The sequence below is a fragment of the Cololabis saira genome, chromosome 13 (assembly GCF_033807715.1).
Source record: "Cololabis saira isolate AMF1-May2022 chromosome 13, fColSai1.1, whole genome shotgun sequence".
In the NCBI taxonomy this organism is placed as follows: domain Eukaryota; kingdom Metazoa; phylum Chordata; class Actinopteri; order Beloniformes; family Belonidae; genus Cololabis; species Cololabis saira.
The window spans coordinates 3,473,689-3,597,522 of NC_084599.1; the positions used below are offsets into that span (position 1 = coordinate 3,473,689).

The 123,834-nt window shown below is 43.7% G+C and overlaps 32 non-coding genes across 32 annotated transcripts; 21 read left to right on the forward strand and 11 right to left on the reverse strand.

Annotated features, from left to right (window-relative positions):
• The first annotated feature begins 25,748 nt into the window (after window positions 1-25,748).
• trnat-ugu (transfer RNA threonine (anticodon UGU)) lies at window positions 25,749-25,822 on the forward strand. The gene has a single exon. It is a non-coding gene; the product is annotated as a tRNA-Thr (tRNA).
• A 916-nt stretch (window positions 25,823-26,738) lies between these two features.
• On the forward strand, window positions 26,739-26,812 carry trnar-ucg (transfer RNA arginine (anticodon UCG)). Its single transcript has one exon. It is a non-coding gene; the product is annotated as a tRNA-Arg (tRNA).
• Window positions 26,813-36,522: 9,710 nt separating this feature from the next.
• trnai-aau (transfer RNA isoleucine (anticodon AAU)) lies at window positions 36,523-36,596 on the reverse strand. The gene has a single exon. It is a non-coding gene; the product is annotated as a tRNA-Ile (tRNA).
• A 3,873-nt stretch (window positions 36,597-40,469) lies between these two features.
• Window positions 40,470-40,543, forward strand: trnai-aau (transfer RNA isoleucine (anticodon AAU)). The gene has a single exon. It is a non-coding gene; the product is annotated as a tRNA-Ile (tRNA).
• Window positions 40,544-42,386: 1,843 nt separating this feature from the next.
• trnas-cga (transfer RNA serine (anticodon CGA)) lies at window positions 42,387-42,458 on the forward strand. The gene has a single exon. It is a non-coding gene; the product is annotated as a tRNA-Ser (tRNA).
• Window positions 42,459-47,529: 5,071 nt separating this feature from the next.
• trnas-uga (transfer RNA serine (anticodon UGA)) lies at window positions 47,530-47,611 on the reverse strand. Its single transcript has one exon. It is a non-coding gene; the product is annotated as a tRNA-Ser (tRNA).
• Window positions 47,612-49,066: 1,455 nt separating this feature from the next.
• Window positions 49,067-49,138, forward strand: trnap-cgg (transfer RNA proline (anticodon CGG)). Its single transcript has one exon. It is a non-coding gene; the product is annotated as a tRNA-Pro (tRNA).
• Window positions 49,139-49,815: 677 nt separating this feature from the next.
• trnat-ugu (transfer RNA threonine (anticodon UGU)) lies at window positions 49,816-49,889 on the forward strand. Its single transcript has one exon. It is a non-coding gene; the product is annotated as a tRNA-Thr (tRNA).
• A 109-nt stretch (window positions 49,890-49,998) lies between these two features.
• trnar-ucg (transfer RNA arginine (anticodon UCG)) lies at window positions 49,999-50,071 on the forward strand. Its single transcript has one exon. It is a non-coding gene; the product is annotated as a tRNA-Arg (tRNA).
• Window positions 50,072-57,615: 7,544 nt separating this feature from the next.
• Window positions 57,616-57,687, reverse strand: trnaq-uug (transfer RNA glutamine (anticodon UUG)). Its single transcript has one exon. It is a non-coding gene; the product is annotated as a tRNA-Gln (tRNA).
• Window positions 57,688-58,691: 1,004 nt separating this feature from the next.
• Window positions 58,692-58,764, forward strand: trnar-ucg (transfer RNA arginine (anticodon UCG)). The gene has a single exon. It is a non-coding gene; the product is annotated as a tRNA-Arg (tRNA).
• A 503-nt stretch (window positions 58,765-59,267) lies between these two features.
• trnat-agu (transfer RNA threonine (anticodon AGU)) lies at window positions 59,268-59,341 on the reverse strand. Its single transcript has one exon. It is a non-coding gene; the product is annotated as a tRNA-Thr (tRNA).
• A 1,446-nt stretch (window positions 59,342-60,787) lies between these two features.
• On the forward strand, window positions 60,788-60,859 carry trnaw-cca (transfer RNA tryptophan (anticodon CCA)). Its single transcript has one exon. It is a non-coding gene; the product is annotated as a tRNA-Trp (tRNA).
• Window positions 60,860-71,834: 10,975 nt separating this feature from the next.
• On the reverse strand, window positions 71,835-71,906 carry trnaq-uug (transfer RNA glutamine (anticodon UUG)). Its single transcript has one exon. It is a non-coding gene; the product is annotated as a tRNA-Gln (tRNA).
• A 2,891-nt stretch (window positions 71,907-74,797) lies between these two features.
• Window positions 74,798-74,869, forward strand: trnap-ugg (transfer RNA proline (anticodon UGG)). Its single transcript has one exon. It is a non-coding gene; the product is annotated as a tRNA-Pro (tRNA).
• Window positions 74,870-79,117: 4,248 nt separating this feature from the next.
• On the reverse strand, window positions 79,118-79,199 carry trnas-uga (transfer RNA serine (anticodon UGA)). Its single transcript has one exon. It is a non-coding gene; the product is annotated as a tRNA-Ser (tRNA).
• A 918-nt stretch (window positions 79,200-80,117) lies between these two features.
• On the forward strand, window positions 80,118-80,189 carry trnap-ugg (transfer RNA proline (anticodon UGG)). The gene has a single exon. It is a non-coding gene; the product is annotated as a tRNA-Pro (tRNA).
• A 2,195-nt stretch (window positions 80,190-82,384) lies between these two features.
• trnat-ugu (transfer RNA threonine (anticodon UGU)) lies at window positions 82,385-82,458 on the forward strand. Its single transcript has one exon. It is a non-coding gene; the product is annotated as a tRNA-Thr (tRNA).
• Window positions 82,459-82,815: 357 nt separating this feature from the next.
• On the forward strand, window positions 82,816-82,888 carry trnar-ucg (transfer RNA arginine (anticodon UCG)). Its single transcript has one exon. It is a non-coding gene; the product is annotated as a tRNA-Arg (tRNA).
• A 252-nt stretch (window positions 82,889-83,140) lies between these two features.
• On the reverse strand, window positions 83,141-83,214 carry trnat-agu (transfer RNA threonine (anticodon AGU)). The gene has a single exon. It is a non-coding gene; the product is annotated as a tRNA-Thr (tRNA).
• A 1,380-nt stretch (window positions 83,215-84,594) lies between these two features.
• On the forward strand, window positions 84,595-84,668 carry trnai-aau (transfer RNA isoleucine (anticodon AAU)). The gene has a single exon. It is a non-coding gene; the product is annotated as a tRNA-Ile (tRNA).
• Window positions 84,669-86,251: 1,583 nt separating this feature from the next.
• Window positions 86,252-86,323, forward strand: trnaw-cca (transfer RNA tryptophan (anticodon CCA)). Its single transcript has one exon. It is a non-coding gene; the product is annotated as a tRNA-Trp (tRNA).
• Window positions 86,324-88,855: 2,532 nt separating this feature from the next.
• trnas-uga (transfer RNA serine (anticodon UGA)) lies at window positions 88,856-88,937 on the reverse strand. The gene has a single exon. It is a non-coding gene; the product is annotated as a tRNA-Ser (tRNA).
• Window positions 88,938-91,749: 2,812 nt separating this feature from the next.
• Window positions 91,750-91,831, reverse strand: trnas-uga (transfer RNA serine (anticodon UGA)). Its single transcript has one exon. It is a non-coding gene; the product is annotated as a tRNA-Ser (tRNA).
• Window positions 91,832-93,567: 1,736 nt separating this feature from the next.
• On the forward strand, window positions 93,568-93,656 carry trnay-gua (transfer RNA tyrosine (anticodon GUA)). The gene is given in 2 exon segments: window positions 93,568-93,604; window positions 93,621-93,656. It is a non-coding gene; the product is annotated as a tRNA-Tyr (tRNA).
• Window positions 93,657-95,602: 1,946 nt separating this feature from the next.
• Window positions 95,603-95,674, forward strand: trnap-ugg (transfer RNA proline (anticodon UGG)). The gene has a single exon. It is a non-coding gene; the product is annotated as a tRNA-Pro (tRNA).
• Window positions 95,675-96,113: 439 nt separating this feature from the next.
• On the forward strand, window positions 96,114-96,187 carry trnat-ugu (transfer RNA threonine (anticodon UGU)). Its single transcript has one exon. It is a non-coding gene; the product is annotated as a tRNA-Thr (tRNA).
• A 958-nt stretch (window positions 96,188-97,145) lies between these two features.
• On the forward strand, window positions 97,146-97,234 carry trnay-gua (transfer RNA tyrosine (anticodon GUA)). Its single transcript is given in 2 exon segments — window positions 97,146-97,182; window positions 97,199-97,234. It is a non-coding gene; the product is annotated as a tRNA-Tyr (tRNA).
• A 1,279-nt stretch (window positions 97,235-98,513) lies between these two features.
• trnat-agu (transfer RNA threonine (anticodon AGU)) lies at window positions 98,514-98,587 on the reverse strand. The gene has a single exon. It is a non-coding gene; the product is annotated as a tRNA-Thr (tRNA).
• Window positions 98,588-99,539: 952 nt separating this feature from the next.
• Window positions 99,540-99,612, forward strand: trnar-ucg (transfer RNA arginine (anticodon UCG)). The gene has a single exon. It is a non-coding gene; the product is annotated as a tRNA-Arg (tRNA).
• Window positions 99,613-100,543: 931 nt separating this feature from the next.
• On the reverse strand, window positions 100,544-100,617 carry trnat-agu (transfer RNA threonine (anticodon AGU)). Its single transcript has one exon. It is a non-coding gene; the product is annotated as a tRNA-Thr (tRNA).
• Window positions 100,618-102,679: 2,062 nt separating this feature from the next.
• Window positions 102,680-102,752, forward strand: trnar-ucg (transfer RNA arginine (anticodon UCG)). The gene has a single exon. It is a non-coding gene; the product is annotated as a tRNA-Arg (tRNA).
• The last annotated feature ends 21,082 nt before the right edge of the window (window positions 102,753-123,834 follow it).

The following is a 123,834-nucleotide window of genomic DNA, read 5'->3' on the forward strand; positions in this document are numbered from 1 at the left end:
CGGGGGAGCCACGAATCAGCTTTCTTGAGTTTTACTGATTGATTCTTTTCAAACCAAGATGGAGGCTGTTGGCATACCTAACCAAAAAAAAATTATGAATCTAGGCCTATATATATATATATATATATATATATATATATATACACTTTACTTTTATATATTTTATATGTATATATTTTACCAGTATTTTATTTATATTTATATTTATATTTTATTATCACTTGACTTATTCTTTGCCAGCCCGTTTCAGAGTCTGTTTTCCGATCTATTAAAGCCAAAGTAATATCGTATTTCATCAGTATGTGAACATTGAAGCCCCCTTGAATAAAGGGGAGAGTCTTTTCTGTCCTCAGAAAAAGGAATGTTGTTCCTACCGTTTGCCGTGCGTTCGTAATCTGCAGTAGAATGCGGCAGCCATCTCTTCTGTCACTCGCAGATGCCCCTCGGGGAGGGGCAAATGGCTTTATAGAGAGTGGCAATGCTGCCCTCTGGTGGACCGGGACACAAACTACACCGTCCAAAACTGACACAAATGACGTCTATTAACGTCAATGGGTGTGAATAAGTTAACTTGTATATTGATGTTATTCAACTATTAATGACAATCCACCTTTCCAAACTGACTTCAGCAGCACTTCTGAACATCAAGTCGAAGAGAGTGGAGGGGAGGGGAGTGGTTGTTGTTGTTGTTGTTGTGGTCTGATTCTTATTCCTACTCATATATATTATTGTTGTTGCTATTTCTGTTAAAAATATAGAAGCCTAGGTTTAAAATATTTTTCCTAGATCTACATAAATCCAATGCGCCCCCTTGGGGTGGCTAAGGGGTGGGTCAGAGTAATCCAGTGGTGGCTGTAGCCACCCTAGCCACCACATGGTGGCGCCATTGCCTCTAAATGGGAGCCTTGGTTACAAGAAGTTACAGTTCTTACTGTCTGTCATCGCCAATGTGTTATCTATGAACTGAAGAGTTATTGAGATCAATACAATATAATTTACAATACTTACAAAATGAATTGATTTTCAGGTGAAATTGAAATGAAATGTCAGTATTTAGACAAATATTAGTATGCTTTAAATATGAGATGTTATATTGACATATTTTTTCTTAATTGATATAAAAATTGTATCTTATGTAGTAGCACATTTGTGTAAAGATTGTTCTTTGAAGTATGTAGTGACATTGTTGGGTTTGGGAAACGAGGGTTTTGTGCATCAGAATTGTTTATTTATATATATATATATATATATATATATATATATATATATATATATGTTTGTGTGAAAACGTTTATTAGAAAAAATAAGAACAATAACGTGTACACACACACACACACACACACACACACACACACACACACACACACACACACACACACACACACACACACACACACACAGTATGTACAGAAATATTGTACAAATGACTTGTTGGAAACTGTCAATTCTTTATTTTTTATCTTTAGCAGCATGTTTTCTTTTTTGGGTTTTGCTTTTAAGTTGTGATGTTGTTGTCTTCCTCTGTGATTTTAGCAGTGGTGAATCAGGTTTTTCTGGTGTCTCTGTTTGTGCACTGCACCCTGCTGCCTCTTCACTTATGTTTAGCATATCTGTGTCGTTGATTTCTGTGAAGAAAATGTAATATGTAATATACATCATAATATTCAAGTTGATGATGGAAGGCATAATGCAATGTCAATAGTTATTTACCTTTTGAACACCAGCAGGTTTTTTCAATTTCTGTTATTTTGTCACTCAGGTCTTTGGTTTGCTTTATGCTACTGTTTAGTTGGGTTTGCAGGTAGTCGTTTTGTTTTTTTAATGCTCGGTTTTTTCTCGTCAATGAAACCAGGTAGTTGGTAGTTCTTGCCCCAACTTCGCAGCAATCTTTGTAGAGTTGTTTTTTGGTGACTTGTTCGTCACAACAAGAATACTATAATAGATGATAGAAGCAGATTATTTGTATCAGTACAACAATATGATTAGTGAGTATGTGAAGTATTGAGTATGATGAAGTTGAAATGTATAACTTACAGCCAAAAACCTGGAGATGTGACCTGATTGTCTGGACATCATTGTCGTCCATGTTCTCAAATTTCGTGGGGCTTGGAAAAGCCATGAACTGTGGAAGAAAAGATTGAATTAATTGTCTTTTTTGTCTGTATGGTAGTATGATATAAATTGAATAATTATATTATAATACGTTTTGAAGATTTTATCTTGCTAGACTTTGAGAAATATATTCTGTTTATCCAGTGCTTTAAGTGGACAAAAATAAGTGTTGGTACTCCCCTCATCCAACTGATGTCAGGTAAATTAGGCGGTGGGTAACAGCAGATCATTAAGTGATATATGTAAATATTAGGACATTATCCTGATAAAAAAAAATGTTTTTGGACTTAATACAAGACTCATGACTGGAAAAAACATTATTTTTCACCTTTTTAAATAGATGTTCACTTGAAATAAGTAGAATAATCTGCTAGTGGGAAAAGAGTTTTCTGTTTGTAATAAGAAGATAAATCTTGTCCCATTGGCAGATTTTTCAACGTATTTCAAGTGAAAATGTACCTGAAACAGGTGAAAATTGTCAAATAAGTTATTTTTCTGGTGATGACTGTAAATGCTGAAATAGCAGTAAAAGCACATTCATTTTTATTTGATGGGGGATGATTTTGTCTGTTTTTATTTCAGGAAGGGGGGGGGGGGGGCAGAGGCTTCAGAGCTTCTGGTGTCCGTGATCTTCTCAGCTCATTGTATTCCTGAAATCCTTCAATTCTTCTCCTCCTCTCCACTTTTAAAGAATGAGTAAAATATGTTCTTTTTCGCTTTCTTTGTATTGCTTTCTGGCACACTCTGGACTCCCGGGATCTCCGTGAACTGATTTATGTTTCCGCGTTACACCAACGCAGAACTTACGCCGTATGGTACGCGGGTTCTGATTAGGTGTAACGTGGATCATAAATCAGCCTTTAGAATCATATGAACGGCGCATTTGTTCTCCGGTGAGCAGCATATGAGAAAAATCATATAAACTTATTAACGTAATGGTCTCCAAAAATTCGCTAATTGGCTTATATAGACTTGGATTACAGTATGTGCACAGTATGTTTTATGTATTTACATGTGTATATAGGCTATAATTTGTAAAATTGCATATCATTTTTTTTGCGCACTAACAGAGATTTTCGCACCTCCTAAAGGGGATGTGGCGGAACCCTGGTGTAGAGAAACTGCGTTAGCATATTATTGAAAGATGGTTGCAAAGTTAGTTTCTGTGTGTTTGAGTTCTAATGCGTACGAGTTTGTATAGCAACGAATGTTTTGATCAGTTGTAGACATAAAGACAACTAGTATTGTACTTACTAGAATACTTGAAACGGCGTTTGCTTAGATCCAATGAAGCAACAGGAGCGGTGTTGTTGTTTTCTGCTTCTTCTGTAGGTGTAATGAAGGATAATGTCACGGCTCAGACAGGACAGAGAACCCAAATGCACAACACCAGGCAGGATCAGAGTCCAAGAGGCTTTATTCGGGTGCAAGGCAGGCAGGGGTCAAAACCGGGCAGACAGGCAGATCAGGCAAACAAGTCCAAGGGGGCAGGCAAAAATCAAAAACCGGGAGTCATGCAGGGTTACAGGCAGGCAGGCAGGAACAGGACAGAAATCAGGAAGGCTGGAAAGCGAGGCAAAAGCACACGACAATCTGGCAAACTAGAAGGTGGAAAAGGGCCGGTATATGAGGGGAACTGCTGATGAGGGAAACCAGGTGTGGAGCTGGGTGGGGAAGCACAGGTGAAGGGAATGAGTGGATTTCTGGCTGATTAGTGTGGCAGGATCTGGAAAGACAGGGGAGTGAGTTAAAATAAAAAACTACACTGGGAAACCAAGACAGATAATAGGAGCGGTTGATCTTTTCTCTATCAGATAATGTGGGCGGACCTTTATCTTAGGCTTGCGTTTTGTTTGGTTTACAAGAGACGGAGCTGCAGGAAGATACCGCGGTGATGGTCATATATGGCCATGTCGGTATTACGACAACGTGTCTTAGCCTTGTAAAGATTCTAAACAATTGTACTATTTGAGTTTATAACAATGGAGTAAGATATATGAAGTTATAAAGTAACATAAACATATCATTTTATTGCAATATTAAGAATAATAATTATAGGAACAGGACAATCACAATTAATGGGACTCATATTGATACATTTCTATCAACTGATTTAAGTAAATATTCAGAGGGTTTTTTCAAGAACACCGCTTTTATTTACCTTGTTCTTCATGTCATTAAAGTTACAAGACAAATGAGTAATGGTAACTGTAATGAAATGACAACACAGAATTGTTACAAATGGCAACTTCATTGTGAAAAGAAATTAAATTAGTTTAGGGGCTGTGCAGCAGGGTGAGGTGTGGCCCAATTTTCATGATGTAACCAAAATGCATATATCACTCAGGAAGTGTAGCCTAATCCAGTGGCTTGATTGTGAAAGAAGTCAGACGTATTGGTGCCAATGAAAGTGGTGTCATTGTTAGGTGAGTGTTGAATCTTGAATGTAAATGAGAGGCTATTCAGCAAGCGTGAGTCAACTTTAACGATTCAAAGTGTTGGTGCCAGCCCTTAAGACAGTCTGACGATGAAACCAAAGCACAATAGTTTTGAAAAGAAGTCATGTAAACTGATGTGGTCAATTGAAGACTGAAGCTTGAATCACTCAAAATGTTTAGTTTTTATCTAGAGATATATTTTCCATTTTTCTAAATGTGTCATTTCAATAAATAGATATGTAACTTCAATAAAAGTCATGACATGGTAAAATGCAATAATGTCAAGTTTTGCAGAATTTATTTGCAGTGTTGTCAATATACAATTATGTATTATGAAAGAACACAACTTTGTATTTATTTGTGATGACAGAAATGCCACAGAAAGTTTTTGAAGTAGGCAAAAAGCTTATGCTTTCCTTCAAGTGACAGATGTAATCCATCTTTTCTGTACAAATGTTGCAGCACTTTCCCTTGTGACAAAAACAATTTGTTGGTTTTGAGGAAAAGAATGTCAGAAATGTTGTTGAAACATTTGTCCATCAGGTGGTTGACCTTTTTAACCAAGTTTTTAGTTTTATAGTCGTCTACAGGGCGTGGTAAAATAGCAGAAATAGCAAAGTGTACAGATGTAGATGATGCACTTCTTATCTTCTTCATCAAAGTCAGCATTTGGTCCAGAAATGTTGATGGAGACAGTCCTCTTGAAATATCATTGGTACCCACATGTATTATTATTAAAGAGTCTTCTGTCAAGTTGTGGAAGTGATAAATGTGTTGGGATATACTTCTAGACAGAAATGTTCCAGGATGAACATGTGAAGTTATGTTGTGTATTTGACTGTCTATTCCTCGGCATATCGAATCTGTGAGGAAGCATATCTTCAGTCCTGTAAGAAGAAGCACACACATTATGCATTATGTGAAATTGTACACCATGTGTACCTAATAGGTAGAAAAATATTATACCTGTTGGAATAGTAAAGCTTTTTTGTCCAAATGTGGATGAAATCATAGATGGTTCATCTGAAAAGAAGAGATTATCATTTGTTACATGACAATTAGGAGATGTGTAACTCCAGAAACACTCATGAAAGTACATATATTATTCATGACATAATTAGTATAAGGTGTGAAGTGAAATACCTGAGGGATGCATGGCTCTTCCTTGAAGCATGTAGTGTGGTCAGCAGTTGGATAGTCACTGATGGAAAAGACAAAAATTCTCATGTTATATTGTGATTCTGAACCACGTTCTCTTCAACAGGTATGTGAACAGATATGTATGTCATTTTTAGTTTGTGAAAACATCAGTTTCATTGTTTTTATATGTTTTTAATGAATTCTCATATCATTGTGAGTTTGTTGTTCGGAGTAAATGTCTCACATGTATGTCGTTATGTAAAAGGTTAATTTTGTATATATATATATATATATATATATATATATATATATATATATATATATATATGTATGAAGTTTGTGTTTTTCATAATCGAACTTTGTGATGTCTAAATAGGATAAATATGTGAATAAGAATTAAGCAGAACAGTGAAGATGTCAACTTTGATTTAAGTCACAAGAATTGTGGACAAATCATTTTTGATCAAGACATATATTTCTGGCGTTTTTATGGATGTCATGACCGGCTCTAAGTCATGGCAAAATAGGGGACAAGAGACGGAAGTGAAACAAATAATATTTATTAAGCTTACCGAAAAACAAACAACTGAGGTACCATAACCAACAGAAAAAGCCATAAGGATCCTATGGAGTGTGGAGTCAGTAAGTCAGTAGTGTGTGTGAGTGATGGATGAGTGAAACATAGTGTAGTGCAGGGTGTGTGGATGGAAAGAATACAGAAGAACTAGAACACAAACAAAGACATGGAGAGCTGAGGGAAGGTGTTCTCTCCTAGAGATCTTCTTAGACTGAGGTGCAGGCTGCTTATATACTCAGGGGTGGAGACACCGGGCCCAGGTGTCATCCATTGAGCACAAGCAGGCAATCAACCCTCAATGAGCAGGTTCTCCAGTTTCAGGACTACCTGGAATGTTAGCTTGCATGACATGCTCCATATTAGGAGTAATCTATATAGGGGCATCACAATGGAACACATGGTATGTTATTTGTGTAAAGATTGCATATCAACCAATGTGCTTGTTTGCCTAGAAGCCATGCATTTTTAGCGGGGGAGGAGACTATTTTAGTCAAGTTTTACACATTGATAATAGTCACCTGGAGCTTCTCATTGAGACAGTACACGTGTGTCGCAACTGTTTTGAAGACCTTCGTCTGCAGACAACCGTGAGAACGGTAAGTGTTATTTTTGTACTGTGTATAGTAATAGATTGTGTGAAGTCATATGCTACATGTAGGATGTTTGGTTGTGTTTAATACTGTTATACAGTAATTGTCTTTTCCGACTGAGTTACCTTCGAAAAAGAGCCCGTGATAGAGGGAATCTCATATTAAGTGTAGTAGCCTTTATTGCCGATATAATGTATTATATTGGCGTAGTTACTGTTCACTGCGACTGTAGTTACTGGTTTGCAACGGGACAATCAGTGCGCATCGTCTTGTCGACATTATAAGTTTAGGAGAAACATTTGTAAACACGGATTGAGGTAATAGAATTGGGGAAATATAACACCAGTAAGGGTTGTTTGGATGAAAGTCCGCGTCTACGTGTACATGCAGTAAAGATGTGAGTAATTGGTAAACTTTGGTTATTGAAACATTCTGAATATTCCGTTGCCATGCGTAATTAAAAAGGGTTATTCCTGTACACATGGTAATCAATCATTTGTAATATCGGGATCGAATCAGCAACGCGTGGAGAAGTTCATGACGGTATTCCTGTAATGTCTGCTTCTTCTACTTGAATCCAAATTCAAAACCAATGTTGCTTCGCGGAACTTTTAACTCACCTTCTTTTAAATCTGCTATCCCGGCTCTTTCTACCGTCTACAAATGCAAAAATGTTCATATATTCGATTACATATATGAAGTAATTTGTGTCTTCCTCAGTTTAAGTGTGCCGTCGTCTCGCTGTTCTCCGTGTTTATAACAACTTCTTGGACTCAAAAGACCAGGAATCCTTGCGAACCGAGCATGCACAGGAAAGAAATTCATGAGCATGCGCAGAAAACAAATTCATGGTCGTGTAATCGGGACCCTATTTCAGTCTATGTCGTGGATGTATTATAGAGCATTTTTCCAAGAGGTTTTTTTATTTATTCTTTATGTCATGCATTGATAAAATAAAACAAACAATTTAATATAAACACAAACGTTCCTAAATTCTGAATGAAAGGGAGCAGAAAGAAAAAGAATCTTATTTAAACTGTCCATTTTTCCCAAGAAATTCATTTACAACGAATGTAAATACTATTTATCAAATATGACAATTATCATGTTCAAGCATTATTTTATTAACATAAAAATATAAATACAATTAAAGCTGCAAGCAGCGATGAACGGGCCCTCGCACTCACGGCCACCGCCCCCATAAGCATATCAGAAATGACACCACCCACGACTTCCTATGTGAAACCATTCAAAAGTTATAGCAGAAAAAAGGGACAACCAATCAGAAGAAGGGGCGGGGCTAATTCAGGCCAATGAAGGTCAAGGACTCCATACAGAATCTGATGACACCACCCACGAATCTCTATGTCAAACCATTCAAATGTTATAGCAGAAAAAAGGGACAACCAATCAGAAGAAGGGGCGGGGCTAATTAAGGCCAACGAAGCCTAAGGACTCATTACAGATTCCCATGACACCACCCACGACTCTCTATGTCAAAACATTCAAATGTTATATCAGGAAATATGCAGGATTTCTGATGAATCGTAACGTTTCTGGTTTGTTCATTTCAGGTGAAGGAGGAAGAAGATGTGGTGACTTATTCTGCTGTGAGGATCAAAACCAACCAACAGTGACCCCAGCAGTCTCTGCAGCCGCGTCTCCAAACCCAAATAGAGGATAAAAGACCTGGAGGACGTCCGGTTGTCCAGCTGCTGACAGGAAGTGGATGGTTGGACTCATGTTCATGTCGCATTAGATCAGGGGTCGGCAACCCAAAATGTTGAAAGAGCCATACTGGACCAAAAACACAAAAAACAAATATGCCTGGAGCCGCAAAAAATGAAAAGTCTTGTATAAGCCTTAGAATGAAGGCAACACATGCTGCATGTTTCTAAATTAGTTATAACTGGGGATTTTTTTTTCATTATGCACTTCGAGAAAAAAGTCGAAATGTCGAGAAAAAAGTTGAAATTTCAAGAAAAAAGTCAAAATGTCAAGATTAATGTTGAAGTACAATCTTGAGACAAAAGTCGAAATGTCGAGAAAAAAGTTGAAATGTTGAGAAAAAAGTTGAAATGTTGAGAAAAAAGTCGAAATGTCGAGAAAAAAGTCGAAATGTTGAGAAAAAAGTCGAAATATTGAGAAAAAAGTCAAAATTTCGAGAAAAAAGTCGAAATGTCAAGATTAATGTTGAATTACAATCTTGAGACAAAAGTCGAAATGTCGAGAAAAAAGTTGAAATGTTGAGAAAAAAGTTGAAATGTTGAGAAAAAAGTCAAAATGTTGAGAAAAAAAAGTCAAAATGTCGAGAAAAAAATCAAAAAGGAAAGGAAAAAGTAAGAAAAAAGAGGAAAAAAAAAGGAAAAAAGGGAAAAAAAAGGGAAAAAAGAGCCGCGGGTTACCGACCCCTGCATTAGATGTAGTTGTTCAGCAGGAACACTTGTTGATCACTTTTCTTCTTTCTCTGCTCTACCCTTCATTTGTACTCTGATGGTAGAATCTGGTCTTTTATATCTGGAACTGTTGATTGCATTTTAGGTTGAGTTTTTTAATAAGTCTTAATTTTGTCTCACTGTCTCATCAACAGTTATGTCTGTTTTACAAGCTTCATTTATTCAGTATCAATAAACTGGACTAAACAAGTGTCTCACTCTAATATTTATTTGGACTTCCTTTAGTTGTCATGTGACCGTGTCCTTGTTTCAGTCAGATCATCATGTATCTAAACATTCATTTCCATCCAGAGCTGCATTTCTATTTCCACCAAATGTGTTGCTGATGGGGGAGTGGGACTGATGTGCAAAGTCTTCTTCAGCCCGTCCTGAACATCCTCACTGGGTGAAGGTCTGGACTTAGATTTGATCAAAGCAGCAGCGCGAGTGCTGACAGGAACCAGTAAGAGACCATCTCCCTTCATGGGTTCTCCACAACATCTACAATCAAAGTCAAAACTTTATTTGTGTATAAAGTCCTAAACCAGGAGTGTCCAAAACTGCTCTTTGAGAGCTACTGTCCTGCATGTGGACACCAAGGACGGGGCTGGTGTCAGTGCTGGTTCAGTTATTAGAAAGTTATTCATAATTGTCTTACGATAGTTATTAATAACTAATAAAGACGAGACTACAGGGCACCACCCGACTTATCAGGAAATAATAACTAAACAGCTAAATGGGCGGAGGAGGAGGTTGGACAGACCGGGCAGACCCAAACGGATTGTGAGGGTCTGTTGGGAACGTCTGGCTGAGCCCTCTGTCAGGGACATCTTCAACTCCCACCTCCGGGAGAGCTTCTCTCGGATCCCGGGGGAGGCGGGGGACATCGAGTCCGAGTGGACCATGTTCTCTGCCTCCATTGTCAACGCGGCGGCTCGAAGCTGTGGACGCAAGGTCTCCGGTGCCTGTCGTGGCGGCAATCCTAGAACCCGGTGGTGGACACCGGAAGTACAGGATGCCGTCAGACTGAAGAAGGAGTCCTACCGGGCTATGTTGGCCGGTGGGACTCCTGACGCAGTAGATAGGTACCGGCAGGCCAAGCGGGCCGCGGCTCGGGCAGTCTTGGAGGCAAAAACTCGGGTCTGGGAGGAATTCGGGGAGGCCATGGAGGAGGACTTTCGGTCGGCCTCGAGGAAATTCTGGAGGACCGTTCGGCGCCTCAGAAGGGGGAAGCAGTACTCTGCCGGCACCATTTATGGTGCTGGTGGGGAGCTGTTGACCTCGACTGGGGACATTGTCGGACGGTGGAAGGAATACTTTGAGGATCTCCTTAACCCGACTGACATGCCTTCCACTGAGGAAGCAGAGGGTTGGGGCTCGGAGGCGTGCTCATCCATCACCCAAGCCGAGGTCACCGAGGTGGTTCGTAAGCTCCTCGGTGGCCGGGCACCGGGGGTGGATGAGATTCGCCCTGAGTACCTCAAGTCTCTGGATGTCGTAGGGCTGTCTTGGCTGACACGCCTGTGCGACATTGCATGGAGGAAGGGGACAGTACCACTGGGGTGGCAAACCGGGGTGGTGGTCCCTCTGTTTAAAAAGGGGGACCGGAGAGTGTGTTCCAACTACAGGGGGATCACACTTCTCAGCCTCCCGGGGAAAGTCTACGCCAGGGTACTGGAGAGGAGATTACGGCCGATAGTCGAACCTCGGATTCAGGAGGAACAATGCGGTTTTCGTCCCGGTCGTGGAACACTGGACCAGCTCTATACCCTCCGCAGGGTGCTCGAGGGTTCATGGGAATTTGCCCAACCAGTCTACATGTGCTTTGTGGATCTGGAGAAGGCATTTGACCGTGTCCCTCGTGCCATTCTGTGGGGGGTGCTGAGTGAGTATGGAGTCCGGGGCCCTCTACTAAGGGCTGTCCGGTCTCTGTATGATCGAAGCAGGAGTCTGGTTCGCATTGCCGGCAGTAAGTCAGACTTGTTCCCGGTGCATGTTGGACTCCGGCAGGGCTGCCCTTTGTCACCGGTCCTGTTCATAATTTTTATGGACAGGATTTCTAGGCGCAGCCAGGGGCCGGAGGGGATCCGGTTTGGGAACCTCAGGCTTTCATCTCTGCTTTTTGCAGATGATGTTGTCCTGTTGGCTTCATCAGACCGGGACCTCCAGCATGTGCTGGGGCGGTTTGCGGCCGAGTGCGACGCGGCAGGGATGAGAATCAGCACCTCCAAGACCGAGGCCATGGTTCTCGACCGGAAAAGGGTGGCATGCCTTCTCCGGGTGGGTGGAGAAGTCCTGCCTCAGGTGGAGGAGTTCAAGTATCTCGGGATCTTGTTCACGAGTGAGGGAACAATGGAGCGTGAGATTGACAGGCGGATCGGTGCAGCGTCCGCAGTAATGCGGTCGATGTACTGGACCGTCGTGGTAAAGAGGGAGCTGAGTCGAAAGGCGAAGCTCTCGATTTACCGGTCAATCTACGCCCCTACCCTCACCTATGGTCATGAACTTTGGGTAGTGACCGAAAGGACAAGATCGCGGATACAAGCGGCCGAGATGAGTTTCCTCCGCAGGGTGGCTGGACGCTCCCTTAGAGATAGGGTGAGGAGTTCGGTCACCCGGGAGGAGCTCGGAGTCGAGCCGCTACTCCTCCACATTGAGAGGAGTCAGCTGAGGTGGCTTGGGCATCTGTACCGGATGCCTCCTGGACGCCTCCCTAGGGAGGTGTTCCAGGCATGTCCCACCGGGAGGAGACCCCGGGGAAGACCCAGGACACGCTGGAGAGACTATGTCTCTCGGCTGGCCTGGGAACGCCTCGGACTCCCCCCGGAAGAGCTGGAGGAAGTGTCTGGGGTGAGGGAAGTCTGGGCATCCCTGCTGAGGCTGCTGCCCCCGCGACCCGGTAACGGATAAAGCGGGAGAAGATGAGATGAGCTATGAGCTTGAGCTAAATGGGTCTGAAAGTAGCTGTTATTCCCTACGTGCAGCCTGTTGCCGGGGTTACAGAATAACAGTGAAGGAAGGAGTCTGAGCACAGACCTTTACAATCAGCAGCTGTGACAAATATGGATAAAATAAACACAAACTACTTCTCTCATTCAAATTAATCACAATGTATTTACAAAACTAAACTACACATGAGCAACAACTAACTAAACACAAACACAAACTTCTTTCAAACTTAAATTTAAAATCATTCATGGAGTTGCTCCTCCTGTACTGAACCAGTTCATAAAGGTGGCATCAACATCCACACGGAGTGCAGCTAGAGGAGATTGTGTGGTCCAGTTTAGGAAAAGTGCTGCATTTTCTATCAGGGCTGCTCGTGAGTGGAACTTCATACCAACTGAGATTAGAAACCAATCAAATTATTCTTATTTTAAATTTTATTTAAAAAAGTGGTTAATTAGTGGCCAAGGCTGTCAACATTGAATTTTAGTGCTTCATTTTCCTGCTTGCTGCCCTGCCTGTCATGTTGCCTATTAGTTTGTCTAGTTATAATGTTGCTTTTTGTGCATGGCTTTTTATTCTGTGTGTAGTGCTTTTGTCTTGTTTGTTTTTGGCCTGTTAGTGTGTTACTGTGTCTCGTGTTATTAATGTTGATGTTACTGTGTCTTGTGTTATTAATGTTGATGTTACTGTTGCTGCTTCATGTTGTTTCTGTTTTCGTTTGTAGCAATTGTCTGTTGTTGAGCTTATGTTAACCTGAGTGTGTATGTATTTTAGCTTAGTCTCTTACCTTTTAATCTTTATTCTGATATAGCCTTTTTATTCGGAAATGTTTTATTGATTGTATCTAATAATTCTTTCTTTTAGGTTGACTATTTTTACACCAGTCCAGGAACAGCGGATGCAAAATAGCCTTTTTGGCTAATTCTGGCACATTTTATATTTGTTTAAATATATTATTAATGTGCATTGTCCCTGTTATCTAAACCTTTAAATAAATAAATAAGCTAAATTAATTACACTAAATTGGTGCATTTTAACAGAACTTCAGATATCAGTACTGATCATAGATGTACACTTTTATCCAGTGTGAATACTTTCATGTCGCTTTAGATTACTTGATGTGGTAAAACCTGATCCACACTGCTCACAGCTGTGAGGTTTTTCTCCAGAGTGAATAATCTGGTGTTACTTTAGGTGACCTTGTTGGGCAAAAGCCGCTCCACACTGCTCACATCTTTACGGTTTATCACCAGAGTGAATTTTCTTATGGATCTTCAGGTTTGATGAAGTGGTGAAGACTTGCTTGCAATCATCACAGCAGTGTCTTTTGGGTCTTCCTTTATGATTCTGTAACAGAGAGGATGACTTACATTATCTTGTCTGAATTATCAAAAGCCTTTTTAGTCTCAATCAAGTGCTGCCTCTCAGGTTCTTTCCTGTGAGACCATTAAGTTTATCTTCTGAGGACTAATGGTAAACATATTTTCTTACAACTAGTTCTTAACAGTACGACACCTTCAGATGAGACTTCTTATACAAGAGGTTTTTATTATTAAGGGGAAAAAAAATCCAAACCTACATAGCCCTGTGTGAAAAAGTGATTGCCCTCCCCTTTTAAAACATAAATAAACTGGTTTATCACATCTTTGGAAAGCTGAGTTTAATTTCTCCAGCCACCCCCAGGCCTGATTACTGCCACACCTGTTCTCAATCAAGAAATCACTTAAATAGGACATGCCTGACAAAGTCTGACAAAAATCCTCAAAAGCTAGACATCATGCTGTGATCTAAAGACATTCGGGAACAAATGAGAAAAAAAGTCATTGAGATCTATCAGTCTGGAAAATGTTACAAATCCATTTCTTAAGGTTTGGGACTCCAGCGAACCACAGTGAAAGCCGTTATCCACAAATGGAGAAAACATGGAAGAGTGGTGAACCTTCCCAGGAAGAACCGACCAAAATGACCCCAAGAGCAGCGACGGCTCATCCAAGAGTCACAAAAGACCCAGAACAACATCCAGAGACCTGCAGGCAGGACCCTGCCCGTTCTTCTCTGTGGGGGGTGGCGAGGGGTCAGCGGGGGAGACGCGCCCGATTCGGTGAAATGTCACCGTCTGCTGGACAAAAAATGCACCACAACAACAAACGGTGGATAAAACAGATCAGCGTTTCCCAACTTTGTCATCAACAGATGACAATTAATTAGATTAGATTGAAATTAGAATCAGTCAATCAATCATTAATTATGATAGATGTTATAACATTGCCAACATTGGGCTGTGAAAAAGAGGGAGATTTTCTGGGGTAGTGGTTGGAATGCTCCACTCACAACATCCCTGCCCTATAAACAAGGCGACTTTTAATGAGCTTTAAATCCATAGCTACAATGAAATGTGCTAAAATGTACCTCCCAAAATGATTCTACAGCCTTCTTGGAGCCAAATAAGTTTAGTATTAATAACAATAAAATACAATATTTGTAGAATTTTCCAGGTTCCCTTTGTCACCCAAGGACCTGTTGTAATTGTAAGTGGCAGACTTTGCAGCTTCAATCACTTTCTTGGAGGGAACATACTTGTGACCAGGGCTGGTATGGTTTATCCTGCAAGAAAGGAGTGCGCAAAGAGTAGAATTATCCATACTCATTGTGTTTTCTGTGAGGATCTTTTTCACCATGCCGAATGAGCTCTCTGAGCTTCATTGCTGTGAGGGATGCAGACCATTGCCTTCATCAGTGATGCCAGATTTGTAAAGCTCTCCTCTTTCCCTAGAAGAACCCAGAACCTTCAACTCTCTCTTCCTGTGGGAGATCCTTGCTTGCTATGACTTGACTTGATACTCCACCAACTCTTCCCTCAGCTTTTTTTCAAAGCATTTTCTCAAACAAAACAAATTTAAAAATGTTCAAATAACAAAATAACATATTTTAACCATTTTCCAAACAATAAAATAACTGAAAAAATCTGAAAAATGGTTCAAATATGTTATTTTGTAACTTGAATTTTTTTAAATATGTTTATGTAATGCTTTGCTGATGAGAGAATATATTTCTCTATTTTTTTTGTTTTTGTGAGGGGGGATATATTGTTTTTCGGCACTACCTTGTTCTCTATAGCTGATATAACATGAATTACTGTGGGATCAATAAAGTTCTTATTTTTGTCCTCTGAGAAAATTAAATATATTATATTTGGTGCCTAACTGTTTCCCAAGTATATTAGGTTGTGTGTGAATGAATAAATGAGACGTAAAACGTAAATTTCTTTGTAGAAAGGCGCTTTATGAAAATAAGTCCATTTACTTGTATTAGTTTACAGCCCAGTCTTGCCACATCCAATATGGCGGCGATGTTGACGTATCTCAGCAGCTCCATGGGGCGGAGCTTGGACGTAGGCAGTGCTTTTGGGTTGGGTTTCCAGGTTTGTCAGGAACCCGTTAATATAATACATCCATGCAGGAACCCCGACACGTGAAACACCATTGACTCATTTCACTTTAAAATCGGGAGATAAGCGGGAGAAATTACAAATCGGGAGCAGGGCGGGAGAAATGGTTGAAAATCGGGAGACTCCCGCTTAAATCGGGAGTGTTGGCAGGTATGTGTTATATGCAGGGCTGCACATAATTATTTTGGTCTGGTGCTCAGAGGAGCCTCGGATATGTGGGATATTTGGTCCTCCAAAAACGCGGTGACCCGTCTCGCCGGATCGATAAAAGAGGGATGCAGGAATAAGTTATAGGCAAAACGATATTTATTCACTTATAAAGATGAATGGCTCAATATGGTCCTTTACAAAGTTAATTTATTTCAATAATTCAACTAGAATATGGTGTAAAAGTTAATTTATTTCAATAATTCAACTAGAATATGGTGTAAAAGTTAATTTATTTCAATAATTCAACTAGAATATGGTCCTTCCATCCATTGTCCACCACATTATCCGAGTCCGGGTCGCGGGGGCAGCAGTCGGAGCAGGGATCCCCAGACTTCCCCCTCCCCGGACACCTCCTCCAGCTCTTCCGGGGGGACTCCAAGGCGTTCCCAGGCCAGCCGAGTGACGTAGTCACTCCAGCGTGTCCTGGGTCTTCCTCGGGGCCTCCTCCCGGTGGGACATGCCCGGAACACCTCCCTAGGGAGGCGTCCAGGGGGCATCCTATGCAGGTGCCCGAGCCACCTCAGCTCTACTCCGAGCTCCTCCCGGGTGAGAGCTACTCACCCTATCTCTAAGGGAGCGTCCAGCCACCCTGCGGAGGAAACTCATTTCGGCCGCTTGTATCCGGGATCCCGTTCTTTCGGTCATGACCCAGAGTTCATGACCATAGGTGAGGGTGGGAACGTAGATCGACCGGTAAATTGAGAGCTTTGCCTTTCGGCTCAGCTCCCTCTTCACCACGACGGACCGATACAATGAACGCATTACTGCGGCCGCCGCACCGATCTGCCTGTCGATCTCGCGCTCCGTTCTCCCCTCACTCGTGAACAAGACCCCAAGATACTGTAATAAACCAAACAAAGTTCCACCTGAAGTGTATCTATAGTGGGGGAGGGGGGGGAGCAACCCCGCCACCCGCGAGACCAGAGGCCGACACGGAAGAGCCCGGAACCCAGGCCACCGGCAACCCCACAGAGGGGAGAAGTAGGAGGGAGGCAACCCACCGCCTGCGAGGCCCCCCCCCCCCCCCCCGGCAGCGGCCGAGGGGGCCCGCGGGCGGGGCCCCCACGGCGCGGGAAGAAGCAGCTAGGGATCCCGCTGCGGCGGACCGCGACCCAGGCAATCCCCGGCCACCCGGTCCGGGCCGGACACGCGGCCAGGAGGCCCTCACCCTTCAGGCCAACGACCCCCACCCGGCAGGGGGCCAGCCCGCCCGGAGAGACAGAGCCGCCCCGGCCGCCGACGCGGGCAGGCGCACCCATCCCCCACGAAAGTGGCCCTCCAAGACCAGAGGGGCGCCCCGCGCGCAGAGGCAGCGGGGGGGACCGGAGACGGGCCCGGAGAGAGGGAACCCCCCCAACAAGGCGAAACCCGTGCAGGCCCGACAACGGAGGGCCCCAGACCCAGGCATCCCATTCATTCATCCATTCACCTATCTGATATCTATACTAATAATAATATGATATACTATACATAATAATAATACTACTAATAATACTACTACTACTACTACTACTACTACTACTACTAATAATAATAATAATAAACATCTTTGTATAATATAATAATGATAAATTATTAAGTTTTGATGTCCTGCCAATGGAGGCCCGAATCATCCATGGCAGGACCCTTCCATACCGCATTCTCACCGACACAGACACACAATCACGCACCGTTTCCCCCTCCCCGGAGGAGTCCAGCACCGCCAGAAGGCGCCCCAGGCTGCACGGCGAGCCCCGCCAGGCCCGGGAATCCCGACCCACCTATCCCAGGCCGGTGAGGGAGCGCGGGTGATGTGGCACCCCCTCCCGCCCCTGGTGTTTAGTGTATGTGATTAATGCCATAAAAACAGGGAGGGGGGAGGGCCAAGTATCGATTTGACACCGACCCCCCCCCCCCGTGCCGGGCCACGCGGGACAATGCCCCCCACGACCCGGACCCCCGCCCTTCGCCTATGTGCGTATAAATCGTGTAGGGGGGGAAGGAGGGGGAGCGGAGGCCGAAGCCAGGAAGCAGGACCAGCAAAGCCGGCCCTGATAAGACACCCGCGTCCCCCCACCGGCCATCCAGTAGACGGGGGCCGGCCCTCCGAGCCGGGCCAGGGCCCCACCGTACCTCCACGGGCGCCCCCGGCGCCGCCGGAGCCCCCAGACGGAGGGGGAAACGGTCCAACATCCTCCCATTCATACTGACAACATAAGACATAGACACCTGGGAATGGTGCCACCCCGCCGCCGTGCCCGCCCGTGCACCCCCCGGTCAGGGGAGGCCCGATCCCCGGCCCCGGCCCCACCCCCCCCCCGAGGCCACCCCGGCGGACACCCCAAGGGTCACGGAGTCCCCACATCCGCAGGGGCACTCGGCCCCTGCCCAGCGACGGAGGACCAAGGCAGCAATGCCCCCCCAGCGCAGACAGTCACCCCCCACCCAGGCAGGGCCGGGCCCTCCGAGTGGGACCCCCCCGTCCACGGCCCAGCCCCCCCCGGGAGACCCGGAGACGCCCAAGCCACAGCCCCCCGCCCGAGCCCCCCCAGCCACCCCCCCCATCGCCATGAGGCAACCCCCCCCACAGGCCCCCAAGGCCCCCACCGGCCAGGGACAGGGCCCCGCGGCCCCCCCCACAGCCCCCCAGGGGCCACCGGAGGCCCGCGCCCCAGACCCCCCAAGCCGACCCCCAACCCCAAGGGCTACGAGATCACCACCCCCCCGCCCCCACTAGGTAACGAAGCCAATAATCGGGGACCACAGAGAGTGCAATTCATCCGAATGTTGTTCAGTGGAGGCAGACATTATCTCACTACTAATATGGTCTGATAAAAGATTCCTAAAATGGTTGATACATAAACTGGATTTTTGTTTCCAATTTACTAGAATGGTTTTCTTTGCGATACATAAGGCAGTGAGAAGCCGGTGTGTCCAATTAGGTTCTATTTGAGTGTCTCTCAGGTGACCTAATATACATACCGTGGGGCACACTGGGATTCTGTGGTTGATCCATGTGGATAAATCCTCACAAATCTCCTTCCAGAACCTCTGTACCGGTGTACAGAACCATAAAGCATGCATATAATTATCAGGAGTGTTCTCTGTGCACTGTGAACAGATATTAGAGGTGACAAAGCCCATCTGGAACATCCTTTGTCCAGTATAATGTATTCTATGTAGAACTTTGTACTGTATAAGTTGTAAGTTTGGGTTTTTAGTCATAGTAAACGTATTTAAGCATATTTGTGACCAAGAAAACTGGTCGGTATTAAGAGAGAGATCCGCCTCCCACTTGGAGATCGGAAGAGAGACTGAATCGTCCAGTTTAGACACTAACCTGTAGAGTTTTGATAACAACTTTAAAGTGCTTAGATTCAATAAATCTGTTATCTTAGCGGGAAGTTGTAAATCTAATTGGCTAATTTTGTATGTTTTATTTATTATGGCCTTAAGTTGTTGATACTCTAAAAATGTATTCCTGCTAACTCCGTATTGAACAATAAGTGTATTGAAAGGTACAAACTGTCCTCCTAAAATTACGTGCTGTAAGTACCGTATTCCTTGATCTCTCCATTGAACGAAATTAACCATCTTTTTATCATTTTTCACGATGTCTGGGTTGTTCCATATGGGTGTACGGTCACATGGAAAAAGTGAAATTTTAGCTACTTTAAGAAATTCCCACCAAGCTGATAAAGTTGTGCTAATATTAATGCTTTTGAAACATTGATGATGTTTGATACTTTGACTAATGAATGGTAACTCTGAGATTTCTAGTTCATTACAAAACACTTGCTCTGAGTCCAGCCATTGACTATCTAAAGGATGATCTTTTGACCATTTTACAATATACTGTAATTTATTGGCTATGAAGTAATACTGAAAATTAGGTAACTCTAAACCTCCATATTCTTTGGATTTTTGCAATGTCTTTAAACTAATACGTGGAGTTTTATTTTTCCACAGAAATTTTGAAACATATGAGTCCAACGATTTAAACCAGGAAAGAGGGGGTTTGCATGGTATCATTGAGAAAAAATAATTTACTTTTGGTAAAACCATCATTTTAATGGTGGCTATTCTACCCATGAGCGAGATGGGGAGAGAGCTCCATCTGGAAAGATCATCTTCTATTTTCTTTATAAGCTGAACATGATTTAATTTTATTAACTCTGACAGCCTAGGGGAGATGTTTATGCCTAAATATCTAATGTTCCCTGATTGTAATTGAGTATTTGTTATATTCCTAAAATTGCAGTTAACACACAAAACAGTAGATTTAGACCAATTAATAGAATAATCAGACAGAGATGAAAATCCCTCTATAAGTGCAATTGTCTGTGATAGTGAAGATCGTGAGTTCTGGAGGAAGAGGAGTACGTCATCCGCATAAAGACTTATTTTGTGCTCTAATACTTTGCATTGTATACCTTTAATATTTTGATTTTGTCTAATAGCTGCTGCTAAAGGTTCAATAAATATTGCAAATAATGAGGGAGAGAGAGGGCAACCCTGTCTAGTGCCTCTTTGCAAGGTAAAACTTGTAGAGATTTGATCATTTGTCCTTACACGTGGCTTGGGAGAGCTGTATAATATTTTTATCCAGTCAATGAAAGATTCGCCAAATCCAAATTTGTGCAAAGTTGCCAATAGAAACTTCCAATTTACCTTATCAAATGCTTTTTCCGCGTCTAAGGATATAATAGTAGTCTCCTGTTTATTGATAGTCGAATAGTCTATAATATTTAATAATCTGCGAATATTAGTAGAGGAATGTCTACCTTTAATGAAGCCTGTTTGATCCGGATGTATAATAGAAGGGGTGACTCTTTTCAGACGTTCAGTAAGGGCCTTGCTAATTATTTTAAGGTCTACATTTATCAATGAAATTGGGCGGTAGCTCGATGGGAGCAAGGGATCTTTGTCCGGTTTTAATAAAAGACTAATATTAGCAGAGTTCATATTTAAGGGTAAGCTTTTATTCTCCCTAGCATTTAGAATCATTTTATAAAATGTTGGTGCTAATATGCTCCAGAATTCCTTATAAATTCCGCTGGGAAACCATCTGGGCCCGGAGCTTTATTATTGGGCATATGTTGAAGAGCTTCATGGAGTTCTCCTATTGAGAGCGGTGAATCTAAATTCGTAACCTGTTCCTGATGTAACTTCGGCAGATTAATGTCTCCAAGAAACTCATTAAGTGGGGAGTTCTCCCCACTTAACGAGAGGGTCGCTTCCCTGCCCCTTCGGGTCGGGGATAGGTCTCTCACTGTCGTTTCGGCCTACGGGCCGAACGGCAGTGCAGAGTACCCGGCCTTCCTGGAGGCCCTGGGAGGGGTGCTGGAAAGTGCCCCAACTGGGGACTCCATCGTTCTGTTGGGGGACTTCAACGCTCACGTGGGCAGCGACAGTGTTACCTGGAGAGGTGTGATTGGGAGGAACGGCCTCCCCGATCTGAACCCGAGTGGTGTTTTGTTATTGGACTTCTGTGCTAGCCACAGTCTGTCCATAACGAACACCATGTTCGAGCATAAGGGTGTCCATCAGTGCACGTGCCACCAGGACACCCTAGGCCGGAGGTCAATGATCGACTTTGTAGTCGTGTCATCTGACCTCCGGCCGTATGTCTTGGACACTCGGGTGAAGAGAGGGGCTGAGCTGTCAACTGATCACCACCTGGTGGTGAGTTGGATCCGCTGGCAGGGGAGGAAGCTGGTCAGACCTGGAAGACCCAAGCGTATCGTGAGGGTCTGCTGGGAACGTCTGGCAGATTCCCCTGTCAGGGAGGTCTTCAACTCCCACCTCCGGGAGAGCTTTGACCGGATTCCGAGGGAGGCCGGAGACATTGAGTCCGAATGGACCATGTTCTCCACTTCCATTGTTGACGCGGCCGTCCGGAGCTGCGGCCGTAAGGTCTCCGGCGCCTGTCGCGGCGGCAATCCCCGAACCCGGTGGTGGACACCGGAAAGTAAGGGATGCCGTCAAGCTGAAGAAGGAGTCCTACCGAGCCTGGCTAGCTCGGTGGACTCCCGAGGCAGCTGACGGGTACCGGCAGGCCAAGCGGACTGCAGCCCGGGCGGTCGCGGAAGCAAAAACTCGGGTCTGGGAAAAGTTCGGGGAGGCCATGGAGGAGGCCTACCGGTCAGCCTCGAGGAAATTCTGGCAAACCATCCGGCGCATCAAGAGGGGGAAGCAGTGCTCCGCCAACACTGTTTACAGTGGAGGAGGGGAGCTGTTGACCTCGACTGGGGACATCATCGGGTGGTGGAAGGAATACTTCGAGGATCTCCTCAATCCCACTAGAATATGGTGTAAATGTTAATCTATTTCAATAATTCAACTTAAAAGGTGAAACTAATATATTACCTAGTCTTAATACATGCAAAGCAAGATGTGTTGAACCTTTTATTTGTTATAATTTTGATGATGGAATTGTTTATTGATTTCATAAAATATTCTCTAATTTATTTTTTATTTGGGGTTTTCATAAACTGTGAGCCATAATCAGGGAGCAGCGTCTTGCTGGTGCAGGAAACTGCTGCACGCAGTGACGGACACTGGCTGATTTATGGTTCCGCGTTGCACCAACGCAGAGCTTACGGGGTAGGATACGCGGGAGCGCGAACGTACGGTACGCGTCGCCACGTAACATCATGCAGCCACTTCTCGGCGAACACACGTTTTCTGTTCGATTCGGGTAGTGGTTCAGTTTGGCGTCTCTTTGTAGTTGGTGGTGGTGGAACGCAAAAATAATTACTTAATGGCGCTTGCTTCTTGGACATTTTGACGAGACGTGTCGGGGTTTGTTCAGTAAAGCTGATCCTTACCTCTCTTCCTCACCACCGCAACGAGCATGCGCTGTGATTGGCCAGTACTAACTTTGAGTGGCAGTTCTGGGGAAAAGCTCTCCCAATAGATTTTTTAATATTAGTATTCTGGTCTGGCCACAACCAATAATATGAGCCCCAGCTGTTGGTACGCAAAAGCGCTTCGCAGCACAAGATTGACAGCGCACTGTGGAATTGACGGCGCATGCGCTCTGGCGGCCCACTTATGTGCAGCCCTGGTTATATGATAGAGCCAGTAAAACAGGTATCCTTAGGTCTTGTTCCCGTACTTATCTCACAGCTAACCTGCCTGTACCAGTTTTGTTGTGAACTATCTATCACAGATTATCAGATGTCCTCGTTAGTATAGTGGACAGTATCTCTGCCTGTCACGCAGTAGACTGGGGTTCCATTCCCCGACGGGGAGAAAGCCTGTTTTGGATATGCATGACTGATACATATGAACAATGCTCAATAAGATAAAAATCACTCTTCTACACACCATAGGCTGTTGTGCTTTTCCTGCTATAAAAGCTGTCATTGATGAAGTTCTTCTAAGACGAAACCGTGCTGTAAATCTTCCAGTGGATGATATGCTCTGTTCACTGATAGGTCCTGATCCAGAAGTTCAGCCAGACAAGGGACCTTTTTCATGCGAGACAAACACGATAGCCACTAAACTACAGAAACTGTGCAACAGGTTATTGATCTATTTCTATTCCCCCTTAATGTTATAAAAAACCATCTAGACAGGTATGATGTGACCGTGATTTTTTGTTTGCCAGATATGTGTTTCGTGGCTCGTTGGTCTAGTAGTATGATTCTAACTTTGGGTGCGAGAGGTCCCGGGTTCAATTCCCGGACGAGCCCCAGAGATTTATGCAATTTGTGTTTTTTCTCCTCCAAGTAGCAAAGTTTCAAGACTGTAGTACAATGCTTTACCTGAAGACCAACATTGGCATCATGTGTGAATGCTGAAAACCTACATCTTGCTTCTCTTTCATGCCAAGAGGTCAGCCGGTAAGGTCTAGTCCGTAAACCCTTTCCCCTTTCTTTAATTGGGCTCCTTTTTTGTTTTATTGCCCCAACCAATGTGCCTTTTTTAAATAATAAAATATTGTTTGTATTATTGAACTCTGTCCCCTATCTCCCTCCCTGAGTGAAGGAACCGCCATGTCCTTTTGTAGAGGTGATAATTGACCTTTAGTATGGGTCCTTGGGTCCTAATCAAAGGTGGTGTTGTCGGTAAACAGAAAAAGATCTTCAGATCCCAAACTTAAATAATAGTGAACGTGCCGCCACATAAAGATATATGTTACCTGTCTTCTTGCACATATATGCGTGAGACTATATGTCTAATTTAATGTCTGTCAAGTCAACAATTAGGACTCATGTCCCAAAAAAGTTTGAAGCCATGTACACATACATAAAGTCTGATTGTCCAAAACATATTCTTCCCCAACAAAAAGCATTACACTTATGAAGACCTCATGTTTCTTGCATTGGCTGGGAATCAAACCCAGGTCAACTGCTTGGCAAGCAGCCATGTTGACTGCTATACCAACAACGCTGCAGGAAAGTACCTGAAACAGCTGAATGAGACGTCACAGTTTTCCAGCCACATGAGAAGGAGAGCAGTCATGTCAGGGAGAGTAACTCTTTGATGATGGTTTCTTCAATATCATAAGCTACTTACCGCCATTTGTCCCTTAGCTTATACATCAACTTCTTGTTGTATAAGCTGCATGTTTGCAGGTATATTCAGTTAGACATGTGTTGTCATCCATTGCATTACAACATTCTCTTAGAAAGAGACCATAGACTTGGAGAGGTTTGATAATGACAACTGTCATTGACATTTGAATGAACAGAGCTCTCTCTTTGTACCCACTCCTGACTGGATCAAAGCTTTCTCAAGTACCCTGGCAGTGACGGTCAGCCAACGACTGTTCACTGACGAGCAACAATAATCACCTCAATATTCATGAGGGCTGTTAAAATGTGATGACAGTTCAGTCTGCTTAAAGGGGACCTATTATGAAAAACACGTTTTTTCTTGTTTTAACATATATAAAGTGGTCTCCCCTCACCGTGTCAGCACAGGGAAGATAAAATACCATGGAATTCTGCAGGGTCTGCTCCCCCCCCTGACTGAGTCTTCCAGTGTCACGTGACCTTTTTTTGAGCCATTCTGAATCTGCGCCTAGGGTGACGTCACCATAGGCGCTCATTTCCATAGGTCGGCCCCCGCTGCTGAAGCCACGCCCACAACCAGCCAGCTACGCCGGCTGGAGCTCCAGCCATTGTTCAGCAGCGGTGGCTGTTTCCACAGCAAGGGACAGTTAAGATGAGGTTTTGCATCGACACTTACCCTTATAAAAGGATCAGTACCAACAGCACGGATCCGGCAACTGCACACGAGTCAGCGGTAAGAACGTTCAGCGCTCTCTGCCTGTCACAGCTGCAGTTCTCCTGGACTCATTGATCAGGCTCGGATGAATGAAGAAACGGAGGATGGAGATTTCTATGGGTTTGCTCCTGCTCTATTTTTAAATGCCACACTTGTATGCTTTTGTGTGTGTGTGTGTGTGTGTGTGTGTGTGTGTGTGTGTGTGTGTGTGTGTGTGGTTGTTAGCCTTCCTGTGTGAAGACGAGGTCACTAAAGGCTGATTTACGGTTCTGCGTTTCACCAACGCAGAGCCTGCGGCGTAGGGTACGCGTCGATTTAACGCAGAACCGTAAATCAGGCTTTAAGATCTGTGTAACTGAATGCCAGGCTTATGCTCCTCCCCTGCTACACGTCATTCAGGGAGCCAATCAGCACAGAGCCTCATTATCATACCCCCCCTTCCCTTAGAATGAAGCACAGAAAAAGAGGTTAGAAGCGGTAAACCTATAGACATGGCTCACAGGCTGAATTTCTGATGTATGTAGAAAAAACAAGCTTTAGATTGTTTTTAAGGCATTCAAGGCCTTTTTAAAATATACATTAAATGCCATAATATGTCCCCTTTAATGTAAGTTGGAGACAGCTGTTGTGGGCCCTGTGGCTTAGTTGGTCAAAGCACCTGTCTTGTAAACAGGAGATCCTGGGTTCAAATCCCAGCAGAGCCTTCTAATTAAGAATATCACTCTTAACGCTTAGTACATTTAAAGGTATTGTGACATGAAAAACATTTTTTGTGTTTTGTTGGGTGTCTTGACATCAATTACACCCAAAAAACAACGAACTTTTAACATTCAGTGTATTGTGTGCTTTCTGGGATTTTCCGCATAACTATGCAAAAACGGCGCATCTGGTTTGGTGGCGGACCGTTACGTATAGACCCGCTAAATCACCGCCCCCTCCACCCAGCTCCCTGCCTCCTCTCCTCTCCAGCGCACCATAAAGGCTGATTTATGGTTCCGCGTTACACCGACGCAGAGCCGACGGCGTAGGGTTACGCGGCGACGCGCAACGTACGCTGAACCCTACGGCGTAGGCTCTGCGTCGATTTAACGCGGAACCATAAATCAGGCTTAACACGAAGCTGTTTAGAGCCTCTTCTGTTCTCATCACCGGAGGACAACTGCTAAGAAGACCCGCGGCCACTGACTGGACTTAAGATAAGGGGACACTGCTGCTTGCATGCCTTTATTTTTATGATTGTTTGCTGTGGTTCGCCCTGCTGCTTTTCCGTGCATGCTTCGCCTGTCGCTCCCGGCTTAACTCTCCGACGCCGCTGTGAGCGTATGGCTGGGTTGGAGGAGGTTTGGAGGAGGAGCGGCGCAATGATTGACAGGAAAGGGGGAAAAGGAAGCGTTTTTCACGGCGCAAAAAAACACTGTCATAAAAAGCCAGGAATAGAGTACTAGAGTGAAGTTTTTCTTGTTACACTCTTTTAGACACATTTGAGGGATGTTGGCCAAGACTTTTAATAGTGTTAAAAGCATGTTAAAAATGATGTCACAATACCTTTAACAACTGCAAGCACATTAACTAAAATGGCAGGATTAACTGTTTATTTTATGAGAAAGAGGAGCAAGCCGTGGACCACATGGCCTAATGGACAAGGCGTCTGACTTCGGATCAGAAGATTGAGGGTTCGAGTCCCTCTGTGGCTATAGAGCCTTCGGATAGTTAAAGCTGGTGTCCTAACTCACATTCACTCTTTAGAGGACACTTTGGTTTAGCTACCCTCTCCGGTAGGGATGGGAATTGATAAGATTTTTTCGATTCCGATTCTCTTATCGATTCTGCTTATCGATTCGATTCTTTATCGATTCTCTTATCGATTCTCATTTGGAAAAAAGGAGAAGAAACAATTTTAGTATCAACTTTGTTTTAATAAAACAAAGTTGATACTAAAATACTAAAAAGAAACAATTTTAGTATCAACTTTGTTTTAATAAAACAAAGTTGATACTAAAATTGTTTCTTTGTTTCAATTTCTTTGTTTCTCCGATCTTTTTTGTTCAAAGATATAAAACTTTTATATCTTTGAACAAAAAAAATATAATGAGGTCTTAAGATGCCCCCAGCCTTGGGCTCCTCGATGGTGCCAGGGGGTCCCCACTAAATGATTTGTAATATACAGTAAAATATGTATTTAATATAAAATAATAATAATAAAATAAATATTCTTCTGTAGAAATTAATGAAAAACAACAAATTATTTTGTGGCAATTACACAAGAATGTCCAGTAACATGTTCAACACCACAAACTTAGTCCCTGCTTGGTGACATTCATCTATTCTGGCCTGATACTCTTCCTGCCTTGATGAAAGGAGAATCTAGTGGTAGATGCTCTTTAACTTCTCCATAGATGAGCTGATCAGTTGCAGCTGTGTCAGGAGCTCCGCTGTCCGCCGGAGCGCAGCTCTTCTAAAGCATGATTTATGGTCCGCGTTAAATCGACGCAGAGCCCTCGGCGTAGGGTACGCGGCGACGCGCGCCGTACGGTGCGTGTTGCCGCGTACCCTACGCCGTAGGCTCTGCGTTGGTGTAACGCGGAACCATAAATCAGCCTTACCACATGCAGGCTGACTCCGCGCTCCCAGCGCATCAGCCGGCCGAGTCCTAACAGTTTCCCCCCTCTGTTGAAATGTCCACATTGCAAGAATTGTCGCCCTGTTGTCATCCTTTTTGGTAAAATGTAACCAAACTTCCCAGCGTTTATGCCGCTTTGTCCCCGTGTTTTCCTGCTGGGCGCAAACGCGCACGCTGCGCAACGTGCTTGGTGACGTCATTCGCGCCCGCTGGAATCGATAAGGGAATCGTTTGGGAAAAAGGCAAACGATTCCAAGGAATTGAAACACTGGGAACCGGTTCTCAACAAGAACCGGTTCTCGATTCCCATCCCTACTCTCCGGTTATAACAAAAATAAGGAGAGATTAGAAGTTCTCCAATAGAATGACAAAACAGAGAACATTCACTAAAAGCCGGGCATACACTGTGCGATTATCGGCTCGTTTTGAGACGATTTTCCAGTCGTGCGACTTTTTTTTGATCGGGCCCGATTTTTACCCAATCGTTGCTCGTGCCTCGTGCAGTATACGTGGGGTAACGACGAGAGATTAACACCTCACGACGAGCTCCCGATCACAAATCGTGAGGTCGCAAGAAAATCAAGCATGTTTGAAATTCTCGTGAAGGCATCGCACAGTTGAAGCAGTGCTGCGACCCGATTTGCCTCATCCTTTCACAGAGAGCATGCGCAATCTCTGATGTCACGTCAAAAACTATTATTTGTAGTTTAAGTGTGGCAAATTCACATTACAAATCATGTTTTAATAGCAAAAGAAAGAGCGCATTTCCACGTACGGTGCGGGTCGCCGCGTACCCTGCGCCGTAGGCTCTGTGTTGGTGTAACGCGGAACCATAAATCAGCCTTACGGCGTACCCTACGCAGTAGGCTCTGCGTTGGTGTAACGCGGAACTATAAATCAGCCTTACCACATGCAGGCTGACTCCGCGCTCCCAGCGCATCAGCCGGCCGAGTCCTAACAGTTTCCCCCCTCTGTTGAAATGTCCACATTGCAAGAATTGTCGCCCTGTTGTCATCCTTTTTGGTAAAATGTAACCAAACTTCCCAGCGTTTATGCCGCTTTGTCCCCGTGTTTTCCTGCTGGGCGCAAACGCGCACGCTGCGCAACGTGCTTGGTGACGTCATTCGCGCCCGCTGGAATCGATAAGGGAATCGTTTGGGAAAAAGGCAAACGATTCCAAGGAATTGAAACACTGGGAACCGGTTCTCAACAAGAACCGGTTCTCGATTCCCATCCCTACTCTCCGGTTATAACAAAAATAAGGAGAGATTAGAAGTTCTCCAATAGAATGACAAAACAGAGAACATTCACTAAAAGCCGGGCATACACTGTGCGATTATCGGCTCGTTTTGAGACGATTTTCCAGTCGTGCGACTTTTTTTTGATCGGGCCCGATTTTTACCCAATCGTTGCTCGTGCCTCGTGCAGTATACGTGGGGTAACGACGAGAGATTAACACCTCACGACGAGCTCCCGATCACAAATCGTGAGGTCGCAAGAAAATCAAGCATGTTTGAAATTCTCGTGAAGGCATCGCACAGTTGAAGCAGTGCTGCGACCCGATTTGCCTCATCCTTTCACAGAGAGCATGCGCAATCTCTGATGTCACGTCAAAAACTATTATTTGTAGTTTAAGTGTGGCAAATTCACATTACAAATCATGTTTTAATAGCAAAAGAAAGAGCGCATTTCCACGTACGGTGCGGGTCGCCGCGTACCCTGCGCCGTAGGCTCTGTGTTGGTGTAACGCGGAACCATAAATCAGCCTTACGGCGTACCCTACGCAGTAGGCTCTGCGTTGGTTTAACGCGGAACCATAAATCAGCCTTTAGTGTGTGCGCTGTCTGCTGGTGGGAAAACCTCTTTTTTCTCTTCTCACTTTGCTGGGACGCCGGTTCCTCCGCTGAGACACAACTTTTGCGGTATGCGTTCTTTGTTGTGTCTAAAAATGATGCACAGTGCCCACCCAATCAGAAACGGTACAGATATTTTGTGATTGTTTTAATATATATTACAGGGCTCTCAAGACTCACGCATTGAGCGTGAGACACACGCATTTCAACCAGTTCACACGCTCACACGCTACACCTGACATTTCTCACGCTGAGAAGTGATAAAGCCGAGCGCACAGAAATTAATACTGAACGGGCGGGGCGGAGGAGGATTTCTCCGCTGAGTTTACAGCGGTCCGGCGTCAGCGACTACCAGCCAATCAGAAAATAGTATGTCTTGTTGCTGGGCAGTTTTTTCCCCCGCTGCATGTTCGTTCCGTGGATGCGCGTGCACGCACAGGTTGCAGACGAGTTGGAAAAGCAAAGCAAGGTAAATGGTAGGTAACTATTATCATTCACTAGGTTAGTAATTGGACAACTGTAAGTCTTCACTTGTTGGGTCTCCTAATGTTGGTTTTATTAATTCAGCGGCGGTTTTGTAGTCTGGCCTTCACTGATGCTTCATTTATTAAAAAAGAAGAGGGGAAGCTAGTGCACCTGTTTTGTATGGAAACCTAATGATGCAAATCAAATTAAAATGAGTCACACTACCAAATAAACCACAATTTATGTGTGTTCTATTTGAAATAAATCCAAAGTTGAGTTCATAAAGTAACTTTCATTCATTTGATTCCCAATCAATATACACTGGTAAGAGTTGCTTTACATTGTTAATATGGTCTTAAAAACTGTGCAAAATAATAGAATTTTATACATGCAAATATGTGATTAATTACTGAAATTCAGCCATTAAGCACGATTAAAGAAAAATTAATCGCTTGACAGCCCTAGAAAAAAGTAATCATGTATTCTTCCAATCCTCATATGTGAGTTTGTCTACCCAAATAGCCCACAACTGTGTATAACGTTATTTGAGCCTGGAGAGCAGCTCTCCCCTATTCTAAGCCAGTGCTTTCTCCACAAACCATAACGAAACTACATGTCTGTGGATTAAGCCACAGCCACACAGTCAACTCAATGTAAAGTAAACAGGTGCTTATACTTGTTCTAATGCAAGCCGGCAATATGTATAAACTCAGATAAGTCTAACAATAGGTAAACTAAAGTATTATTAAAGACACCATATTTAGGCCTTCAGAACTTGAACTGGTTTTTAAGTAGCAAAAATAATTGGGAGTCTGGATTGGGCCGAGGGGCCGCTGCGGCCAAAAAGCACAGAATTTCAAGTCGCTCCAGCCCTAATAGATGTAATCTCACTCCAAACTTTTCATGAAACTTGAGAGCCCTGATATATATATGAAAAAATAAAATTATAAAAAAATAAATCAAAGCTTTGATCGGGTGGGCAGGACGCATGTTTGGGTGCGGACACAGCCCACCCCTGCCCCAGAACCGGCCAGAGTTCCAGTTGTTGTGGAATTTATCAAACCAGTTCAGAAGTCCGCTTTGTGGTTTTTTATGAGGTTTTATTGAGCCGGCGGTGAGCACGTCTACACAGACCAGAGGTCTGGTAGAAATGCTGACATCGAGTGATGTTGTAATCAGATTCTTATACAACAAGATGCAGGAATACACGAATCAGGCGAGAGACAAAAAGTAATTTACAGTCGGATGTGAATCGGGCCAAATGTCATTATCAGACATTTGGCATGACTGTCACAGACCTCCAAATCACCCCATAGGGTGCTTTCGTGATTCAAGTCTGTTTGAACCAACTTCCGAGGTGTCGGGATCTGCACGGGGGGTAGGAAGCTGAAGCTACCCCAAATGTGTTGGGTCCTAGTTCAAAGCCCTGCAGGAGGTAGGACTGGGCAACCTGCCCCTGCCGGGGGTCAAGCTGCTTCATCAATTCACAATTTTTTATTTATTTTTTTTTTTTTCTTTTTGTTGAATTACAGTGGAGTAGTGATACATATTTTGCAAGTGAACCTTAAACATGTGATCAGAAGTCAAATAACAACAAGCCAACAAAACAAATTCAAATATCGAGTAACCAACGTGTCCTAACTGTTCTTTAAAGCAATCAAAAAACTAGTTGCGACAGTTGTATGTAACGTTTTAGCAATGTCTTTCAAGTGATGCGTTATTTCTTGGACTGTGGCATTGCGGGTATAAATGTACAACATTCAGTTTTAATGACAGTACAAGTTCCCCTTGAGAAGCTAGTAAGTAGTCCAATGTAGCACGATTCCGCAAGGCCATCATCCCTAGAGCAGCCATCTCCCGTGAGAGCATCGGCATGCCCCCTGTTGCGGTCCTTGCCGAATCCTCAATGGAATCGGGCAGTGGTTTTTGGCTTGTTTTAGGCTTAACAAGCGGTTCTTCAGAAGGAGAGTATGTGGAGTCACATCTCGATGCTACACCATAATTGTCTCGCTTGTGGGGGTCTGCGGGGCCTGTGCTGCTCCTCTGCTCCTCCGCTCCTCCGCTCCTCCACCAGTCGTGGAGGTCCTGGGTGTTGGAGCTGGGCTTTCCCTTTACCACAGAAAGAAGAAGGAATCGGCCGGTCTCCGGTGCATGGTCGAGGAGCTATGCTCCCGCAGTGGGACGCGTGGAACCAGGCCAGCGCCCCCCACCCTTGAGTGTCGGTGGTGCAGGACGTGCTGAGCCCTGGACCACCGAGGCCCTCTCCGACACACACCCAGTCTCCGGGTTGTGGCATGGTTTGCCACTAAGAAGAGACTGGACAGCTTTTACTTTTCTGTGGATTGACTGAACAGCAGAAGTTTAGAGTACAACAGAATGATATCATGGATTCATCCATGGCATGGAAGTCCATCTTCTTCATATATACAGAACTGAATTGCTTTGTATGGTCATAGGTCTACCCATAATCCTTTCATGAGGCGTGAGTTTTGTGCTTCCTAATGGGTGTTAACAGGTGTCAACATTGTCCATTTAAGTCCAGTTTAAAATTCTCTGCACATACAAAAACATTTTCATACATGAACATTTTCATACAAGAATAATTTCATATCCCTCACATAATGTCTATTTGCAGAGCTTCAAAAAAAGTCACGGTGGGGGGAAGTGTTGATAATGTTTGCAATATTTTTATAGGATGCAAATCTTGGAGCTTATCAGTCTTTCAACACTATCTGACACATTCCCCCTTTTGCTCATCTGTGATTGCTAACTGTGATCAGCTATGCGACATGCATGCTATTTACGCGTACAAGGATGTGGGTTTCACAACGCGGCCGTCGTTGCTGACCCACAAATTATTTACATTTTTACAACCATGGGAATGCTACAATCCGTTTTTTCTTCACCTCAGTAGTCTTCTTGTAGGAGAGCTACATCATTAGGAGAAACCAGGTCGTTAGCGGGTATAGAAGGGCAAAGTTTTACATAGACAGGTAAGCCAAATTTGGCAGTTTCTTTTGCTGCATGGTCAGCTGAAGCATTGCCTAGTGAAAACAGGGTTGGACTGGGTGTGGGCTTCACATTTAACAAAGCAATAGATGAAGGTAGTTGACAGGCTTGTAACAGTTCACCAATCAATTAACCACATTTATCTCCGAGGATGAAATAAATCCTTGGTTCGCCCACAATATATAAAATCTATAAAATACAATATACACAACCAAAAGCATATCTGGAATCTGTATAGATTGTAACAGTTTTACCTTTTGATCAGTATATAGTTTCATCTACTTGGGTGGAGCTGGAGGAGGAGGGCGCTTTCAACAATTAAGAATTATCACAAATTGTATAACCTGCGTATGGTATTCCATTTTTATAAGCAGAGCCGTCAGTGAGGAAAACAGGAAAGGTCAGGACGAGTGTTAAAGACAGAGGTGTCAAAAGTATTCTCATTCATTACTCAGGTAGAAGTATAGATATTAGAGTTCAAAAATACTCCTGTAGAAGTTGAAGTATCAACTCAAAATTTATTTATTTTTATTTTTATTTTTTTTTTTTCTCAAGTAAAAGTATAAAGTACTGGTTTCAAAAGTACTTAAAGTATAAAAGTAAAAGTAATATAAGCGGGGAAAAACCATTAAGGCTAAAAGCCATTGAAAATGAATGCATCTTAGTATAATGCAAATATATTAAAGAACCATATATGTGCATTATTGAGCATTAACATGTGTTTCAGAGACCAGACACGTACAAACCAAATATGTTTATACTTCTCATCCAACCACAACCAAATTCACTCTATCCGGATGGCACAATTTAACTGGATAGTTTTTTTTAAAAGGCCGAAATGAAATAGAGTAAGGCTGTTTTTAAAACGTAAGGAGTAAAAAGTAAAGATAATTGCGTGAAAATGTAAGGAGTAAAAGTAAAAAACCGTCTGAAAAATAATTACTCCAGTGAAGCATACACAACCAAAAGTTCTACTTAAGTAAGGTAATGAGGTATTTGTACTTCGTTACTTGACACCTCTAGTTAGAGATTAGTTATACATGCATTCAGAGACGTTATAGTAGGCCACAGACAGATTTCCATGCACTTACATGATGAAGTTACCATAGGCAGGATAAGATTATGTAAATTGGGATGCTCTGATTTGGCTCACCCCAATGGGAGCCGATCATTGGCTGTTTCCTCTGCGCCTCCTCTCAGCGCTCAACCTGTGTAGGAAACACTTTTGAAAAAGACATTAGTATTTTCATACATTTCAGATTCTTTTTTTTTTGCGTTATCCAGGCCTACCCTTTGTGGAGGGCAATTAGCAAATATATATTTTGCATGTACCCTGGAGGGAATCCATCAATCTGATCTCGTGACAGACCACAATTCTCTTTTGCTGTCAACATTATTTTAGCATAAAGTTCCCTGGGATTATCAATTTTCCCTTTGAACTGTTAAGGCAATAAATACTGTGAAAAAAGGTCTGAGCTTGCTCTGGTGTGATTTTGGCAACAGCTGTGGGATTAAAAGGGAATTCTACAAGCATCAAGTACTTTGCGCATCAAGTACTTTACTTTTCAAATCATGTGGCAAAGTTAGTTTAACCGCTGTTTCCTCTAGCCATTTTGTTTATTAATTTAAAATCTCTTACCATTATTTGGCTCCAAATTTTGTAGGCAACAGATCTTGGATTTTTGTAAAATCCAGTCGTCATCAGAAGTGTCATCGTCATTTGATTCTTTAATCAGTTTCACCGGATAAAGGTTTTGATTTTATCATTTAACTGGTTCTCTAATTTCTTTTTCGTCTGCGTTGTGTTTTTAAATCCTTGTAGTAGAGCCATCAGCTTTTTATTTAGATCAGTAAGCGAAGCTATTTGGGATTCTGCATTACGGCGTCTACTTTCATCCCTCCAAAAATCTGAGGGAGTTTAAAGTGCTTTTTAGTTATTTTAACAATTTAATACTAACTAAGTAACAAACAAAACTAACAAATAAAAACTATCGGTACCGTGATTACCATACATGTATTTAAAGAACTGAAAAACTTCACTTGACAGAGCATACAAATCATTCCTGTTGGTGCAAGAAGAGCAAGTCGATTCTTGCAGAAATGAAATATACCTCATTTTGGGAGAGCGTGTCATCCCCACTTATAAAATAAAACAGTTCCTCTACATACAGTATGTCTATTTCTCACAAATATATCAGTGTTCCAACACTTACGGACCCCACGTCCTGCATGCATAAGAATAGTCCCCCTGGACTATCTTTTTATTGGTACTCAGACCAACCATGGCGCCATTTCTCTCTTTAATGTTACCCGAGATATTAAACCTTTTTTTTTTAGAAGAGCGAGTCAGATTCTTAAGGCAGGAGAAGCAGAACATTCTCACAACACAATCAAATTCAAGTGTTATGAAATTGCCAGCATTCCTAAAAAACATCTCTACAATAACCTTCCCAATAACACAAAATAATAAAATTAACCTTCACAACCACACAGCGGACTTACCTAAATTTCAGGATAACGTCAACTTTCTCTGGCACTCCAGTTCACAGACTTTCGACAACAGCCCAGAAACAATAATTTGGGATTTTTTAAATGGATCCCTTACCTGATTTAATTTAGATAGAAGTCGCTGGTTGTGTCGTTGGTCTGGAAAAAGGAGTTCCCATCGAAAGTCTATTGTTATCCGGGTCACAAGCACCAAATTGTTGTGGAATTTATCAAACCAGTTCAGAAGTCCGCTTTGTGGTTTTTTATGAGGTTTTATTGAGCCGGCGGTGAGCACGTCTACACAGACCAGAGGTCTGGTAGAAATGCTGACCTCGAGTGATGTTGTAATCAGATTCTTATACAACAAGATGCAGGAATACACGAATCAGGCGAGAGACAAAAAGTAATTTACAGTCGGATGTGAATCGGGCCAAATGTCATTATCAGACATTTGGCATGACTGTCACAGACCTCCAAATCACCCCATAGGGTGCTTTCGTGATTCAAGTCTGTTTGAACCAACTTCCGAGGTGTCGGGATCTGCACGGGGGGTAGGAAGCTGAAGCTACCCCAAAGGTGTTGGGTCCTAGTTCAAAGCCCTGCAGGAGGTAGGACTGGGCAACCTGCCCCTGCAGGGGGCCAAGCTGCTTCATCACAGTACACAGAGGTCCGACGGGAGGATTATGATCGTATAGTCTGAGCACACGGGTCGCATCCGAGCATCGGCTCGTACAACGTGAGAACATAGATCGTGGGCTCTAAACTTTTGAACTCCGCGATCTAGTCGTGCAGTGTGAGATGGGGCAGTCTCATACGATTTAAAATATCGCACAGTGTATTCCCGGCTTAAGAGCAAGAGTACTTTTGACAAAGTACTCTGCTATAATTAAGCAAGCATGGGAGAAATACTGCCAGAACCAGCAGTGAGAGATATGTGATCTTTCAGGCATCTCAAGCCATTTGAGTTTAGAGGCTCTGTTGGGATTTGAACCCAGGATCTCCTGTTCATTAGACAGGCGCTTTGACCAACTAAGCCACAGCGCCTCCATCTGCTATCCAGAAGGTGAACTCTACACTCTGAAGTTGAAAATCACTCATCTTGGAGCATTCGGAGCAATCCAGGATTTCCTTTGTATATGTGTCATTGAGTACTTTCTCTAACAAAACTAAACACATGTCATCGTTAGTATAGTGGACAGAATCTCTGCCTGTTACACACAAGACCGGGGTTAGATTCTCCAACGGGGAATGAACCTGTTTTGGATGTGCATGACATACATATGAACAATGGACAATAAGATAAAAATGACTCTTCCACACACAATAGGCAGTTGTGGTTTTCCTGCTAAATGCTCTCATAAAGCCAAGTGGACGAGAGTAGGTGACATCATCACCAGGTAGTTGGCTTCCAACTGCACCAACTCCTAAAAAATTAACACTTCTGAAATAGCCAATTTGTGAGCATCTATAATTGTGTAAAACTAGAAAATACAAATCACATATTGTCCTCCAACTGTCTGGGTGTCCAGGTTTACTCTGAAACACTGATGAAACCTCACATTACAGACACTTTTAGATGATTGTTTTTGACCAGGTGGCAGAGGTCCTGCTGCATGGGACGATAGAGAGACCGGGGTAGAGAAACCTTCCCCGTAGTTAAACAGCACGTGACCCAGTCACCACGTGACCCTGTCAGCCATCTTTTCCTTTGTCTCAGCCCATCACATGTAGCATTAAGAGAGAGTGTGTGTGTGTGTGTGTGTGTGTGTGTGTGTGTGTGTGTGTGTGTGTGAATCTTCAGAACAAGACAATTTAGAGTCTTTATTTTAAAATGGTTGGTTTTACTTTATCAGTTAGAGACATATTTTCATCCTCATTTTGATGCAATGCATTTTCATCAACAGTCAGTGCAGTATGTTCATAGATCATACATCCACTTTCTTGTTTGCAAAAAGCTCTGGATAGATCTCAGTTAATCTCTCACATGAGAGGAAGTCTTAAGTAGCAGAGGATGGTTTCGATCCATCAACCTCTGGGTTATGGGCCCAGCACGCTCCCGCTGCGCCACTCTGCTGTATAACCAGGATGTGACTCCGCCACACAGTGGGGGGGAGGGGGGTAGGGGGCTTAAAAGCGGGTCCACTGGTTCGGACGGTGAGCCGGTTCTTTGGGTGGCTCCAGGTGAGCCGGGTTGTTGAGGTTGTTGAGTTGTTGTTGGGGTCTGGTGGTGGAAGCTCCTGAGGTGTGGTGGTGATGCTGCTGGGGTCTGGTGGTGGAAGCTCCTGGGGTCTGGTGGTGCAGCTAGTGGGGTCTGGTGGTGATGCTGCTGGGGTCTGGTGGTGGAGCTAGTGGGGTCTGGTGGTGGAAGCTCCTGGGGTCTGGTGGTGGAGCTAGTGGGGTCTGGTGGTGGAGCTAGTGGGGTCTGGTGGTGGAAGCTCCTGGGGTCTGGTGGTGATGCTGCTGGGATCTGGTGGTGGAGCTAGTGGGGTCTGGTGGTGGAGCTAGTGACTGACATGTTTTGAAAAAGGCGGGCATGACGAGAAAAATCCTGTAAAAAATCTCTCTAATATGTTTCTTTTTTTCCTGTAAAGTTGGACATTTTACAGTTTAGGTAAATGGGGAATGACTGGATTTTGGTCAGTTGTGGAACTGCAACGAAATTCATTTCTGCATAAGACCCAATGCTGATCCAGAAGTTCAGCCTGGTAGAACCAGAGAAGGGACCTTATTCGTGTGAGACAAACACGATAGCCACTAAACTACAGAAACTGTGCAACAGGTTATTGATCATCATTCAGTTTCTATTTCTATTCCCCCTTAATGTTATAAAAAACCATCTAGACAGGTATGATGTGACCGTGATTTTTTGTTTGCCGGATATGTGTTTGGTGGCTCGTTGGTCTAGTAGTATGATTCTCGCTTTGGGTTCATTCATTCATTCATTATCTTACCCGCTTTATCCCTTGCGGGGTCACGGGGGTCTGCTGGATCCCAGCTTATTTTAGGTGAGAGGCAGGGGTTACACCCTGGACAGGTCACCAGTCCATCGCAGGGCCACATATAGACACACAAACCATGCTCACAATCACACTCACGCTCACACCTACAGGCAATTTAGAATCACCGATTAACCTAAATATGCATGTTTTTGGACTGTGGGAGGAAGCCGGAGTACCCGGAGAAAACCCACGCAAGCACGGGGAGAACATGCAAACTCCACACAGAAAGGCCCCTGCCGGGCCTGGGAGTCGAACCGGGGACCTTCTTGCTGTGAGGCAACAGTGCTAACCACTAAGCCACCGTGCTGCATACATATATTGTTCGCTTTGGGTGCGAACAATATATCGTGCCACGAAATTTCGCGATACAAAAATGTCACAATACGTGTCGTGGAGGTGACAAAGTGTATCGCGATATTGGGTTATTAATATTAATCTATTGTGTTGCCTATTAACGCGCATCCGACCGCGACCGCGCGGACCAGAATCTTCCTCCACTCAGAAGAAACAAGTCCCGTTTTGAAGTCCCGTTTTGAGGTCTGAACCTTTACTTATGTAAGTCTGGTGTAGAGTTAAGCCTTACCTTATTAAATTAAACCTTTTTGGGGTGGTGAGTAGGATAAACACGGAGACAACTTCTGCTAAGTTCCAGTGTACTTCAATGTCCGCTCAACAGCGTAGGATTTTAGAACATCAACACAGCACCTAGTGCTGTATCACTCGGCCCAATCTAAAACATATTAATCACTACAGATAAACTGACTAGTAGTGGACAGAATCTCTGCCTGTTACACAGAAGACCGGGGTTAGATTCCCCGACGGGGAGTGAACCTGTTTTGGATGTGCATGACATACATATGAACAATGGTCAATAAGATAAAAATGACTCTTCCACACACAATAGGCAGTTGTGGTTTTCCTGCTAAATGCTCTCATAAAGCCAAGTGGACGAGAGTAGGTGACATCATCACCAGGTAGTTGGCTTCCAACTGCACCAATTCCTAAAAAATTGACACTTCTGAAATAGCCAATTTGTGATCATCTATAATTGTGTAAAACTAGAAAATACAAATCACATATTGTCCTCCAACTGTCTGGTTGTCCATGGTTAACTCTGAAACACTGATGAAAGCTCACATTACAGACACTTTTAGATGATTGTTTTTGACCAGGTGGCAGAGGTCCTGCTGCATGGGACGATAGAGAGACCGGGGTAGAGAAACCTTCCCCGTAGTTAAACAGCACGACCCAGTCACCACGTGACTTGGTCAGCCATCTTTTCCTTTGTCTCAGCCCATCACATGTATGGTAGATCCACGTGACGTTATCTCGCACACACACACACACACACACACACACACACACACACACACACACACACACACACACACACACACATACTGACACACACACACACACACACACACACACACACACACACACACACACACACACACACACACACACACACACACACACACACATAGTTACACACACACACACACACACACACACACACACACACACACACACACACACACACACACACACACACACACACACACACACACACACCTGCTGGTTACAAAGGTCTGTGCTCGGACTCCCTCCCCTTCACTATTATTCTGAAGAATAACTTAGTTTGACACTGATGTTGCTGTTTAGTTATCGTTTTCCTGATTACATCAGGTGGTGCCCCGTTTTGATCAATTCGTTTTGAAGATTCAATTTGATAAATAATCTATTTCATTCATTATTGAGCCAGTTTTAAGCAGAAGAATAAATCAGGTGTTGCATTATGGTCCTATTTTAGAACAACTGAAGTATCAGTGCATGTAACTCAAGGTTTTGTAAACAAGGCCTGGATCACTACATACACATACCTAGATAGATACAAAAAAGAACCACGTCAAAAGAAGGCCGGTTAGCTCAGAAGGTCAGAGCGTGGTGCTAATAACGCCAAGGTCATGGGTTCAATCCCCATACTGGCCAAACTGGTGACCAGTTCTCTTAGAAAGTTTCAGATTTCAAAGATTGTATGTTTCATTGTTAACTTTGACATGGACCAATAATTATTCACATCTGCAGGATCACCTGCCAGGAAGAAATAAAGATGACTTTTAAACAAAAGGAATTTAATAAGTTTATAAAGCGAGGGGGTTTATTTGTAATAGACATTCCATGTACAATTTAAAGTGCTTTACATAAAAACATTTGAAAAATGAGGATATACAGGACTGTCTCAGAATATTAGAATATTGTGATTTTCTGTAATGCAATTACAGAATTGCATTTTCTTAAGCTTACAGCTTAAGAAAACTCAAATATCCTATCTCAAAAAATTTGAATATTCTGGGAATCTTAATCTTAAACTGTAAGCCATAATCAGCGATATTAAAATAATAAAACGCTTGCAATATTTCAGTTGATTTGTAATGAATCCAGAATGTATGACATTTTTGTTTTTTTAATTGCATTACAGAAAATAAAGAACTTTATCTCAATATTCTAATTTTCCGAGACAGTCCTGTATGTGTCAGTGATAAAGAATTATCATCCTCAGGTTAAGGAGGAGACCTGAGCTCAGTGCAGCCTCCCGGGGTTGGTAGAGGGAGCAATGCCCAAGACTGACACTACTGATAATCTCCCTCCATCTGGGGCTCCATGCAAGATCTCACCTCGTGGGGTAAAAATGATCCCAAGAATGGTGAGTAAAGATCCCATAACCACACGGGGAACTAGTGAAGGACCTGCAGAGAGCTGAGACCAGAGTAACAAAGGAACCATCAGTAACACACTACGATCAGGGACTCAGATCCTGCAGGGCCAGACGTTCCCCCTGAAGACAGGACATGTCCAGGTCTGAAGTTTACTAGAGAGCATTTGGATGATGCAGAAGAGGATTAGGAGAATGTTATATGTGTTTTGGAGGAGAAAGAAAGCCGACTTGCATCCAAAGGACACCATACCTACTGTGAAGCACAGGGGTCGACTGGACAGGACGACTGATCCGTGTAGGGAAAGAATTAATGGGAACCTCCTTCCATCAGCAGGACATTGAAGATGAAACGTGGCTGGGTCTTTCAGCATGACAATGATCCAAACACATCGCCATGGCAACGAAGGAGTGGCTTCATAAGAAACATTTCAAGGTCCTGGAGTGGCCTAGCCAGTCTCCAGATCTCAACCCCATAGAAAATCTTTGGAGGGAGTTGAACGTCCGTGTTGCCCAGTGACAGCCCCAAAACATCACTGCTCTAGAGGAGATCTGTATGGAGGAACGGACCAATCACTGCTCTAGAGGAGATCTGCATGGAGGAACGGACCAATCACTGCTCTAGAGGAGATCATGGAGGAACGGACCAATCACTGCTCTAGAGGAGATCATGGAGGGAACGGACCAATCACTGCTCTAGAGGAGATCATGGAGGAACGGACCAATCACTGCTCTAGAGGAGATCATGGAGGAACGGACCAAAATACCAGCAACAGCGTAGAAAACCTTGTGAAGACTTACAGAAAACATCTGACCTCTGTCATTGCCAACAAAGGGTGTTTAACAAATTATTGAGATTAACTTTAGTTATTGATCAAATACTTATTTTCAACTATAATTTGCAAATACATTCTTTAAAAATCAGCCAATGTGATTTTCTGATTTTTTAATTTTTTTTCATTTTGTTTCTCATAGTTGAAATATATCTGTGATGTAAATGACAGGCCTCTCCTATCTTGTTAAGTGGGAGAACTTGCACAACTGGCGGTCTGACTAAATACTTTTTGCCCTCTATGATTAGATTTGTGTTCATTAAACAACCTCAGAAATGTCAGCAAAGGCTCTGTGGCGCAATGGTAGCGCATCTGACTCGAGATCAGAAGGTTATGTGTTCAACTCACATCAGGGTCATAATGAACGTTCAGTTTAGTTTTATCCATCCTCACGAGTTCACCAACCAGACTAACTTTAGCTGCAACAGAACACTTTGATATGTACCTGGAATTGTTCAAATCTGCATGATCACGATCAAGTTGTAGTCCTTCACCCACACATTAATTCTGGTGCACGCACATTTCTGAGGTTTTATCCAATGGCGACACTCACTGGGGATGCAGTGAAGTCCAACATATGAGGAAAAGTGACTTCAACAACAAGTTCACCATCACACGTGAAGGACACGACAGTCCCCACATCACCAAATAAATTACACAGGAGGTTGTCACATTCAGAGCACTTCACAGAAAATTTGCAGTCTTTGGCAAAGTGGGAGGTCGAACCACAACACTTGAAACATATTCCTTTCTCTTTCAGGAAGGCCTTTCTGTCATCGAGGAGTTTGTTTCTGAATGTCCTGCATTTTGTAAGCGGATGCGGTTTGTTGTGTAGTGGGCAGTTCTTGTTAGGGTCGGTCTTGGTCATAGAGACATCTGTTATGTGTACTGTGATGGGTTTGTTGGTATTAAAGTTCTTCACAGTGAATTTATCTGGTTTTGCAAGGGCCGTGTTGTTGCTTTGATGAAAGAAGCTAGGGTCATTTTGTTTCTTTGCCTCATTGCACACAAAAGCACAAAAATAGTCAAAGGGAGGGAAGCGGTCATGGTTGTCTTCTTTGTACCATGACCCAGACGACACCCACTTCTCCTGAAGCCCATATGGGAGCTTGTCCACAATTGGTCCAATTCCACGGGAGGTGTCGAGATATGACAAACCTGTAAGGTCTCCATCCTCCTTGGCGCCTTGTATCTCCATAAGCAGATCTTCAAGTTCACGCAACTTGGTGTGATCCTTGGCTGAAATCTTAGGAAAACTGTCCAACCGCTGAAACAGTGACTGTTCAATTATTTCAGGGGCAGCATAGCAATCATGTAGTCTCTCCCAGGCTTCAGCTGCTGCATTGGTGAATGAGGACTGCCATGCACGAAAATTCTCTGGCTTATCATTGAATTGGTACAGTCCTGATGTAACAAGATCTCGTCGTGCCAAGTACTGTGCCAAGGATTCTGGGAGAGATGGTGTGATAGCTGGAGGTTTACTTTGGGGAGTGTGGTACTGAGCGTGTAAGTTTATGGGAGAATCTTTCTTTTTGACTTCAGATTTTGCCTCAACTCTGGTTGGCTCAGGTAGGTTTGATTCTGTAATGTTCACAGTTGGTTGCCATGTCTTGAAGCTGTCATGTGATTGTGCAGGTACTGGAGGTTTGACAGGTGGATCCGGTGACTGTGGGGAGGGAGATTGATTTTGAAGGTCAATCTGAGTTTGAACATATTCGCTGGTGCGTTGTATTCTAACCTTTTCTGATTCGGATTTTCCATTTTCCATTAGGGCATGTACTTCTGCAGCATCTTCCCACACCTGTGCCTCCACCATGGCTGCATCTGCTTCTCGATGTAGCATTAGCACTTCCAACTCTGTGTCTATCCTAGTTACTTCCAACTGATTTTGAGCATCTCTTGTTATCCTTTCTGCTTCTCTGGCAGCCTTTTCCATTTTCAGTTTAGCTTCTTGGTTAGCATATGATGCTCTCACCTTGGCAGCTTCGGCTTTAGCTCTGGCGCGGGCCACACTTGATGCCGATGACTTGCTGCTCCTAGAACTGGATACAGACGACTTGTTGTTTGCTTCCATCTTGACTCCACTTAAACATCAAATGGTGCCTTTTCACTGTAGTGTTCTCGTTCAGTGTGTTGAAACTCCGACTAAACACCAAGTTAAACCATTGCTAATGAAGACAGAGTCGTAGTAAGGTTGAGCGTTTACTGTCACACTTCTTCATTAACATCGTGGTGAAAACTGTGAATAAAACAATACAAAATATTCTGTTTTTAAGTAAATATTGCATTGTACATGAATTTAAACATGAATTTACATCACTCTATGCACTTTAAGTAGAAATTAAAATGTTTTTTAACATGAAAGTAAATGTAAATAAAACTTCCTTTTTTAACCGTTCATCAAATGAAATCTTTTAACAAAGCATTGCTATTTATGTTTTTTAACATCCTAAACATTAAATATAGGAACTTACAGCATTGCCTCTATGATGTTTCCTAGCAGACGGACGCAGATTATATTCAGAGCATGCACCACATGTCTGCCACCATTTTCTCAAGAACAGGAAGTGCCTAACAGGACGTGATGTCATCAGTGACCAAATACCAAAATAAATCGTTCTTTTAAACAAGTTAAACTTATAGCAGATTACTGTAATACATCATTTCAAACTGTAATGAATACCAACTAATTATTTAAGAGACAAATAAATAAGAAACAAAAGAATGCCTTAGAGGCAGCACACTCCCAGTAAAGGCCATTTCTGTCCTCCGGTAAGGCAACCATTAGAATCCTGAGTGGATTTAGCATGACACGCACAATTGTGGAGCGTTGCCAATTTTTTTCCCAAGTTGTTACTTGCAACTGTAAGTCTTCTTGCATGTTCAAACATTAACCGTTGTTGACAGGATTTGAACCTGCGCAGGGAATCCCCAATGGATTTCTAGTCCATTGCCTTAACCACTCGGCCCCAACAACTTGTCACATTCTTGAACATTTGGCTGAAATAAATGTGTGTTTGTTTGAATCAGAAACAGTAGTCTGAGTCAGAGATTTATGCAATTTGTGTTTTTTCTCCTCCAAGTAACAAAGTTTCAAGACTGTAGTACAATGCTTTACCTGAAGACCAACATTGGCATCATGTGTGAATGCTGAAAACCTACATCTTGCTTCTCTTTCATGCCAAGAGGTCAGGTAAGGCGTAGTCCGTAAACCCTTTCCCCTTTCTTTAATTGGGCTCCTTTTTTGTTATATTGCCCCAACCAATGTGCCTTTTTTAAATAATAAAATATTGTTTGTATTATTGAACTCTGTCCCCTATCTCCCTCCCTGAGTGAAGGAACCTTCGTGTCCTTATGTAGAGGTGATAATTGACCTTTAGTACGGGTCCTTGGGCCCTAATCAAAGGTGGTGTTGTCAGTAAACAGAAAAAGATCTAAAGATCCCAAACTTAAATAATAGTGAACGTGCCGCCACATAAAGATATATGTTACCTGTCTTCTTGCACATATATGCGTGAGACTATATGTCTAATTTAATGCCTGTCAAGTCAACAATTAGGACTCATTTCCCAAAAAGGTTTGAAGCCATGTACACATACACAAAGTCTGTTTGTCCAAAACATATTCTTCCCCAACAAAAAGCATTACACTTATGAAGACCTCATGTTTCTTGCATTGGCTGGGAATCAAACCCAGGTCAACTGCTTGGCAAGCAGCCATGTTGACTGCTATACCAACAACGCTGCAGGAAAGTACCTGAAACAGCTGAATGAGACGTCACAGTTTTCCAGTCACATGAGAAGGTGAGCAGTCATGTCAGGGAGAGTAACTCTTTGATGATGGTTTCTTCAATATCACAAGCTACTTACCACCATTTGTCCCTTAGCTTATACATCAACTTCTTGTTGTATAAGCTGCATGTTTGCAGGTATATTCAGTTAGACATGTGTTGTCATCAACCAACAAAACTAACGGTATTTGTTTTTTTAAATCTAATTACTTACATATTTTCTTCAAGAACAGGTGGACATTCAACTGCTGAAATGATGTCCAGTTTGATGAAGACATGGGCACAGTTGAATTGGTCATAATTACGAAGAGGTTAGGCAGCCAACGCAACAATCAGACAGAAGCACAAAAATATACAATAGAAGAAGAAACTGATCATATTTCTACACTGAATGGAAATTGAACCTGGGCCATGGTAGTGAAAGCAGCAAATCCTGCCCACTAGACCTTCAGGAAAACACGTTATGCTCTCTTAAAGGGGTTGTATTACTACATTTTGTTGACTAATGTTTCTGATTCAATCAAATATTTAAAGGAAGGATAACTGATGTACTTCCACTTTCTGGACACTTTTGTTTAAAGGAGCATGAGGCAGGATTGAGGCAGGATTTATGAAAAAAATTTGTATACGTTTTAAGTTTTCTAGTAATAATGTCAGATGAAGCGTTCCAAACCCAAAAGAATGTTTCCTCTAGTGTATCTCTCCGTTGCCTTGAACAGGCTGTGTGCTGCAAAATGTGCTGCAATTAGGAGGCCGAATTTCCCTTGCTGTCATGCAGATGTCACGTCACATGACGCTGCATGCACGTTCTCCCCGTTCTCCCGTGCCGGCTTCGCTGTTGGCTGCAGTACCCCCGGCGGCCGTCGTGTTGAAGGGTGGCGCTAGAGAGTCACATTTCTTAAAAGGAGCCTCATGCTCCTTTAATGTTTTGTCAGAGAAAGTACTTGATGGCACATGCACAAAGGAAATCCTGGATTGCTCCAATTCATCCAAGATGAGCTGGTTTTCAACTTCAGAGTCCACTGATGAACTTATATGTTTGAAGAGAAGAACTGACACTTTGAAGAACTGACTAACACGTTCTTTGGTAGGTCTTTTGGTCATGTTCTGGGTATGGGTCTCTGGAAAGCATCTAGAGACAACTCTGTTGTATTAGACGCTATATAAATAAAATTGAATTGAATTGAATTGAATTTTTTATTTAAATTCATCATGTAAATGACACAATTGATCAAACATTACACTTGTCAGTTTAGATTAGCATGAAACTCTGGTGACATCAACAAGAAAGTATTTAAGTATTGAAGGTAGACTTTACCTTGTAAGGCAGTGTAAGGCAGTTTATTAGGAGGTGTGATCATGAAGAACCACTCTTCTGTTATTCAGCACGCGGGCCATTAGAAGGCCGTCTGTTAAGTTTGGAAAGATATAAAGACGTTCACAGTCACGATAGCCAGGAACCGAACCTGGGCCGACTGCTTGGAAAGAAATGTAAAACTAACTTAATGTAAGCTGATGTTACCTATTAATGCATGCTGGGGATCACACAAAAAGACACCACTGATTAGTTCAGTCTACAGTTTACAACTGCAAGTTGTTACTTGCAACTGCAAGTCTTCCTGCATGTTCAAACATTAACCGTTGTTGACAGGATTTGAACCTGCGCAGGGAATCCCCAATGGATTTCAAGTCCATCACCTTAACCACTCGGCCACAACAACCTGTCACATGCTTGAACATTTGGCTGAAATAAATGTGTGTTTGTAAGCTGAATCCCAATCTCTACCCTCACAGACTCTGTCCTACAGCTGTCCTATTCTTATTTCTACCATTTGGATCCCTCACACCCTCTCACACTTGATCACTTCCAGCTGACGTCACTTAAGTCTGTGAGGGTTCAGGGCTTGAGGGTTTAGGGCGGAGATTGGAATTTGGGCATAGTCTCCCTTATGCGCCCCTTGCCGGGTCCTTACCACTGGCAGAGTCCATTGTCCTTGGCTAAGTGTCTGGGCCATAGCACCCCTCCTCTCCACCGCAATCAATTGAACTGTGAATGGTGTGAAAATCTGATCCAAACACCCTAGTGGATTTTTTTGTGTCCGTGGCACCTTTTTTTTCTTTTTCCAAAAATTTGAGAAACACTCTGGCTGGCACAGGAGTGCTGTGACCCGGATTACTGTGAATGGTGTCTATTTTGTTCTGGAAAAATGAGAGAAAGTTGTTGCATTTGGTTACTGTGAAGGAGCTGGATATGTTATCACTGGGTTTAAAGAGTTTATTTGTTGTGGAGAAGAGAGCCTTGGGGTTGGATGAGCCGGAGTGGATGAGGTTTGAGTAGTAGGTGGACTGAGTTGAGTTGAGGGCGTCTTTGTACTGGTGGAGATAGTCCGTATAGGCTTGGTGATGGATGTTTAAGCCAGTTTTTTTGAAGAGTCTTTCGAGCTGACGCTTGCAGGATTTCATCTAGTGGAGTTCAGGGGTGTACCAGGGGGCTGAGTGTGTGGAAGTGACTATTTTGGTTTTAGATAAAATGCCCAACATGCAACAAATACCTCAGAATCAAGGACATTGAATCCCATGCCAGTACTGGTGGAGCAAAGTAAGTGGTGAATGTCATTTGCATGTAATGTCACATTTATTTGTTTTCTATGATTAGATGGCATTCATTGCAACTTCCATTCTCAGTTTTAGCCCTGTACGGAGCTCGAATGCTGGACCTGAAAGTTCCCATTTTGTGTTGATTCTTGCATCTACAAGAAAATCTAAATCAAAAATTCAAAATCCAATAGATGACCTCTCATGGTAAAAAAAACAAAAGGGATCCGGACACTTTACTGCCAAAATAGCTCTCCATCTTTTAAGATGTCATGTATTTTAACAGTGAACAAGATGTTTTGTGTTGGGTTAACTCAAACGCTGAGAGGGGAAAGACCTTCAACATTTGTAACTCAAGTTTTTCACTGATAGGTCCTGATCCAAAAGTTCAGCCTGGTAGAACCAGACAAGGGACCTTTTTCATGTGAGACAAACACGATAGCCACTAAACTACAGAAACTGTGCAACAGGTTATTGATCATCATTCAGTTTCTATTTCTATTCCCCCTTAATGTTATAATAAACCATCTAGACAGGTATGATGTGACCATGATTTTTTGTTTTCAGGATATGTGTTTCATGGCTCGTTGGTCTAGTAGTATGATTCTCGCTTCGGGTGCGAGAGGTCCCGGGTTCAATTCCCGGACGAGCCCCAGAGATTTATGCAATTTGTGTTTTTTCTCCTCCAAGTAGCAAAGTTTCAAGACTGTAGTACAATGCTTTACCTGAAGACCAACATTGGCTTGATATGTGAATGCTGAAAACCTACATCTTGCTTCTCTTTCATGCCAAGAGGTCAGCCGGTAAGGTCTAGTAGTCCGTTTGCATTTCCATTGCATTACAACAGGGATCACCAACCCTGGTCCTCGAGGGCCGGTGTCCTGCATGTTTTAGATGTTTCCCTGCTTTAACACACCTGATTCTAATTAATCATCGTCATCAGCTTTTCATCCAGGGCTGCACAATTCTGTTGATGACACAGTCACTTGTATCACGGTGCAATGAAGCAGGGAAACATCTAAAACCTGCAGGGACACCGGCCCTCGAGGACCAGGATTGGGCACCCCTGCATTACAACATTCTCTTAGAAAGAGACCATAGACTTGGAGAGGTTTGATAATGACAACTGTCATTGACATTTGAATGAACAGAGCTCTCTCTTTGTACCCACTCCTGACTGGATCAAAGCTTTCTCAAGTACCCCTGGCAGTGACGGTCAGCCAACGACTGTTCACTGACGAGCAACAATAATCACCTCAATATTCGTGAGGGCTGTTGAAATGTGATGACAGTTCATTCTGCTTAATGTAAGTTGGAGACATCTGTTGTGGGCCCTGTGGCTTAGTTGGTCAAAGCACCTGTCTTGTAAACAGGAGATCCTGGGTTCAAATCCCAGCAGAGCCTTCTAATTAAGAATATCACGTAAAGCTTAGTACATTTAACAACTACAAGCACATTAACTAAAATGGCAGGATTAACTGTTTATTTTTATGAGAAAGAGGGGCAAGTCGTGGACCACATGGCCTAATGGACAAGGCGTTTGACTTCGGATCAGAAGATTGAGGGTTCGAGTCCCTCTGTGGTTATAGAGCCTTCAGATAGTTAGAGCTGGTGTCCTAACTCACATTCACGCTTTAGAGGACACTTTGGTTTAGCTACCCTCTCCGGTTATAACAAAAATAAGGAGAGATTAGAAGTTCTCCAATAGAATTACAGAACATTCACTAAGAGCAAGAGTACTTTTGACAAAGTACTCTGCTATAATTTTTTTTTTTTTTTTTTTTTTTTTTTTTTTTCACCTTGTCTGCACACATATTATTGATTGATACCATGACGGTAGAAACCAAAAGTATATTGTGTGCATTATTACTATATTTAATATATATACATATATATACGCACACATATGCGTACACATACATAAATATACACATACAAGCCCAGTGTTTTTTTTTTTTTTTTGTTTTTTTTTTGGGGGGGGGGGGGGGGGTGACGACCTCCACTGCCAATCCAGGAAGCAGGAACACACGGAGACACACGTCAAGCACTGGAAATCTGCAACAAAAAACCACAAACAAAGCACAAAACCGGCACGGAGCCAACCAAAACAATAACAGCAATCGACCTAAATCTTGAGATCTGATCGCAGTCTGAGCTAAGCTATCGCTACCGCTACCTAAACCCAAAATCTAGAGAGCCAGCATGCAGGTGAACAAGCCAGTGTGTATATCTATGTGTGTGTGTGTGTGTGTGTGTATGTATATGATCATGCGTGTGTGTGTGTGTGTGTGTAAATGCATGTGACTAAGTGACTATGTGTGTGTGTGTGTGTGTGTGTGTGTGTGTGTGTGTGTGTGTGTGTGTGATAAACCAAACAAAGCTCCACCTGAAGTGTATCTATAGTGGGGGAGGGGGGGGAGCAACCCCGCCACCCGCGAGACCAGAGGCCGACACGGAAGAGCCCGGAACCCAGGCCACCGGCAACCCCACAGAGGGGGGAAGTAGGAGGAGGCAACCCACCGCCTGCGAGGCCCCCCCCCCCCCCCCCCCCGGCGGCGGCCGAGGGGGCCCGCGGGCGGGGCCCCCACGGCGCGGGAAGAAGCAGCCAGGGATCCCGCGGCGGTGGACCGCGACCCAGGCAATCCCCGGCCACCCGGTCCGGGCCGGACACGCGGCCAGGAGGCCCTCACCCTTCAGGCCAACGACCCCCACCCGGCAGGGGGCCAGCCTGCCCGGAGAGACAGAGCCGCCCCGGCCGCCGACGCGGGCAGGCGCACCCGTCCCCCACGAAAGTGGCCCTCCAAGACCAGAGGGGCGCCCCGCCGCAGAGGCAGCGGGGGGGACCGGAGACGGGCCCGGAGAGAGGGAACCCCCCAACAAGGCGACACCCGTGCAGGCCCGACAACGGAGGGCCCCAGACCCAGGCATCCCATTCATTCATCCATTCACCTATCAGATACCTATACTAATAATAATATAATATACTATACATAATAATAATACTAATAATAATAATAATAATAATAATAATAATAATAACCATCTTTGTATAATATAATATTCATAAATTATTAAGTTTTGATGTCCTGCCAATGGAGGCTCAAATCCTCCATGGCAGGACCCTTCCATACCGCATTCTCACCGACACAGACATACAATCACGCACCGTTTCCCCCTCCCCGGGGGGGTCCAGCACCGCCAGAAGGCACCCCAGGCTGCACGGCGGGCCCCGCCAGGTCCGGGTAACCCGACCCACCTGTCCCAGGCCAGTGAGGGAACGCGGGTGATGTGGGACCCCCTCCCGCCCCTGGTGTTGAGTGCGTGTGATTAATGCCATAAAAACAGGGAGGGGGGAGGGCCAAGTATCGATTGACACCGACCCCCCCCCCTCCCGAACTACGTGTCTTTGTCAAATGTATTTATTAAGTGTTGAATGTGCAGTGTCTATTTTGCTGTTAAAACCGTGAGGCGGGGAGTGCCGGGCCCCGCGGGACAGTGCCCCCCACGACCCGGACCCCCCGCCCTTCGCCTATGTACGTATGAATCGTGTAAGGGGGGAAAGAGGGGGAGCGGAGGCCGAAGCCAGGAAGCAGGACCAGCAAAGCCGGCCCTGGTAAGACACCCGCGTCCCCCCACCGGCCGTCCAGTAGACGGGGGCCGGCCCTCCGAGCCGGGCCAGGGCCCCACCGTACCTCCAAGGGCGCCCCCGGCGCCGCCGGAGCCCCCAGACGGAGGGGGAAACGGTCCAACATCCTCCCATTCATACTGACAACATAAGACATAGATACCTGGGAATGGTGCCACCCCGCCGTCGCGCCCGCCCGTGCACCCCCCGGTCAGGGGAGGCCCGCTCCCCGGACCCGGCCCCACTCCCCCCCGAGGCCACCCCGGCGGACACCCCAAGGGTCACGGAGTCCCCACATCCGCAGGGGCACTTGGCCCCCGCCCAGCGACGGAGGACCAAGGCAGCAATGCCCCCCCAGCGCAGACAGCCACCCCCCACCCAGGCAGGGCCGGGCCCTCCGGGTGGGACCCCCACGTCCACGGCCCAGCCCCCCCCGGGAGGCCCGGAGACGCCCTAGCCACAGCGAATGTTGTTCAGTGGAGGCAGACATTATCTCACTACTAATATGATCTGATAAAAGATTCCTAAAATGGTTGATACACAAACTGGATTTTTGTTTCCAATTTACTAGAATGGTTTTCTTTGCGATACATAAGGCAGTGAGAACCCGGTGTGTCCAATTAGGATCTATTTGAGTGTCTCCCAGGTGACCTAATATACATACTACACACTGGGATTCTGTGGTTGATCCATGTGGATAAATCCTCACAAATCTCCTTCCAGAACCTCTGTACCGGTGTACAGAACCATAAAGCATGCATATAATTATCTGGGGTGTTCTCTGTGCACTGTAAACAGATATTAGAGGTGACAAAGCCCATCTGGAACATCCTTTGTCCAGTATAATGTATTCTATGAAGAACTTTGTACTGTATAAGTTGTAGGTTTGGGTTTTTAGTCATAGTAAACGTATTTAAGCATATTTGTGACCAAGAAAACTGGTCGGTATTAAGAGAGAGATCCGCCTCCCACTTAGAGATCGGGAGAGAGACTGAATCGTCCAGTTTAGACACTAACCTGTAGAGTTTTGATAACAACTTTAAAGTGCTTAGATTCAATAAATCTATTATCTTAGCGGGAAGTTGTAAGTCTAATTGTCTAATTTTGTATGTTTTATTTATTATTGCCTTAAGTTGTTGATACTCTAAAAATGTATTCCTGCTAACTCCGTATTGAACAGTAAGTGTATTGAAAGGTACAAACTGTCCTCCTACAATTACGTGCTGTAAGTACCGTATTCCTTGATCTCTCCATTGAACGAAGTTAACCATCTTTTTATCATTTTTCACGATGTCTGGGTTGTTCCATATGGGTGTACGGTCACATGGAAAAAGTGAAATTTTAGCTATTTTAAGAAATTCCCACCAAGCTGATAAAGTTGTGCTAATATTAATGCTTTTGAAACATTGATGACGTTTGATACTTTGACTAATAAATGGTAACTCTGAGATTTCTAGTTCATTACAAAACACTTGCTCTGAGTCCAGCCATTGACTATCTAAAGGATGATCTTTTGACCATTTTACAATATACTGTAACTTACTGGCTATGAAGTAATACTGAAAATTAGGTAATTCTAAACCTCCATATTCTTTGGATTTTTGCAATGTCTTTAAACTAATACGTGGAGTTTTATTTTTCCACAGAAATTTTGATACATATGAGTCCAACGATTTAAACCAGGAAAGAGGGGGTTTGCATGGTATCATTGAGAAAAAATAATTTACTTTTGGTAAAACCATCATTTTAATGGTGGCTATTCTACCCATGAGCGAAATGGGGAGAGAGCTCCATCTGGAAAGATCATCTTCTATTTTCTTTATAAGCTGAACATGATTTAATTTTATTAACTCTGACAGCCTAGGGGAGATGTTTATGCCTAAATATCTAATGTTCCCTGATTGTAATTGAGTATTTGTTATATTCCTAAAATTGCAGTTAACACACAAAACAGTGGATTTAGACCAATTAATAGAATAATCAGACAGAGATGAAAATCCCTCTATAAGTGCAATTGTCTGTGATAGTGAAGATCGTGAGTTCTGGAGGAAGAGGAGTACGTCATCCGCATAAAGACTTATTTTGTGCTCTAATATTTTACATTGTATACCTTTAATATTTTGATTTTGTCTAATAGCTGCTGCTAAAGGTTCAATAAATATTGCAAATAATGAGGGAGAGAGAGGGCAACCCTGTCTAGTGCCTCTTTGCAAGGTAAAACTTGTAGAAATTTGATCATTTGTCCTTACACGTGCCTTGGGAGAGCTGTATAATATTTTTATCCAGTCAATGAAAGATTCGCCAAATCCAAATTTATGCAAAGTTGCCAATAGAAACTTCCAATTTACCTTATCAAATGCTTTTTCCGCGTCTAAGGATATAATAGTAGTCTCCTGTTTATTGATACTCGAATAGTCTATAATATTTAATAATCTGCGAATATTAGTAGAGGAATGTCTACCTTTAATGAAGCCTGTTTGATCCGGATGTATAATAGAAGGGGTGACTCTTTTCAGACGTTCGGTAAGGGCCTTGCTAATTATTTTAAGGTCTACATTTATCAATGAAATTGGGCGGTAGCTCAATGGGAGCAAGGGATCTTTGTCCGGTTTTAATAAAAGACTAATATTAGCAGAGTTCATATTTAAGGGTAAGCTTTTATTCTCCCTAGCATTTAGAATCATTTTATAAAATGTTGGTGCTAATATGCTCCAGAATTCCTTGTAAAATTCAGCTGGGAAACCATCTGGGCCCGGAGCTTTATTATTGGGCATATGTTGAAGAGCTTCATGGAGTTCTCCTATTGAGAGCGGTGAGTCTAAATTCGTAAGCTGTTCCTGATGTAACTTCGGCAGATTAATGTCTCCAAGAAACTCATTAATGGATTCATCAGATGGTTCAATTTGTGACGAGTATAATTTATAGTAAAAGTCTCTAAAGACTGAATTTATTAAACAGGGGTCATGTGTAACTCCCCCTGACTGGTCCTTAATGGATGTTATGGTTGTTTTTTCTTTGTTTATTTTTAATTGATTGGCTAAGTATTTTCCCGATCTGTTAGCATGTGCAAAGTTTTCCAGGCGAAGCCTTTGTACTAGAAACTGTGTTTTTGCGTCAATTATTTTATTTAATTCTATTTTAGTTTTCCTTATTCTGTTAAGGATACGTTCGTCTGCAGAGGTCTGGAAGGCCTCCTCTAGCGTCTTTATTTCACATTCTAATTCTTTTGTTTTTAAGTTGTCTTTTTTTTTCTTATTTGAAGAAAAGGAAATTATTTTGCCTCGCATTACTGCTTTTCCTGCTTCCCATAGAACGCTCGCTGATATTTCCGGCTGGTCGTTATTTTGTAAAAATATATCCCATTCTTTCTTAAAAAAATTAATAAAGTCGGGGTCTTTGAGCAATGATGTATTAAATCTCCAAACTTTGGAGGATGATACGCTCCCCCTCTTCCCCAGAGTGAAAGAAACAGGTGCGTGATCGCTAATAATGATTGGGTGAATTTGTGATTCTGAGATATCTCTCATCAGAGAGCTACTGACTAAAAAATAATCTAACCTAGAGTATGAGTGATGAACGGCTGAGAAAAAAGTGTAGTTCCTAAGGGTTGGGTGTAAAGAGCGCCATGTATCGCAAAGACCCAGATCATTCATGTATTGCTTAACAATACTTGCTGACTGCCAACTCCTGTGTCCGCCTGCATTACTGAGCCTGTCCACTCCAGGGTCCAGAACCATGTTGAGGTCTCCTCCGATGATGACTGTGTTGTCTAGGTGAGCAGAAAGTGAGGTGAAAAAAGAGTGAAAAAACGAAGAGTCATCAACATTTGGACCATATACATTAGAAATACATAAATTCAAGCTTTGAATTTGCAAGACTAAAATTAAATATCTACCCTCTGAGTCAATGTGTGTGTCCTTTACGGTGAAATTTACTCTTTTATTAATGAGAATTGCTACACCTCTTTGTCTGGAGTTGTAACAGGCGGAGAAAACGTGCGGAAATTGTGCCTCTCAAAATACTCGTCTATGGATGCGTCTAAAGATTCGCTTTGCTCCAGGTTGGGTTCGTAACTATATAATCTAACTATAAACTACCCTTTCGTTATTTTAATCTGAGTATATAATCGTTTTTAAAGCATTTATTGAAAACGAAAGTATTACCTCGCCATGTTGGATTCTGCTGCCTCGTTCTCGCGATACTACCACATCTCGTGGTGCGTTCGCTGCTGCTCGGCCGCGTTCGCTGCTGCTCGGCCGTATAGAGCCTCTGCTATAATTAAGCAATCGCGTGAGAAATACTGCTAGAAACAGCAGTGAGAGATATGTGATCTTTCAGGCATCTCAAGACATTTGAGTTTAGAGGCTCTGCTGGGATTTGAACCCAGGATCTCCTGTTTACTAGACAGGCGCTTTGACACCACTGATAATGTACATGTGTCATTGAGTACTTTCTCTAACAAAATGTAACACATGTCATCGTTAGTATAGTGGACAGAATCTCTGCCTGTTACACAGACCTAAACCTTCCCAGTAGTTAAACAGTGCGCGACCCAGTCACCACGTGACTTGGTCAGCCATCTTTTCCTTTGTCTCAGCCCATCACATGTATGGGCTGAAATGGTTGGTTTTACTTTATCAGTTTGAGACATATTTTCATCCTCATTTTTTAAAAACATTTTGATTCAATGTATTTTCATCAACAGTCAGTGCAGTATGTTCATAGATCATACATCCACTTTCTTGTTTGCTAAAAGCTCTGGATAGATTTCAGTTAATCTCTCACAGGAATCTCATGTATGAGAGGAAGTCTTAAGTAGCAGAGGATGGTTTCCATCCATCGACCTCTGGGTTATGGGCCCAGCACGCTTCCGCTGCGCCACTCTGCTGTTTGACCAGGATGTGACTCCGGACCATCATTAGCATCACTAGCTGAAAATGACTGTATAAACTGCTTAAACATCATTCAAGAACATACTCATGGTATTAGATACATCCATATTCCTCCTTCTCCCTCTCCACGGTGCAACTAGCCTTTTCTGCCTTCACATCACATCACTGTCCGATTGCAGCTGTTTTCTCAATAAAGCTTTGAACAAACAAAGAAAAAAGCGCTGCCCGGCCGAGGCCGCATTGCATTCTGGGATATAATAAGCGAGGTAGAATAGAATACTTTATGGTCTGTCCCAATGGTGACAGAAATTCCTCTTAGACAGGGCTCACAACCACATTCATTAGGCTGGTCTGATGCATGCTGAGGATTTTTTCCCAAATCAGTACAACATCCGGGTATTTTTCGCACACTGCAGATTTCCTTCTGTTCACATACAGCATACTACTAACTACACTTTGGCCAAATCAGTGTATACTTGTAGTACAGTATGCAAATTTGGAAACGGCCCATGTTTCCATTTCCCTGTGTTGTTTTTTGAGGTGGAGCCTCGTGGATTGATACTACAACATCATGTGGGTAAAACCTTGATACCTGGTTGTGTGGAAGACTGACAGGTTCCACTGAGATTTGAACTCAGATTACTGGAGTCAAAGTCCAGAGTGCTAACCATTACACCATGGAACCCTGTTCAGCTTTTATTGTGGTTTTATTGTGGTCCTGAAACGAGAACATGAGTAAAAAACAATATGCGCCTGATCATCTGACAGAGTGCTGTCCATGGTGCTAGGAGCGTCTGGGTGTTTAGGGTACCAGGGCCCTGGTCCTCCAGGCCCAAGGGCTGGCTCTTTCACTCCAGTGGCCGGTCAGTGGGGGACTTAAAAGCGGGTCCCCGGGTTCGGACGGTGAGCCGGGTCTTTGGGTGGCTCCAGGTGAGCCGGGTTGTTGAGGTTGTTGAGTTGTTGATGGGGTCTGGTGGTGGAAGCTCCTGAGGTGTGGTGGTGATGCTGCTGGGGTCTGGTGGTGCAGCTAGTGGGGTCTGGTGGTGATGCTGCTGGGGTCCCCGGGTTCGGACGGTGAGCCGGGTCTTTGGGTGGCTCCAGGTGAGCCGGGTTGTTGAGGTTGTTGAGTTGTTGTTGGGGTCTGGTGGTGATGCTGCTGGGGTCTGGTGTTAATGCTGCTGGGGTCTGGTGGTGGAAGCTCCTGGGGTCTGGTGGTGGAGCTAGTGGGTTCTGGTGGTGATGCTGCTGGGGTCTGGTGGTGGAGCTAGTGACTGACATGTTTTGAAAACGGCGGGCATGACGAGAAAAATCCTGTAAAAAATCTCTTTGTTCCTTTTTTTCCTGTAAAGTTGGACATTTTAAAGTTTAGGTAAATGGAGAATGACTGGCTTTTGGTCAGTTGTGGAACTGCAACGAAATTCATTTCTGCATAAGACCCAATGCGAGAAAGAGATGGTCGACCTTCCTGTGCCGAGCACCAAGAAGAGGACTAGAGTGGTTTTCCAAGTCCAAATAATATTATTGCAGTAATACATGTTTCCGCCCAGTTTCGAACAGGGGACCTTTCGCGTGTTAGGTGAACGTGATAACCACTACACTACACTAAAAATCCCCCAATGGACTTTCAAACACATTAACTAAAATGGCAGGATTAACTGTTTTTTTTATGAGAAAGAGGAGCAAGTCGTGGACCACATGGCCTAATGGACAAGGCGTCTGACTTCGGATCAGAAGATTGAGGGTTCGAGTCCCTCTGTGGTTATAGAGCCTTCAGATAGTTAGAGTTGGTGTCCTAACTCACATTCACTCTTTAGAGCAGGGGTCACCAATCCTGGTCCTCGAGGGCCGGTGTCCCTGCAGGTTTTAGATGTTTCCCTGCTTCATTGCACCATGATACGAAGTGACTGTGTCATCAACAGAACTATCCAGACTTTGATGACAAGCTGGTAACAAGGATTAATTAGAATCAGGTGTGTTAAAGCAGAGAAACATCTAAAACATGCAGGACACCGGCTCTCGAGGACCAGGATTGGTGACCCCTGCTTTAGAGGACACTTTGGTTTAGCTACCCTCTCCGGTTATTACAAAAATAAGTAGAGATTAGAAGTTCTCCAATAGAATGACAAAACAGAGAACATTCACTAAGAGCAAGAGTACTTTTGACAAAGTACTCTGCTATAATTAAGCAATCGTGTTATAAATACTGCTAGAAACAGCAGTGAGATATATGTGATTTTTCAGGCATCTCAAGCCATTTGAGTTTAGAGGCTCTGCTGGGATTTGAACCCAAGATCTCCTGTTTACTAGACAGGCGCTTTGACCAATTAAGTCACAGGGCCTCCATCTGCAATCCAGAAGGTTGAGTCTACACTTTGAAAATCACTCATCTTGGACTGACACCACTGATAATCTCCCTCCATCTGGGGCTCCATGCAAGATCTCACCTCGTGGGGTAAAAATGATCACAAGAACGGTGAGTAAAGCTCCCAGAACCACACGGGGAACTAGTGAAGGACCTGCAGAGAGCTGAGACCAGAGTAACAAAGGAACCATCAGTAACTCACTACGATCAGGGACTCAGATCTTGCAGAGCCAGACGTTCCCCCTGAAGACAGGACATGTCCAGGTCTGAAGTTTGCTATAGAGAGCATTTGGATGATGCACAAGAGGATTGGGAGAATGTTATATGGTCAGATGAAACCAAAATAGAACTTTTTGGTGGAAACACAACTTGTCGTGTTTGGAGGAGAAAGAAAGCCGAGTTGGCATCCAAAGGACACCATACCTACTGTGAAGCACGGGGGTGGAAACATCATGATTCAGGGATGTTTTTCTGCAAAGGAACCAGGACGACTGATCCGTGTAAGAGAAAGAATGAATGGAGCCATGTATGGTGAGATTTTGAGTGAAAACCTCCTTCCATCAGCAGGACATTGAATATGAAACGTGGCTGGGTCTTTCAGCAGGACAATGATCCAAACACATCGCCACGGCAACGAAGGAGTGGCTTCATAAGAAACATTTCCAGGTCCTGGAGTGGCCTAGCCAGTCTCCAGATCTCAACCCCATAGAAAATCTTTGGAGGGAGTTGAAAGTCTGTGTTGTCCAGCGACAGCCCCAAAACATCACTGCTCTAGAGGAGATCATGGAGGAACGGACCAATCACTGCTCTAGAGGAGATCATGGAGGAACGGACCAATCACTGCTCTAGAGGAGATCTGCATGGAGGAACGGACCAATCACTGCTCTAGAGGAGATCTGCATGGAGGAACGGACCAATCACTGCTCTAGAGGAGATCATGGAGGAACGGACCAATCACTGCTCTAGAGGACATCATGGAGGAACGGACCAATCACTGCTCTAGAGGAGATCATGGAGGAACGGACCAATCACTGCTCTAGAGGAGATCATGGAGGAACGGACCAAAATACCAGCAACAGTGTAGAAAACCTTGTGAAGACTTACAGAAAACATCTGACCTCTGTCATTGCCAACAAAGGGTGTTTAACAAATTATTGAGATTAACTTTAGTTATTGATCAAATACTTATTTTCAACTATAATTTGCAAATACATTCTTTAAAAATCAGCCAATGTGATTTTCTGATTTTTTTTTTTTTTTTTCATTTTGTTTCTCATAGTTGAAATATATCTGTGATGTAAATTACAGGCCTCTCCTATCTTGTTAAGTGGGAGAACTTGCACAACTGGTGGTCTGACTAAATACTTTTTGCCCTCTATGATTAGATTTGTGTTCATTAAACAACCTCAGAAATGTCAGCAAAGGCTCTGTGGTGCAATGGTAGCGCCTCTGACTCCAGATCAGAAGGTTATGTGTTCAACTCACATCAGGGTCATAATGAATGTTCAGTTTAGTTTTATCCATCCTCACGAGTTCACCAACCAGACTAACTTTAGCTGCAACAGAAAACTTTGATATGTACCTGGAATTGTTCAAATCTGCATGATCACGATCAAGTTGTAGTCCCTCACCCACACATTAATTCTGGTGCACGCACATTTCTGAGGTTTTATCCAATGGCGACACTCACTGGGGATGCAGTGAAGTCCAACATATGAGGAAAAGTGACTTCAACAACAAGTTCACCATCACACGTGAAGGACACGACAGTCCCCACATCCCCAAATAAATTACACAGGAGTCGAAATGCAACAATTTCACAATTAACCACATGGTCTGAACCAAAAAGTAAAGGTTGGTACAAAAAGATGTATACTGCAAATCCCAGCGTCAGCCTTGGCTCTGGTAGAGGAACCTGCTGATGGCAGGATGCAGTACGGAGGGAGTCTTTAGGGACCACTCTGACCTGCTGGTCCAGGATGAAGACTGGATCATCAGATGATTTGATTCCATGCAAGGATTCACAATTAAATCCATGCACTCTTTGTACATGAGATGCCAGGTGCTGGAAGTCAACCTGGCCTTGCAGCAGAAGATGCTAAAACATCCAAATGAGGTTCTGGAGAGACATGTTCCTGATCACTAAAGATTCAAAACTGTTCTCACAGATCTCATCACCACACTGGTGTTCAAATAAAATGAAGACTAGAGGAAAAGTGCATTGTACACTAAGCTAGTTTCAGAAGTCACAAGAAAGTGGGATATGTGTCCTACAACGTTTCATTAGGATTCAGAAGGTTCTCCATTCAATCAGAAATGTTCGGCCTGATTCAAAAGTAACAGTGAGGATTGAGGGTTTCTTTAGGATTACCTCCATCAATAAAAAAGTTTATAAGGATATGAACACTAGATTATCATAAACTTTGTTATCTGGAAGGACTTGCCTAATACGACCTCTCTGAACAGCTTGGTATAGAGATCTTAATAGGCCACTCGGACTTCAGTGGTAGCCTTTGAAAAGTTCTTTACGCCCTCCATGAAATAAAGGGATCCTTCACTCCTTAGTTATTCTGTTTTTGGGTACAATCTTTTGGAAAAAAAACAGTGTTCAATATTGTGGAGAAACTTTCTATTTATCACTGTTAGCATGTGTGGGCCCCAGTTGTTACTGGTAAGAGAAATCACCACGGATCAACCTGGACACACAGCTTGAAAAGCAGTTATGCTAATCACTAAACAACAACAAAGTACCTCTTTGCTGCCGTTAACATTGTTACATTATTGTTTGGACACATGCAGGTCACTCAGATTAAGAGTCTGATGCTCGACATCTGAGCTACCGAGGTCTTGCATGAAAGCTTTGGCCGTTTCTGAATTCGCATACTGTACTACAAGCAGGGGCGGGCTGGGGTTGAAATTCAGCCCGGGAGCTTGGTTTGGAGAGGCCTTTTATCCGATCGCACGAAGGGCACAAGTAGAACCGTAATTTAATTTAAACACAAATACTTTATTTTCAACCAACAAAACTACTGTGTGTGTGTGTGTGTGTGTGTGTGTGTGAAAAAATACCTGTTCAATATACTGTACAAACTGCTGCTCCTCCTTTCTCTCTCTCTCTCCCTCCCTCCCTCTTCTCCTCCTCTTCTTCCTCCTCTCCCTGTTTAATCCTCCTTTTTCTACTCCTCTTCCTCCTCTTCTTTCTCCTCCTCCTCCTCTTCTTTCTCCTCTCCCTGTTTAATCCTCCTTTTTCTCCTCCTCCTCTTCTTTCTCCTCTCCCTGTGTAATCCTCCTTTTTCTACTCCTCCTCCTCCTCTTCTTTCTCCTCTCCCTGTTTAATCCTCCTCTTTCTCCTCCTCCCCCTCTTTTTTCTCCTCCTCTTCATCTTCTTTCTCCTCTCCCTGTTAAATCCTCCTCTTTCTCCCCATCCTCTTCTTTCTCCTCCTCTTCATCTTCTTTCTCCTCCCTGTTTAATCCTCCTCTTCTTCCTCCTCCTCTTCATCTTCTTCCTCAATGTATTCCTATTCCTCGTCCTTCTTCCTCCTGCTCATTCTCTTCCTCCTCTCCTTATTATCTAAACAGTGTGAGTACCTTTTCTGACCTGTTTAGATGTTAACATTCTGCTCTAATTTTCTCTCTTGAGAATTTATCAACACTGATTTTTTTTATTCAGTTGTATGCCCATCACTGTTTCTATTACTCTTATCCTCTGTTAATATTGTTATTCATCTAAACTCTCAGATGCTCTCATGCTTTTGTCATCTCAACCTGCCCAACAAAAGGAAACTGTCCTAACTTACTTTATCAGCAAGCGTCTGAGCAATGCACTGCTCTCTGCAACTCTGTCTATGACTGTATCATTGTGCTGCATGAAAAGAGCATCAGTAATAACGAAGATTAGCAATAAGTCATTAAGAAAACGGATAATTCAGAAATGGTGGATGAGCTTTTTGTTCCTGTGGAACTTTACATCTTCATATAATTCTAAGCAAAGACCTATTGCTAACCCAGACCTTCACACTGCACCTGTACCTGGCACTGTTCTTGCTCCACTTTCCTCAGTCCCCTCCTCCGCCTCCTCCGCTTCATCCACCTCCTCCTCCTCCTCCTCTTCGTCCTCTTCCTCCTCCTCCTCCTCCTCCTCCTCCTCCTCCTTCTCCTGTCCCTCCTCATCTGTCCCTCTCTCCTCCTCACTCTCATGACTGGCATGATCTGTGTCTAACATTAACAGCAACAATGATAACATTTATAGTACTTTTGCAAATAATTCAGCTCAAATTGAGAGGGGGGGCCGCTCGTATCCCCCCTTAAAATGCAAGATATTAGACTGACCCAGTCTGGCGTTCCAATCTGCCACCTACAAGGGCTGTAAGGGCAGGCTGCCTGTTTAATCGCGGGCCGCGGCCCCGTTTTACATTAAAAAAAAAAATAAATAAATAATCTGACCACCGGCCGGTTCGGCCCAGAACAGACCGGCCGTTCGGGAATCCTCCCGAACCTCCCTGTGGCCACCCCGCCCCTGACTACAAGTATACACTGATTTGGCCAAAGTGTAGTAAGTAGTATGCTGTATGTGAACAGAAGGAAATCTGCAGTGTGCGAAAAATACCCGGATGTTGTACTGATCTGGAAAAAAATCTGCAGCATGCATCAGACCAGTCTACCTCGCTCACTATATCCCAGAATGCAATGCGGCCTCGGCCGGGCAGCGCTTTTTTCTTTGTTTGTTCAAAGCTTTATTGAGAAAACACGGCGACCGGACAGTGATGTGATGTGATGGCAGAAAAGATTAGTTGCACCGTGGAAAGGGAGAAGGAGGAATATAAATGTAAGTACCTTTAATATATAACCTTTTTAATTCAATTTAGTTGAAGGACAACGATTAAAAATTGTGACAAAGCCACATTGTCTATTTGTAATGAATGTAGAACTTGGCATATTTGTCCTAATAACGTTAATACAAAGCGATAACGTAACGTTAAGTATGTTTGTAGGTTTCTGTTAGTTATCCTAGCGTGCTTGCTAGGTAAATAAAAGTGAACTAAGTGTTATGACAACGTTATATATCGGTAGTTCGTGGTATTTTCATGAAATAACTACTTTTCTTTGCTGTGTTTTGACAGAGAATTTGTCCGGGAGCTGAAATAAATAAGAGATGCAGAGAGAGCGACTCGACAGAGAGGAGAAGAACTTTGTTAATAATAAAATAAAATGAAATTCAATAGACTGATATGTTCATTTTAATACATTTATTAAAATCCCTTTCCATCCCTTATGTCATTTCATCAATGAATGTGGTTTTACTGCTATTTCAACATTTAAGGGTTGAGACACTTTGAGATATTTTCAAACACTTTGCTGGATTTTAAGACAGAATGGCCGGTTTTCAGTGCAGCCCCTCCAGAGCTTCCAGCGTGCCTCCAGCCACATGTGTCCGCTCCCCAGGCTTCGTCCTCGCCCCCCCCCCCCCCCCCCCGCCCTGCTCCTCCTGACCGACTGGCAACCGCGGCCTGAAATCGGAGGGCCCCCCACGCTCCCGGCTTCACGGCCGGCTCGCGGTGGGGCGGTTCCTCCGGAGCCCGCTGGTTGAACCAGCCGCGGCTCCAGCGACCCCCAACCACCCAGAACGGTGCGTCGGTGAATGGGGGGTCCGGTCGGTCCCCGGTTCCCCGGTCTGGCTTCCCCAACGCCCTCACCAGAAAAATAACTTATTTGACAATTTTCACCTGTTTCAAATAAATTTTCACTTGAAATAAGTAGAAAAATCTGCCAGTAAGACACGATTCATCTTCTCATTACAAGCAATAAAATCCTGTTCCACATGCAGATTTTTCCACTTATTTTAAGTGAAAATGTACCTGAAACAGGTGAAAATTGTTGTTTTTTCCAGTGATGAGTCTTTTTTTAAGTGTAATGAGATTTTCTTTTACTAAAATGAGACATTCCTGCAGTATTTCTGATGGTGTTGTGGTCAGTGCTATTATTTGTAATATATTATATTATTTGTAATCAGCACAAAATATCTGTCCCCACATGATAAAATCCACCATCCCCCCTGATTTTTCTTTACAACTCGAGTACTGGATATATATATATATATATATATATATATATATATATATATATATATATATATATATATATATATATATATATATATATATATATATATATATATATATATATATATAATTATCTAACAGTTGTAGCTTTGTTTTGTCTAGTTTGTAGTTTTGTCTGAATATAAAGTGAAGCTTCATGTTTTCTATCTATCTATCTATCTATCTATCTATCTATCTATCTATCTATCTATCTATCTATCTATCTATCTATCTATCTATCTATCTATCTATCTGTAACTGTCTGTGAGACAGAATTCATTGTTTAGAGTTAATTTTATAACATTACATGTTATACAAACTCAAATATATCTTATATATATAAGTTCATGAAGCGTTTTAAGAGAGTTTAGGATATTTTATTTTGAAAGGGTGTGGTCACTTCCCCTGGTCTGTCGGGAGGGTCAACTGAGGGATTGTGGGTCAAAAGTAAAGCGCGGGACCACAGACAATGGAGGCAGGATGGCATGACACGGGATAAAGAATTGCACTGTGTTCAAGAGGCGCAAATGGTAATTGTGTCTAACATCAAATGTATTTTATTTTGTGATTGTGTACAAAATGCTTTGAAAAGACTGGACACTTCATGTGTTTATTTGTATACGTTGGGTCAGCATTTAGTTACAACGACTCATATGGACTTTCTGCTTCTATTTGTAGTTTTCACGGTGTTCTATGATTTTGACGACGGAGGAGAAGGACAATAAAAGAAAGAAAATCAAGACATCAGTTTGAATCGTGGCCTTTGTTGAACCGGTGTAGCTACAGTGAAAACGTACCGCTAACGAGGCCGAGAGCTAACCGAGAGCTAATGCTACGCATGTCCGAGGTTTCCGAAGCAAGACTGCTGGAGCGACGTGTGGCCGGAACGTCCAGGAGCCGACCAGAGAGAGAGAGAGCGTCTACCGAGACTTCATCACGGCTTGCTGGAGACAGAGAGGACGGCATCGTCAACCACCGGAGCGCGGCTTGCTGCTGAGAGACGACGGGATCGCAGATCGCGAAGTACCGCGACTTGACCACCAGAGGGCAGCGTTTACCAGCGAGTGCTACAGCTCTTCATATCCTTACTTGCTTCAGCTGGCAGTCTCCAGCCTTCTGCAGAGCAGCTCTGCAGGGAGCATTTGATTTGAGTGCCAATATTCAACTGTATTCATTTTAATGGTTAAAAGAGCTTAACTATTAAGCAACAGAGGTTTTAAGTGAAATGCTAAATATTCCTGCTTTATCTTATATGAATGTTTTGTGGGTTTTGACTAAATAGTTCAAATGCGTTACCAAATGAGTGCATAAGAGGTTTATAAGAGTAACTGTTGCTACCTATCAGTTCTGCCACATACGTATGCTTGGCAATAATTTAGTCATAAAAAACGGTAACATTTCTATCTCATTGCCATGTCAATTCTCAGTGAAAAAGCAGAATGTGAGGCCCCTAGTGAGCATGTTGAGTCCCTTCAAGCAGAGTGGGTAAGATTAAATGAACGGTTAAAATTTCAGATTGATGAGGCTGAAATAGAAAAACTAGAGACTCTTATTGATGATATCAATGCTAAAATAAAAATTCAAAAGGTATCAGTAACAGAGTCTACCTCCAAGGTTGAACCCCGTAAATCCTCACGGGAGAGAAAGTTAACTCCCAAAATGCTGGAACTGAAGCAACAAGAGAGCTCTCAAAAGGAGAATAAGTTTATCTCCCTTTATGACAAATGGAAGGAGCTAATTAAAGCTGCACGCTCCCAACTCAAAAATGAGTGCTCTGACAAAGACTTGTGTTGCATGATGGACGATGTTGAAGGGATAGAGGCTGAAGTGAAAGATGCATATGAGAATATCCGAGCAAAGTCTGCACCTTCCACTGACATCAGACGTAAAATGGATTCATGCACAGCAGTAACTGCAGATGTGATGGCGATGATGAAGGTGCGCTTGAGTGAAGTGGGGCAAGAGGACTTTGATGCTAAGGCAGAAAATGCAAGATTACACATGATACTTGACAAAGAGTATGCTCAGTCAATATTTAGTGCTTCAGTCCCCATCTGTTTGTAGCAACCAGTCAAGATGTCCATCAGAGCAGCAAAGTATCACTGTAAAAAGAGTAGTCTGTGTCGCACAACTTGCTGCCAAAAGAGCAGAAATTGAAATGGAGGAGGTAATTGCTGCACAAAGGCAAGAACCTAAAAGACTGGAAAATCAGCGTGATCTTCAAGTGATTGCCGCTAAGATGAAAGCTTATTCTGAAGCAGACTCAGGTGAGGCCCTTAGAGCAGGTGAGATGATTCAATTCAATTCAATTCAATTTTATTTATATAGCGTCTAATACAACAGATGTTGTCTCTAGACGCTTTCCAGAGATCCAGAACATGAACATAAACATAAACATAAACCCCCGAGCAATTATTATATAAACAATGGCAGGTAAAAACTCCCCTAGTGGGAGAAAAGCCTTAAGCCAAACAGTGGCAAGAAAAACTCCCCTTTAGGAGGGAAGAAACCTTGAGCAGGACCAGGCTCATAAGGGGGGGCCCTCCTGCCGAAGGCCAGACTGGGGGAGTCGGGGATGTCAGCAGCACACAGCAGGCAGGTGGAAGCAGCAGCGGGATGACCAGAGGTGGGGGGGGGGGGGGCGTCAGCAGCACACAGCAGTCATGTGGAAGCAGCAGCGGGATGACCAGAAGGGGGGGGGGGGGGGGCGGGAACACAGGCCAGAACGCAGCTCCCGAGGCTCCAGCCTGCAAACATGCACAAAAGAGAAAAAAAGGGGGGCCGGCACAAAAAAAAATGATAGCTATGAGATATTTATAATAGATAAAAATGGTAATGGAGAAGAGAGGCAGGGAAAAGGAGAGGAGAAGAAGGGTGAGAGGCACCGCCCAGCGGATCATGTCGGTGCCCCCCTGCAGCATAGGCCTATAGCAGCATATCTACCGCGAAGCTATATTTGAGACTAACTATTATAGTCTAGTTCTATAGCTACAACTATGACTACTGACTCTAACACACTAGAGTTTACACTACCTAGAGATTTACCAACACCAGCTAGAGGTTTACTAAACACTAACTATAGTTTTTACTAAACAGAAATGTTTTAAGTTTGGTTTTAAAGGTGGAGGTGGTGTCAGCCCCCTTAACCCAGATTGGAAGTTGGTTCCAAAGTAATGGTGCCTGATAGCAGAACGCCCGCCCTCCAAATCTACATTTAGATACTCTAGGAACTACGAGTAAACCTGCACCCTGGGAGCGGAGAGCTCTGCCAGGAACATAAGGCACTATCAAATCTTGTAAATACTGCGGAGCTAAGCCGTTTTGGGCTTTATATGCAAGTAATAAAATTTTTAATTGAATTCTGAATTTTACAGGTAGCCAATGGAGCGACGCTAACACTGGAGAGACGTGGTCTCTCCTGCTGATTCCTGTCAGCACTCGTGCTGCTGCATTCTGGATCAGCTGGAGTCTATTCAGCAAATTACTTGGACATCCTGCTAACAACACATTACAGTAATCCAGTCTAGAAGATACAAACGCATGAACTAGTTTTTCTGCATCACTCTGCGAGAGGATTTTCCTAATTTTTGCAATATTACGGAGATGGAAAAACGTTATTTTACAAACCTGCTTAACATATGGTTTAAACAACAAATCCTGATCGAAAACAACACCAAGGTTTCTCACAGTTGCACTGGAAGCCATCGCAACACCATCTAGTCCCTTCCTAAGATGCTCTGGACCAAGAATGATAACCTCTGTTTTCACTGATTCACTGTCCTCCTGTGTCTATCAGAGACAAAGAGATAAAAAAGGAACAATTACATCAAAACAATGACACTGAACAATCTAACAGTGTAAGCAAAGACATTTCTTTAGTGCAAGCATTACATGACACAATGGCACTCACCAGACTCCCAGCACCAGAGCCATCAGTCTTCTCAGGAGACCCACTCAAGTTCATTGAATGGACCACTAGTTTCAAAGCACTGATAGAACGAAGATGTACAAATCCAGCTGACAGACTATTTTACCTTCAGAAGTACATCAGCGGTGAAGCACGTCAGTGTTGGAAGGAAGCTTCTACAGGAAGGATGAAGACGCTTACAACCAAGCTTGGGAGGCACTGAATGCTCGCTACGGTCATTCCTTTGTAATCCAGCGTGTTTACAGAAAAAAACTGAATAATTGGCCAAAGATTAGCTCAAGAGACTCTGTTAAACTCAGACAATACAGTGATTTTCTGACTGCTTGCAGCAATGCCATGCCACACATTAAAGGTCTTCAAGTCTTAAACGACTGTGAAGAAAATCAGAGAATGCTACAAAAACTCCCTGATTGGGTGACATCTAGCTGGAATCGTCATGTAACAAAACAGCTGAAAGAAACACATGAATATCCCAGTTTCAAAGAGTTTGCCAAATTTCTGGCTCACGAGGCAGATGTAGCATGCAACCCTGTAACATCCCTCTATGCATTGAAATCATCTGAAGAAAGACCTTCCAGAGACATGAAGCGGCCATAAGCCAATGTGTTCATCACAAATACAAAAGAGTCAGAAAAATCCAACGCAGTGATGAAAACCCAAGGTGCTGTGGAGAACAGCACAAGAGACAAAAATGAAACGAAGAGGGTAAATATGCCATTCAGTCCTAAGTCCAGTTAAATGCATGTACTGCAGTGAAAATCATTCCATTCACAAATGTCAGACATTTGCTAATAAGTCACAAGAAGAAAAGAAAAGATTCATACTGGACAAAAACCTGTGTTTTGGCTGTCTTAGGAAAGGACACAACTCAAAGGACTGCAGAAACAAAGCAACATGTAGCATATGTAAAAAATACCATCCTACACCGTTGCATGAGCACCGCAGCATTGTTCCAGACACCTCTCCCCATGCAGCGGGGCAGGCAGAAGAAAAGTCATCTTCACTCTCTTGCTCCATAGACAAAGGTGATGGTGGGAGCACATCCATGACAGTGCCGGTGTGGCTCTCATCAATCGCAACCCCTGAAACAGAGACATTAGTATACGCCTTGTTAGACACGCAGAGTAGCACTACTTTTGTAGACAAAGAGGTGTGTGAGAAAATGGGCGCAGGTTTAGAGCCAGTCAAGTTAAAGCTTACCACTATGATGGGAAAAGATTCCATTGTTTCAAGTGACAGAGTTAGTGGTCTTTGAGTCAGAGGGTTTTCCTCACATAGCTTTGTTAACTTGCCACCTGCATACACCAGAGATTTTATCCCACTTGAACGCACACACATTCCTACTCCTGCAACAGCTAAGAGATGGAAACACCTGAATGCTATAGCACAGGAAATACCAGAGTTGTTAGATTGTGAAGTTGGACTCTTAATCGGCTATGACTGTTGCAGAGCATTAGCACCACGACATGTTATTACAGGTGGTGACGAAGAGCCATATGCCATTAGGACTGACTTAGGATGGAGCATTGTTAGCAGCTCACCAAAGATTGCCAAGTCAACAGAAGTGAGAGGTCTGTGCAATCGTGTGTCCGTTAAAGAGCTTCCATCATTGACACCAGCTGCTGTTCTCAGAGTCCTTGAATCTGATTTTAGAGACACAAGCTATGGGGAAAAGACCATATCACAAGATGATATTCAGTTCATGCAGATCTTGAACCAGTCAATACACCAGAACTCAGATGGCCACCTGGAAATGCTGCTTCCTTTCAAAACACGTCCACACCTACCAGAAAACAAGCGCCTTGCTCTGGTGCGACTGAAGCACCTGAAAGTAAAACTTGAGAGAAATCCCAAATTCAAGGAGGACTATGTTAAATTCATGGCAGGTGTCATCGAAGGTGGGGAAGCAGAGAAGGTGGAAGACTCGCCCCAAGACGGCAATGTGTGGTACATTCCACATCAGGGAGTTTATCACCCTAGAAAACCAGAGAAAATTAGAGTTGTATTTGATTGTTCTGCTAAATATGAGGGTACAGCTCTAAATGATCACTTACTGACAGGACCTGATCTCATCAATGGTCTGACAGGGGTTCTCTGTAGATTCCGCAAACGTGGCATATTAACAGCGCTACAGCTGGAATTACAACAGCTTCTAGTTTGCTTTTAAATCTCATCTTTCGCTGACGTTTTGGTGCGAGATGCATTCTGGGATGCACTGTAGCACACTGCTGTGTGAACGGTCTGCTGCGGTCTGCTCCTTCATTTAGTAGGCAGTATACAGTGCATACTTTGCAGTATGTAGCATATAGTGCGGTAGTGTCCGAATTCGGAAACAGCCCATGTTTCCATTTCCCCTGTGTTGTTTTTTGAGGTGGAGCCTCGTGGATTGATACTACAACATCATGTGGGTAAAACCTTGATACCTGGTTGTGTGGAAGACTGACAGGTTCCACTGAGATTTGAACTCAGATTACTGGAGTCAAAGTCCAGAGTGCTAACCATTACACCATGGAACCCTGTTCAGCTTTTATTGTGGTTTTATTGTGGTCCTGAAACCAGAACATGAGTAAAAAACAATATGCGCCTGAGCATCTGACAGAGTGCTGTCCATGGTGCTAGGATCGTCTGGGTGTTTAGGGTACCAGGGCCCTGGTCCTCCAGGCCCAAGGGCTGGCTCTTTCACTCCAGTGGCCGGTCGGTGGGGGACTTAAAAGCGGGTCCCCCGGTTCGGACGGTGAGCCGGGTCTTTGGGTGGCTCCAGGTGAGCCGGGTTGTTGAGGTTGTTGAGTTGTTGTTGGGGTCTGGTGGCGTAAGCTCCTGGGGTCTGGTTGTGATGCTGCTGGGGTCTGGTGGTGGAGCTAGTGGGATCTGGTGGTGGAAGCTCCTGGGGTCTGGTGGTGATGCTGCTGGGGTCTGGTGGTGGAGCTAGTGGGGTCTGGTGATGATGCTGCTGGGGTCTGGTGGTGGAGCTAGTGGGATCTGGTGGTGGAAGCTCCTGGGGTGTGGTGGTAATGCTGCTGTCGTCTGGTGGTGGAGCTAGTGGTGTCTGGTGGTGGAAGCTCCTGGGGTCTGGTGGTGGAGCTAGTGGGGTCTGGTGATGATGCTGCTGGGGTCTGGTGGTGGAGCTAGTGGGATCTGGTGGTGGAAGCTCCTGGGGTGTGGTGGTAATGCTCCTGGGGTCTGGTGGTGGAAGCTCCTGGGGTCTGGTGGTGGAGCTAGTGGGGTCTGGTGGTGGAGCTAGTGACTGACATGTTTTGAAAAAGGCGGGCATGATGAGAAAAATCCTGTAAAATATATAATATGTTTCTTTTTTTCCTGTAAAGTTGGACATTTTAAAGTGTATGTAAATGGAGAATGACTGGCTTTTGGTCAGTTGTGGAACTGCAACAAAATTCATTTCTGCATAAGACCCAATGCGAGAAAGAGATGGTCGACCTTCCTGTGCCGAGCACCAAGAAGAGGACTAGAGTGGTTTTCCAAGTCCGAATGATATTATTGCAGTAATACATGTTTCCGCCCAGTTTCGAACAGGGGACCTTTCGCGTGTTCGCAGGGGGGTTTTTGAAAACCGTAACCTCAAGGTCGGCACCAAGGTTGCAGTTTACAATGCAGTGTGCGTGTCCACCTTGCTCTACGGGGCAGAAACATGGACGCCATACAGAAGGCACATAACAAACCTGGAGGCCTTCCACATCCGTTGCCTTCAAAAAATCCTTGGTCTGTCCTGGGAAGATAAAGTACCTCACTCGGAGATCCTGAAGGGCACTAATTCCAGCTGTATGGAAGCAGCTGTGGCCAAAAGGCACTTACGGTGGATAGGTCATACAATCCGACTGCCTGAACACCGCCTGCCCCGCCAAGTCCTCTACGGTCAATTACATGACGCAAAGCGTGCTGCTGGGGGCCAAAAGAAACGCTACAAGGACTACACCAAGGACCTTCTGAAGCGCACTGCCATCAGCCCCACTCAGCTGGAAACTCTAGCGTGTGATCGCTTAGTTTGGAGAGATACTTGCGTCAGGGCAATCACACAAATAGATGACAGCAATCATCAGAGAAGGTCTGAGAGACGTGCCCAACGACATCGGAGGACAGCCGGCATTCCCCCAACGTCCGGGCTCCCCTGCCCCATCTGTGGAAGGATGTGCGGCTCACGCATCGGCCTCCACAGACACATCAAGTGGCACCAGCGACAACAGCGCTGACCACCCCCGCCCCCCTTCCCTGCCCTGGAGCAAGCGTCGTCATCGTACAAGATGGACAGCTAAGAGAGAGTGTGTGTGTGTGAATCTTCATAACAAGACAATTTAGAGTCTTTATTTTAAAATGGTTGGTTTTACTTTATCAGTTAGAGACATATTTTCATCCTCATTTTGATGCAATGCATTTTCATCAACAGTCAGTGCAGTATATTCATAGATCATACATCCACTTTCTTGTTTGCAAAAAGCTCTGGACAGATTTCAGTTAATCTCTCACATGAGAGGAAGTCTTAAGTAGCAGAGGATGGTTTCGATCCATCAACCTCTGGGTTATGGGCCCAGCATGCTTCCGCTGCACCACTCTGCTGTATAACCAGGATGTGACTCCGCCACACAGTGGGGGGGAGGGGGGTAGGGGGCTTAAAAGCGGGTCCACTGGTTCGGACGGTGAGCCGGTTCTTTGGGTGGCTCCAGGTGAGCCGGGTTGTTGAGGTTGTTGAGTTGTTGTTGGGGTCTGGTGGTGGAAGCACCTGAGGTGTGGTGGTGATGCTGCTGGGGTCTGGTGGTGGAAGCTTCTGGGGTCTGGTGGTGCAGCTAGTGGGGTCTGGTGGTGATGCTGCTGGGGTCTGGTGGTGGAGCTAGTGGGGTCTGGTGGTGGAAGCTCCTGGGGTCTGGTGGTGGAGCTAGTGGGGTCTGGTGGTGATGCTGCTGGGGTCTGGTGGTGGAGCTAGTGGGGTCTGGTGGTGGAAGCTCCTGGGGTCTGGTGGTGATGCTGCTGGGATCTGGTGGTGGAGCTAGTGGGGTCTGGTGGTGGAGCTAGTGACTGACATGTTTTGAAAAAGGCGGGCATGACGAGAAAAATCCTGTAAAAAATCTCTCTAATATGTTTCTTTTTTTCCTGTAAAGTTGGACATTTTACAGTTTAGGTAAATGGGGAATGACTGGCTTTTGGTCAGTTGTGGAACTGCAACGAAATTCATTTCTGCATAAGACCCAATGCTGATCCAGAAGTTCAGCCTGGTAGAACCAGAGAAGGGACCTTATTCATGTGAGACAAACACGATAGCCACTAAACTACAGAAACTGTGCAACAGGTTATTGATCATCATTCAGTTTCTATTTCTATTCCCCCTTAATGTTATAAAAAACCATCTAGACAGGTATGATGTGACCGTGATTTTTTGTTTTCAGGATATGTGTTTGGTGGCTCGTTGGTCTAGTAGTATGATTCTCGCTTTGGGTGCGAGAGGTCCCGGGTCCAATTCCCGGACGAGCCCCAGAGATTTATGCAATTTGTGTTTTTTCTCCTCCAAGTAACAAAGTTTCAAGACTGTAGTACAATGCTTTACCTGAAGACCAACATTGGCATCATGTGTGAATGCTGAAAACCTACATCTTGCTTCTCTTTCATGCCAAGAGGTCAGCCGGTAAGGCGTAGTCCGTAAACCCTTTCCCCTTTCTTTAATTGGGCTCCTTTTTTGTTTTATTGCCCCAACCAATGTGCCTTTTTTAAATAATAAAATATTGTTTGTATTATTGAACTCTGTCCCCTATCTCCCTCCCTGAGTGAAGGAACCTTCGTGTCCTTTTGTAGAGGTGATAATTGACCTTTAGTATGGGTCCTTGGGCCCTAATCAAAGATGGTGTTGTCGGTAAACAGAAAAAGATCTAAAGATCCCAAACCTAAATAATAGTGAACGTAGCGCCACATAAAGATATATGCTACCTGTCTTCTTGCACGTATATGCGTGAGACTATACGTCTAATTTAATGTCTGTCAAGTCAACAATAAGGACTCATTTCCCAAAAAAGTTTGAAGCCATGTACACATACGTAAAGTCTGATTGTCCAAAACATATTCTTCCCCAACAAAAAGCATTACACTTATGAAGACCTCATGTTTCTTGCATTGGCTGGGAATCAAACCCAGGTCAACTGCTTGGCAAGCAGCCATGTTGACTGCTATACCAACAACGCTGCAGGAAAGTACCTGAAACAGCTGAATGAGACGTCACAGTTTTCCAGCCACATGAGAAGGAGAGCAGTCATGTCAGGGAGAGTAACTCTTTGATGATGGTTTCTTCAATATCACAAGCTACTTACCGCCATTTGTCCCTTAGCTTATACATCAACTTCTTGTTGTATCGCTGCATGTTTGCAGGTATATTCAGTTAGACATGTGTTGTCATCCATTGCATTACAACATTCTCTTAGAAAGAGACCATAGACTTGGAGAGGTTTGATAATGACAACTGTCATTGACATTTGAATGAACAGATCTCTCTTTGTACCCACTCCTGACTGGATCAAAGCTTTCTCAAGTACCCTGGCAGTGACGGTCAGCCAACGACTGTTCACTGACGAGCAACAATAATCACCTCAATATTCATGAGGGCTGTTAAAATGTGATGACAGTTCAGTCTGCTTTCTAATGCTTAGATCATGTTATGGACCAACAGGAAGCACTTACTACACTGAGAAACATTGTCAGTGTTTGTTTTGGGCCAATGCTAATGCACAAGTCTGACTTGTGTTTCAACCAACAAAACTAACGGTATTTGGTTTTTAAAGCTAATTCCTTACATATTTTCTTCAAGAACAGGTGGACATTCAACTGCTGAAATGATGTCACGTTTGATGAAAACATGGGCACAGTTGAATTGGTCATAATTACGAAGAGGTTAGGCAGCCAACGCAACAATCAGACAGAAGCACAAACATCATATTTCTACACTGAATGGAAATTGAACCTGGACCATGGTAGTGAAAGCAGCAAATCCTGCCCACTAGACCTTCAGGAAAACACGTTATGCTCTCTTAAAGGGGTTGTATTACTACATTTTGTTGACTAATGTTTCTGATTCAATCAAACAAACATATTTATTTCAGATTTAAAGAAAGGATAACTGATGTACTTCCACTTTATGGACACTTTTGTTTAATGTTTGAGTTTTGTCAGAGAAAGTACTTGATGGCACATGTACAAAGGAAATCCTGGATTGCTCCAATTCATCCAAGATGAGCTGCTTTTCAACTTCCGAGTCCACTGATGGACTGGATGGATGTATATATTTGAAGAGAAGAACTGACACTTTGAAGAACTGACTAACACGTTCTTTGGTAGGTCTTTTTTATTTAAATTCATCATGTAAATGACACAATTGATCAAACATTACACTTGTCAGTTTAGATTAGCATGAAACTCTGGTGACATCAACAAGAAGGTATTTAAGTATTGAAGGTAGACTTTACCTTGTAAGGCAGTGTAAGGCAGTTTATTAGGAGGTGTGATCATGAAGAACCACTCTTCTGTTATTCAGCACGCGGGCCATTAGAAGGCCGTCTGTTAAGTTTGGTAAGATATAAAGACGTTCACAGTCACGATAGCCAGGAACCGAACCTGGGCCGACTGCTTGGAAAGAAATGTAAAACTAACTTAATGTAAGCTGATGTTACCTATTAATGCATGCTGGGGATAACACAAAAATACCACTGATTAGTTTTGAAAGACATTTTAGTCTACGGTGTTGTGCCCGCCCATGTGCCCCTGTGAACTCTGAGTTTATAAATGATTATGTATTCATGATTGGGTGAACATTTTCAGAACAGTAAAGGCCGAAAGCTATAGTCAGTTTTATGACCCCCTGCTGCCAACTTCTGGTCATCTCGGCCCGGCCCGAGATAGCAAGTTTATGACCCCTAGAGGGGGGGTCAAAACAGATCAAAGCAAGCAAGGAAAGTTTCTGCCAGGGAAACAGACTCCCTGGGGATTTACGACACCCCCTGGGGGGGAGCCGGATGCAGCGGAGCCCGAAAACCAGGCCTCCAAAATGGTACTGCTTCTTAAATACCAGCAACCCCCCCAGCCTGGAACCCGCTTTAATGTGCCTCATAAAATGGCGACTGTGCCATGAACTACAATCCCAGCATGCCTTGCGGGATGGGGCGGCGCCTGAGAGCGACGCGCACCCAATCCCGAGCGAGGCACTGATGACGTCATCGCAGCGCGCGGAGATACAAAACTCCGTGCTGCACCGAGACTTGAGCTCTTCTTCCTTCATTTCAACTGGTCTCATCCGAGCTGGATCGTTTGGCTCTGTGCCAAGATCCCATCTTCCGTTCTCCCCCCGGCTGGGGGGAGGTGTAAGGCCCCCATCGGGCCGCTCCGTTGGACCTGCAGCCCGTTGAAGCCGCGGTTGAAGCGGCGGTCCCCCGGGGAGGCTCCGGCTTCCACTAACTCTGTCCTCTAAGTTCACAGATCCAAGCTTCCGACGCCCACGCGCTCCCGACAACTAGATCGGGACACAGCTGCGACTGAACCCCCCCTCCCCGCTCCGAGCCCCTGTCAGCGCAGGGATCGGGACGGACGGCCGGTGTCTCGCCGGCGTGAGCTCTCCCGGGGCCCGGAAGGCCGCGCGTCGGCGACCGGCGCAGAGAGGGAAGCACGGCAGGAGAGACCGGTCCCCCGCCGCGCCTAGGAATGCGTGTGAGCCTCCGTTTGGTCCGGAACCACGGCCCGGCACGAGGCGGCCCCGCCGCTGTCTAATCCGTTTCAGGGGAAGGGACGGCCCAGTCACAGAACCCGCAGGCATCCGATCCGGATCCCCGAGGAAACGTGAGCCCGGGAACGGCAGATCAGTAGGACTAAGAACGGTTCAGAACTGTGTGAAGTCGGGATCTCTGTTTATCAGTAAATTAAGAACGTGTTACAGAGCTAAATCTGGGTTCAGAGCTGAGATTACATCATCATTGTTATCATTATCATGTTTGATTATTTGGTAGTCGTTGTTTTCTGCCGTAGGCACGTTTTAAATGCTGCGTTCGCCATCCGGTCCGATTGCACGTGGCCCAGAGGGCGCGTCCATGCTTAAATACCACAGAGTTTCCGCCATCTTTAAATACCCCGGCTTCTTTAACACTGCAATATTTTAAACCGTACATGTTCGTGATATCATTTTTATTATTGCTTGATTTCTTTTTTTTCATTCCATGCATTTAACGTTTATGTTTCATTTTATTGATTGTTGTTTTTCTTGTTAGTTATGGTTTTATAATTTTATAATAATGTCGTGTGCCATCAGATTTATTCGGGTATTTATTCACATCCCTTTTGATACCCGTATGTAAATAAATTCTGATTGATTCTTAATGAGTGGTTGTGTTATTTCATGCAAGATTTGGTCACAAGTTGATTTGTTTAAGCAGAGCCCAGTGTTCGGATATCACGCCTTCATTGTTATTCTGTAAGATTTGCTGTTCTGCAGGATAATTCCAAAATCATATGACACTGATTTTCTGCTGTTTAGTTATCCAAAGTCTCTGCTTAAGGAACAGAGTGGTGCCCCGAGGATTTTATTTATCATATTGGTCATTCAATTTGATAAAAAGTCAACTTTATTAATTATTAATAATTATTAATAAAATTATTAATAACCCTTCGATAACTGGACAGCCAAGCTACCCGAGTCGCACAACAACGGCTAACAACTGCAACTGCAAGTCTTCTTGCATGTTAAAACAATAACCGTTGTTGACAGGATTTGAACCTGCGTGGGGAATGCCCAATGGATTTCAAGTCCATCGCCTTAACCACTCGGCCACAACAACTTGTCACATGCGTGAACATTTGGCTGAAATAAATGTGTTTGTTTGAATCAGAAACATTAGTCTGAGGTTTGTTCCCGTACTTATCTCAGAGCTAACCTGCCGGGACCAATTTTGTTGTGAACTATCCATCACAGTTTATCAGATGTCCTCGTTAGTATAGTGTATCTCTGCCTGTCACGCAGAAGACCGGGGTTCGACGGGGAGAAAGCCTATTTTGGATATGCATGACTGATACGTATGAACAATGGTCAATAAGATAAAAATCCCTCTTCTACACACCATAGGAAGTTGTGCTTTTCCTTGCTAAAAAAGCTGTCATTGATGAAGTTCAGACGAAACCGTGCTGTAAATCTTCCAGTGGATGATATGCTCTGTTCACTGATAGGTCCTGATCCAGAAGTTCAGCCTGACAAGGGACCTTTTTCATGTGAGACAAACATGATAGACTCTAAACTACAGAAGCTGTGCAACAGGTTATTGATCATCAATCAGTTTCTATATCTATTCCCCCTTAAAGGAGCATGGGGCTCCTTTTAAGAAATGAGACTCTCTAGCGCCACCCTTCGCCACAACGGCCGTCGGGGGTACTGCAGCCAACAGTGAAGCCGGCACGGGAGAACGGAGAGAACGCGCATGCAGCGTCATGTGACGTCACATCCGCAGGACAGCGCGGGAAATTCGGCCCCACAATTGCAGCACATTTTGCAGCACACAGCCTGTTCAAGGCAAAGGAGAGATACACTAGAGGGCTCATTCTTTTTGGTTTGGAACGCTTCATCTGACATTATTACTAGAAAACTTAAAACGTATACGAATTTTTTTCATAAATCCTGCCTCAAGCTCCTTTAATGTTATAAATAACCATCTAGACAGGTATGATGTGACCGTGATTTTTTGTTTTCGGGATATGTGTTTTGTGGCTCGTTGGTCTAGTAGTATGATTCTCGCTTTGGGTGCGAGAGGTCCCGGGTTCAATTCCCGGACGAGCCCCAGAGATTTATGCAATTTGTGTTTTTTCTCCTCCAAGTAGCAAAGTTTCAAGACTGTAGTACAATGCTTTACCTGAAGACCAACATTGGCATGATGTGTGAATGCTGAAAACCTACATCTTGCTTCTCTTTCATGCCAACAGGTCAGCCGGTAAGGTCTAGTCCGTAAACCCTTTCCCCTTTCTTTAATTGGGCTCCTTTTTTGTTTTATTGCCCCAACCAATGTGCCTTTTTTAAATAATAAAATATTGTTTGTATTATTGAACTCTGTCCCCTATCTCCCCCCCTGAGTGAAGGAACCTTCGTGTCCTTTTGTAGAGGTGATAATTGACTAGGGGTGTAACAATATATCGTGCCACGAAATTCCGCGATACAAAAATGTCACAATACGTGTCGTGGAGGTGACAAAGTGTATCGCGATATTGGGTTATTAATATTAATCTATTGTGTTGACTAGTAACGCGCATCCGACCGCGACCGCGCGGACCAGAATCTTCCTCCGCTCAGAAGAAACTAGTCCCGTTTTGCGGTCCTGTTTTGAGCTCTGAACCTTTACTTATGTAAGTCTGGTGTAGAGTTAAACCTTACCTTATTAAATTAAACCTTTTTGGGGTCGTGAGTAGGATAAACACGGAGACAACTTCTGCTAAGTTCCAGTGTACTTCAATATCCGCTCAACAGCGTAGGATTTTAGAACATCAACACAGCACCTAGTGCTGTATCACTCCGCCCAATCAAAAACATATTAATCACTACAGATAAACTGACTAGTGTAATTATAGTCCCTGATTTACAGAATATAAAGAATATATTTATAAAATAATGAACCCTGAATTAACAAAATAACCTTTTTAACAAAAATAAATCTCCTCTTACACTTATAAGGTGAGCATGAATCAATCTTTTTTATGATGTAAAATTGTATCTATTTATTTACTTGTATTTATTTATTTAATTTTAGTTGTTAAATTTCTGGAAAAGAAAAAAAGTCAAATCATACATGAGAGAAACTATTCAGTTTGTGGCAAAATATTTGTACTTGTATGAAACTGAAGATGCATAATGCAAACCTGACATTTACTTTGAGTTCAGTTTGTGGAAAATGGTTGGCCTGGCTTTCTCTTTAAAACTTAAACAGTTATAAAGCATTACAAACTGTAACAATAGGGCAAACGCACAGCATTATATTGTATTTTGTGTCTTTCAAATAAAAGACAATTTCCTCATGACTACCTCATTCAAGGTTGTTAAAAAAATACTGCTATATCGTATCGTATCGTTATCGTGACCTCAATATCGTGTATCGTACCGTATCGTGAGATTAGTGTATCGTTACACCCCTATAATTGACCATTAGTACGGGTCCTTGGGCCCTAATCAAAGGTGGTGTTGTCGGTAGACAGAAAAAGATCTAAAGATCCCAAACCTAAATAATAGTGAACGTGCCGCCACATAAAGATATATGTTACCTGTCTTCTTGACCATATATGCGTGAGACTATATGTCTAATTTAATGTCTGTCAAGTCAACAATTAGGACTCATTTCCCCAAAAAGTTTGAAGCCATATACACATACACAAAGTCTGTTTGTCCAAAACATATTCTTCCCCAACAAAAAGCATTACACTTATGAAGACCTCATGTTTCTTGCATTGGCTGGGAATCAAACTCAGGTCAACTGCTTGGCAAGCAGCCATGTTGACTGCTATACCAACAACGCTGCAGGAAAGTACCTGAAACAGCTGAATGAGACGTCACAGTTTTCCAGCCACATGAGAAGGTGAGCAGTCATGTCAGGGAGAGTAACTCTTTGATGATGGTTTCTTCAATATCACAAGCTACTTACCGCCATTTGTCCCTTAGCTTATACATCAACTTCTTGTTGTATAAGCTGCATGTTTGCAGGTATATTCAGTTAGACATGTGTTGTCATCCATTGCATTACAACATTCTCTTTGAAAGAGACCATAGACTTGGAGAGGTTGATAATGACAACTGTCATTGACATTTGAATGAACAAATCTCTCTCTTTGTACCCACTCCTGACTGGATCAAAGCTTTCTCAAGTACAGGGCAGTGACGGTCAGCCAACGACTGTTCACTGACGAGCAACATAATCACCTCAATATTCATGAGGGCTGTTGAAATGTGATGACAGTTCAGTCTGCTTAACGTAAGTTGGAGACTTCTGTTGTGGGCTCTGTGGCTTAGTTGGTCAAAGCACCTGTCTTGTAAACAGGAGATCCTGGGTTCAAATCCCAGCAGAGCCTTCTAATTAAGAATATCACTCTTAACGCTTAGTACATTAAACAATGGCACATTAAAGGTATTCTCCCTGATGTGGAAGAGCTAGCAAGAATTTTGAAACCCCTAAAACCGGCCTCGCTTACAGGTGAATGAGACATGGGGTAGTTTTGCTGTAAATGTGCTGTCCAAAATGTTTAATAATCGTATGCGCGTTCGTGTTTGTGGGGGCGTGGCTTTGGACGGAGCGCTCGTGGGTGGGGGCGGGGCTTAGAGGAGGCGCCACTTTCAAATCTTGCTAGCTCTCAGAAGTTGCATAGAATAACTTTAACTAAAATGGCAGGATTAACTGTTTTTTTTATGAGAAAGACGAGCAAGCCCTGGACCACATGGCCTAATGGACAAGGCGTCTGACTTCGGATCAGAAGATTGAGGGTTCGAGTCCCTCTGTGGTTATAGAGCCTTCAGATAGTTAGAGCTGGTGTCCTAACTCACATTCACTCTTTAGAGGACACTTTGGTTTAGCTACCCTCTCCGGTTATAACAAAAATAAGGAGAGATTAGAAGTTCTCCAATAGAACAAAACAGAGAACATTCACTAAGAGCAAGAGTACTTTGCTATAATTAAGCAATCGTGTGAGAAATACTGCTAGAAACAGCAGTGAGAGATATGTGATCTTTCAGGCACCTCAAGCCTTTTGAGTTTAGAGGCTCTGCTGGGATTTGAACCCAGGATCTCCTGTTTACTAGACAGGCACGTTGACCAACTAAGCCACAGCGCCTCCATTTGCAATCTAGAAGGTGAACTCTACACTCTGAAGTTGAAAATCACTCATCTTGGAGCATTCGGAGCAATCCAGGATTTCCTTTGTACATGTGTCATTGAGTACTTTCTCTAACAAAACTAAACACATGTCATCGTTAGTATAGTGGACAGAATCTCTGCCTGTTACACACAAGACTGGGGTTAGATTCCCCAACGGGGAATGAACCTGTTTTGGATATGCATGACATACATATGAACAATGGTCAATAAGATAAAAATGACTCTTCCACACACAATAGGCAGTTGTGGTTTTCCTGCTAAATGCTCTCATAAAGCCAAGTGGATGAGAGTAGGTGACATCATCACCAGGTAGTTGGCTTCCAACTGCACCAACTCCTAAAAAATGAACACTTCTGAAATAGCCAATTTGTGAGCATCTATAATTGTGTAAAACTAGAAAATACAAATCACATGTTATCCTCCAACTGTCTGGGTGTCCAGGTTTACTCTGAAACACTGATGAAACCTCACATTACAGACACTTTTAGATGATTGTTTTTGACCAGGTGGCAGAGGTCCTGCTGCATGGGAGGATAGAGAGACCGGGGTAGAGAAACATTCCCCGTAGTTAAACAGCGCGACCCAGTCACCACGTGACTTGGTCAGCCATCTTTTCCTTTGTCTCAGCCCATCACATGTATGGTAGATCCACGTGACGTTATCTCACACACACGCACGCACGCACGCACGCACGCACGCACGCACGCACGCACGCACGCACGCACGCACGCACGCACGCACGCACGCACGCACGCACGCACGCACGCACCCACGCACGCACGCACACACACACACACACACACACACACACACACACACACACATACTGACACACACACACACACACACACACACACACACACACACACATAGTGACACACACACACACACACACACACACACACACACACACACACACACACATAGTGACACACACACACACACACACACACACACACACACACACACACACACACACACACACACACACACCTGCTGGTTACAAAGGTCTGTGCTCGGACTCCCTCCCCTTCACTATTATTCTGAAGAATAACTTAGTTTGACACTGATGTTGCTGTTTAGTTATCGTTTTCCTGATTACATCAGGTGGTGCCCCGTTTTGATCAATTCGTTTTGAAGATTCAATTTGATAAATAATCTATTTCATTCATTATTGAGCCAGTTTTAAGCAGAAGAATAAATCAGGTGTTGCATTATGGTCCTATTTTAGAACGACTGAAGTATCAGTGCATGTAACTCAAGGTTTTGTAAACAAGGCCTGGATCACTACATACACATACCTAGATACATACAAAAAAGAACCATGTCAAAAGAAGGCCGGTTAGCTCAGAAGGTCAGAGCGTGGTGCTAATAACGCCAAGGTCATGGGTTCAATCCCCATACTGGCCAAACTGGTGACCAATTCTCTTATACAGGACTGTCTCAGAATATTAGAATATTGTGATTTTCTGTAATGCAATTACAGAATTGCATTTTCTTAAGCTTACAGCTTAAGAAAACTCAAATATCCTATCTCAAAAAATTTGAATATTCTGGGAATCTTAATCTTAAACTGTAAGCCATAATCAGCGATATTAAAATAATAAAACGCCTGCAATATTTCAGTTGATTTGTAATGAATCCAGAATGTATGACATTTTTGTTTTTTAATTGCATTACAGAAAATAAAGAACTTTATCTCAATATTCTAATTTTCCGAGACAGTCCTGTATGTGTCAGTGATAAAGAATTATCATCCTCAGGTTAAGGAGGAGACCTGAGCTCAGTGCAGCCTCCCGGGGTTGGTAGAAGGAGCAATGCCCAAGACTGACACTACTGATAATCTCCCTCCATCTGGGGCTCCATGCAAGATCTCACCTCGTGGGGTAAAAATGATCACAAGAACGGTGAGTAAAGATCCCATAACCACACGGGGAACTAGTGAAGGACCTGCAGAGAGCTGAGACCAGAGTAACAAAGGAACCATCAGTAACACACTACGATCAGGGACTCAGATCCTGCAGGGCCAGACGTTCCCCTGCTGAAGACAGGACATGTCCAGGTCTGAAGTTTGCTAAACAGCATTTGGATGATGCAGAAGAGGATTAGGAGAATGTTATATGTGTTTTGGAGGAGAAAGAAAGGACACCATACCTACTGTGAAGCACAGGGGTGGAAACATCATGCTTTGGGGATGTTTTTCTGCAAAGGGACCAGGACGACTGATCCGTGTAGGGAAAGAATTAATGGGAACATGTATGGTGAGATTGTGAGTGAAAACCTCCTTCCATCAGCAGGACATTGAAGATGAAACGTGGCTGGGTCTTTCAGCATGACAATGATCCAAACATATCGCCATGGCAACGAAGGAGTGGCTTCATAAGAAACATTTCAAGGTCCTGGAGTGGCCTAGCCAGTCTCCAGATCTCAACCCCATAGAAAATCTTTGGAGGGAGTTGAACGTCCGTGTTGCCCAGTGACAGCCCCAAAACATCACTGCTCTAGAGGAGATCATGGAGGAACGGACCAATCACTGCTCTAGAGGAGATCTGCATGGAGGAACGGACCAATCACTGCTCTAGAGGAGATCATGGAGGAACGGACCAATCACTGCTCTAGAGGAGATCATGGAGGAACGGACCAAAATACCAGCAACAGTGTAGAAAACCTTGTGAAGACTTACAGAAAACATCTGACCTCTGTCATTGCCAACAAAGGGTGTTTAACAAATTATTGAGATTAACTTTAGTTATTGATCAAATACTTATTTTCAACTATAATTTGCAAATACATTCTTTAAAAATGTGATTTTCTGATTTTTTAATTTTTTTTCATTTTGTTTCTCATAGTTGAAATATATCTGTGATGTAAATGACAGGCCTCTCCTATCTTGTTAAGTGGGAGAACTTGCACAACTGGCGGTCTGACTAAATACTTTTTGCCCTCTATGATTAGATTTGTGTTCATTAAACAACCTCAGAAATGTCAGCAAAGGCTCTGTGGCGCAATGGTAGCGCGTCTGACTCCAGATCAGAAGGTTATGTGTTCAACTCACATCAGGGTCATAATGAACGTTCAGTTTAGTTTTATCCATCCTCACGAGTTCACCAACCAGACTAACTTTAGCTGCAACAGAACACTTTGATATGTACCTGGAATTGTTCAAATCTGCATGATCACGATCAAGTTGTAGTCCTTCACCTACACATTAATTCTGGTGCACGCACATTTCTGAGGTTTTATCCAATGGCGACACTCACTGGGGATGCAGTGAAGTCCAACATATGAGGAAAAGTGACTTCAACAACAAGTTCACCATCACACGTGAAGGACACGACAGTCCCCACATCACCAAATAAATTACACAGGAGGTTGTCACATTCAGAGCACTTCACAGAAAATTTGCAGTCTTTGGCTAGGTGGGAGGTCGAACCACAACACTTGAAACATATTCCTTTCTCTTTCAGGAAGGCCTTTCTGTCATCGAGGAGTTTGTTTCTGAATGTCCTGCATTTTGTAAGCGGATGCGGTTTGTTGTGTAGTGGGCAGTTCTTGTTAGGGTCGGTGTTGGTCATAGAGACATCTGTTTTGTGTACTGTGATGGGTTTGTTGGTATTAAAGTTCTTCACAGTGAATTTATCTGGTTTTGCAAGGGCCGTGTTGTTGCTTTGATGAAAGAAGCTAGGGTAATTTTGTTTCTTTGCCTCATTGCACACAAAAGCACAAAAATAGTCAAAGGGAGGGAAGCGGCCATGGTTGTCTTCTTTGTACCATGACCCAGACGACACCCACTTCTCCTGAAGCCCATATGGGAGCTTGTCCACAATTGGTCCAATTCCACAGGAGGTGTCGAGATATGACAAACTTGTAAGGTATCCATCCTCCTTGGCGCCTTGTATCTATATCATAAGCAGATCTTCAAGTTCACGCAACTTGGTGTGATCCTTGGCTGAAATCTTAGGAAAACTGTCCAACCGCTGACTGTTCAATTATTTCAGGGGCAGCGTAGCAATCATGTAGTCTCTCCCAGGCTTCAGCTGCTGCATTGGTGAAGGAGGACTGCCATGCACGAAAATTCTCTGGCTTATCATTGAATTGCTACAGTCCTGATGTAACAAGATCTCGTCGTGCCAAGTACTGTGCCAAAGATTCTGGGAGAGATGGTGTGATAGCTGGAGGTTTACTTCGGGGAGTGTGGTACTGAGCGTGTAAGTTTATGGGAGAATCTTCCTTTTTGACTTCAGATTTTGCCTCAACTCTGGTTGGCTCAGGTAGGTTTGATTCTGTAATGTTCACAGTTGGTTGCCATGTCTTGAAGCTGTCATGTGATTGTGCAGGTACTGGAGGTTTGACAGGTGGATCCGGTGACTGTGGGGAGGGAGATTGATTTTGAAGGTCAATCTGAGTTTGAACATATTCGCTGGTGCGTTGTATTCTAACCTTTTCTGATTCGGATTTTCCATTTTCCATTAGGGCATGTACTTCTGCAGCATCTTCCCACACCTGTGCCTCCACCATGGCTGCATCTGCTTCTCGATGTAGCATTAGCACTTCCAACTCTGTGTCTATCCTAGTTGCTTCCAACTGATTTTGAGCATCTCTTGTTATCCTTTCTGCTTCTCTGGCAGCCTTTTCCATTTTCAGTTTAGCTTCTTGGTTAGCATATGATGCTCTCACCTTGGCAGCTTCGGCTTTAGCTCTGGCGCGGGCTACACTTGATGCCGATGACTTGCTGCTCCTAGAACTGGATACAGACGACTTGTTGTTTGCTTCCATCTTGACTCCACTTAAACATCAAATGGTGCCTTTTCACTGTAGTGTTCTCGTTCAGTGTGTTGTAACTCCGACTAAACACCAAGTTAAACCATCGCTAATGAAGACAGAGTCGTAGTAAGGTTGAGCGTTTACTGTCACACTTCTTCATTAACATCGTGGTGAAAACTGTGAATAAAACAATACAAAATATTCTGTTTTTAAGTAAATATTGCATTGTACATGAATTTAAACATTAATTTACATCACTCTATGCACTTTAAGTAGAAATTAAAATGTTTTTTAACATGAAAGTAAATGTAAATAAAACTTCCTTTTTTAACCGTTCATCAAATGAAATCTTTTAACAAAGCATTGCTATTTATGTTTTTTAACATCCTAAACATTAAATATAGGAACTTACAGCATTGACTCTATGATGTTTCCTAGCAGGCGGACGCAGATTATATTCAGAGCATGCACCACATGTCTGCCACCATTTTCTCAAGAACAGGAAGTGCCTAACAGGACGTGATGTCATCAGTGACCAAATACCAAAATAAATCGTTCTTTTAAACAAGTTAAACTTATAGCAGATTACTGTAATACATCATTTCAAACTGTAATGAATACCAACGAATTATTTAAGAGACAAATAAATAAGAAACAAAAGAATGCCTTAGAGGCAGCACACTCCCATTAAAGGCCATTTCTGTCCTCTGGTAAGGCAACCATTAGAATCCAGAGTGGATTTAGCATGACACGCACAATTGTGGAGCGTTGCCAATTTTTTTCCCAAGTTGTTACTTGCAACTGTAAGTCTTCTTGCATGTTCAAACATTAACTGTTGTTGACAGGATTTGAACCTGCGCAGGGAATCCCCAATGGATTTCAAGTCCATCGCCTTAACCACTCGGCCCCAACAACTTGTCACATTATGGAACATTTGGCTGAAATAAATGTGTGTTTGTTTGAATCAGAAACAGTAGTCTGAGTCAGAGATTTATGCAATTTGTGTTTTTTCTCCTCCAAGTAACAAAGTTTCAAGACTGTAGTACAATGCTTTACCTGAAGACCAACATTGGCATCATGTGTGAATGCTGAAAACCTACATCTTGCTTCTCTTTCATGCCAAGAGGTCAGCCGGTAAGGCGTAGTCCGTAAACCCTTTCCCCTTTCTTTAATTGGGCTCCTTTTTTGTTATATTGCCCCAACCAATGTGCCTTTTTTAAATAATAAAATATTGTTTGTATTATTGAACTCTGTCCCCTATCTCCCTCCCTGAGTGAAGGAACCTCCATGCCCTTTTGTAGAGGTGATAATTGACCTTTAGTATGGGTCCTTGGGCCCTAATCAAAGGTGGTGTTGTCAGTAAACAGAAAAAGATCTAAAGATCCCAAACTTAAATAATAGTGAACGTGCCGCCACATAAAGATATATGTTACCTGTCTTCTTGCACATATATGCGTGAGACTATATGTCTAATTTAATGCCTGTCAAGTCAACAATTAGGACTCATTTCCCAAAAAGGTTTGAAGCCATGTACACATACACAAAGTCTGTTTGTCCAAAACATATTCTTCCCCAACAAAAAGCATTACACTTATGAAGACCTCATGTTTCTCACATTGGCTGGGAATCAAACCCAGGTCAACTGCTTGGCAAGCAGCCATGTTGACTGCTATACCAACAACGCTGCAGGAAAGTACCTGAAACAGCTGAATGAGACGTCACAGTTTTCCAGCCACATGAGAAGGTGAGCAGTCATGTCAGGGAAAGTAACTATTTGATGATGGTTTCTTCAATATCACAAGCTACTTACCTCCATTTGTCCCTTAGCTTATACATCAACTTCTTGTTGTATAAGCTGCATGTTTGCAGGTATATTCAGTTAGACATGTGTTGTCATCCATTGCATTACAACATTCTCTTAGAAAGAGACCATAGACTTGGAGAGGTTTGATAATGACAACTGTCATTGACATTTGAATGAACAGAGCTCTCTCTTTGTACCCACTCCTGACTGGATCAAAGCTTTCTCAAGTACAGGGCAGTGACGGTCAGCCAACGACTGTTCACTGACGAGCAACATAATCACCTCAATATTCATGAGGGCTGTTAAAATGTGATGACAGTTCAGTCTGCTTTCTAATGCTTAGATCATGTTATGGACCAACAGGAAGCACTTACTATACTGAGAAACATTGTCAGTGTTTGTTTTGGGCCAATGCTAATGCACAAGTCTGACTTGTGTTTCAACCAACAAAACTAACGGTATTTGTTTTTTAAATCTAATTCCTTACATATTTTCTTCAAGAACAGGTGGACATTCAACTGCTGAAATGATTTCCAGTTTGATGAAGACATGGGCACAGTTGAATTGGTCATAATTACGAAGAGGTTAGGCAGCCAACGCAACAATCAGACAGAAGCACAAAAATATACAATGGAAGAAGAAACTGATCATATTTCTACACTGAATGGAAATTGAACCTGGGCCATGGTAGTGAAAGCAGCAAATCCTGCCCACTAGACCTTCAGGAAAACACGTTATGCTCTCTTAAAGGGGTTGTATTACTACATTTTGTTGATTAATGTTTCTGATTCAATCAAACAAACATATTTAAAGAAAGGATAACTGATGTACTTCCACTTTCTGGACACTTTTGTTTAAAGGAGCATGAGCCAGGATTGAGGCAGGATTTATGAAAAAAATTTGTATACGTTTTAAGTTTTCTAGTAATAATGTCAGATGAAGCGTTCCAAACCAAAAATAATGAGCCCTCTAGTGTATCTCTCCGTTGCCTTGAACAGGCTGTGTGCTGCAAAATGTTCTGCAATTCGGTCCCGAATTTCCCGCGCTGTCCTGCAGATGTCACGTCACATGACGCTGCATGTGCGTTCTCCCCGTTCTCCCGTGCCGGCTTCGCTGTTGGCTGCAGTACCCCCGACGGCCGTCGTGGTGAAGGGTGGCGCTAGAGAGTCTCATTTCTTAAAAGGAGCCTCATGCTCCTTTAATGTTTGAGTTTTGTCAGAGAAAGTACTTGATGGCACATGCACAAAGGAAATCCTGGATTGCTCCAATTCATCCAAGATGAGCTGGTCTTCAACTTCAGAGTCCACTGATGAACTTATATGTTTGAAGAGAAGAACTGACACTTTGAAGAACTGACTAACACGTTCTTTGGTAGGTCTTTTGGTCATGTTCTGGGTATGGGTCTCTGGAAAGCATCTAGAGACAACTCTGTTGTATTAGACGCTATATAAATAAAATTGAATTGAATTGAATTGAATTTTTTATTTAAATTCATCATGTAAATGACACAATTGATCAAACATTACACTTGTCAGTTTAGATTAGCATGAAACTCTGGTGACATCAACAAGAAAGTATTTAAGTATTGAAGGTAGACTTTACCTTGTAAGGCAGTGTAAGGCAGTTTATTAGGAGGTGTGATCATGAAGAACCACTCTTCTGTTATTCAGCACGCGGGCCATTAGAAGGCCGTCTGTTAAGTTTGGTAAGATATAAAGACGTTCACAGTCACGATAGCCAGGAACCGAACCTGGGCCGACTGCTTGGAAAGAAATGTAAAACTAACTTAATGTAGGCTGATGTTACCTATTAATGCATGCTGGGGATCACACAAAAAGACACCACTGATTAGTTCAGTCTACAGTTTACAACTGCAAGTTGTTACTTGCAACTGCAAGTCTTCCTGCATGTTCAAACATTAACCGTTGTTGACAGGATTTGAACCTGCGCGGGGAATCCCCAATGGATTTCAAGTCCATCGCCTTAACCACTCGGCCACAACAACCTGTCACGTTCTTGAACATTTGGCTGAAATAAATGTGTGTTTGTAAGCTGAATCCCAATCTCTACCCTCACAGACTCACAGACTTACGTGCGCGCTCCCGCGACTTGCGTAAGGGCTTAGGGCTGTCCAGTTCCTAAAGTCGTTTAATGCTCAAGGGCTCCCGGCAGACATATTGAGCCCTTACTGCTCCCTTCCCGCAAGTCATCATCCCAGCACACTTTTGGAAAGGGAATTGCCCACAGTTTATTGCGTTGTGACATGAAAGGAAGACCTCAGTTTAAAACCCGATTCAGATAGAAGGGATTTCTGTGAACTGACCCGTCAGAGGTCAAACCGTCTTTTGTATAAATGTGTTGTGTAAAGACCAGGGAGAATGTAAACAAAACAGGGGGCGGAGGAAAAGGAACCATGTGCGACTGCGAGAAGAAAGTTCACCTGTAAATATAAATACATATCCCACTGGTGATTTAAACTCAGAAACTGTTGTCCTGTGATGATTTTTCAACGGCCCTATTATTTCCTTTACAAACAGGGAGCGACCAACAAACGGAGGGAAGAAAACCAAAAAAAGGACAAATGAAGTTTTGGACTTTGTTCAAGACTAAAGACATGAAGAGAGGCTGAGGGAGCTGGATGAAAAGGAGGAGGAGAGGGAAAAGACATCATTGACATTTTTGGGAAGATGGAGGACAAAATGTAGTTTTCTTCATCATTTTCTTATTCATAATTTGAGGTTCAATTTCTTTTGTTTTCATTTGATATTAGACAAATCCTCAATTGACCTGCTGGTGTTGAATAAACAAGACTTGCTTTTCTTTGATCTGAGTACAGTGTTTGAATTAAGATTCCCTATGTTAACAGAAATGCATACATGTAAATACTAGCAAGAAAGTTTTAGATCCAACACAAACAAGTCAGGCAGTAATTTGGTTAGTCATTTATTTATAACCACAAAATTTAAACAATTTCAGCAAGTTGTACAAAGACGTTGCAGTAAATAGTAATAATATAACTGTAATATTTAGCTCAGGTTACCATCAATTTATACGCTCTCTTACAAAAATGAAATTACTCTGCGATTGAGCCTGGCATACTGGATGCGCTGGTATGGGTAGATTGAAAGAAATACAATGTTAACAAGGAAATACATATTGTACTGTGCGCATATTTAAATTGTGTTCTTTGTTGAATTTTATGCTCCTTTATATAGGCTATCACTTTGTTTTCAAACATCCGTAGGATGATCATTCCCAAACTTGTAATACCGGTACGTAACATTTTGATCTGACTAGGAATTTTGTAAATTGAAATGTTAAATAAAGTTTATAAAAAACAAAAAAAAAACACAAACGTTTTTATCTGACATGTTTCCGGTTTCTGGTAAGTGCTGTCCCATTCCCATTCATACCATTTGGAGCCCTCACACTCTCTCACACTTGATCACGTGCCACTGACATCACTAAAGTATGTGAGGGTTCAGGGCTGGAGGGTTTAGGGTGGAGATTGGGATTCAGCAATAGCAGTCCTTCACCTTAAACTCTCGGTCACCTCGTCTCCATGTTGGTGTTTTCTCCCCAACAATGGAATGAGAAAGAGTAGAAAATCGTGGACCACACGGCCACCTCGTCTGTTGTGGCGCATAAGGGAGACAATAATTCATGTAAAATGTTTCTTTTTCCAAGTTTCAGGCCTTGGTAGAAGAATACACAAGTCATGGAGCTGTCAAAGTGCATCCTCCTTCGATAGCTCAGTTGGTAGAGCGGAGGACTGTAGAACCAGTAAAACAGGTATCCTTAGGTAGCTGGTTCAACTCCGGCTCGAAGGACTGCCATTATTTTTCATCTTCCCAGAGCGGGACTCTATTTCATCACTGTACTCGGCTATGGCTTTGGCCACTGCCATCTACTTTGTTTGGGACATCTGAGTTCTTACACCACGTGTGTTTCCACATGTTCCAATCAAAAAGGGCTAGTGGCGCAATGGATAACGAGTCTGAGTACGGATCAGAAGATTCTAGGTTCAACTCCTGGCTAGCTAAAAAAATCCTAATATTCTCCCAGTCACAACCTTGGTAGTGTACATGTTTCTTCTGTGTCATTTATTTATTTACTTGCTTATTTCATTTGTCTCTGGGTATGCCCGGAAATGTACACTTCAAAGGTGCCGCAGGATAGGCCGTCTTCCATAATGTTTTCAAAGCTGCCCCGGCTCATGCATTATGTTTGTCTTTCATGGGACCTCTTTTATTCATTCTCTTCCTTCCTCATATCTCATTCGAAGCAAATGCCCATACCTGACGACAGGGGCGGCACACCCTTTATGCTCCTTTATGTAGGCTACCACTTTGTTGTCAAACATCCGTAGGATGATCATTCCTAAACTTATAATATGTAACATTTTGATCTGAAGTGTTTCCGGTTTCTGCCAAGTGCTGTCCTATTCTTATTTCTACCATTTGGAGCCCTCACACCCTCTCACGCTTGATCACTTCCAGCTGACGTCACTTAAGTCTGTGAGGGTTCAGGGCTTGAGGGTTTAGGGCGGAGATTGGAATTTGGGCATAGTCTCCCTTATGCGCCCCTTGCCGGGTCCTTACCACTGGCAGAGTCCATTGTCCTTGGCTAAGTGTCTGGGCCGTAGCACCCCTCCTCCCCACCCCAATCAATTGAAGTGTGAATGGTGTGAAAATCTGATCCAAACACCCTAGTGGATTTTTTTGTGTCCGTGGCACCTTTTTTTTCTTTTTCCAAAAATTTGAGAAACACTCTGGCTGCCACAGGAGTGCTGTGACCCGGATTACTGTGAATGGTGTCTATTTTGTTCTGGAAAAATGAGAGAAAGTTGTTGCATTTGGTTACTGTGAAGGAGCTGGATATGTTATCACTGGGTTTAAAGAGTTTATTTGTTGTGGAGAAGAGAGCCTTGGGGTTGGATGAGCCGGAGTGGATGAGGTTTGAGTAGTAGGTGGACTGAGTTGAGTTGAGGGCGTCTTGTACTGGTGGAGATAGTCTGCTTGGTGATGGATGTTTAAGCCAGTTTTTTTGAAGAGTCTTTCGAGCTGACGCTTGCGGGATTTAATCTAGTGGAGTTCAGGGGTGTACCAGGGGGCTGAGTGTGTGGAAGTGACTATTTTGGTTTTAGATAAAATGCCCAACATGCAACAAATACCTCCGAATCAAGGACATTGAATCCCATGCCAGTACTGGTGGAGCAAAGTAAGTGGTGAATGTCATTTGCATGTAATGTCACATTTATTCGTTTTCTAAGATGGCATTCATTGCAACTTCCATTCTCAGTTTTAGTCCTGTACGGAGCTCGAATGCTGGACCTGAAAGTTCCCATTTTGTGTTGATTCTTGCATCTAAAATCTAAATCAAAAATTCAAAATCCAATAGATGACATCTCATGGTAAAAAAAACAAAAGGGATCCGGACACTTTACTGCCCAAATAGCTCTCCATCTTTTAAGATGTCATGTATTTTAACAGTGAACAAGATGTTTTGTGTTGGGTTAACTCAAAAGCTGAGAGGGGAAAGACCTTCAACATTTGTAACTCAAGTTTTTCACTGAAAGGTCCTGATCCAGAAGTTCAGCCAGACAAGGGACCTTTTTCATGTGAGACAAACACGATAGACACTAAACTACAGAAACTGTGCAACAGGTTATTGATCATCATTCAGTTTCTATTTCTATTCCCCTTAATGTTATAAAAAACCATCTAGACAGGTATGATGTGACCGTGATTTTTTGTTTTCAGGATATGTGTTTTGTGGCCTGTTGGTCTAGTAGTATGATTCTCGCTTTGGGTGCGAGAGGACCCGGGTTCAATTCCCGGACGAGCCCCAGAGATTTATGCAATTTGTGTTTTTTCTCCTCCAAGTAGCAAAGTTTCAAGACTGTAGTACAATGCTTTACCTGAAGACCAACATTGGCATGATGTGTGAATGCTGAAAACCTACATCTTGCTTCTCTTTCATGCCAAGAGGTCAGCCGGTAAGGCGTAGTCCGTTTGCATTTCCATTGCATTACAACATTCTCTTAGAAAGAGACCATAGACTTGGAGAGGTTTGATAATGACAACTGTCATTGACATTTGAATGAACAGATCTCTCTCTTTGTACCCACTCCTGACTGGATCAAAGCTTTCTCAAGAACCCTGGCAGTGACGGTCAGCCAACGACTGTTCACTGACGAGCAACATAATCACCTCAATATTCGTGAGGGCTGTTGAAATGTGATGACAATTCAGTCTGCTTAACGTAAGTTGGAGACATCTGTTGTGGGCTCTGTGGCTTAGTTGGTCAAAGCACCTGTCTTGTAAACAGGAGATCCTGGGTTCAAATCCCAGCAGAGCCTTCTAATTAAGAATATCACTTAAAGCTTAGTACATTTAACAACAGCAAGCACATTAACTTTTAGTTACTTAGTTGAAAATCACTCATCTTGGAGCATTTAAGCAATCCAGGATTTCCTTTGTACATGTGTGATTGAGTACTTTCTCTAACAAAATGTAACACATGTCATCGTTAGTATAGTGGACAGAATCTCTGCCTGTTACACAGACCTAAACAGTAAATAGTAATAATATAACTGTAATATTTAGCTCAGGTTACCATCAATTTATACGCTCTCTTACAAAAATGAAATTACTCTGCGATTGAGCCTGGCATACTGGATGCGCTGGTATGGGTAGATTGAAAGAAATACAATGTTAACAAGGAAATACATATTGTACTGTGCGCATATTTAAATTGTGTTCTTTGTTGAATTTTATGCTCCTTTATATAGGCTATCACTTTGTTTTCAAACATCCGTAGGATGATCATTCCCAAACTTGTAATACCGGTACGTAACATTTTGATCTGACTAGGAATTTTGTAAATTGAAATGTTAAATAAAGTTTATAAAAAACAAAAAAAAAACACAAACGTTTTTATCTGACATGTTTCCGGTTTCTGGTAAGTGCTGTCCCATTCCCATTCATACCATTTGGAGCCCTCACACTCTCTCACACTTGATCACGTGCCACTGACATCACTAAAGTATGTGAGGGTTCAGGGCTGGAGGGTTTAGGGTGGAGTTTGGGATTCAGCAATAGCAGTCCTTCACCTTAAACTCTCGGCCACCTCGTCTCCATGTTGGTGTTTTCTCCCCAACAATGGAATGAGAAAGAGTAGAAAATCGTGGACCACACGGCCACCTCGTCTGTTGTGGCGCATAAGGGAGACAATAATTCATGTAAAATGTTTCTTTTTCCAAGTTTCAGGCCTTGGTAGAAGAATACACAAGTCATGGAGCTGTCAAAGTGCATCCTCCTTCGATAGCTCAGTTGGTAGAGCGGAGGACTGTAGAACCAGTAAAACAGGTATCCTTAGGTAGCTGGTTCAACTCCGGCTCGAAGGACTGCCATTATTTTTCATCTTCCCAGAGCGGGACTCTATTTCATCACTGTACTCGGCTATGGCTTTGGCCATAGCCGAGTACAGTGATAGATAGTTAGAAAGAGTACTTTCTCTAAGAAAATGTAACACATGTCATCGTTAGTATAGTGGACAGAATCTCTGCCTGTTACACAGACCTAAACCTTCCCAGTAGTTAAACAGTGCGCGACCCAGTCACCACGTGACTTGGTCAGCCATCTTTTCCTTTGTCTCAGCCCATCACATGTATGGGCTGAAATGGTTGGTTTTACTTTATCAGTTTGAGACATATTTTCATCCTCATTTTTTAAAAACATTTTGATGCAATGTATTTTCATCAACAGTCAGTGCAGTATGTTCATAGATCATACATCCACTTTCTTGTTTGCTAAAAGCTCTGGATAGATTTCAGTTAATCTCTCACAGGAATCTCATGTATGAGAGGAAGTCTTAAGTAGCAGAGGATGGTTTCCATCCATCGACCTCTGGGTTACGGGCCCAGGACACTTCCGCTGCGCCACTCTGCTGTTTGACCAGGATGTGACTCCGGACCATCATTAGCATCACTAGCTGAAAATGACTGTATAAACTGCTTAAACATCATTCAAGAACATACTCATGGTATTAGATACATCCATATTCCTCCTTCTCCCTCTCCACGGTGCAACTAATCTTTTCTGCCTTCACATCACATCACTGTCCGATTGCAGCTGTTTTCTCAATAAAGCTTTGAACAAACAAAGAAAAAAGCGCTGCCCGGCCGAGGCCGCATTGCATTCTGGGATATAATAAGCGAGGTAGAAGAAGAAGGCGTTCAGCAGGGGTCACCAACCCTGGTCCTCGAGGGCCGGTGTCCCTGCAGGTTTTAGACGTTTCCCTGCTTCATTGCACCATGATACAAGTGACTGTGTCATCAACAGAACTATCCAGACTTTGATGACAAGCTGGTAACGAGGATTAATTAGAATCAGGTGTGTTACAGCAGAGAAACATCTAAAACATGCAGGACACCGGCCCTCGAGGACCAGGATTGGTGACCCCTGCTTTAGAGGACACTTTGGTTTAGCTACCCTCTCCGGTTATTACAAAAATAAGGAGAGATTAGGAGTTCTCCAATAGAATGACAAAACAGAGAACATTCACTAAGAGCAAGAGTACTTTTGACAATTAAGCTATAATTAAGCAATCGTGTGAGAAATACTGCTAGAAACAGCAGTGAGAGATATGTGATCTTGCAGGCATCTCAAGCCATTTGAGTTTAGAGGCTCTGCTGGGATTTGAACCCAAGATCTCCTGTTTACTAGACAGGCGCTTTGACCAACTAAGCCACAGGGCCTCCATCTGCAATCCAGAAGGTTGAGTCTACACTTTGAAAATCACTCATCTTGGACTGACACCACTGATAATCTCCCTCCATCTGGGGCTCCATGCAAGATCTCACCTCGTGGGGTAAAAATGATCACAAGAACGGTGAGTAAAGATCCCAGAACCACACGGGGAACTAGTGAAGGACCTGCAGAGAGCTGAGACCAGAGTAACAAAGGAACCATCAGTAACACACTACGATCAGGGACTCAGATCCTGCAGGGCCAGACGTTCCACTGCTGAAGACAGGACATGTCCAGGTCTGAAGTTTGCTATAGAGAGCATTTGGATGATGCACAAGAGGATTGGGAGAATGTTATACGGTCAGATGAAACCGAAATAGAACTTTTTGGTGGAAACACAACTTGTCGTGTTTGGAGGAGAAAGAAAGCCGAGTTGCATCCAAAGAACACCAAACCTACTGTGAAGCACGGGGGTGGAAACATCATGATTCAGGGATGTTTTTCTGCAAAGGGACCAGGACGACTGATCCATGTAAGAGAAAGAATGAATGGAGCCATGTATGGTGAGATTTTGAGTGAAAACCTCCTTCCATCAGCAGGACATTGAAGATGAAGCGCTCGTGGGTGGGGGCGGGGCTTAGAGGAGGCACCGCAGCGCTCCGCCAGCCGCAACGGCGCTCTCCGGGATGGAGACGCCGGTGGGCAGGATGCACGTTTGGGTGGGCACAGTTTCTCTGTAAATGTGCTGTCCAAAATGTTTAATAATCGTATGCGCGTTCGTGTTTGTGGGGGCGTGGCTTTAGACGGAGCGCTCGTGGGTGGGGGCGGGGGGGGGGGGGGGCGGGGCTTAGAGGAGGCGCCACTTTCAAATCTTGCTAGCTCTCAGAAGTTGCATAGAAACTCTTTAACTAAAGTGGCAGGATTAACTGTTTTTTTTATGAGAAAGACGAGCAAGTCGTGGACCACATGGCCTAATGGACAAGGCGTCTGACTTCGGATCAGAAGATTGAGGGTTCGAGTCCCTCTGTGGTCATAGAGCCTTCAGATAGTTAGAGCTGGGGTCCTAACTCACATTCACTCTTTAGAGGACACTTTGGTTTAGCTACCCTCTCCGGTTATAACAAAAATTCAATTCAATTCAATTCAATTTTATTTATATAGCGTCTAATACAACAGAGTTGTCTCTAGACGCTTTACAGAGACCCATACCCAGAACATGACCCCCGAGCAGTTATTACATAAACAATGGCAGGTAAAAACTCCCCTAGTGGGAGAAAAACCTTAAGCCAAACATGGCAAGGAAAAACTCCCCTTTAGGAGGGAAGAAACCTTGAGCAGGACCAGGCTCATCAGGGGGGACCCTCCTGCCGAGGGCCAGACTGGTGGGTCAGGGACGGCAACAGCACAGCAGGCAGGTGGAAGCAGCAACGGGATGACCGGGGGTGGGGACCGCAGGCCAGCACGCAGCTCCCGAAGCTCCGGCCCAATCAGCAAGTCCCAGGTTGGGGTGCAGGGTCAGGAAAAGACTTGTGCTCCGTAATGCAAGCTACAAGCCACCCACGACCACCTGCAGGACAAAAGAGAGAAAAGGGAGGAGAAGGGGGGGCCAGCAACGGGATGACCAGGGGTGGGGACCGCAGGCCAGCACGCAGCTCCCGAAGCTCTGGCCCAATCAGCAAGTCCCAGGTTGGGGTGCAGGGTCGGGGAAAGACTTGTGTTCCGTAATGCAAGCTACAAGCCACCCACGACCACCTGCAGGTTCCGGTGTCCGGCAAAGGATGCTGCAAAATAAGGAGAGATTAGAAGTTCTCCAATAGAATGACAAAACAGAGAACATTCACTAAGAGCAAGAGTACTTTTGACAAAGTACTCTGCTATAATTAAGCAATCATGTGAGAAATACTGCTAGAAACAGCAGTGAGAGATATGTCATCTTTCAGGCATCTCAAGCCTTTTGAGTTTAGAGGCTCTGCTGGGATTTGAACCCAGGATCTCCTGTTTACTAGACAGGCACTTTGACCAACTAAGCCACAGTGCCTCCGTTTGCAATCTAGAAGGTGAACTCGACAGGGAGAAAGCCTGTTTTGGATATGCATGACTGATACATATGAACAAATAAATAAAAATAAATAAACCCCACTTCTACATACCATAGGCAGTTGTGCTTGCTATAAAAGCTGTCATTGATGAAGTTCTTCTAAGACGAAACCGTTCTGTAACTCTTCCAGTGGATGATATGCTCTGTTCACTGATAGGTCCTGATCCAGAAGTTCAGCCTGGTAGAACCAGAGAAGGTACCTTTTTCATGTGAGACAAACACGATAGACACTAAACTACAGAAACTGTGCAACAGGTTATTGATCATCAATCAGTTTCTATTTTTTATTCCCCCTTAATGTTATAAAAAACCATCTAGACAGGTATGATGTGACCGTGATTTTTTGTTTGCCGGATATGTGTTTTGTGGCTCGTTGGTCTAGTAGTATGATTCTTGCTTTGGGTGCGAGAGGTCCCGAGTTCAATTCCCGGACGAGCCCTAGAGATTTATGCAATTTGTGTTTTTTCTCCTCCAAGTAACAAAGTTTCAAGACTGTAGTAGTGCAATGCTTTACCTGAAGACCAACATTGGCATCATGTGTGAATGCTGAAAACCTACATCTTGCTTCTCTTTCATGCCAAGAGGTCAGCCGGTAAGGCGTAGTCCGTAAACCCTTTCCCCTTTCTTTAATTGGGCTCCTTTTTTGTTATATTGCCCCAACCAATGTGCCTTTTTTAAATAATAAAATATTGTTTGTATTATTGAACTCTGTCCCCTATCTCCCTCCCTGAGTGAACGAACCTTCGTGTCCTTTTGTAGAGGTGATAATTGACCTTTAGTATGGGTCCTTGGGCCCTAATCAAAGGTGGTGTTGTCGGTAGACAGAAAAAGATCTAAAGATCCCAAACCTAAATAATAGTGAACGTGCCGCCACATAAAGATATATGTTACCTGTCTTCTTGACCATATATGCGTGAGACTATATGTCTAATTTAATGTCTGTCAAGTCAACAATTAGGACTCATTTCCCAAAAAAGTTTGAAGCCATGTACACATACACAAAGTCTGTTTGTCCAAAACATATTCTTCCCCAACAAAAAGCATTACACTTATGAAGACCTCATGTTTCTTGCATTGGCTGGGAATCAAACCCAGGTCAACTGCTTGGCAAGCAGCCATGTTGACTGCTATACCAACAACGCTGCAGGAAAGTACCTGAAACAGCTGAATGAGACGTCACAGTTTTCCAGCCACATGAGAAGGAGAGCAGTCATGTCAGGGAGAGTAACTCTTTGATGATGGTTTCTTCAATATCACAAGCTACTTACCTCCATTTGTCCCTTAGCTGATACATCAACTTCTTGTTGTATAAGCTGCATGTTTGCAGGTATATTCAGTTAGACATGTGTTGTCATCCATTGCATTACAACATTCTCTTAGAAAGAGACCATAGACTTGGAGAGGTTTGATAATGACAACTGTCATTGACATTTGAATGAACAGAGCTCTCTCTTTGTACCCACTCCTGACTGGATCAAAGCTCTCTCAAGTACCCCTGCAGCTCCGGCTCGGAAGCTGTATCGTGGTCCGTGGGGATGTAGGCGTCTCCATCACGGCGAGAGCGGAGAGTGCCGGTGCGGCTGGCGGAGCGCTGCCGTGCCGTGCAGGCTCTGTTGCCACAGCTACTCCGTAGGGTACGCCGTAGGGTACGCCGTAGGGTACGACGTAGCTGTGGCTCTAGAGCCTGCACGGCACCGCAGCGCTCCGCCAGCCGCAACGGCGCTCTCCGGGATGGAGACGCCGGTGGGCAGGATGCACGTTTGGGTGGGCACAGTTTGTCTGTAAATGTGCCGACCAAAATGTTTAATAATCGTATGCGCGTTCGTGTTTGTGGGGGCGTGGCTTTGGACGGAGCGCTCGTGGGTGGGGGCGGGGATGGGGGGGCGGGGCTTAGAGGAGGCGCCACTTTCAAATCTTGCTAGCTCTCAGAAGTTGCATAGAATAACTTTAACTAAAATGGCAGGATTAACTGTTTTTTTATGAGAAAGACGAGCAAGTCGTGGACCACATGGCCTAATGGACAAGGCGTCTGACTTCGGATCAGAAGATTGAGGGTTGGAGTCCCTCTGTGGTTATAGAGCAGGGGTCCTCAACCCTGGTCCTCGAGGGCCGGTGTCCCTGCAGGTTTTAGATGTTTCCCTGCTTAACACACCTGATTCTAATTAATCATCGTCATCAGCTTTTAATCCAGGGCTGCACAATTCTGTTGATGACACAGTCACTTGTATCACGGTGCAATGAAGCAGGGAAACATCTAAAACCTGCAGGGACACCGGCCCTCGAGGACCAGGGTTGAGGACCCCTGTTCTAGGACATTATCATAGAATTCAGACTGTATCACAGTGGTGACAAATTAAGCAAACAGATAGAAAAGGACAGACAGAGTTGTGACACTTCCACAGTGTTTCCCCTAGGTTTTTTTTTACAAAGGGTGGTGGTCGTCTATCTTGTCTGTCACTGTAACATTTGCCTGATGAAGTAATGCTAGTAAACAGTGTGTGGACATTCCTCTTCTTTTTTCTAAATATAATTTACGAACTATACCAGATGCTCTGATGGAGTTGAAGAGGAGCTCCAGGTGGTCCAGGCTGAACCTGTAGGTCACGACATATCGCTGTCCTTCAAGCAGGAACCATCATCATCAATGTATCTATATTGATGATGAAGCCCAGGATAGAGAGGAACCTTCAAAAGCAAATATTGTATTACTATGATGATCCAGCTAAAACACAACACGAGAAATCAGGGATGCAAACACAAACAGTATGCTATGAAAATAGTAGATACTTCCAGAGCAGCAGTTCTCAGGGAGCTGTCAGGGCAGACACAAAGCCACATTTCACACAAATCACTTCATTACCATATTTTGAGAAATAAGCGGGCCGTAACCTAAAGCTGACAAGTTTGCATCCCTGATCTTAAAAGTATAATCAATGAGAGCTGAGGTTTTGCATCCTTAAAGTTACTTTTAGGACCCTAAACCTGCTACAATCAGTTCACAACATAACATGCAGAACAGTGAAATACATACCATATTCACCTGCATCTGGGGAGGAAAAAAACGGCACAGAAGAACAGGGACAAATTTGCTGACAGCAAACACATTGGAGTACCACTTTATCCTATGAACTTATCTGATGCACTCCATGCGGAAGAGAAGAGCATCCTATGGCACCTGAACGTGATCCAGACAGGATAGAGCACCTGAACGTGATGCAGACAGGATAGAGCACCTGAACGTGATCCAGACAGGATAGAGCACCTGAACGTGATGCAGAACAGAGTAGACAAAGATAAACAAGAGAACAGAGCATCTCATGAACTTATCACATGGACTTTAGGGATGCACTGAAACTGGTACAATTTGTACTGGGCAATGGCGACTGTAGCAGGGCGAGTGCTACGGGGCCCGACCGACAGGATAGAGAGGACACGGAGTTTAGTGCAGAACCCTTTATTTGTCACCAGCCACCAACACACGTGCTTCAGCTTCAGCAGCTTCAGTCTGACCACCAGTCTCAGCAGCAGCTTCTCCTCTTATAAGGCTGGCAGGGTGGAGAGGTTGACGAGCCACACCTGTGTCCCGTCAGCCTGAGTGGCTGCAGCTCCTCCACTCTGCCACAGCGACTATACTCAAAAGTTGAGTAGTTGTACTTATATTTGGGTGGGGGTAAATAGTATCAGTGCATCGCTAATAGAACATTTCCTATTTTTAAGACCTCTTTGTTCGGTAGATGGGTGTGCCATCTTCCATCTTCAGAGATAGCAAGTACCCCCTGGCTTTTGACAGGAACTCTCTGATGCTTGTCCGATTCCTCAAGAAAAGGGGGGCTTTGAACCCTCTGGCTCTGGGATTGCGGCTGTTCAGGGTGTCAAACAGCCTGTCTGTTATCTAAAAACAAACGTCTAAATCAGGGGTCACCAACCCTGGTCCTCGAGGGCCGGTGTCCCTGCAGGTTTTAGATGTTTCCCTGCTTCATTGCACCATGATACAAGTGACTGTGTCATTAACAGAACTGTGCAGCCCTGGATGACAAGCTGATGACGATGATTAATTAGAATCAGGTGTGTTAAAGCAGGGAAACATCTAAAACATGCAGGACACCGGCCCTCGAGGACCAGGGTTGGTGACCCCTGGTCTAAATTCATTACATGGAAGCGCTGAAATCATCACCATAACCGAGTGTCAACAGTATGTAGTAAACACCCAAGAATGAGGAATAATTTGATTTCTCTCCATTTCCTCTGGGCCTGTGCTTTTTAAAATGAAATTACTATATATACACTTCAGGTGGAGCTTTGTTTGGTTTATTACACACACACACACACACACACACACACACACACACACACACACACACACACACACACACACACATACACACATATAGTCATTTAGTCACATGCACACACACACACACACACACACACACGCATGATCATATACATACACACACACACACATAGACATACACACTGGCTTGTTCACCTGCATGCTGACTCTAGTTTTTGGGTTTAGGCAGCGGTAGCGATAGCTTAGCTCAGACTGCGATCAGATCTCAAGATTTAGGTCGATTGCTGTTCGTGTTTTGGTTGGCTCCGTGCCGGTTTCGTGCTTTGTTTGTGGTTTTTTGTTGCAGATTTCCAGTGCTTGACGTGTGTCTCCGTGTGTTCCTGCTTCCTGGATTGGCAGTGGATGTCGTCACCCCCCCCCCCCACCCCCTCCCCCCCCAAAAAAACAAAAAAAAAAACAAACAAAAAAAAAAAAAAACACTGGGTTTGTATGTGTATATTTATGTATGTGTACGCATATGTGTGCGTATATATATGTATATATTACATATAGTAATAATGCACATATATACACTTTTGGTTTCTACCGACATGGTATCAATCAATAATATGTGTGCAGACAAGGTAAAAAATAAAAATAAAAAAATAAATAAATAAAAAAAAAATAAAAAAATAAAAATAAAATGAAATTACTGCACTGCCATAAACCTGTAAATCTGAGATGTGACAATAAGGGTGTTTCTGAGGTAAGGATGAGGTAGGTATTAACAGTTTTATCCAAATTCTTGCATATTGTTGAATTTGAGGATGGTCATAATTTTTGTAATGATTCCGTAATTATTTAATCTCCTTTGCACCTTCGGCCTTTAAAAATCAGCCCTTAATTGATACACAAATCCCTATTACCTCAATGAATTCTGAAGTAGCTTCACAGTCTTTGAACTCTGCATAGCCCATGTCCCGCAAGGTGCGAAGCGCCACTGCCACAGAGTTGCTCAAAGTCTGAGCAGCCAGGGAGACCTTGATTGAGTTTATGAGGAGATAGTTCAAATGAAGAAGGCATTGAACCCATTTCTATTGCGGTCCTATATACATAATCATGCAAACATGCCTTCATCTTCTGATTAGCGAAGTTCACATGCTTATCTGTAACTCTGTTGGCAGCATGTAGTCCACTTTTCACTTGGACATTGTTCAGGTGAACTATGTAGCTCCAATTGATGCTGCCAGTCATGCCTCTTATTGGGCTGTACGCCTGCAAGATCAGAATATTTTGTCACTGTACATGTCAAATGTAAAGCTCCACATTCTCCACAATTATGTAAATACAATAATAAATGTATAAAAGGAAAAATAGATTCAACCAGAGCAAATAGGCAATAATCTGAAAGTACCTGCAACATATTGCGTGTCAGCTTCAGCATGTGGCAAGCGTCCATCACGACAAAAACATCGTCATGGGTTACTGGATGTGGAAAATGAGTCTTCAAAGGCTCAGAGGGGTTTCCTCTTAGATCACATCCAAGTTGGGTGCACATACTGACATTGGATGCGTGGCCATCCATTGTCATGCACACCACCCGTATCTGACGACGATGAAGCTCCTCCAATGCATGCTCTACCAAGACATTCTGGGTTTCTGGTGTGAGGTTCTTGGTCAAATAATACGCAATTGGAGCTCTCCAATAACCTTTAAGCCCAACCACCATGAACACATGAGCCTCAGAAGCAATGTCGGTCTCATTCAATCGATCCCCCATGTCCACATATCCGGACATTGTTTGTGTCTGAGGATCATATTGAACGTGCTTTTTTATGGCCATGGCATCCAGTATCATCTTCTTGACGCCGCCTTTCCAGCATGTCCAACATCATTTTGTTGAGACCAGGTTTGGCATTAAGAGAGCTCAGCCACCTTAGTAAAATTAAAAAGTAGCCATTCAACCACATTTCCATTTATCAATTAACCTAAGCAGGCCTATTGTGGACAGTGGACATACTAATGCCACTTTTCCACTAGTCTCGCTTCAGCCCGGCTCGGCTCGGCGCGGCTCGACACGGCTCCACCCGTGTGTTTTTGCACAGCCAGGTGAGAAGTGGGGGGGTTGGGGTGAAGCTGCTGTGACGTACTCGATTGCGCAGCACCTTTGTTTGTGTCGGCGCTGATGAGAAGTCAGCTGGAGCCAGGAGCGGCTGAGAAAAAAACAGCCCGTCTACATCGCTTTTTTAATTTTCTCGACAGCCACCAGGTTTATGAACATCTGCACCTCAGAGTTGGATCACCAAACAGACGTTTGTGCTGTATAATAAAATCGCCGCGAGTCGCGAGTCGCCTCGCGCTGACTCCCGCTTCCTGATTCAAACGTTTGACGGCCCCGTCCCCCCGACCAATCAGAGGCGTGGAGGGTGGTGACGGCCCCGCCCCCCGACCAATCAGTGGCGCGGAGGGTGGTGACGTCAGAAATAGTCCCTGCTCAGCCCGCTATAGAACCTCGCTGAAATGGTTACAGAAAAATGTATCGGCTTGGAGCGGCTCTACCCGCCTCAGCCCTAGTGCAAAAGGGCAAAACGGGGCCGTGGCGGGTAGAACCGAGGTAAAGCGAGACTAGTGCAAAAGGGCCATAAAAGTAGCTACAATATCAAAATGTATCAGCACGAGACATTGAGCTGTTCAATAATATTAACCATTCATAATAATACAGTCTGCAATGCTTAAGTGATTAAAATAATTTAATGTAAAATTAGATATCTTTAAGAATACCTCTACAATGAGCTGGGATGTGGGAGGTGAATATGAAGGGAGTCCCTCAGATAATGGTAAGCCTTTGGACCATGCAAATGGAGAGTGAGGGCAAACTCTCTCTGGGCCTGGGTGTATTCTGCACCGTGTCTTGACAGGAGGTGAACAGGAAGATCTGAAATTCAATAGCAAAAGTGATTTAGTGTACCACCTTTTAATAATAACTAGGAAGTCAATAAAGGACATGAAATAAACAAAATATTCAACGTAAATAATATTTTTATTTTACCTGAGTAGCACTCAGCTCTTCATTGATGAGATTTTTGTTCTTCATCACCTCCAGAAGAGCCCACATATTTCTTTTTGCCCTCCTTTCCCTCGCTAAGGCATTGGACTTAACTCTTACTCAACCTTACAGAGGCTTCATTAATCTTGGCCTTTACAGCCTTGGGGCAAGCAGGCAATACGTACAGGTGGTCAGGAGCCTGTCGCTTGCGGCTCTTTCGCCTCGGTCCAATGGCTCCCTGTTGCTTTGGCAAAATATAAAATATATAAACAATAGTAATATGGAAGACATTTTTTAACAACTCAATGTTCACGGCTCAATGCTGTGGGCCTAAAGATATTTATACGTTATCCAATTCTCCAATAAAAGGTTAGTGTGTTGATTGCAATGGTTACCTATGGTGTAGTTTTAATGTTTGCACAATGTTTATTCAAGTGACATATCAAATGCAAATACTCACAACCTCAGGCGAGGTGATAAAAGGAGCTATGTCATAGCTCCTTGTATCACGGTGTGCTGAAGCAGGGACACATTTAAAAGATGCAGGACTGCCGTTTGAAGTCAGCGCGAAAGTAGCCCGCGGCTTCCTCTTTTTATTCAACAGGCAATGGCAGCAAAAGTCTGTTTGGTGATCCAACTCTGAGGTGCAGATGTTCATAAACCTGGTGGCTGAGGAGAGAATTAAAAAGGGATGTAGACGGGCGATAAGGAACGACCAGATCTACCAGGAGCTCTGTCACTTCATAGCTGCTCGCGGCTCCGGCTGATTTCTCATCAGCGCCGACGAACAAAATTTTTTAAAAAAGCGTTGCCGCTTATGGCTTCTCTCACTCTCATTATTTTACCTAAAATTGAATACAAGCCACAGACCCAGCAGCACATTTATCATCTCATCCAGGTTCTACATCTTCAGTGTTGTTGTCTTCTCTGTTTAGATCACACAATCAAATACGTCACAGCAGCTTCGCTCCAACCCGCTCACTTCTCACCTGGGTGTTGAAAAACAAACGAGGACGAGGCGAGGACGAGGCAGGACGAGTCGGGGCGCGCTGAGTAGGTACTAGTGGATAAGCGCCACTATCGTTGGTTGTGCCTACATGCCGAACAGCAGTATAAAGTATCCGGCCTGCTTGGAATCCTTGGGAGGGTTACTTGATGGTGCTCCAACTGATGACTGCATTGTTTTACTGGGGGAATTCAATGCTTACATAGGTGATGACAATGTTACCGGGAGGGGCGTGATTGGGATTAATGGCTTCCCCGATCTGACCCTGAGCAGTGCTCTGTTATTGGACTCGTATACTTGTCACAGTTTTTCCATAACAAACACCATGTTCATGCATAAGGGTCATCAGTGCACATGATGGACACCCAAGTGCCGGGGGTTGATGATCGACTTTGTTGTCCTTTTTATCTGAACTTTAGTGGTTTGGGTAAAGAGAAGAGCTGAGCTGTCAACTGATCATCTGGATCATCTGGAGTCAGATACGCTGGCGGAGGAGTAAGTTTGACAGACCTGGCAGACCTAAACATGTTGTGAGGGTCTGTTGGGAACATCTAGCTGAGCCCTCTGTCAGGGACGTCTGCAATACCCACCTCTGGGAAAACATTCTCCTGGATTCCGAGGGAGGCTGGAGACATTGAGTCTGAGTGGACAATGTTCTCTGCCTCAATTGTCAAGGTCTCTGGTGCCTGCCATGGCTGCAATCCCCGAACCCGGTGGTGGACACCGGAAGTAATGGATGCTGTTGGACTGAAAAAGGAGCCCTATCAGACCATATTGGCCTGTCCCCTTACTGATGCAATTGATGGTTGCCAGCAGGCCAAGCAAGCAATAGCCCGGGTAGCCCAGGAGGCAAAAACATGGGTTTGGGAGAAGGACTATTGGTCCGCCTCCCAAACCCGAATCGTCGAGGCACCCCGCCACGACTGCTACCCAGCCCACATTGCACCGGCCTGCCATGGTCCTTCCTGCGGGTGGTGGGCCTACAGGAAGGCGGGCCCACGTCGCCGTTTCGGGCTGAGCCCGGCCGGGTCCCACGGGCAAAGACCCGGCCACCAGGCGCTCGCCTACGAGCCCCAACCCCAGGCCTGGCTCCAGGGCGGGGCCCCGGTGACGCCGATCCGGGCGATGTAACGGCCCTTGCTTGCATTCTTCTCATGGTAGGCTTATGAACCGCTCTTAGTCTGGCCCGTCACCCAGGACCTGTTTGCCATGGGAGACCCTACCAGGGGCGAAAGTGCCCCCGACAACATAGCTCCTAGGATCACTCGGGCACACAAACCCCTCCACCACAGTAAGGTGGCGGTTCAAGGAGGGGAATGATGAACTCATCTGGTTAATATCCTATGGAAACCAAAGCGAAATCACACCTAATTCCTCACATTTGAATTGTATTTTTGTTGGTTGCTAAGTATCTGTGCAGCACTTAGCTACCAAACACCACTGCATTGCATTGTGGGAAGTTTCTGTTTAGCTAGTGTCCATCAATCCACACTAATACATTTCTCCAGAATGAGTATGGATACAGCATACTATTGTGAACGTACTAATGTTTCGGACGCACTAAAACATCTCACATACTGTTTTTGCTACTCATTAGGGTGGAAGGATGGCATTTCGGACGCAGCACAGATATACAGAAGGGTTAACAGGACAAAGGTGTAGACGATCAGGGCCGATGGGAAACAGGGAAGTCAAAACAAAACTTAAACACAAAGACACGCCCAACCGAAACAAACCGTGACAAGTATTTTTTTATGGCAGATCTAAGCCAAACAGTGATGCGAGTGTGGAGAACAGGTTGGATTATTGTTTTACAAAAGATAATTGCAGTTCCTGAGGCACATCAAACGCTCTGAACTCAAAAGAAGTGAAACCAGATTGTGCTTTGCGTAACAGTGAATCATAAAGTTTAAATAATCAGCACTGATGCCAAGGTAAACTGATCTTCAAATCAACAGAAACCCATCCATCAAACCATTTTTTACTGCTCCTCAGTGAGGTGAATTGTGTTTGTTCCTGTTTAGCTCACTTGTGGGATAATGGAAATAATCACTGCCTCCATAGAGAGAGTTAGTGGAACTGGGACATGGCCGGCTTCAATCACAGCGACTCCATGGCAAATTTCTAATGTCCAAGTTTTGCTTGGATTTATGCCCAAAATGGTTACAACATCTAAGAGACCTCCACTGACTCACCCATGTCTTTCATATTTGTTATTTGCCATTTACCACACTCCTTTTCCTCTTTCTGCACATGATAATGACAAATTTTAGCCAAGGGTGAGGACAAAGTCACACGTAAAAAGATCAAATGAATGATAAATGAATAGGATTTCATATTGAAGTAGCTAAAAATCTGATGGAAAAAGATCAGCTTTTCTGTTAACACTGTCACAAAACAAAAATTGCCACTTTAGGTGGAAAAGAAATAGTAACAATTTATAAAGCATGGCAGCCGCAGAAGTAGGACCTGGTTTCTGTCCAGTTGAGCGCTCTTTTTTTTTCTTTTTTTACTACCATTAAAAATACACATATAACAAGCACCTCCCAAATACACACACAGCAGGTGGGGTTTCAAAGTGTGTACATAATACATACAGAGAGTACATATTATTTACATTTAAAGGAGCCGTCTGTAAGAAATGGCCAAAACTGGTACTGCAGTCACTTTCAAAATACTGTTGAGCGGCGTGTACCCTCCCCCTCCTCCCCCCGACCAGAGGTTGCCAGGTAGGCTGCAGAATGCAGCAGGAACGTAGGCTGCCATGGCTGCGATAATTAGAGCCGAGCTGGCAACCCGGATGCCGTGGAGGGAGGGTGGCTACCTCTTCTTTTAGAACCAGTGAAACTACAAAACAACTGGCAAGTCTACAAGATGTAACTGAACTTTACTCAGTTCTCTTTTATTGGAATCAAGTTGTTGACTTGTTATAGAGTTTCCTGGCTCAGGTTATTTGTATATGTTCATGTTTTGTAATCAAACTTAGTACATTTATCATTATTATTATTTAATGATGCTGGTTCTGGCCGAGCGGTGGCTTAGTGGTTCTCTCCATTCTCACCAGTGCTTCCATGTATAATCCAGGTTCCTCCCACAGTCCTAAAACATGCATGCTTGGTTAATTAATGATTTGAAATGACACATAGGTGAGTGGGAGTGTGCATTGATGTTTGTATATGTGGCCGTGTGATAGACTGGTGACCTGTCCAGGGTGAACCCCGGCCTCTCGCCTGTGATTAGTTGGGATAGGCAAGAGTGCGGCGCACAAAAAACGTGCGTACGCCACTTTCTACGCTCACGGTCGGATGTTCAAAAAGTGAGTTGAACGCGAAAAGATGCAGTCTTTCACGCACACATCAAGTCTGGCGTACGCACTTTTCTGAGGATGGGCGCAGACTCGGCGCAGAGATGGCGCAGAGCAGGGAGCAGAGCAGGGCGAGCCTGCGCGCATCGCATACATATTTGTTGCAAGTTGCTTGGCGACCGAAAAAAAGTTTCATAACCATATATTGATAAATGATTCAATTGATCCTGATATGAGGCATGGGAATGCTATATTTTATTTTAAATTAACATTTTATTGTTAAAAGAGCAAAAGAATATCACATTTCTACCACTTTTAAACACACCAGGTATGTCCAAATTCTGGGAGATTTCTCTCCACTTTTGTCCCTTTTTATTGATGTCCCGATAGGCCTGCAGTCTCATCCCACAAGACCTGGAACCAGGACTAGACCTGGACCAGGAACCAGCTCCTCACACAGACTCACAACCAAGATCATTCTTTCTTCCATCTTGATCGTCTCTGATCTACAAGCTGCAAGTTTTTTTTCTCCCTCCAGCACCTTCTCTCCTATTGGACACCGCCGAGATGCCGTCACAGGGCGCATGGTGGAATTTAAAAATGTTCAATTCGCAGCGGCAGCTTGCGGCAGCTTGTGCCGTCTTGCGCCGTCTTGCGCCGTCTTGCTGCCCCGGCAACCCGGCGGCGTGCGCCCTGTTGCGTGCCGCCAACCTCGGTGCAAAGCCCTGCACCCTTGCGCAGCGGCAGCACATACACAATGGATGGGAAAACGGCGCCAGACAGGAAACAGCTTTTTTCGGTCGCCAAGCAACTTGCAACGAATATGCGCGCTGCTCTGCACCGAGTCTGCGCCCACTCGCCGACTCTGCGCCACCCCGGCGGTGTTGCCGCGTTCTATGTGAAAGTAGCTTAAGACTGGACCATCAGCTGGTTTAGTCTGGACCTGCTGGTCCAGGACTAAGACTGGACCATCAGCTGGTTTAGTCTGGACCTGCTGGTCCAGGACTAAGACTGGACCATCAGCTGGTTTAGTCTGGATCTGCTGGTCCAGGACTAAGACTGGACCATCAGCTGGTTTAGTCTGGACCTGCTGGTCCAGGACTAAGACTGGACCATCAGCTGGTTTAGTCTGGACCTGCTGGTCCAGGACTAAGACTGGACCATCAGCTGGTTTAGTCTGGATCTGCTGGTCCAGGACTAAGACTGGACCATCAGCTGGTTTAGTCTGGATCTGCTGGTCCAGGACTAAGACTGGACCATCAGCTGGTTTAGTCTGGATCTGCTGGTCCAGGACTAAGACTGGACCATCAGCTGGTTCAGGTACCAAGAGGATCTTCTGGATCTCTGTCCTGAACTGGACCAGCTGCTCCGGTTCAGACCAACATGATCTTTCAGCTGGAGCTGCTACAGGTCGGACATCTCTGTCACCATGACGACCGTATGGGACGAGGACTGAAGCCAGATCTTTAAAATAACCCATAACTGTGTCTGAACAGACAAACATAAATAAAACGGTTCTCTAAAGTTCTTTTAAAATAAAACTAACATGTCACGGAAAGGTTTCCGGTCCTCGGGACCCCCTGTCCTGCATGTTTTAGATGTTTCCCTGCTTCAGCACACCGTGATACAAGGAGCTGTGTCATTAACAGAGTTGTGCAGACCTTGATAATAAGCTAATGAGGACCATTAATTAGAATCAGGTGTGATGATGCAGGGCGACGTACACATACAGGACAGGGGGACCCGAGGACGAGGGTTGAAGACCAATGTAAGTATATATTTTTGTTTTTACGAGTGATAAACTGTTTTAAAATTGTATACTGATATAAATGCTACAATTTTGGCATCTTTACACTGAACTAAAATTGTGACAATGTTGACCAATCATTCATGTTCCTGTGAGCTTATTTCTAGTAAGGAGCCGGAAGGGACAAGGAAGTCCTCGTGGCTTTCATTCAACAGCACTAGAGCGCTTTCATGAAGTCCATGTCATTAGTTAAAGTTTTGCTTTTTAGAAGCAGCATTAACATTTAGTAGGGAAATAAAGAAGAGCATGTCAACAAATAAAATTGTACACATGAGAAAAATGTATAATAAATGTAAGTAATATAGGGCTTTTAAATATTAAAAGATGTCAGATGTGTGCAGTGTATAGGTAAGCGTAGGAAACTCAGGGCAGGGTGCTGTCATCCTCAAACTAAATCCAAGCAGGTGCCTTTGACAAGGTGAACAAATTCACGATCGGGTTTCGTTCCATGAAAATATGAGTGATGCTGGACGGCTTCCAACCAAAACCCTCAGGTTTCAACAGTACTATCCAGACTTTGATGACAAGTTGGTGACGATGATTAATTAGAATCAGGTTTGTTAAAGCAGTGAAACATCTAAAACATGCAGGACACCGGCCCTTCTGGATTCAGTTTGACACCTAAATTATGATGTTCTTTGCTTTGCGTTGCGTTCGGTGAAGAGTTGTGGTTTTATTATGATCGTACGGGTTGGTGAATGTTTATGGGCAGCGTTAGTGCATCATTACACTCTGCTTTTCTTGTTTGTATTTTAAGAACCGACACCAGAATTTTTGGTGGATGAAAAACGGCTCCTCGTTCTGCTTTATTGTCATGCATATTATAATAACGGATTAAGACCAATGTACACGTTTATTGAGTCTTACACATTATGGATGTCCGCGATCACCTCTCTCATAAGTATAACAATGTGAACAAAATATTCCAACGGGATTATCGAGGTGCAAACGTGAGAAATAAAGAGCAAAATTGCTGTAACTCGGAGTGTTGCATCCGCAGGAGGAGAGACAGGTGTCGTGCCAAAAAGTGATTGCCTCCCCGAATCTAATTTCTCCCCTGAAAATGGGTCTTTTTACCTGCCAAAAATTGATTGAAGACCAAATACAGTTAATGAAAAGTTGTTTCTGCCTAAATCTGACTTGATCTCATTCTTGAGCTTCATAATCTGAAATCTGACGGTTTAGCGCTCTCGTTCAGCGGGCTGCAGTGCGCGCTCCCGCGGCCACAAATCAGAAGAAATCAGATTCTGGCAGACAATCACTTTTTGGCACAACACCGGTTTTTGCTTCAAAATTAATTTTAATGTTTTTCTGTCCAGACACAGTTATGGGATGTTTAGGGTCTGGCTTTTATCTCCAGTAGTCCTCCCATACGGTCGTCATGACGACAGACAGATGTCCGACCTGCAGCAGCTCCAGCTGAAGCATCATGTTGGTCTGAACCGGAGCAGCTGGTCCAGTTCAGGACAGAGATCCAGGAGGATCCTCTTGGTACCTGAACCAGCTGATGGTCCAGTCTTAGTCCTGGACCATCAGATCCAGACTAAACCAGCTGATGGTCCAGTCTTAGTCCTGGACCAGCAGATCAGTTTGGTGCCTGAGGACTCGCTCCTGATCCTGCATCAGCAGGTTCCTCTAACGGAGCCAAAGCTCCATCAGGATTTGCAGGTTCCATCGTTGAGCTCCTTTAGTTGTTTGTTCAGATCATGTGGTTGATTGTGAGATTGTTGCAGCTCCACTCTTGTGTAACTTATCTGGTGATGTGGGGACTGTCATGTCCTTCACGTGGTCGTGAACTTATTGTTGACGTTAAGTTTCCTCATATTCTGCACTTCACTGCATCACCAGTGAGTGTCGCCAACGGACAAAACCTCGGAAAAGTGCGTACAACAGCCTTAATGTGTGAGTGACGGACCGCAGCTTTCTACGTTCACGTCATTCTTTGTACATCCGACCGTGAGCGTAGAAAGTGGCGTACGCACGTTTTTTGTGCGCCGCACTCTTAGTACATAAGGCCCCTGGTTCAAATTAATGGTCCTCATTACTTTAGTTTAGTTTAGTTTTATTTAGCACATACAATGAAAATAACATCACACAAATAAGTGCAGTTAAAAGAAACTGTGCAGGATGGAGTGAGCAAGCCAGTAGGCTTATGAGGAGCCCCCACCTAATAACATTTAACAATATAGTTATGAGGATAGAAAATCATAAAATAATAAAAAATAATACATCATAAAAATTGCATGTAGAACATGAATGAAAATAAAAAAATTGCTGTTGGACATGATCATGAAAATATGAATATGATGCTGAACAAATGGCAACACAGAATATGAAGTACAAAAGAAACATTAACAGTGGGAAAAGCAAGAGCTTTCTTGGCTACACTGATGAATTGAATGTTCTCTTGAGCGACTTTTGAAGATGGATAGGGACCTACAAGTGTTTGCAATATGGTACCAACTATTAGCTTGTTATCAAGGTCTGGACAGTTCTGTTGTTGACACAGCTCCTTGTATGACGGTGTGCTGAAGCAGGGAAACATCTAAACATGCAGGACAGATGTCTCGGATCAGGGTTGAAGACCACTGATGTAGTTGATCCAGAAGTACAAATAACGTTCTTTACTATACGACTGAATTCCTTGTTGGGTGATTCTTAAAAGCCCCCTCCAAACCACTATTACACTAAGAACAGGTGCAGTTGCACTGTGTATTTCTTCGTATTTTCTACCGCATTCTTTCCTTCTCTGTGCTGTGAATGCTGCGCTGACTAAGAGGTTTCATAAGGCAAGACATTTATATTTCAGTTCACTGATAAGATCACACATATGAAAGGCCTCAGGCTTGTGTGAAGATGAGGGCTCATAAATCACGGGCTCTGGCGTGTCATACTCGCCACATCCCTGTCAAGAGTTCATGGCTTTCTGCCTCCAGACCAGACTTAAAGGAGCATGAGACAGGATTGTGGCAGAATTTATGAAAAAAATTCATATACGTTTTAAGTTTTCTAGTGATAATGTCAGATGAAGCGTTCCAAACCAAAAAGAATGTTTCCTCTAGTGTATCTCTCCGTTGCCTTGAACAGGCTGTGTGCTGCAAAATGTGCTGCAATTCCGGGCCGGAATTTCCCGCGCTGTCCTGCAGATGTGACGTCACATGGCGCTGTATGTGCGTTCTCCCCGTTCTCCCGTGCCGGCTTCACTGTTGGCTGCAGTACCCCCGACGTCCGTCGTGGTGAAGGGTGGCGCTAGAGAGTCTCTTTTCTTAAAAGGAGCCTCATGCTCCTTTAACTAGAGTCTATCACACATCACACTAAGGAATGTGAAAGAAAATGCTGAGAAAAGAATGTGTACAGCAAAGGAACTGCAGGCTTTTTAAATGTGTTTACATGAATATTTGGACCACAGCGAAGACATCCATCGGAACCGCATACCGTATTTTCTGGACTATAAGCCGCATCTGCTCTATTTTAAAAAAAAAAAATTATAAAAAAAAGATATACAAGCCGCACCTGCTCCAGTTAAAAAAAAAAGATATTGAAGCCACAGATATTTATGTTGTTAGATTAGATATTTACTACATGTACAGGAGGATTTTGGAGTAAATGATGTACATGTTTGTACCTAAATAGATCCTTTCCTAACAGTGTCTTTTAAAATGGCAGCAACTTGCAAATGGCAGTATTTATTTATTTATTTATCTGTTTGAAATCTGCTTCTACCTACTTCTATCTGCTAAAGAAGAAGTAGCGTATTCTTCTTTGCATTTATTTTGTCTTAGTTTTGATTCTAATTCCAGTTAGAGCGCCCCGAGCGGTGGAAGAAAAATCCACAGAATAGCCGCACCTTTGTATAAGCTGCATGGTTGAAAACCTATGAAAAAAGTAGCGGCTTATAGTCCAGAAAATACTGTATTTCATTGAAGTCTCGAAAATACCTCGCAGTAATGGCTTACATGGTAGGCTGGGCATTTTGCCCTGTCCAGCGAGCCAGTAACACGTACAAAGCCAGTGTTACGATCAGCCACAAACAGACTGTAGGGTGGGCGATCAGCTCCTGGTCCTGTGAGGAAGTACTCCACCTTTCCCTCGAGGTCTCTGTCAGAGCGAATCTGGAAACAAAACAGTGTCCAAGTAAAGGGAGTTAACACACAGTTGGGTTCAGTTTATTTCCACAGCATTGATATAAATGTGCCCTTTATTCCAGATGTCACGTACATTTCAATTTATTATGACACTATATGATTCATGGCACAGTGACCACTTTTATCTTTTATTCTTGGGCGTTGTTTTGTTTGGCTGCCTCCCAACCGTTGAAAAATGCTCTGTATCTATATCTGCCTGATGCTCCGGGCAAAACAGCTGGTGATTAAATCTCATTCATTAATGTTGCTGATACTCACTCAGGCACCTTTCTAATAAATCATTGATCCATCATGTCATTAACCATAAATCAAGTTGTGTTGTTGTTCACCTTTGCAATGAATTCCAGGTGGGTGTAGTCAGTGTTCTCCATCAGTTTGGCAGGAGGAAGGATAAAGTTTCTCCTCACCCTCCTCAGTGCCTTGGTCTCCTTTGCTTCAACATTGTTCACCTGCAAACACAAACAAAATAGTTAATGGCAAGACAGTACCGTCACTGGGTTTTGTTCTACACCATCTTGGCAGGCGCTGACTCCGTCCAAACCAAAATCCAAAAATGGACCAAGGGGTGGAATGAACACGCACACAAAACCTCAGTTATCACCATCCAGCTATTTTACTATTGTACATGAACTTGCATTCGTACTGATTGGATCTGTCTGAACCCTTAATTCATTAAATGTAATGTAATGCTTTATTATCCCACAAATTTAAATTATTGACCCCGGTAACTATCAGTAAGGAAGCCTCTTTAACGAGTCATTGTGACATGTTATTACTGTTTCCTCTGATCGCTCAGCATGTTTACATGATAGAGAGAAAAAAGAGTTGTTGCATTCATTTGACTGCCATTATTTTAAATACACTTCTTGTAAATCAACCAACACACCCAGATAATGAAATTGAGTAAAACTAAATGGCACACAACTCTATATTTCAGTGTCACCACATGACTACAGTCCCCTACTCTCATTGAGTAACTGTATTCACCAAATCAATGAGTGAATGTGCAAGAATTTTCCAGCTAAATGCGGAAAAGACAGAGGTGATCATTTTTGGCCTTTAAAATGAAAGGGAAAAGATCAGCGCTCACCTTGGCTCCATGTCATTGACAGCTACAAATCAAGCCAGAAATCTTGGTGTAATTATTGACTCAGACCTGAATGTCAACAGCCATCTAAAGTTTATCACTAAATCTGCCTATTACCACCTAAAAAAACATTAATTAATTAAGTAAGGGGATTCTGTCTAAACAAGACATGGAAAAACTTATTCATGCATTCATTTTCAGTAGGTTGGATTATTGCAATGGCATCTTTACAGGCCTTAACAAGAAATCTATCAGGCAGCTGCAGCTGATCCAGAACGCTGGAGAGTCCTTACAAACACCAGGAAACTGGACCACATTACACCAGGAAACTGGACCATATTACACCAGGAAACTGGACCACATTACACCAGGAAACTGGACCATATTATACCAGGAAACTGGACCATATTACACCAGGAAACTGGACCATATTATACCAGGAAACTGGACCATATTACACCAGGAAACTGGACCATATTACACCAGGAAACTGGACCATATTACACCAGGAAACTGGACCATATTACACCAGGAAACTGGACCATATTACACCAGGAAACTGGACCATATTACACCAGGAAACTGGACCATATTACACCAGGAAACTGGACCACATTGCACCAGGAAACTGGACCACATTACACCAGGAAACTGGACCATATTACACCAGGAAACTGGACCATATTATACCAGGAAACTGGACCATATTACACCAGGAAACTGGACCATATTACACCAGGAAACTGGACCATATTACACCAGGAAACTGGACCATATTACACCAGGAAACTGGACCATATTACACCAGGAAACTGGACCATATTACACCAGGAAACTGGACCATATTACACCAGGAAACTGGACCACATTGCACCAGGAAACTGGACCATATTACACCAGGAAACTGGACCATATTACACCAGGAAACTGGACCATATTACACCAGGAAACTGGACCATATTACACCAGGAAACTGGACCACATTACACCAGGAAACTGGACCATATTACACCAGGAAACTGGACCACATTACACCAGGAAACTGGACCATGTTACACCAGGAAACTGGACCATATTACACCAGGAAACTGGACCATATTACACCAGGAAACTGGACCACATTACACCAGGAAACTGGACCATGTTACACCAGGAAACTGGACCATATTACACCAGGAAACTGGACCACATTACACCAGGAAACTGGACCACATTACACCAGGAAACTGGACCATATTACACCAGGAAACTGGACCACATTCCCCCGGTCATGAAATCACTACACTGGCTTCCAGTGAGTCAAAGGATAGAGTTTAAAATCTTACTGCTGGTCTACAAACATCCGGGGGCGTGCGTCCACTTGCGCCCTTTGCCGCCGCGCAAACTCAGCGGCGTGCGCCCTGATGCGCGCCGCCGACCTCACACATACACAATGAATGGGAAAGCCGGCGGCTGCCGCTGTGCGCAGAGCCGGATTAACGCAAAGGCAAACTAGGCACGTGCCTAGGGCCCGACAGGGGGGGGGGCCCAGACAGAGGGACAAAAAAAAAAAAAAAAAATTTTTTTTTTTTTTTTTTTTTTTTTTTTTGTCTGCACACATATTAATGGTTGATAACATGCCGGTGAAAACCTAAGGCATATATATATGTGCATTATTACTATATTTAGTATACATACATATATATATACGCATACATACGCACAGGGCCGCCGCAAGGGATGTGCGAACCGTGCGACCGCACGGGGCCTGGCGCCCCAAGGGGCCTGGCGCTATGGACCGTTTTTTTTTTCCCCCAATTTTTTTTTTTTTTCCTTATAAATATCAACAGTCACGTTCCATTACAGACTTAAATGTGTACTAGTCTGTGCATATCAATATATGTGCAATGATGACGCGTGTCTGTTGTTCAATACAACTGATCAGACCAAGCGTGGACACAAGCTAGTCTGATCCAGACGGTGGAGTTGGAACAAACTGTCACACAATGTCGAGAGAACGAGACAGATTCAGGAAATTTCCATCAGGGGATGAAAAAAGAAAAAAACAAAAGAAAATGGAAGAGTTTAATGCCTCTCTGAAAGGCACGTTTGATAAATTTGTTACAAAAATCACTGATCCGCCCGGGTCTCAAGCAGCCGTGGGGCCCCGCGTCGAGGTAAGCCCAGATGATGATGAGGCAGGGGAAGGTATCCAGTATTTTGCTAATTGGAGAGTTAAAATTGCGCATATAGACACCCGATCCGACCCGAAAAACCCAAAAATTTCGCGCGCGCTCGCTACGCTCACGCGCAAGGGCCCCCCTGGCTATTTCACACAGGGCCTCGCAAATCTCTCAAACGGCTCTGCATACGCATACACATACATATACACATACAGACATACATACTACAGCACACTTTGTCTTACTGCAAATTCTATTGGTCTTTGTAGATTTGACTTCTTATTTAACTATTCAATTTAATCAACACATTTAATTAAGATTTTCTGCAAAATGCTCACAATCGATAAGATAAGGATAATTTAATAGCATTTAATAGAGCATTGTAATAACGTATAAATAATAAAAATCTAAAAATAGTCTGATAGACTGTTTAATATACAACACATGACTTATTTTGGAATACAAAGAACCAACTTGACTATGACTTTGCTATGTAAAATGTGAATTAAGTTTTATTAGTAACTTTGGTAAGTTTAAGATTTCATAAATAACATCGATGGAGGGGGGCCCAAAAATCACAGGCTGCCTAGTGTAGTCCATTTATTTAATCCGGCTCTGGCTGTGCGCCCTCTAAGTGGAAAAAGGCTTTACTCATCATTCCCAGTAGCTGCTAACTCCAGGCCCTATTCAAACAGATCAGCTAACCCAGGGGTGTCGGACTCCAGTCCTCCAAGGCTGGTGTGCTGCATGTGCTGAAGCAGGGAAACATCTGAAACATGCAGGAATGCAGCCCTCGAGGACTGGAGTCCGACACCCCTGAGCTAACCAGTCTCAAAATGGGTCCGAAAAAAACCAACATGGATCCAAAAAGGAGAAAACGGAAGATGACCTGGCCTCACTTGTTCAGGTAAAGGAGCTGCTCCAGCAGCAGGAAGACATGTTTTTGCACTCCTACAGCAGCAACAAGACAACTTTAAGGGTTTTGTAAACATCATCTTAGACTCCACCAACTCCAGACTGGATGCTATTACTAAGGAGATAAAAGCAAGTATCCAATTCACACAGAACGAGGTTGATGACATAAACACTAAAGCTGCTTTCACATAGATCACGGCAACACCGCCGGGGTGGCGCAGACTCGGCGCAGAGTCGGCGCAAGTGGGAGCAGAGTCGTTGCAAGTTGCTTGGCGACCGAAAAAAAGTTTTTCCGGTCTGGTGCCGTTTTCCCATTCATTGTGTATGTGCTGCCGCTGCTCAAGGGCACAGGGCTTTGCACCGAGGTCGGCGGCACGCAACAGGGCGCACGCCGGGTTGCCGCGGCAGCAAGGACGCAAGGCGGCGCAAGACGGCGCAAGACGGCGCAAGACGGCCCAATCTGCCACTGCGAATTGAACATTTTTTAATTTCACCGTGCGCCCTGTGACGGCATCTCGGCGGTGTCCAATAGGAGAGAAGGTGCTGGAGGAGAAAAAGAACTTGCAGCTTATAGATCAGAGACGATGATCTTGGCTGTGAGTCTGTGTGAGGAGCTGTGGGATGAGACTGCAGGACTATCGTGACATCAATAAAAAGGGACAAAAGTGGAGAGAAATCTCCCAGAATTTGGACATACCTGGTGTGTTTAAAAGTGGTAGAAATGTGATATTCTTTTGCTCTTTTAACAATAAAATGTTCATTTAAAATTAAATATAGCATTTCCATGCCTCATATCAGGATCAATTGAATCATTTATCAATATATGGTTATGAAAATCCCATATGTCAATACTTTTGCAACTGAAGCTCTACATGTCCACTCAGTATAAAAATCTAGATGACTGACATGAGCTAAAAAAGAACAACATAGTTCAGAAAGGTTTTTTTTTTTTTTTTTGTCTGCACACATATTAATGTTTGATACCATGCCGGTAAAAACTTAAGGCATATATATGGGCATTATTACTATATTTAATATATATATACATATATATACGCATACATATACATATATGAATAAGTACGCGATACACGCAGACGCGCCCTGCTCTGCGCCGACTCTGCGCCCACTTGCGGCCACTTGCGCCCACCTTGCGCCGTCTCTGCGCCGAGTCTGCGCCCAACCCGGCGGTGTGCGCGGTGGAAACTGCGTTCTAGGTGAAAGCCGCTTTGCGCCGTCTTGCGCCGTCTTGCGCCGTCTTGCGCCGTCTTGCGCCGTCTTGCGCCGTCTTGCGCCCTTACTGCCGCGGCAACCCGGCGGCAACCCGGCGGCAACCCGGCGGCAACCCGGCGGCAACCAGGCGGCAACCAGGCGGCAACCCGGCGGTGTGCGTCCACTTGCGCCCTATGCCG